The 144,179-nt window shown below is 41.9% G+C and overlaps 1 protein-coding gene across 2 annotated transcripts; it reads right to left on the bottom strand.

Annotated features, from left to right (window-relative positions):
• Positions 1 to 54,815: 54,815 nt before the first annotated feature.
• Positions 54,816 to 127,683, bottom strand: ISOC1 (isochorismatase domain containing 1). Of its 2 annotated transcripts, none has more exons than XM_073625093.1 (6): positions 127,592 to 127,683; positions 126,819 to 127,172; positions 88,548 to 88,667; positions 86,795 to 86,998; positions 82,926 to 83,042; positions 54,816 to 56,857 (listed from the first exon to the last, which is right to left on the bottom strand). In XM_073625093.1, the coding sequence occupies exons 2-6, from the start codon at positions 127,158 to 127,160 to the stop codon at positions 56,711 to 56,713; spliced, it is 930 nt and encodes a 309-aa protein (XP_073481194.1). In that variant the 5' UTR covers positions 127,161 to 127,172; positions 127,592 to 127,683; the 3' UTR covers positions 54,816 to 56,710. The 2 variants fall into 2 exon arrangements, with proteins under 2 accessions (XP_073481194.1, XP_073481202.1); XM_073625101.1 differs by lacking the exon at positions 127,592 to 127,683 and adding an exon at positions 127,324 to 127,372.
• Between the last annotated feature and the right edge of the window lie 16,496 nt (positions 127,684 to 144,179).

Raw genomic sequence — 144,179 nt, 5'->3', positions numbered from 1 at the left:
CAAAACACTCTACCCATGGGAATTATTCGACAAGCAAAATTCAGCTTCCCCAACAGTGATTGTAATTGCCGCAATTGCACCTTGCACCTGCCGGTGGTCCCACGTACCTCTGCCTTGAGACTTTCCAATTTGGCCAACGGCAATCGGCACTCCATTCCAATGGAATCCACTTCGATTCCCAGGAAGACGATGTTAGACTTGGGGCCTTCCGTTTTTTCCAGAGCTAGCGGTACTCCAAAACGCTCCACTATATGCTGTAACGTCCCTAAGAGGACAGCACAAATATTGGAACACGGTGGGCCGACGCATAGGAAATCGTCAAGATAGTGAACGATCGAGTTGATCCCAGATACGTCTCGAACTACCCATTCCAAGAATGAGCTGAACATTTCAAAGAAAGCGCATGAAATAGAGCATCCCATCGGGAGGCAACAATCCACGTAGTACGCCCCATTCCATGCGCAGCCCAGTAGCCGAAAGCTGTCCGGGTGAACCAGTAAAAGCCGAAAAGCAGATTCAATATCCACTTTGGCCATCAGTGACCCCTGTTCGTAGCGACGCACCCATGATATTGCAGCGTCAAAGGAAGTATATGCCACCGCACACTCCTCTGGCGCAATCAAATCATTGACCGACCCACCCTTCGGAAAGGAAAGGTGGTGAATCAATCTGAATTTGTTTGGCTCTTTCTTGGGAACTATCCTCAATGGGGATACCACCAAGCCCTGAAGAGGAACGGAAGTAAAAGGGCCGAACATGCGGCCTAAACTTACTTCTTTCTCTATTTTTTCCGAAACCACCGCCGGATGCAGCAGGGCTGAACGTAAATTCATCGCCATGGGAGGGGCCGCCATCAATGAGCATGGTATTTTAAAACCAAACATGAAACCTGCGTCTAACAACTGGGCCGCTTTTCAGTCGGGGTACCTACTGAAGGAAAGGATGCATCCTTTCCACCCGCACCAGTATCGTCCATCTTACTCGCAGGCTCTCTGCCATGAACCTTCACTCTTCTAAAACACTTGGACAGTGCATGAGAACCCCCGCAGCCAGAGCATGTGTGCTTAAATCGGCAGTTCGCACCATACTTACATGTGCCCTCGTTGAACTGCCAACAGAAGCCCCATTTCTTGTCGGTCAGTTGTCCTGGAGCTGTGTTACCTCCGACCCCTGCCTAAAAAAAAAAGGGGAATGAGCCCTCGCCGCTGTCATAAGCTTCATCCACAGGCTGATATCCTTGTGGTCCCAGTGTAGCGACGGTCGGACAGCCATCCATTGGCGAAACTGTTCTTCGTATCGGAGCCACGCTACCCCGCCATACGTCCGGTGCGCCTCACTAATGGCTTCCAAATATATGAACAAAGCCGAGCAGTGATCAGGGGCCTTTTCCCCAACTACACTCGCCAAGATGGCGAACGCCTACAGCCAATTGGAAAAGGTACGCGGAATCAACCTATATCTGCATTTTTCTTCATCTTCCTTCTTGTCGCTTCTGGCTTCAATCTGTCGAGATTGAACCTTTCTAGTGGCAACAATGTGAATATCTCTACATATTCACCCTTCCAAATTTTTTCCTTTACCTCTGTCTTGAGATGAGCTCCCAGTGGGCCCTTTAAAACAGACATAAACCTCGCTCTTCACGTAATCCGCCAACCTAACCGACTCCGACTTTTTCTCTGCCGATTTTTCCTGATTTTCCGGGGCCGAAACGACCATCGCTGACCATGTTCACCGAAGCAGCCGCATTGTCCCCGGTCGTACCTGTTGCCGGCGGAGTAGCAGCTGTAGCACCTCCGGTCCCCTGTGGTGTAGCCCACGCCTGCGCCGGGGATGAACTGCCCCCTGCGGTCGGCTCAAAGCGCTGTACCAACTCCCGCAAACCCGACAGTAAATCCTGCAATCCAACCCCGCCAGCCCTGCCCCCTACTTCTTTGGGCTGTTCTGTATGGGGCCTAACCCCTCCTGCCCCCGCTGAACTACTCCCCCTGGGGGACCTCTTGTTTCTGCCCTGTTCTAACAACTTTTCTAATAAAGAAGAAACAGATAAAGTAGAAATGCACTCACCGGGCTGCCCAGGACTGGGCCCATCAGCCGCCACTCCTGAATCCACCGCTGCTGTACGCCCCTGGTCCTCGTCCCTCTCCGACTTAGACAGCTCTCCCTCCGATCTGTCACTGACCTCTTCTCGCCGAACGACTGCTGGCTGCACCCCAGAGGGACCTGCTCTGGCTGCCGTGGGTCTGCGTTATCTCTCTCGTCCAGCTCTCTGTGGTGTCATGCCAGACCCGTGAGTTGCTCGCCTCGATGGACTTCTGCGTCTTTGACTGACCTGGGCTGCTGCCGATCTCTCTCCGCCTCTGCTCACCCATGTCACTGTGCTTCTCACATTCCTCCCTCTGGAAGTTGCAGGGCTGCTGGCCGCTTTGGTCACTTGGGCAGCCCCCCGGGGCACGGTCATCCCTCGCTGGGCCGGTTGGGTGCTCGTACCTTCCATCGCATCCCCGGCCGCCTGCTCATGGCATCTGCGATGAGCCGGGGGGGCAGAGCCGTGTGCTGCGCTGGGCTCCCCCATACCTCCCCTCCGGCCTCTGCGCTGTGTCCTCCTCGTGTCTCCATCCCTGGTTCCTTGTGGCTGTCGCTCACTGGGGGGTGGATGGACGGCTCCTCTCCTCTCAGTCAGTGGCCTCCTACTCCCAGGTGTGGTGTCAGGGCTGAAGCGCTCCGGCGTCCGGGAACGGCGTGCACGTGGAGTCTCAGGGCCCCCCCGTTCACCGCCGCTCCACTCCCCTGTAGCACTGCCGCCACCTGAGCCTGCAGCCAGTCAGCCCCTTGCTCTGCAGCCACCGCTCGTAGCCGAGTGATTAACTCCTCCATCGCTGCCGAGTTCTCCATAGTAGCAGGGAACCGAGCGGTGGGAGCGTTTATAATCTTCACTCCCCACCGCTCACCACTGACGTCACTTCCCCCTTTCTACAAATTCTTCCTCCTGAGCGCCTCTGCTAAAACCACTCCCCTTCTCTTAAAGTGACAGCTATCTAACAGCGTGACTGTGCAGTCCGCACATGTCATGCTGTCCCTCCGCTGATCCCTTCGCTCCCTTGCTCCAGGACTCACTGAACTGCAAGCCAAGCGTCACAGCCATATTTTTTACTGGCAACCTTTTCCTGTCACTGGCATTTACTGACAGAAGAAAAGTGCCCATTTTTTACTGGCTGCCAGTAAAAATACTGATGTTTGGCAACACTGGTTTAGTGTCAGTCTAGGGATAGAGTGAGTGTAGTGAGGAGGACCATCATTCAGCTTTGCATAGTGTGCAGCAAGAGTAGGGACAGCTCGGATAGTTTCACTGTAGTGTAGTGAGACCGTGTCATTCATACATACATTAGTGTAGAGTAGGGACAGCTCATATAGTTTCAGTGTAGTGTAGTGAGACCATGTCAGTAATCTTTACATTAGTGTATAGCTATAGTAGGGACAGTTCAAATAGCGTCAGTGTAGTGACGGTTGAACACCGTCTATTTGATTGCATTACTGCCAGTTTAACGCCTTTTACTTCTGTGTGCGTTATTGCCAGTTCAACACCATATAGTTCTGTGTGCGTTACTGACAGTTTAACCCCATATAGTTCTGTGTGCGTTACTGCCAGTTTAATGCCATATCGTTTTATGTGCGTTACTGCCAGTTTAAAGCCATATAGTTTTGTGAATTACTGTCAGTTTAACTTGGTTAATTTGGTTGTGCAGCATTTCCTAAGTACGTACCCAGGGTTGCAAGATGTACTAAAGCAGGCCAGAAGAGTCTGTAGCCATTTCAGGCGGTCATACACAGCCAGTGCTCGGTTGGCTGAAATTCAGCGGGAATTCCACCTGCCCATAAACCACCTTATTTGTAAAATGCCCACCAGGTGGAACTCAACTTTGGGAATGCTGCAGCGGCTATACATGCAGCAGAGGGCCGTCAACAAGTCCTCTCAAGGCTCACTTTATCCAGACACCATCATTCCTATGCCACAGAACACACAGGAGGAGAGAGGGGAGGAGGATGAGGAGGAGGATTAGGGCACTTTCATAGGCTTCGAAGAAGAGGAAGACATGCGTCAATCTGTAAGCGATGGCTTTGCAACCCCAGGACCCTTGGGAATAGTACATGGCTGGGAGGAGGAAGTTCCAGATGCTGTCATCCTGAGTGACCCCAAGCCTCGGCAAATTTGAGGCACGTGGGCAACCTCATGCTTCAAAGCCTGCGATAGGACTCAAGAATACGTGGCATAAAGGAGAAGGATGATTACTGGTTGGCAACCCTCCTTGACCACCGTTATAAGGGGAAGGTCTAAGAACTCATCCCATCCCCACAAAAGAGTGCAGAAGATAAAATCTCTTGAGGACACGTTAAAGTGGATTTTATTGAATGTTTTTCCTGACTTCAGTAGGTTACAGTGTCGTGGAAAACGTAGTTTTGAGTCTTCTGTTGGTCAAGAGAGGAGCGTTGGAGAAGGTGTCTGCCTAAATGAGGCATTTCGGAATTTTTTTAGTCCTCGCCACCCAGGGCTGTCAGCTTTCACATCCCATTAGCAGCATCTGCTTCACATGGTGGACGATTACCTCGGGGCCAAAACAGAGATGGAGAGCTTTCCAACTGACGCTCCACTGACTTACTGGGTCATGAGAATAGACCACTGGCCAGAACTTGCCCAGTATGCTATTGAGTTGTTGGGCTGCCTTGCATCCAGCGTGCTTTCAGAACGGGCATTCAATGCTGCAGGAGGTTTCATTACAAATCATAGAACGTGTATGTCCACAGACTCCATGGACCTTTTGAATTTATAACAATGAATCAGTCCTGGATTACCAGTAGGGATGAGCCGAACACCCCCCTGTTCCGTTCGCACCAGAACATGCGAACAGGAAAAAAGTTCGTTCGAACATGCGAACACCGTTAAAGTCTATGGGACACGAACATGAATAATCAAAAGTGCTAATTTTAAAGGCTTATATGAAAGTTATTGTCATAAAAAGTGTTTGGGGACCTGGGTCCTGCCCCAGGGGACATGGATCAATGCAAAAAAAAGTTTTAAAAACGGCCGTTTTTTCAGGAGCAGTGATTTTAATAATGCTTAAAGTCAAACAATAAAAGTGTAATATCCCTTTAAATTTCGTACCTGGGGGGTGTCTATAGTATGCCTGTAAAGGGGCGCATGTTTCCTGTGTTTAGAACAGTCTGACAGCAAAATGACATTTTGAAGGAAAAAACTCATTTAAAACTACTCGCGGCTATTGCATTGCCGACAATACACATAGAAGTTCATTGATAAAAACGGCATGGGAATTCCCCAAAGGGGAACCCCGAACAAAAATTAAAAAAAAAAAATGACGTGGGAGTCCTCCTAAATTCCATACCAGGCCCTTCAGGTCTGGTATGGATATTAAGGGGAACCCCGGCCAAAATTAAAAAAAAAAAATGACGTGGGGTTCCCCCTAAATTCCATACCAGACCCTTCAGGTCTGGTATGGATTTTAAGGGGAACCCCGCGCCAAAAAAAAAAAAAAAAACGGCGTGGGGTCCCCCCAAAAATCCATACCAGACCCTTATCCGAGCACGCAACCTGGCAGGCCGCAGGAAAAGAGGGGGGGACGAGAGTGCGGCCCCCCCTCCCTCCTGAACCGTACCAGGCCACATGCCCTCAACATTGGGAGGGTGCTTTGGGGTAGCCCCCCAAAACACCTTGTCCCCATGTTGATGAGGACAAGGGCCTCATCCCCACAACCCTGGCCGGTGGTTGTGGGGGTCTGCGGGCGGGGGGCTTATCGGAATCTGGAAGCCCCCTTTAACAAGGTGACCCCCAGATCCCGGCCCCCCCCTGTGTGAAATGGTAAGGGTGTACATAAGTACCCCTACCATTTCACGAAGAAAGTGTCAAAAATGTTAAAAATGACAAGAGACAGTTTTTGACAATTCCTTTATTTAAATGCTTCTTCTTTCTTCTATCTTCCTTCATCTTCTGGTTCTTCTGGTTCTTCTGGCTCTTCTGGTTCTTCCTCCGGCGTTCTCGTCCAGCATCTCCTCCGCGGCGTCTTCTGTCTTCTTCTCCTCGGGCCGCTCCGCACCCATGGCATGGGGGGGAGGCTCCCGCTCTTCTCTTCTTCTTTTCTTCTCTTCTTCTCTTCTTAATTTTCTTCTCCGGGCCGCTCCGCAATCCATGCTGGCATGGAGGGAGGCTCCCGCTGTGTGACGGCGCTCCTCGTCTGACAGTTCTTAAATAACGGGGGGGCGGGGCCACCCGGTGACCCCGCCCCCCTCTGACGCACGGTGACTTGACGGACTTCCCTGTGGCATTCCCCGTGACGTCACAGGGAAGTCCCGTCAAGTCACCGTGCGTCAGAGGGGGGCGGGGTCACCGGGTGGCCCCGCCCCCCCGTTATTTAAGAACTGTCAGACGAGGAGCGCCGTCACACAGCGGGAGCCTCCCTCCATGCCAGCATGGATTGCGGAGCGGCCCGGAGAAGAAAAGAAGAAAAGAAGAAGAGCAGAAGAGAAGAAAAGAAGAAGAGAAGAGCGGGAGCCTCCCCCCCATGCCATGGGTGCGGAGCGGCCCGAGGAGAAGAAGACAGAAGACGCCGCGGAGGAGATGCTGGACGAGAACGCCGGAGGAAGAACCAGAAGAGCCAGAAGAACCAGAAGAACCAGAAGATGAAGGAAGATAGAAGAAAGAAGAAGCATTTAAATAAAGGAATTGTCAAAAACTGTCTCTTGTCATTTTTAACATTTTTGACACTTTTTTCGTGAAATGGTAGGGGTACTTATGTACCCCCTTACCATTTCACACAGGGGGGGGGCCGGGATCTGGGGGTCACCTTGTTAAAGGGGGCTTCCAGATTCCGATAAGCCCTCCGCCCGCAGACCCCCACAACCACCGGCCAGGGTTGTGGGGATGAGGCCCTTGTCCTCATCAACATGGGGACAAGGTGTTTTGGGGGGCTACCCCAAAGCACCCTCCCAATGTTGAGGACATGTGGCCTGGTACGGTTCAGGAGGGAGGGGGGGCCGCACTCTCGTCCCCCCCTCTTTTCCTGCGGCCTGCCAGGTTGCGTGCTCGGATAAGGGTCTGGTATGGATTTTTGGGGGGACCCCACGCCGTTTTTTTTTTTTTTTTTGGCGCGGGGTTCCCCTTAAAATCCATACCAGACCTGAAGGGTCTGGTATGGAATTTAGGGGGAACCCCACGTCATTTTTTTTTTTTTAATTTTGGCCGGGGTTCCCCTTAATATCCATACCAGACCTGAAGGGCCTGGTATGGAATTTAGGGGGACTCCCACGTCATTTTTTTTTTTTAATTTTGGTTCGGGGTTCCCCTTTGGGGAATTCCCATGCCGTTTTTATCAATGAACTTCTATGTGTATTGTTGGCAATGCAATAGCCGCGAGTAGTTTTAAATGAGTTTTTTCCTTCAAAATGTCATTTTGCTGTCAGACTGTTCTAAACACAGGAAACATGCGCCCCTTTACAGGCACACTATAGACACCCCCCAGGTACGAAATTTAAAGGGATATTACACTTTTATTGATTGACTTTAAGCATTATTAAAATCACTGCTCCTGAAAAAACGGCCGTTTTTAAAACTTTTTTTTGCATTGATCCATGTCCCCTGGGGCAGGACCCAGGTCCCCAAACACTTTTTATGACAATAACTTGCATATTAGCCTTTAAAATTAGCACTTTTGATTTCTCCCATAGACTTTTAAAGGGTGTTCCGCAGCATTCGAATTTGCCGCGAACACCCCAAATTGTTCGCTGTTCGGTGAACTTGCGAACAGCCAATGTTCGAGTCGAACATGAGTTCGACTCGAACTCGAAGCTCATCCCTAATTACCAGCTATGAAGCCCCTGATGCTGACGTCACTGATGAAGTCTTTTTGGGATGTGGAATCTCTGCAGGACTTCGTGGCTGCCTAGCTTTGAGGGTGTTCAATCTTTTCATCTGGAAGACTGTTTTTGGTATAGGTTTCATGGGCACAATTAACACCCAAAGACCAATTTTTTCATCACATGTTTGACAGGTGCATATCATTGCAATTTTTTACAGCAAGGCCAATTCTTGCTTTCATCAAGAGTACCTCTATAGGGTTATGGTGGGAAGGCTCCACTGACACCCAAAGACCAAATTTTACGCACCCGTTACTTCTATCCAAAGTCAAAGTGACACCAGAATGTATCCAAAAAATCTCTAATCTTGTTCCCAGTGCACTACATTGTGGTCTCATACACACTGGCTCCCCAGCTGTTGCTGAGCAAAATAAAGGCAGCTTGCAGGGAAAATGTCATTTTTGTGGGCTTTATAAATGCAATTATTGTTGCAGCAGATTCTAGACATGGTACAGATCTGCCTCTTTACAGGTAGACTAAGGGGACCCCCAGGCACTATATTGGATAGCATTTTTCATTTTTATGCTTTCACTTTAAAAATAAAAAAGTCACTGCTCATTTAAAAATGACGTTTTTCACAAACTTTTTTTTATTGATACATGTCTCCCAGGGCAGGACCCAAACCCCTATAACCATTGTATGCCCAATTACGTGCATATAAGCCTTCAAAATGGGCACTTTTGATTTTTGACGTTCGGGTCCCATTTACTTTAATGGGGTTCGTTATTTGGGTCCAAACTTTCGCTGTGTTCGAAAGTACTGGTGCGAACCAAACAGGGGTCAGTTCAGCCCATCCCTATTACTGATGTGGTTTTTGTACACCATGGTATAAAATCTACATTTAAGGACTTACGGTATGTCTGTGTCACTGACTTTTTTGCTTCAGTATGTATATTTGCTGCTAGGAGCCCTCTTGAGAACTGACATGTTCTCATTGCCCTGAAGAGGGATAGAAGATTGAGCGGGTTTTGTGTTTGTGGTATTTCTAATCCTGTACAGGGTTCTGCGGGTGATTGCTGGGCTATCAGTGAAGCTCTATATGTTAGCACTTGGGACCCATGGCTGGTATTAATAAAATCTATATTTCAAATAAGTTGAAAGAAGAAAGTTCATTAGCCAGGAAACACAGGTCCCAAGTATTACCATCTGGAACTTTTTCCTGACAAGGTCATCCATCAGTGGAAGGACCTTTAAGCAAGATAGATCGCAAGATAGTATATGGATGAAGAGAACCCCAGTTGCAGGTACATAAGATAATGTAAAATGAAGAGGCTTAAAGTGATTGTAAAGTCTCATTTAAAAAAATAAAAATAAATAACAAACATGTTATACTTACCTCCTATGTGCAGTTGGTTTTGTACAGAGCAGCCCGGATCCTCCTCTTCTTGGGTCCCTCTTTGCTGCTCCTGGCCCCTCTCTCCTATCGAGTGCCTCCACAGTCAGCAGATTCCTATGGGGGCACTGGAGCCAAGTCACAGCTCAATGTGTCTATTCAGACAAGGAGCCCCCTCTTTGCCCTGATTGGCTAACTGACTCTGATTGACAGCCGCGGGAGCCAATGGCGCCACTGATGTGTCTCAGCCAACCAGGAGGAGTGTCCCGGATGGCTTAGACATTCGTGGACATCGCAGGAGAAAGATGGGGCTCAGGTAAGTAATTAGGGGTTGCTGGGGAGGCTGCTACACACAAAAGGTTTTTTTTATCTTAATGCATTAAATGCATTAAGTTAAAACAACCTTCTGCCTTTACATTTCCTTTAAGTTATAGAGTGAAGAATGCACTGAGCAGTTATTATTGGTGGATTGTTGTTGCCAAACCAATGGAAATGTATCAGCATCCTTAAGTACTATAAACAATAAATACCATTCAAAAGTAAAACAGCAGAACTCAGATAAAACTGTCCATTGCCTTATATTATTGATATTTAAATATCACATTAAAGAGGAACTGCAGTCTGCTCACATAATTTGTAATAAAAACATATTTGCTATTGTGAAGCTTCTCTCCAACCACTTTGCATATTATTTTATATATACTGTGATTCTGTACTTGCCAAATATGATGCAGAAATCTCCCTCCACTGAGTCTGGCTGAAACCATTTTACCTGTGGGCAGCTGAAGCTGCTGTCTGTTCACTTCCTGGATTTACACAGACACACAGAGGTACACCTCCAACTCTGCAGCTCTCATTGGCTCTCTTATGACTACCCCCCCCCCCCCCCCCCACTTCATGTTGGTGTTATATCTTCCACTTGGACGTTATAAGTTACATTAGTAAATACAGCTGGATAAAACAAAAAACGCGTTTGTCTTCATTTCAAGCTGCAAAGCAACATAATGTGATTATTTTAAAGACAAGTGATTCTTTTCTATACCCACTGTATATGAGTCCAGTAGATTTAAGATTGTCCAATAATATACATGACATATAAAAGAGGAAACCACCGCGCTATATGATCTATACAAAAAAGAACAATCAAGCAAATAAATAATTGACAGGCAATTGAAAAAAGAGCAGCCGCTTATATGTGAGATACACACACTATACAGTAAATAAACAAAAAGAAGCAGCGCTGCTTCTTTTTGAATATACATGACATGTTTAGAAACTAAAACACAATAATTAAATTAAATTAAAGACTTAGGATGCATATGTGAATGGTAGCAGGCAGATTTCCATCTACCAATGTTACGAATAACATATATACCTAAACCAAACCTAACTGCTTCATTAGCGGCCCGAAAAGAGAATGATGAGATACAATGAGATTCAATAAAGTTAACACACTTCTTTTGTACTACAGAGGTAAATTTGAATTTATTTCCTATAAGATGTAGAAGGAAATGGCTAAAACCATAACCTGTAAACACTCCTGTACTGTAGAAAGGGTCGAACAGGGGAACACAAAATAGCCTTGAGGTCTTATTTATAAGGGTGGCTGGGGGAAAGGGGGTAAAAATAGGTATGCACACCACAGAAAACAAAATTGCCCATGGGACTTTTAAAGAGCACACCTCAGGTAAAATGTATAAATTATTTAACACACATTTAAAAACAACATATAATACTGAAAAAAGAAAACATATTAAATATCAACATATTAGTAAATTTTGCATTCATATCATAGACCTTTTCATAGGACCGAGATGTGTCATACATACTGTCAGTAGTCTAGGATGGCTGTGCTAGGTCTCGATGCATTTTGCAAGAGGAGTCACAGAGGAGTCACAGATAGATGCCTGGAGATCAACACCCAAGTAAGAAAATGAATAAAAAAGAAAAAAAAGGGGGGGGGGGCAGAGAAAAGAGGGAAAAGGGGGGGTGGGGTGGACAAGGAAGGAAATGTACCAAACATAGGCATATAAATTCAATACGTTCCAATCACAATTGATGGAGGACTCCTGGCCTGCTAGCTGGTATTGATGACTCTTTTTGAAACAGTCAAAAAATGAGTATATATAGATGGGTATACTACCCTGAATTTATAAAAGACTTCAAAATGGAATGTCCATAAAAATAGATGGATAAATGCATGCACTGCCAAACATGCCACCAAGCTTCCCCCTAGGGGGCTGTGTGAGGGTGGGGAGATGGAAAGCAGTGGGAAGCTGCAAGAGCCTGGAGACGGAGCGAAAGATGTAAAACCCACACCGGGAGTACCCACACCTGTCCAATCAAGGAAATAAACCATAATGAAAACCTAACCAGACAGTACAGTGAGCAAGTGAGCAAATTAAATTATTATTGTCAGATGCAATCTGAGAATGTATGATGAGTGCCTGTGTATTCACATATAGTTACTTATGTGATGAGTAAAAATTGAAAAAATGCAGAGTATTTCTTATATAAAAAATACAATACCAAAAAGTGTCTATCTTTACAAATATTTATATTGTTACAATAATGCCCAATACACACGGTCGGAATTTCCGACGGAAAATGTGTGATAGGACCTTGTTGTCGGAAATTCCGACCGTGTGTAGGCTCCATCACACATTTTCCATCGGATTTTCCGACACACAAAGTTTGAGAGCAGGATATAAAATTTTCCGACAACAAAATTCCGATCGTGTGTACACAAATCCGACGGACAAAGTGCCACGCATGCTCAGAATAAATAAAGAGATGAAAGCTATTGGCCACTGCCCCGTTTATAGTACCGACGTACGTGTTTTACGTCACCGCGTTTAGAATGATCGGATTTTCCGACAACTTTGTGTGACCGTGTGTATGCAAGACAAGTTTGAGCCAACATCCGTCGGAAAAAATCCTAGGATTCTGTTGTCGGAATGTCCGAACAAAGTCCGACCGTGTGTACAGGGCATAAGAGTGCTGAGTGCGTATGTGTTACACTGTTAGAGTACAGTGATAGTGTAGTATAGTTAAAAAGCCATTTATATTATTCAGTCAAAAGACAATGAAAATATGAATAACATGTGATCATAAATGTGTTAAATATATGACCAGTTATCATGAGTGATATCCGTATTGTAATACAAGACAGCACTCTCTAGTTGTGTGAGTGTATGTGTAAATTTCAGTAATGAATACCAAAAGAGTAAGCAAAACAAGGGTGGAAACAACCGAACAACCAAACAAGCCAAACAAAAACAAAAACCATAAAGCCTCAAACAAGAGACCAACTGGACCCCCTCAAGGAGGGTCGAGCTGGTATCTAGAACCTTTACACATGAAAGGACTTACCTTGTGAGGGAAGCAAACTTGGCTCATGGTGATTGGTAAACTGGCAGGCTGCATTGTGACCCAGCCATGTTCTGGGCTAAATAGCCCAGACAGCATCCTCATGGTGGAAATCCACCAATCGTCTCGCATAAGGAAAGGGGAGGAGCCACAATGGCTCATTCCCATATGGCAGCCAGCTGATACCTATCTCCCCATAATGCACACCCAGCTGAGACAACAAAGTTGTCAAAGAGGGTGCGATCCATCTGCGCATGCACAAACGCATCAGCGTCCCGTGGCTCGGGCGACGCCACCGTTTAGCGGCAGACACGTAGTGGCACACACGCAGTGATGCCATGGCGCTCACGCCCCGCCCATAAGCCGAGTGACGCAGCTTGATGCGGTGAACACCCATGGCACATGCCCGGTGATGTCAGGGCATCTAAGCCACGCCAAGCTGTGGGTACGCCTACCGATGAATGCATAGTGCCCTAAAGGAGAGGATACATGCCTGTGGCAGCGTCAACAGAATGGCACAGTTCCCACAGTGGGAGGATGCATTACTAAGGGAGAGAGGAAAATAAGAGGACTCCAATCCCAACGGTCGCCAAACGTCAATGGTGGTCGGAGAGCTGAGGTATACAGACCCCTCCATGCACGCCCCCCCAAGCTGCTTTAGAGGAGAGAAGACTCCCCATGGGCATAAGCGTGTGAGGCATAAAGGGAGTGGCCTATAAAAACCAGCAGGGATTTCAGCTCCCGGGAGAAGGGAGGCAAGGCACAAAGGGAAGGGGGGGGAGGGAAAGAAGAGGAAAACGGGGAAATCCACACCACCTTTTCCAAAAAAAATATTACTGAGTATACACAGAAAGAACCTCAAGTGTGAATATAGATGTATATCTATGCACTGATCTCCAAAACCTATAAAAAATCCAGTGTAAAAGACAGCATTATACATAACACATAATACACGTCCCTCTATGTAAATATTATTGAAAAAACATGAGTAATACATAATCATCATGCCCTAGATGGGCAAAAAGGACTTGAATGAGGTGGCTTCATTCAAACCAGGAGCCTTGGTGGCTCTCAGTGAGAATATCCACCTCATTTCTCTCTGGAGAATCACCCTGTCCCAATTTCCCCCATGTGGTTCCTGTGGAATGTGTTCAAGACATAAAAATAGGACTTTGGGAGACCCATATGCATGGTCTTGAGCTGCGTGTCTCCCTATCAGGGAATACAGATCACCTATTTCAATGGCATATGTGTGGTCGTAAATTTGTTTCCAAAATTACCTAAAGGTCTTCCCTACGTAGAACGCACCACATTCACAGGTCTTTAGGTATACAGTTCCTTTAGTTTGACAGTTAGCAAATTCTTTGAGGGAAAATCTGTTCCCATTTGGTAGGATCAAATTTTGGCCCGTATTGATATATTTGCAATATGGGCAACCCCCACATTGAAAAGTCCCCTTAAGCGAATGGGTTTTGGAACTGGTTCCAGCCAAATGACTGTGCACCAACTTGTCCTTAAGAGACGGGGCCTATCGGTATACTACCGACGGTTGTGGAGGGACAAACCTAGAGATGACTGGAACGCCTGTCAGCAAATACCAATGTTTTTGTAGTATGGCTTTAAAGTCCTCATGTTGGGAACTATAGCGGGTGACAAAACAGACATCGCCGTTCGCCTCGACCGCCTTTTTGTGAAACAATATTGAGTCTCTGGTCTTGTCTCTCGCTCGGTTATATGCTTTGACTAGACATTTTTTGCTATATCCTCGGATTCGGAGTCGGCCCCTCAACAAGCCTGCCTCCATCTCAAAAGCTTCATTGGTGCTACAATTACGTTTTAACCGGAGATACTGTCCATAGGGTATTGAACGTACTAGGGGTGCAGGGTGAGCACTAGTAGCATGCAAAATAGTGCTGCCTGATGTAGGCTTACGACATAATCCACTGGACAGATAGCCATTCTCATTTTTGTAAACCATTACATCAAGGAAGGGAATTTTTTGCAATCATAGGTCATAGTAAATTTTACGTTCCAATCATTGGAATTTAATTTTGTAAGAAACTCCAGTAGCAATTCTGGGCTGTCATCCCAGACAATGAAAATGTCGTTGATGTACCTGTGCCATGAAAGAACATGACACAGGTACATCATGAGACCATCGTCTGAGAAGATGTATCTCTCCCACCCCCCCAGGTACAGGTTAGTGTATGCCGGGGCACAACATGTGCCCATAGCGATGCTCTGCACCTTGAGGTAGTGGGAGCCCGCAAAGCAGACAGCATTATTGGACAGGATAAAAAGCAGTAATTCTGTTACAAAATGATGGAATTGGCCCTCTCGCCAAACATTCTGGGTGAGAAAGGAATTGACCACCTCGATCCCTAGTTTATGTGGGATGCTACAGTACAATTCCTCAACATCGATGGTGACCAACAATGCAGAGGCTGGGATCTGGGATTTGAGCATTGGAATGTTCTGTTTTTGTCTTTCATGTGATAGCCCTTCCATGTGCTCCTTGCTATGAATGCCAGTTATAGGTGGGGGCAGGGGCCATTTGTTTGTTACTGGTGTATATTTGGTCCGGGGACACACTGTACACTTTTGCTGCCATTGTGCTCCTGCTGGGTGTCCAGTGTGCTCCTGTTCCTTTAAGGGGGATTGGGCTGCCTCCAGGCCCACCTGCCCCACATCTATCCATTTAATGCATGTGCTTCCATTGTGGAGACGCTTATAAATTCAGTAGCATTAGGACTGCAAGCATACACAGGGTGCCGTGAAGAGGCCTTGCAGCTTATGCATGGGTTTGCAAATGCTTGCTAACTAAACCCCTGTTTTTAACACAGACTGTTGGACAAGTTAATTTGGTCAGTTGGCAGACTGATTGGTGAGTTGAGCTATGGAATGTTCTGTTTTTGTCTTTCACGTGATAGCCCTTCCATGTGCTCCTTGCTGTGAAGGCCAGTTATAGGTGGGGGCAGGGGCCATTTTTTTGTTACTGAGATTTGCATGTCATTAAGTATTTGCAAGAGATGCAAAGTGTCACGTAGATGGAAAGGGATACTCAAGACAAAAGGACGTAGTAAAGAGTCTATATAGCGACTTGCATTTTCGGTTATGCATCCATTCCCGGATACAATAGGACGACCGGGGGGGGTCCTTAACATTCTTATGCATCTTGGGTAGGGCATAGAAACATGCCTCCCGTGGGAAAGGGGTACGAACATATCCCAAATCTGTTGATAAATGATACCTTAATGATATATAGTGTCAATTAGTTGATAAAAATTGTAATTTATTTACGGAATCTTATCCCCACCTATGGGTTTATACCACTTTTTATTTGACAATAATTTCATGCGCATGTTTTTATAGTGTTCTATATCCATCACCACAATGTTTCCCCCTTTATCGGAGGGTTTTATAACCAAATTATTGTTATCAGTTAGATTTCTAAATGCTTTCTGTTGGCCATTTGATGGATTTGATTTTGATTTTCCCTCTGAAGTTTTAGTTTTTTCAATTTCCGATGTCACTTGTTTAAGAAAAATTGTTAGATTTGGGTAATTGAGTAGAAGGGAACATTTGGGATCTTCTTTTTAAGTTATTTTTTGGATTAAAGGTTTCCCTATCGACCGCATACAATATCTCCTCGAGATCAATGGTGTTGATAAGGTCAAGTGGACCACTTTCAGCCAATAGTTAATTGAGTATCTTTAGCATATGAAAATGTTTTTTGCTATATTTATAAATTATTGAAATGGTGTCGGGAGTAGTATTGCATCTGGAATACATAACTTTCAAAAGGACATTATGTACAAATAATTTGGTATCTTTGATAGTTTCAAAATGGTCTATGTCAGTGTGAGGACAGAAACTTAAATTCTTGGATAAAAGTTCCAAAGATGTAAGATTATGAGACAAAACATTAATGATTTCCATCTTCGTGCCATCTTGGATTTCTATGATGGTATCTAATTCGCACTGGACCGGTACACGTACTGGTCCAGTACACCTATTGCTTTTATTGGATTGGGGTCGACATTGTCTTTGCTGATTAAAACATTGTGGGGGTCTGTTACTACTGTTTGGAACTAGGGGAGCTAGAGCTGGAGGTATTCTCTGTTGTTGTTCTATTGGATAGTCTGGATAGTCTGTTTCCTGTAAGGTTAGTGCCGGATGACTGTCCGCCAACTCCTTGATCTGTATTTGGGCCAGATCGTTTTTTTAAATCATCCTTCCTACCGACATTTTCCTCCATATTGGGACATTTATATCCCTGTCTTCTATATGAAGTGTCTGTATTTTTGATTGAGGAGGAGGTAGATCTGACCGACATCGCATCTGAGGCAGCATCACTGCCTGACATATCCCCTCTCGGTTGATCCCTACGAGGGCCAACGATAGGCCATGCCTGGACAAAAGGCTTGTTTATCCAAAAAAAAAAAATTCTGATCCTTTTTGACAATAATGTCCATATTGAACTTATCCAAATGCTGGGTGAGTTCAATGTCTTTTTCTTTAAATAATGATTGATTGCTAATGTTGGGGTGTTGCACAAATAATTCATGTATATCATTATCGATGGTTACCAATGATTTTTTTATATTCGCCAATGAGCAGTCTCGTCATTTCACATGAACATGACAAGAGAGCATCTTCCCATTTAGTCTTAAAGTCACTGTCAATGGTTCTCAGATTAGGAAATATCTGGGCTCGTAGACCCATAGGGCAACATTTTTCCCCAACACATTGCTCCAAGAACTTAATGTGCCAGAAAGTGATGGATTTTCATTCCATCAGTTTTCTAAGCTTAAAGAAAAAGGCTATTGTGTCCCTGGATGCACCATTTGTACCCACAAAATTTGCCCTATAGCCGTGCATCTTTTTTTCCCAGATAGAGTGCCGGTAGGGTTCCATTTTCAACTGAACAACAATTAGAAGGTAGGGAACTGCAACACTAGGTGTGTCCAGAGAGAAAGTCCACACTCAGTACAAATTATGAATATCAAACAAATATATCTATATCCAAAACATGTATATAGGACCCATGTCAGGCCAGCTCAAAAAAGGAGGGCTTGGTGTCTCCCACCATGTAGGTGTTACAGAGAGAGTAGAGCTGGCATGAGATGGGTGAAGGTGATACTCAGTCCCCAATAGTATGCACACAACAAAAAACAAAATTGCCCATGGGACTTTTAAAGAGCACACCTCAAGTAAAATGTATAAACGATTTATTTAACACACATTTAAAAACAACATATAATACCGAAAAAAGAAAACATATTAAATATCAACATATTAGTAAATTTTCCATTCATACCATAGACCTTTCCATAGGACCTAGATGTGTCATACAGATGACTGTCAGTAGTCTGGGATGGCTGTGATAGGGCTCGACGAGTTTCGCTAGAGGAGTCTCACTTCTTTGGGAGAAGCACAGATAGATGCCTGGAGATCAAGAGCACAAGTAAGAAAAAGAAAAAAAAAGAAATAAAGGGGGGGGGCAGAGAAAAGAGGGAAAGGGGGGGGGAGGGAGGAAAACAAGGAAGGAAATGTGTCAGACATAGGCATATAAATGCAATGCGTTCCACTCACGATTGATGGAGGACTCCTGGCCTGCTAGCTGGTATCGATGACTCTTTGAAACAGTCAAAAAATTGTATATATAGATGGGTATACTACCCTGAATTTATAAAAGAGACTTCAAAATGGAATGTCCATAAAAATAGATGGATAAATGCATACACTGCCGGTTGTTTGGCTGTTCGGTTGTTACCACCCTTGTTTTGCTTACTCTTTTTGTATTCATCACTGAAATTTACACATACACTCACACAACCAGAGAGTGCTGTCTTGTATTGCAATACGGACACCGCTCATTATAACTGGTCGTATAGTTTACACATTTATGATCACATGTTATTGATATTTTCATTTCACTGATTAATATAAATCGCTTTTTAACTATACTACACTATCACTGTACTCTAATGCCCCGTACACACGGTCGGACATTGATCGGACATTCCGACAACAAAATCCTAGGATTTTTTCCGTCGGATGTTGGCTCAAACTTGTCTTGCATACACACGGTCACACAAAGTTGTCGGAAAATCCGATCGTTCTGAACACGGTGACGTAAAACACATATGTCGGGACTCTAAACGGGTTAGTAGCCAATAGCTTTCATCTCCTCATTCATTCTGAGCATGCGTGGCACTTTGTGCGTCGGTATTGTGTACACACGATTGGAAATTCCAACAACGGATTTTGTTGTCAGAAAATTTTATAGCCTGCTCTCAAACTTTGTGTGTTGGAAAATCCGATGGAAAATGTGTGATGGAGCCTACACACGGTCGGAATTTCCGACAACAAGGTCCTATCACACATTTTCTGTCGGAAAATCCGACCGTGTGTACGGAGCATAACAGTGTAACACATACACACTCAGCGCTCTTATTGTAACAGTATACATATTTGTATAGATAGATAGACACTTTTTGGTATTATATTTTTTATATAAGAAATACCCTTTTTTTCACTTTTTACTCATCACATAAGTAACTATATGTGAATATAAAGACACTTATCATACAAGAAAAATAAATAAAATTGCGCTTGGAGTATAATAAAAAACAATGAAGAAAAATTTAAATTAAATTAAAAATGTGAATAGAAATAAATATGGCTATTGTGAGGTACATACAGTGAAAAATTATGTAATGAAAAATATTTATATACAGCTGCAGTTATAAGTGGGGCACACCAATACAAATATAAAACAGAAAAACCGCGCTAAAAAATGTTAAACACTAATGAAATAAAAAGTCCAAATAAAGTCCAAATAAATAATTAATAATCGTAGACTCCTCTATGTGATAAGGTTGGAAGAAGATGATTCGCATGAAATACAACTGTGTGGTGAAATGCTTACCAGAACGTAAGCCAAATCAGACAGATGGCTTAAACCCAGCCCAGGCCTTTAGAGAGCGATTCCAATTGACAAGATCAGTCGCACTCGTGCAGCAAACCAGGTCCGCATAAGGTTTATCCAAAAAAATATATGCAAAAAACATAGCGTGATACTGACATAGTAATAGGCAATAAACCAAAAAAGGGAAAAATTGCAATCTCACAAAAAAAACAATCATGAATATCATATAAACATCCTGTATGCACAGCATGTACAGGAATGTGAAATTAGTGACATGCAACATGCAATGAGTGGTGCTCTTGGATATAAATGTAAATCACCAAGTGTATCCGCTTAGCAGAGATCAGAGATAGGTGAGCAAACAAATATCACCAAGGATCAGAAACCGCACCAAGTGCACAGACGTATGAAGCAGCTTACCAGATGGCAAACTAGTGTACACACACTCAGCTGAAGGCTTAATATCTCTCCGTGACCCAGAATAAACTATGTGAACCTGTAGGGGTTCCTGCTCGCCGGAAGGTTAATTGGAAAAAACCCCAAACAGAAATCCTGGCGGAGTCACCGCGATCCCGTCCTGGCAGACTCTTCACGGGCTCGGTGTGCATAAGATTCAAAAAAGGAACAGCCAATAGCGTAATACCGTTGGAACTCCGATTTATTAAAAAGAATAACACTTACAGTAAAAACAACGAATATAGCAATGCCGGCCGGCACTCAAACAGCTCCCGTCCACAGCAGGGCGACGTGGTGACGTCAGCACGTCCCTTCCAGACGCGTTTTGTCACAGGTTGACGTTCTCAATGGGGCTCTTATCGTACTTATCATACATTCTCAGATTGCATCTAACAATAATAATTTAATTTGCTCACTGTACTGTCTGGTTAGGTTTTGATTATGGTTTATTTCCTTGATTGGACAGGTGTGGGTACTCCCGGTGTGGGCTCTTGCGGCTTCCCACTTTTCATCTCCCTGCCCTCACACAGCTCCCAGGGGAAAGCTTGGTGGCATGGTTGGCAGTGTATGCATTTATCCATCTATTTTTATGGATATTCCATTTTGAAGTCTCTTTTATAAAGTCAGGGTAGTATACCCATCTATATACTAATTTTTTGACTGTTTCAAAAAGAGTCATCGATACCAGCTAGCAGGCCAGGAGTCCTCCATCAATCGTGAGTGGAACGTATTGAATTTATATGCTTATGTTTGGCACATTTCCTTCATTGTCCCCCCCCTTTTATTTATTTATGTATTTATTGTTTTTTTTTTACTTGTGCTATTGATCTCCAGACATCTATCTGTGCTTCTCCTGAAGAGGCGAGATTCCTCTCGCGAAACGCGTTGAGAGCTAGCACAGCCACCCTAGACTACTGACAGTCATCTGTATGACACATCCAGGTTCTATGGAAAGGTCTATGATATGAATGCAAAATTTACTAATATCTTGATATTTAATATGTTTTCTTTTTTCGGTATTATACTATATGTTGTTTTTAAATGTGTGTTAAATAAATAATTTTTACATTTTACTTGAGGTGTGCTCTTTAAAATTCCCATAGGCAATTTTGTTTTTTGTTGTGTGCATAGTATTGGGGACTGAGTATCACCTTCACCCATCTCATGCCAGCTCTACTCTCTCAGTAAAAATAGGTAGTTGAGCTATGGTTTTACCCCACTCAGTCGCAAGTGTGCATATAGAGGCTGGTGGGGATCTGCCATTTGTGAGGCAGCTGGTAACAATCATCAAGCACGGTTGGTCATCATGTTGGTGGGTCACCTTGACTGACCTGGATATAATATATTGCCGGATGACGAGATCAATGTTGGATTTACATTGAGGGGGAGGCATTGTTATTTTTATTTTTTTCAAATAATGAAGTGGGTGTTTTTTATTACTATTTACATTTTTAGTGATGAGTAACGAGAAGTACTATATACCCCTTACTCAATCTCCTGGGGCGAGGGCTTCCAGATTCTGACAAATTTTCCCCCACATCACTTTTGGAGGACAGGAGTAAGCATAAGGCCCTTGTTCCCATCAATATATTGACAACGTGTCTTCCGGGGGGGGGGGGGGGCTTTGGAGACAGGTTCTTAAAGTGGTTGTAAACCCCTTTTTAGAACTTGTACCTATAGGTAAGCCTGAATAAGGCTTACCTATAGGTACTGTAAATATCTATTTATATTTATCTCCGCACATTTAGGACATATTTATCTTGTAGTGCACCGAGGATGTCATTGGTGCATGCGCTGTGAAGAAACGGCCCTCCGTGACTTTTTTTCCCGAGAGAGTGCCGTGACCGGCAGCCCCAGTGCGTGTGCGCAGGAGTGATGTCACGCGGTTCTGGCCAGTCACACAGAGTCCGTGGCCCTGGAAGGAGGAGGGGCGAAGATGGATGCAGCCACCAGCGGGGACAGCGCAGGCTTTGTTTGTAGGTAAGTGCCGCATAATGGGCTAGTATGCGATGCATACTATACTTTGCTGGGTTGGCAGGGAACAAAAGAGGAAGTGAAACCCATCAGGGTTTACTTCTTCTTTAAAGTGGCTGTAATAAAAACTACCCGAATCTGTTGCATGCGTTGGACACCTTAACAAAATTGTCGCAATGCTTTCCTGAATTAGGCGCAGATTGTTTTATAGAAAACTCTGCTGCCAGAGAAGTCTGAAAAGTCATAAATGCTTCTTCCAATAATGGCAAATTTTTGAAAAAGCAAAAGAGCATCTTCATCCTGTAAATACTGTAGCTGCTGACTAAAAAAAAAAAGAACACACACACTTACCTGTCCCAGGATCCAGTGATGTCCCCACCTAACCTAGCTCTTTGCCAGCCTTCGTGTCTCGGCACTGGCATCTTTTCTGTGGGCAGCTAGCTGTGACTCCTTGTGGCTCCACAGTCGGCTGCCCACTGCGCATGTGCGAGCTGTGTTGAATTGGGAGTGGGTGCCTGTCAAAATTAGATGTAGTAGTTGAATCCCCCCCCCCCCCAAAAAAAAAGACATTCCAAACATGGGAGAGGACAGGGGACTTTTGGGTGAAGTTCCACTTTAAATTTGATGGCAAATATCTCAAGTTTTCACACTTGAGAGAGTTCATATTTTAAATCTTTTGGGTAAACGTACCCTTTCAGGGTAAAAATAAATTAATACAGGAGCGAAGTTTAATCACTGCAGGTAACCACATTTAGAAAGGACCAGTGAAGCATATCTGAAATGAATGGAAATTAGCATTCACTTTGACATGCACAATTATTGTGGCTAGGCATGAATAATTTTGAATTACTAAAGAAATAGCTACATAATATAAACAAATGTTAGCTATGGGGAGGCACCTATTGAAGCTCCAACATATACTTTCAGCTAGTTATCACTTGAACAAAAATGGAGTTTTGTGCATTATTTGGAATGTTTCTTTGAATACTTTCAGTTCTTGTTTTAAAAAGTTTAGAAGCAAATAACTAAACTGCATAAAAAGTTATACACACTTATTGGCCACTTTTTTAGATATAGTAAACCTGCTTGTTAGCATAAATATCCAAACATGAAATCATATGGCATCAAATCAGTACATAAAGCATGCAGATAATCAACTCATGTTTGACCACCATTAGAGTGAGGAAAATACAGGATCTAAGGTCTGGTTTACACTAGTGTAATTTCAGATGTGACTTGAGTTGCAGAGAATTGCATGACAATGGAAATCACATTGTTTTCAATAGTGTCCATTCACATCAATGTGAATGCATGAAGTGATTTTAAGAAAGGCTCCTGTACTACTTTGGTGTGATTTCAGCGTGGTTTGGCCCCATAGAATATACAAACCATCAACCAAGTAGCATCCAAGTAGTGTCCAAGTAGTATGCAAGTAGCATGCAGGTAGCACTATATAATTACACTGAAAGTCTGATCGCAGCAGTGTGATTTTGGTGCACGGCAGATGAGTCTTGTAGCACCTCAGAAACTGCTGACAACTTTTCTCACTTTGAAGAGATTCTCTCCCACTTAAGGACAAGGAATAAAAAAACTTGACATGGGTTTTAACCCTTCCCTACTCTATTCAAAATGTGTTATTTTTTTTTAAATGTATTACAGGTACTTATAAAGCACTGTCAATTTACACAGAGCTTTATGTATATATTATACTTTCAAATCTTTCCCTCTCCTCAAAGAGCTTACAATCTAAGGTCCCTAACTAACATTCATACATACTGTACACATACTAGGGCCAATTCAGACAGGAGCCAATTAACCTACCAGCATGTCTTTGGAGTGTGGGAGGAAACCAGAAGACAAAAAAACAAAAGTTGACTTTAGATACACTTTAAGGTACTTTTGTGGGCACACCTTACCAAGGCTGGAGATATATAGGTGATGTTACTAAAATCAATAGGGATTTATTGCTATTGCCGTGTACACACGAGCGGACTTTCGACGGACTTAACTCCGAAAACTTTTTGATGGACTTTCAATGGAGTTCCGAAGCAACGGACTTGCCTACACACGATCACACCAAAGTCCGACCGTCTAGAACGCGGTGACGTACACTAGGTCTGACGAGACTATAAAACAGAAGTTCAATTACAAGTGCGCCACCTTTCTGCTAATTTCATGTTTATCTCGTGTTAGTAGAAGTTTGGTGAGAGATGATTCGCGCTTTTAAGACTCGTGTTTTTTCAGATCGTTTAACTGTTGTTCAGTTTGTGCTTGTGGGGTTTGTATATGCTTTTCACTGCATGTAGTCAGTTCGCATTGGTTTATTCAGTGCGTTCTTGACCGCTCATTTCTGATTTTCAGCTCACTCTTCACAGGCCTTGCTGTTCTTCAGTGCATTCTGTTTAAGTTCATTCTGACCAGCTGACCGTTTTGAAGCCATGTTGCGTGTACGTACTCGTTGTAGAGTTTGTGCTTTGCTTGGGCTTGGAGTTGTAGTTAAGACCCAAGCCCAGTCCATGAACAGGGTGGGGAGGAGTTCATGGACCAAGAATTGGTTTCTCCAGCGTGACCAATTCTCTCACATGCCTTTGCTTCGTGAGATCCGTGAGAATAATCCTGACTATTTCAGGAACCTTCTCAGGATGACAGACCCCATTTTTCACCATTTGTTTGCTTTGCTGACCCCTTATATCAGCAGGCAGAATACCTGCATGAGGCAAGCCATCACTCCGGAGCAGAGGCTAGTCGCCACATTGCGGTTCTTGGCGACTGGGAGAAGCCTGCAGGACCTTAAGTTCTCAACAGGCATCTCCCCCAGGCTCTGGGGATCATTATCCCAGAGACCTGTTCTGCTATAATTCAGGTCCTGCAGAAGGACTATATTAAAGTAAGATTTTTCCTTTAACATCACATTTTATTGTATTTAATGTTTGGTAATGTATTATATTTTTTTCCTCAATCCCTAATTACCATGATTACAATATGCTGTGAATGTCCCCTTTGTCCTCATGCATGCTGTAATCTTTTAATGCTCCCTTTTTTCCTTCATGCATATCTGCCTTCACTAACCTCCCCAGCATGCAATGCTGGGCCCATATCCACCTAGTCTAGTCACTTAACAATGTATTTTGTCAGCTCCATTGTAGTGCTTTACCCTAAACACCCCCTTAAAATGTTTCCAAATGGTCTGTGTGTCCTTAAATTAATTTATAAGCCCCCCCCCCTTAAAATGTGTCCAAATGGTATGTGTGTCCTTAAATTAATTTATAAGCCCCCCCCTTTAAAATGTTTCCAAATGGTCTGTGTGTCCTTAAATAAATTTATAAGCCCCCCCCCCCTTAAATTTTATCAATGGGCCATCAGAGGGGGTGAGGAATCTGATAAGTGGGCCTTATATTTTATTCTTTAAATAATATGTAATGGAAATTTGTATGTTCTGTATATAATTGTATTGTATTTTGTATGTATTGCACACTGCCCTCACTGTGCACACAGCACTAATAATGTTTTCAGTACATGTTTACATTCTTTTGAGTCCAGATTAGAATTAGCCTGCCTATGTAACGCCCCTTGTTACCATAAATGTACAATTGTAATATTAATGTGATACCTACGTAATCATGTGCATAAAAACCTTCAATTGCGTCATAATAAAGCAGAACAGTAATTTGGAAAGATGCTGAGCGTATCTTTTGTGTCTGTTCCCTACTGCAGTAGTTATTATTAATTTGGAACCACTAATCAATATGAGGATAGGAGTTGCCTATCATCAATTTAACCAAGTCAGCATGGCGAGCCAGCCAGGAGGGGATTCCAGGTGACCCTGAGTATCCGAAACGAGGAGCTTGAGACGATCCGGGAATTTCTGATAATCAGCCGGCTGAGGTAAGCCTTTTGCTTACATTTGAGTTATCAGACTTCCTTGATCGGTAAGGCATTTTCGGGACAAAGGGTACCTATTTTACTTCCCTTAATCGAACTGTATTGATTGGTGGTTATATGTTATGTTGTCCCTGTCTATTGTCCATTGGAGTGTTATAGATAAGAAAGGGAAGAATAGTGCTGTTCACAAGTATATGTAGTAAATCTGCTAGATAAAATGCGTTTAGAGGCAAGAGGGTATAGGCACACGTAGAGAAGAGAGAAGACTGGCCAGTCATTATGGGCATTGAATTAAGTAAGGGAATGAAGGGTAAGAGACCCTCAAAAATGCCCAGCGCAAGAGGAGCGCTATATATGAACCGAAGGTGTGGTTCCGCCTATACTGAGCCCCTAGATTAATGGTTAGAGTGGACATGGATCCACAATGGGTAACTGGGTTACCAAGGTCCACAGGGACTAAGAATCATGCAGAGTAAACAGCTAGAGAAACAGCTATCTATGTGAGCAGGATGGATCAAGGGTGACATTAACACTAGACAGAAAGGGACATTTTCACGTTAAGTTGTGGGATGAATTTGGAATCAGGCACTACAACTAGTAAAAGTCAGAAACAGAGAAATGAGAGGTAAAACAGAATACTTTATATGTTGTCAGAGAGAGAAGATGGGATGAGCACTCTGGTTGCCCATCTGATCATAGAAGCTAGATATAAAAGATATCTGAACAAAATAAGGAATGCAGAATTTATGCAGGGAAATATTAAAGAGTTAAAAGAAAGTGAGAGAATGATATGCATGTGTTGTGTACAAATGGAAAAATGTAAGCGATTTTAGAGAGATATTGGTGTATGTGTGTGCGAATGCTGGGACCTTTAGTTCTATTGCTTGTGTGTGTCATGTACACAGATGTGACCCCCTCCTTTGTGCTCTCATGAACGAATGTGGCTGGGATGAGAGGTTAGTGATAAGCTGGAAGGACACCATGCCAATTCCAGTTTTTTAGACAAAACATGTGCCGGGTTAACGAATCTAATGGTAAACAATGTGATCACAATTATTTTGAATCTGTTTTCCAAACATGGTAAAATGAAGGTTACGTTTAACCGTGTATTACACAAATTGAATATCCTTTGATTGTGGAAACAGTGCATTTAAAAAAGGGAAATTAAGTAACATTAAGTAATAATGAGTATTCATTTCTAATATGAGTTTAACAATTTTATTAATATAGATATATTGAAACTGGTTTAGACAACCTTTGGTTGGAAATGAAATCCAGGTTATTGGGGAAATTTGTTATGAATGGGATTAGTTTAGATTAAGATAACATGGATGGGATACATAAGAAGTTTTTCTACAAAAATGATATTGTAAGGTTTTTGATGATAACTTGATGTGCGGTCCATGATGTGAGAGTAATAATAAATAAAATTTAAATATAACAGACCTATCACATCAAGTCCACACACCCTGTTAGGATAGATGCCGCCTGCAGCCAGTTGTTTTATAGTTTTTGATGCTTTCTGGTCCATCATACAGATTCTTGGTCCTTTTGTTTTTGTTTATTTTTATTTTTGAAATCCAAAGCAGAATGTGTGGATTGTGAAATGATGTGCCCCTTTTCCTTGTAGGTACAGTGGTATAAGCAGAAGAATATTTTGAATTTATGGGCATCTCTGCATGACCGCAGGGTATTGTTATCAGTTATTATAATATTGCCAGAAAAAAGTTGTCTTTTGAAACATGAAACTGGAGTTCTTACACAAATAGCATGATAGAAAACAAGCCATTGTAATATATTTATGCAAGCTGGACCCAGTAATGAAGGGTTCATCCCGATATATCAGAGCTGTAGCTTTTATGCAAAGGTGCTATTAGACAAAGTTAGATATTGTTTTGGTCAAACATTTAATTTTTAATGGTCCGACATTCTGTGCAGCAAATATACAGCTAACTAAATGTTTGTCTAATGAAAGGTTTAAAATATGAGTTTGTTTATGTACAAATCTAACAATGAAAAACGCGTACATTTATTCAAAAGAAAGGAAAAGACACATGTTAAATTGATGACGTAGGAATCAGCTGCTGTGAGCCTAGTGCAGGACACACTCCCTGAAGACCCAGATATTAAATTTTTTGTAGATTTGAGTATGCAGTTTATCACCCAGAAGGATACTCTGTATTCAAAGTCATTGGATCCTTTTTGCCCAGCTCAAGAAGCAGAGCTCCATGTTTTAGCAAAGCCTGTGAGCTATAAAAAGAGTGTATATTTATATAGATAGTCGAGATATAGAGAGCTTTTGGTTCCATTTAAAGGGCCAGAAGTTTGTTTTTACTTCGGCAGGTAAACCAACCAAGCATGCAAGTTAATTTGATTGGCTGTTTTCAGCCTTCCAGCTTCTTGCTGAGGTAGCCATATTAACTTTAACACATGGAAGCAGACCAGGTGACTAAGGATGCTGCATTTACAGCCCCGGACACTTGATGGGTCTGTGCAACTCACAGATTCCACCCTAGTTCTGGCCCAGTATAGCTGGGATTAATAATTCAACTTTAAGGACCCCAGAATGGGAAGAACAAGTGGTCCACAGGGGGCAACTTCTTATGAAACAGGACTTTGGAAAAGGTGATTATTTATGTCTGCCAGCCACTCTTTTCCCTCCAGCTTGACACATGGACCGTGTCATCAGTCACAAGCAGTTATGGCTGCCTTAGTAAATGAGCGTGGGATAGAGCCAGGTTCTCCACAGTTGTTTTTATAACATACCACTTCTTGTTTTACCTGTTACCAAAGGTGTTACCAAAAGCTGAACATCCCTTCCAGAGATTACAAAAAGATATATCCAGATGCCCAAGTCAGGATCTTACAAGTATGCATTTTGTCTGTATGGACATGTTTTTTGGATGTCCAGTGGCAAATGTTACTGCAAAGGCCACAGTTAAAAGTGTTATCAGAAGTAGTTTGTAAATACAGGGTGCAGAAAGTACAGAGAGTAACAGAGGAAATCATTTTTCATACGAGAGTCCTTACTAGAAGTTTTGAGGTTTTATTTTTACACCCCCTACTGTCTACAATGTAGCGGACAAAGTAGAGTAAGAAACTAGAAAACTTTTGCCTGAATGTTTTCTTATATTTTATCAGGCCCCTAAGGGGGATGTTGGACTCTCTCCCTATGGGATTTTGTTTGGGAGTGTGTTACTCACTTGCTTATATTTTGTCTCAGCAGCTGAAGTCCTCCATTTGGATCTCACAGAGAATGTTGCTGATCTTTTAAGGTTTTTGACAAACTCATTTATGTGTTTTCTCCCCAATTCCAGATCCTAAAAGTTTGGAAGGATCTAAAACTAAAGCCAGGTGACTTTTGGATTGTTAAGAGACATTTATATATAAGGAAATGTTTGGAGACTCAATACAGCATCTATTTCATGTACAGTTTTTGCAAAACTTGAAGGAAAAGTCACCTGGATCCACACCAGACACTGCAAAAATGACTAAATTAAAGAAATCTCTGTGTTTGATTTGTTTCCCTCTTGTCATCACAGTCTAGGGTACTTTTTGATTCAATTACTTTAATTGTAAGGGATATATATATATATATATATATATATTTGAAAAGTAGTTCAGCCATGTTGAAGTCATATTTGTCTTTTGTATGTCTTCCATTTTACGTAGAATTGTCTGTGTTTACATATGCTGATAAGTCAGCATGCTCACAATTAAGCTAGAAGGCCATTCTGGCCACAGGAGTGTACAGCCAGTACTCTGTAAATATGTCTTATCAATCATTTGTTTTTCACAATGAAAAGTCATTTGGTAATGAAAAAAGTTGCTCAGCTATTATTTTCTCCACAATGGAGTTTTTTTTTTTTGCCTCTTTGGCCAGGACTACCTCCACCTAAGCGTGTGGAGGTTCCAGGTTAAAGGTGATAGCAGGTATGGTTAGTGATCAAAATATTGATCAAAAGAGGGGAGACTGTAATGGAAATTTGTATGTTCTGTATATAATTGTATTGTATTTTGCATGTATTGCACACTGCCCTCACTGTGCACACAGCACTAATAATGTTTTCAGTACATGTTTACATTCTTTTGAGTCCTGATTAGAATTAGCCTGCCTATGTAACGCCCCTTGTTACCATAAATGTACAATTGTAATATTAATGTGATACCTACGTAATCATGTGCATAAAAACCTTCAATTGCGTCATAATAAAGCAGAACAGTAATTTGGAAAGATGCTGAGCGTATCTTTTGTGTCTGTTCCCTACTGCAGTAGTTATTATTAATTTCGAACCACTAATCAATATGAGGATAGGAGTTGCCTATCATCAATTTAACCAAGTCAAATAATTAAAATAAATGTTATACTGATGTTGGGCAAGAATTTTTTTGTGTAATCTGCTTGCAATGTTATGTGCAAAAGTACTTATATATTTTTTTCTTGTTTCACTCCCCAGTTTCCTTCAATGCCACAGGAATGGCATACTGTGGCATCTCATTTTGCTACCCGTTGGGACTTTACCAACTGTGGAGGGTCTATAGATGGGAAGCATATCCACATCATGCCACCACCCCATTTGGGATCATACTATTTTAATTATAAGAGGTTTCATAGTATTGTGTTAATGGCGGTGGTGTCACAATATGAATTTCTGTATATGGAGGTGGGGAAGAATGGCCAGATGTCAGATGGAGGAGTCTTCGCCCACATGGAGTTCTACCAGCATCTCCAGAGTGGTGGCCTGGGATTGCCACCTGATGCGGATAACGTAGAAGGACTCCCCTTTGTCTTCATTGCAGATGAAGCCTTCGGTCTGGGCGAGCACCTGATGAGGCCATTCCCCCAAAGGACCCTCACCCCGGAGAGGAGGGTTTTTAACTACTGGCCAGAGCAAGAAGAGTTGTGGAGAATGCCTCCGAGATAATGGACAGCCGGTTCCGTCTGTTTCTGACAGCAATTCATCTGATGGAATACAAACTTAATCATATTGTCCTAGCATGCTGCATCCTGCACAATTTTTTAAGAAAAAATGCCAGAAATTATATTTCATCAGTTGGGCCTGAGGCTGGACTTACAGACAATCCTTTGATGGGCCTGGATACTGGCCGAACTGGCTTGGCCCCCCAAAGTGCCGTGAAGTTAGGGAGAAATATGTTACTTATTTTACGGGTAGGGGGGCCATTGCAATGCCAGACAATGTCTGACTTTTATTAATAAAAAAAAAATGATCAGATAAAATCTCGAAATGTATTTATAGCTTCCTTTTCTTTTTGGCTGTCTCCTAGGTTCTCCTAGTGCACTTCCCATTGTCACTGTAAACACAAAATTACTTACAAAACTGGTATTGAGCATTGAAAGAAGAAGCCACACATTGATTAGCAAACTTTTTAATCTGTGCACATTCACATGTGCGTTTAGAATATTTTTTTTTAAATATATATTTCTTTTTTTAACAATATACTTTTTTAAAATATATATTTCTTTTTTTAACAATATAATTTTTTTTTTTTTTTTTAAACCTTTTTTTTTTTTTTTTTTTTTTTTTTTTTTACAAACAGGCATGTTTTAAAACATAACATACACACAACTCTGGAACTTACAAAGTTCAACATCTAGAAAATTAAGGCAATATCAGACATTATAGTGTCCAAAATGTCTTGATATTGCCCTAAATCAGATGAGGTGATGTCACCCCTGTAAAAGCCAAATTTTGAAGATGCACACAAATTGGGATTCCAAATGGGTAATGTCAACATGTGCTATCTCCCATCATGGGGGATCAAAGGACGTGTTTTGTGGGTGCAATCCCTTCCTCTCACCTACTAGCGTTATGAGGAAGGGGTTGCACCCACAAAACGTGTACATTGAGATCCCCTGATGGCAGATAGCACATGTTGACACACCGTGTGCATCTTCAAAACTTGGCTTTTAAAAATTAAAAAAATTAAAATCCCAGAATTTGGGCATCTAAAAAGTAAATGAAGAACATTATCGATTTAGATTTAGGGAAAAAGGGATTAAATTCTCCACAAAACATCGATCATGTTCTTTATTTCCTGCTGCATGATGTCCAGCCGATTGGGCATGGCATCAATCACCCCATTCCAGGCCATGATCTGACCAATCAGTCTTTGGGCGCTGTCAGTGGAAAAAGGTTCCGCCGCTTCCACTTCCACAACCAGCACATCACCTAAAATTGATGAAAAAACATGTATTTAGAAATATACAGGCATACATAGATTACCTGAAGCTTGAGTGTCAGACACTCACCTGGTGGGGTGCACATCTTGCACACTTCCTCCACCTCTCCTTCCTCCACATCCTCGGGGGGACGCTGTCGGTGGAAAAAGGTTCCGCTGCTTCCCCTTCCACAACCAGCACATCACCTAAAATTGATAAAAAAACATGTATTTAGAAATATGCAGGCATACATAGATTACCTGAAGCTGGGGTGTCAGACACTCACCTGGTGGGGTGCCCATGTCGCCCACTTCCTCCACCTCTCCTTCCTCCACATCCTCGGGGGGCTGGAGCTAACTACCCAATCAGGCTGGTGAGGTCGGGGGTCCCTGGTAGCCTGTTGTCTGAGTCTTTTCTCCCCTATGAGAATGAAACAAAAGGTATACTTAGCACACAGATATTTGAGTCCAGAAATATGAATATGAAACATTGCTTTGAAGTGGTGTACAATTGTCTATTTGGGAAGAGATCCAAGTTGAAGACATGATGAAAAATCCCTTTTAACAAAACTGCAGTACTTACCTTTTTTGGCCAAGTTTCACAGATGGAGACACCCCAAGTATCCACTGGAGCACCTGTGTGGGTTACCCTAAAAAATGTGCTCTGGTGTTCCACACTAGTGCTCTTGAGTCCAGATGTGTAAACAGCTGCTGAGTGTCCTCTCCTTACATTCCACTGAATCAAGTTTGCAATTCATTCAAGTTTCAAAGACATCTAGACAACAATGTCTTAAACTTCTTTTAATAAGACAAATTAGCAAGACCAAAAATGTATTTAAAACCCTGTATCAACTAAATACATTGTATATATTGTCAAACGATGTTTCCTTCGAACGATGTTTCCTACTAATAAGGATGTTTCCTGTGAATGAATACTGTGTCCACAAACATGAAAGTAGCCATTTAAAACTGTACAACAGTAAAGAAAAAGCACATGGAGCAGCATGAAAGTTAATAATCAGAATAGGAACACATAACAAGTAGTTACTTTTTTGAAGCACTTTTTTTATTCTTCTGTACTGATCCGGCTCCCTCAGTTTAAGGTCGGACCAGCGTTTCCTTAATTGGTCTTTGGAGCGGCGTACCCCAAAATTTTGCTGCAGAGTCTTTACAACTTTGGACATGATTTTGGCCTTGCGCAAATTCGGCTGGGTGTACGGTCCATGCTTCCCATCATTTAAGAGGCCTTAAATCTCTTCTTCCTGGATCGGGACGTTTCGGCTCTGGGCTTTCATTTCCGCAGTGTATATGAAACTAACACGCTAACATGTGTCGTACGTACGTTTTGTGCGCGGAGGAAAAAGGAACTGAAGTTGCGAGCGTCCGTAACAAAGGTAAATTTTATTAAATTTGGAACATCAGTGGCCTATACTGCTTAAAGATTGAGGCCTATGTTGGGATAAGATTATGAGAGTTTAGGCCAACATTAGTGTTTTTGTCTTGTGTATTGTCTTACAGAAAAAATGAATAATAAGGACCCTGAATTCATGTCCCAATTTATTGACAAGTACAGGGAGATGAGGAATCTGTGGGATGTCAAACACAGTGCATATTACAATAAACCAGCAAGGAAGGAAACGCTGGAGAGACTTATGGCTTTTGTGCAGACTTTGATCCCAGAAGCAACCATGAAGATTTTGGAACGTAAAATTAGGATCTTGAGGAATATGTATAGGAGGGAGCATAACAAGATCCAGGCTTCCCTGCGATCAGGAGCATTAGCAGATGATGTGTATGTACCCAGGCTGTGGTACTTCGAAAAACTGTGTTTTCGACCCTTTCCTCCACCCTTCCCTGCAGCCTTCCCTCCACCCTTCCCTCCACCCCAGCAGAGGCTGACGAGGAACAACCTGGGCCTTCCATCCTTGAAGAACCGGATGCGCCCAGCTGGAGCCAGGTATATTATTTTTAGACATATTTAGTGTCCTAATATTAATGATGTTAACTAGATGTTATAATTGATTACCTATTAAGGATTTTATCCAAAATATGATGTATACATATCAATTGACAGTAGTGGCCAAAAATGTTTGTCACCAGCTTGAAAAAATGCTGGGGTCAGAATGATACTCTTTTATATGTATTAACATTGAATTTGCAAGTCATGAGCTTAAAATTGTGTGTGATTGATGAACCAAAAACTAAAACTATGTCCCTTTTTTATACAGAGGATGAGCTCAGCCAGGAGGAAGGTGTGGAAAGTGGCAGGCGGGAGGAGGCCGTGCCCAGTGACAGCCAGGAGGTGGCCGTGCCCAGTGACAGCCAGGAGGTGGGCGGGCCCAGTGTCAACCAGGAGGTGGCCGGGCCCAGTGTCAGCCAGGAGGTGGCCGATCCCAGTAGGAGCCTCACCCAATCGCAGGTGCCTCCCCTCCGCCTTCATACAAAAAGGCCCAGGAAGGGGACGGTGACAGAGGAGGCATCACTGCGCCTCATTAGAGAAGCTACGAATGTCCTCATGAACCCCCCCCGACGCTGAAGAGGCCTATGGCTGCTATATAGCGACCAGGTTGGTCGAATTGGAGAAGGGTCAACGCCTCCTCTGTGAAATAATTATTTTTGATGCCCTTTACAAGGGGCTGAGGGGCGAGTTAACTGCCAACAGCCAAATAAATGAGCAAGCCCATCCTCCTTATCCTCCTCCTCCTCCTGCCACAAGTCCACCACCAGAGCCACAGCCTCCAAGGAAGGCTGCAGGGAAGGCTGCAGGGCAGCGTTGAGAGAAGGCTGCAATGAAGAGAAGAAAGTGATGACCTGGGTTCAGTCTGGTCTGAGAGAAGACGCAAGCTGGTGTAGTACCACAGCCTGGGGACATATATGTCATCTGCTGCTGGTCTTGATCTCTGGGATTCCTGGACCTGATTGTACTCCCTATTATATGGACTCCTCAAGATCCCAATTTTCTTTTCCAAAGACTTGATGCGTGCCCTGGGGCCAAAAGGCTTCACAAATCCCCAAGGTTTCTCCAGCGTTGCCTTCATCTTTATTTTGTTAACCAGAATAAATGGATATTTTATTTTCTGAAAATACTTGCCTATGTGTTTTTATTCAAATACATTTCTAAAAGACAATGTCAAATTAACAGGGGACACTAACCTCCTTGAGGTTACAAAAAAAGCAAAAAGATAATGTTATTGTGTTAACTTGACACACAAAAAAATAAAACATTAATAATGTTATTGTGTTAAGTTGACACACAAAAAAATAAAACATTATTAATGTTATTGTGGTAACTTGACGCACAAAAAAAAAAAAAAATATGGAGATCACTAGAAAATAATTTTTAAATAATCATAAAAAAAGATCTTGATGAAATCAAAAATAATAAAAGATGACTCAAAAAATACATTTGTAAACATTATTATGGAGATCGGGCTTTTAAAAAATACAATATCATTCATAAGATCAAGAGAAATAATCCAGAAATCTGTTTGTGAGAACTCTGTGTGAATATGAGCTGCAAAACAACTTCGTTCTTCTAGCATTATAAAGAAGACAATAATGTGCTGCATTAAATGATCACAGAATTTGCAGCGTGAGGAATGTGCTAGCTCCAATACGAACACTAGTTTTACCAGACCGAGCGTTTCCATCTCGTACTTGCTTCAGAGCAAGCATCGTTTTTTTGTCCGTCAGACCAGCATACAGACAAGCGGATTTCTCGATAGGAACTGGGTCCGGCGGAGTTCCGGCGGAAAGATTTGAAACATGTTCCAAATCTAAAGTCAGTCTGATTTTCGACAGAAAATGTCTGCTGAAGGTCCGATGAAGCCCCCACACGGTCGGATTGTCCGACGGATTTGTTCCGTCGGACCAGTCCGGTCGAAAAGTCCGCTCGTGTGTACAAAGCATTAGAATAGTGATTGAATGCTACACAATGCTATTGTGTAAGCTACACAAGTAGGATGTAGCATAGATCAAATGCACACAATTGGAGCTTTGTGAGATGCATTACCTTTACTACATGCTACTTGTAGCTTACACAATAGGGAGTAGTTTCTTCATCTGTTTAACATTTGCTCGCTATTCCTAGTAATTGATCCCTAAGGATTGTAGTATCATGACTGAGCTACTAAAATGTCCACTTATGTATAGCCTAAAGTGGCACCAGATCCATAAAGTAGCCACCTTCAGGTGCCTTCTCAGATCATCTACAGAGAGCTATGGAATCCCCAAACCTGGGACACTCTTATGCAAATATAAATCACAGCTTCCATTGCTAAGCTCTGGCTTGGCGCCTTTGGATCTCCTCTTTTACTAAACCAGAGTCCTACAATCCCATTTGGTGGCCAACAGGAAGATATAGGAGCAAAAGGAGGAAGACGAGAGCGTTGTATTTGCATAGTACTGTTTCATGCACTTGATGGAGCCATCACTTGCCGAGAAGACATAACCGGATGACCCCGCCCCTTCTGACATCAAGTGACAACAGAGGGGGCGAGGTCACCTGATTATGTCACCGGGTGGCCCCGCCTTTGGCTATATAACAACTGTCACCACAAAAAGGCTGCAGTCGGCGGGGCACCTCCCATGGAGGCAGAGTTTTTCAGTTTTTTGTTTTTTTTCTCGGGACCATCGCTGTGATTGACGATGGATTTACATTGTAGGACTTTTTTTTTATAAAGGAATTATCAAAAAACTGTCTGCTGTCATTTTTACTTTTTTGGTAAGTGGGTAGGGGTACAATGTACCTGATACCCATGGGGGGGGCAGGATCTGGGGGCCCCCTTGTTAAAGGGAGCTTCCAGATTCCGATAAGCCGCCCACCCACAGACCCCCACAACCACCAGGCAAGGGTTGTGGGGATGAGGCCCTTCGCCTGATCAACATGGGTCTGGTATGGATTTTTGGGAGGGACCCCTACGCCATTATTTTTTAAATTTGGCACGGGGTTCCCCTTAAAATCCATACCAGACCTGAAGGGCCTGGTATGGATTTTGGGGGGGGGACCCCCACGCCATTTTGTTTTTACATTTTGGCGTGGCGTTCCCCTTAATATCCATACCAGACCGGAAGGGCCTGATAATGGCCTGGGAGGGGGGGACCCACACCATTTTATTCAATGATTTTTTATGTATATTGCCGGGATCCCACAATACATTACAGCCGCAAGCAATTTTAAAAGACATTTTTTCCTTTAGAAATTTCATTTTTCTTGCGGTACTGTTATAAACATGGGAAAGAGGTGCTACTTTACAAGGGGACCCCCCGGCGCGATATTTAAAGGACTATTAAATTTTTATTCTTTCACATTGAAATCACTGCTCCTAAAAAAACGGCCGTTTTAAAGACTTTTTTTTGCATTGATACATGTCCCCTGGGGCAGTACCCAGGTCCCCAAACATTTTTTATGGCAATAACTTTCATATAAGCCTATAAAATTAACGCTTTTGATTTTTCATGTTCATGTCTCATAGACTTTAACAGTGTTCGCATGTTCTGGTGCGAACCGAACAGGGGGGTGTTCGGCTCATCCCTAATGTATGCAGATTTATGTGCGTATGGCGCTGAGCATGAATGCATTCTATGTACCAGAGTATAATTTTTTTCTGTCCGTTGAAATACATTTATGCTCATATGCACACCTTTACATGCGTTTACGCGTATACACACTGTCATATACCAGATAAGACCAGAACTGTGTGGACTGCAACAGAGTGAACCAGACATAAATAGGTGAAAGTAAGTTTAATAAGGTAAATGCATATACATGTGAACACACCACCAATACGGAGTGAACAAACCAAACAACCAAACAGTGATAATACACAACCAGCATATGTAGCAAAGGGAGTACCAGAATCGTAGTCAAGTGAGGCTAGGGTCATAAACAGGAGATCAGTAGCTGGGAAGGGAAACAAACAGGACAAGAGAGGATGGATGGATCACAGGAGGGACGGGTCAGGTACAAGGCTCAGGGTCCAGGGTTCAGGTAACAGACAGGAAACAGGATCAACAGGTTCCAGGAATCAGGCTTCAGGTTCTGGAATCAGGTTTCAGGATCAGCGTAACAGGATGCAGGCTGCAGGTCAGGGCTCAAGGACAATACCAGGGCAACATGACTGTGCACTTGCCGGGTATTTATACTGCAGCTGCTAATTAAGGTCAGGTGACACCTGTCTGCAGAGGGGAATACCTGCTCCATACTGCCAGGATTCCTCTGCTGGTGGAAGCCAGTACTGTGGCCCAAAGGTGACAGAATACCAGCAGGAAAAAGCTCTTCTGACAGCTCCAAACTGCCAGGAGACACCTGCTGGTGGACCTCAGTACTGCACGCCAAATGATCGATATTACCAGCGGAGGAGACCTTTCCTGTCACACACATAAATTATGTTCAAAAGCTCCTCTCTCTCTCTCACAAATATTTGCTGATCATTACGCAGGAGCTTTTGTACTAGAAAAAGAAAAACATGTATAATAAGATCAATAAAATATTTACGTCTATGTGAATGTAGCCTTTTACCTCTAATTGCTTCCTCTTAAAATACTGATTTAAATGCCTGATGTGCATGGCTACATAAGGTAACACAGAACTGTGTTTTAGAGGCATAAAAAAAAAAAAAAACGCTGTACGCCTGTAAAGGCGTTGGTTTTTTTATGCATGAGACCTTAACCTCAAGGTAGCCATGGTTAATAAATTTGATTTTTGGGTGACCCTTTAAATATTTAGCTTCCAACTGAAATAAAAAAAAATGCAAATAAATGTTAAAGTGGCCAACAATAGCTTAGAGGAGTCTGCAGGAGAAAATGTGTTTATGGCTAAAGTCATGGGGTAAAGCAGATATTACTCTGTGAGTGCACACAGCACATCATTAAATGATGACATGCAGAGATCACTTGACACTATCAGATTAGGCTTTGTGATTAATAAGTGTGTCAGGTTTTCATTTGTCTGATTGGAAGGGGTAGTCTGTCCCTTTTATGGATTAAAATATTTGATAGAACAAATAACTAGAGTAATGAAATGTCATGAGTGCCTGAGACCTTATTTACAACCAAATGGCTGCATCTGCATTTATTGGTAGCGTTCTCAGTAAATATTTTCTCAGAGCAACATTATCGCTTTAACATCTTTTACATTATTTCAATACCAAGGTAAGTATACTGTACAAAGAAATAAGTCAGAGGTTTAGTTATAGCTGAAATAGGCAGATAATAAAAATTCAGAACCAAAAACACAACAAGCCGTATTTATAAAGACACAATTAAGCCCCATTCACGCCTACGCGACTCAACTTTTTTTTTGGGGAGCATTTGTAATGGGACAGCATAAGGCAGCCCATTGACAGGCCCCATCCACACTTGCATGACATGACGCCTTTTTTTTAATGCTTTTTTTGCAGTTGTTGCTCCACAGTATAAAGTAGCTCCAGCACCTTTTTTTTTTTTTTTTTTTTTTTTTTTTAGCTTTGAAGTGCGTGTTTTGGTGTGGGTTTTCGGCGTTGTGTTGAGCGACAGAACACGTGACTGCTGCTCACATTTGGAGAGCCATTAAGAATTAATAGCCTTGCAAGTGCAATGTGTGTTTTGGCTCCAGGTATGTGCATTTCTGTGCCGATTCCTGGAATTCCAAGGTGTGAATAGGGCCTGAATGGGCTGCCCTATGTGCGATAAAGAAGGTCCTGCAGCTTTTATTTAGCAGTGAGCCTCGCACACTTTTGAAATGCACACTTTTGGTGCATTTTTCGGCATTTTATTATATGACAAAATGTGTCACTGCTACCTATATTTGGGCTGCCACTACTAGGGCATTTTCCACCAGGGTCAATGAACACATTGCAAAAATCAAAAAGGGTTGCATTAAGCATAGTGTGCCCCGGCACTATCTAGAATATCACAATAAGGACCCTACGGGTACTTCCTTTGTGATCATTGACAGGTTCGTCCCCCATTGGAGGGCAGGGTCCCGTCTGAGGGGTGTGTCGCGGCTCAAAACTTATTGGATATACGAATTGAGGTGTTACTCACCGTACGGCATGAATGTCGAATGGGACATTAATTGTTTCATCAGCCGTGCATGAGATACGCCTCCTTGTTCTAGCCACGACACACCTCTGTCTTTGAATTCATTCTGGTTTGGAGTGGGGCCAATCTTTTATAACTAGGGTCTGGGGGTCGGAGTATGGATTATCTATTATCGTTTACAGTTTTTTCGTATGGGGATTTCAACAGTTTTTGATACCTTCGCGAGGCCAGAAGGTTACATACGAGGATATATGTTTATAATATTCAATGTTTGCCTTTGTGCCTTTCAGGCCAGATTTTTTTAATATGATTTTATTTTTATTTTTCAAGTTTTTTACATTTGTCCCTCCTTTTGCGCCTTTCCTTTTCAGGTCGGCGTTGTGGCGTTGCCCAGCATTCTTTGATGAGGCCTGGGCACGTATGACCTCACTGACCTGCATTGGTTAGGTAAGATTGTTATCCGGAGTTAATGCTAGGTATTCCCTGTCAGTCTGCTACGCTGTACGGGTTGGTGGCAGGTTAGGAGATTTTATGCACTAGGCACCTTTAGCGCCGGTCCAGCGCTATTTATTATTTTTTATTACCCTTCATCTATCCGGGGGTTTACTCTTTGGTTCCCTCATTACCCCTAGCTGGTTTTGTGGCATTGCCCTGTTTTCCTTTGGAAGGTTTGGTCATGTTTTACTCTGCTGGGATACAGGGATTGGATGACATGTATTACCCTAATTCCTCCCCAGGATATTTCAGGTGTCAGCTGTATGACACTTCAGGTGTCAGTTGGAGATATCGTGGATGCCGTAGTATGGTCCTTTAGACTGGGGAGGGTGGTTTGTGATACTTTCATTAAGTGGCTAATCACTGAGCCGGCATTCTATGACAGCCCAGCCCCCTCCGTTGTCAAGGTTTGGAGCGCAAGCTCCCCTGCTGGGAGCTGCCCCACTACCAGCCGTTGATTGGTTTTCTTCTGCTGGTGTCCGTGATGACGTTTGTGTTGGGGCTGGCCGTGATCTTGGGTACGCATGGGGCTTGTAGCGCACGCTCCGGACTCACGTGAGAATGGATGCCGGCTGCTGATAGGTCGGCAGCCGTCACCCCTCTCATAGGGACATATTTACGAGGCGTGGAGCGCAAGCCGCATTGTCAGCCTGGGATGCAGATGAGCGGAGGCGCTGATGGCTGTAGTCCTTTGGACAACACAGTGTTTTATTTGCCCTGCTAGAAGTCTGGGTTTCCCCTTACACTTGGGGCATTCCTGTTCATGATATTTATATTAAATAAAGTTAGTTATGCTCTTCTTGAATATCCACTTCCGGTCTCGCCATGACGGGGCGGAGCTTGGTTAAATTGTAAGTTGGATACAGTTTATATATAAGTGCAATGTGGGGAGGTTGTTTTATGCCCCTGTTGATGACTGTTTGGTCGAAACGTGTGTAGGGCCAGCTATTCCAGCTTCCCACATTGCCATTTTTATACTTTTACCTGCTTGTGATCACCTGTATTTTGTACGGTTTTTGGACATTAAAAACCTTATTTTTTGATCTACACTATGTGGAGTTCCTTTTTCTTTTCCTCCATGGGCCCACCAAGAATCATTCAGTTCTGATCGATTTGTTCCGGTATTGGAGATCGGGTGTACTGGAGATCCACCGCCTGTCCAATACAACCACCCCTCCATTGGTGATTGAGATCTGGAGGTCATCATCTGGTTGGATATCCTGGTTAATTACCTCCTTTGCCTTACAGACGCACTGCTATACGGCAGATGTGTCCCACGGATCCGGTAAGAGTACCCATCTTGTCTTCTTGAAGATTGAAGTATTTTTTGTTACCTGTGGTCGCCTCCCCACTCGAGTGTCCATAATTTCCCTAAGACACCGATACCCCCTTCGTTTTGGAGAAGACTCCCCACTTTCTCACTGCTTATGGACTGTGAGGGTGTCACATCTTTTAGAGACATTAGTTTGTCCATTCATAGCACGTCATTGTATTGTTGAAGTTTGTCACCATATGTCACACATTTAGAGTTACATACCAGTGTATCTTTCTACATGTAGGTTTAGCGCTGCACTATATTGTCTTATTATTTTGGGAACTTGGTTTGTTATGTGCTAGCAGCTGTAGTTGTTCACAGTTTTTAGTTTGTTTCACTGGTAGCGCAGCATTCTCTTTTTATTGTGTACCTACATTTGGGCTGCCATTAAGAATCAATAGCGCTGCAAGTGTCATGCACGTTTTGGTGCATTTTCCGCATGATTATGTGCAAATTACCAGAATGTGAAGGTGTGAATGGGGACTGAATGGAGCATCCTACAAGCAACAAATGCGCCAAAGTAGCTCCTGCACATGTTTTTGCAGTGAGCCTTATGTATTTTTGAAATACGCATTTTGGTGCATAACACATGACTGCTACCTAGGTTGGGGTGTAATTAGGAATTAATGGCACCACAAGTGCAATGCACGTGCTGGTCCATTTTTCACATGTTTCGGAGCGCATTACCTGAATGTCAAGTTGTGAATGGTGACTGAATAACATATTATACATGGGACAAATGTGCCAAAGTATGCCAGTCACACAGCCGAAAGTCTACGGCCCCCCGAAAGGAAGAGTGGCGAAGATGGATGCCGCCACCAGCGGGCTTCATTTGCAGGTAAGTGCCACAAAATGGGCTAGTATGCTTTTACTTTGCTGGGTTTGCAGGGAACAAAAGAGGAAGTAAAACCCATCAGGGTTTACTTCCTCTTTAAAGTAGCTGTAATAAAATCAACCCGAATCTGTTGCATGCGTTGGACACCTTAACAAAATTGTTGTTTTATAGAAAAGTCTGAAAAGTCATAAATGCTTCTTCCAATAATAGCATGTAATGACTGACAAATTTCTGAAAAAGCCAAAACTGTTGGTGACAAAGAAAAGTGGGATAAACTTAAAGAGGCGCCACCTCTCTATTGGCCAGAGGACTTCAACACACAAAAGGGCTAATAGAAAAAGCAAAAACTGACAGTTTGCACTTACCCTGAAATGTGGGCATTTTGGTGCATGGTGAAGTGAATAATAAAGGAAGAGCTGCTATGGGAGAAGCCCTTTTGTGTGGGCAGAGTTCAGCAGTTCCAGATCTTCCTCTACCAGGTCCATAATCAACCAACCCCTCCCTCAAGCAGTTTTAACTTTCGAAAGGTTTTTATTACTTTTAACATATGACAAAAATGTAAAGTGTCAATATATCAGAAACATTAATGTACATACACTGTTTGCATTAATACAATATCAAATACATTCAAGATGCAGTAATATGAGTTCAATAAACACAATATCATTGCATTATAAAGGTCCGCCCTCTTGAGTTCCTGCCTGCTCCTGTTATCGTATTTGTGAGGCCCAGCATAGGAGGCTGGGGGTTCCTCCAGGCACCCCCTTTGGGGATCTTGCTGTGCCCAAAGAGAAACTCCACAACTCTTCCCGTGGCCCCCTGCAAATTGTGCCCTGTAGGACACGATTATCAGGCAAGAAATCACATAGCCCCGGCTCCAATTCCTTGGAGCCCGGGATCCTTTACATTATATTCACATTGGCGGATTGCTCTAGTGTCTCAATGATGGAGAGAAAATGCATGCAGTGTATGGAGAAGAATAGGAGGGGTATAGAATAGTGGAGAAAGGAGAGAGTGGAAGGTAAAGAGAATAGAAGAAAAAGGTGTCAGTCAACAGTCCGGGCATACTGGGACAAGTCCCCTATGCTTTTATACCAGGTATGATGGATATGCCCACGTATTTGGTCCAGGGCTCCCAGGTGGCTTCAAAGTCTTTGGTTTTGTCTAGTAGTATTCCTGAAAGTTTTTCCTGGGACATAATCCATGAAAGTTTACATTTTGTGGACAGCAGGGACACTTTGGGTTGTTTCCAGGCTTTGGCCCCCAGTAACATGAAATGGATCAGTTTGCGAGTGGGTCTAGGCAACTTGGGCAAGTTGGCGTTTAGAAGAGCAATAGCCGGGGTTTTAGGGATCTGATGGGTTGTGACCTTTTAGATCAAGGCAAACATCCTATTTCAGAAAGACCTTATTCTTGGCCATTCCCACCATGTATGGGCCATAGTGCCCGTAAGTTGGAAACATCTAAAACATTGGGGGTTAGCTGTCTGATACATGGTCACCAACCTCGTTGGTGTGAGGTACCATCTGGTCATTACTTTCAGGTTGGATTCTTTTAAAGAGATGTTCCGAATCCCCTTGAAAGCTCTGCAAAAGGATATCCGCCAGGTCTCCAAACTCCAACTCATTTGAAGATCCTCTTCCCAGTAACTCATATATTGGGTTTTGTTGTTCCTGTGGGCTGGTGACTGGTAGACTACAGAGACTCCACCCCTCTGTTCCGTGGCCTGACCGCACTAAGTTTCATATGGGGTGAACGTGGGAGGGGACGATTTGGATTTCCAGATTTTATGGAGAAAGTGCTGAATTTGTTGAAATCTGAAATGTTCCGTGACCGGAATTTCATGTTCTGTTCAGAACAGAATTTCATGGATATTGGGCCTCCCGAGGTAAAAAAATGGCTGATCCGGTACAACCCCTTATCCAACCACCATTTAAAGTCTATGATTTTTAAACCTGGTATGAAGTCGGGATTATTAAAGATATGTGAAAGGGGTTTGCATTCTGAGATTAGTGAGTGATTCTTTTTCAGTGTGTCCCACAGGGCTAAAGATTGGGACAGGATGGGCAAAAGGATCGGGGGTCTGTTTTTAGCGGGGATACCTAAAAGATAGTCAAGGGTATAGGAGGGGGCTGCCTGTCTCTCTATGTGGATCCAGTCGGGTTTCTCTGTTTTTGAGTGCACTATAGAAAGCTGCGAAAGTCTAGCTGCTTGGTAATACCAAAGCAATCTAGGTAGCCCCAGTCCCCCTTCTGCCCTCAGTGTGTACAGTGTGGTTTGTGGTAGTCTGTGGCCTGAAGCCCCCCAAATGAATTTATTGACTTTTTGTTGAAATGATTTCAGGCGGTCCTTTCAAACACAAATCGGTAGGGCTCTAAAAAAGGTACAGTAGTCTGGGCAGTCGTGTCATCTTAATGGCATTTATCCTGCCTAGCCAGGAAAGTTCCCTTTTGCCCAATTTTTTAAATCAGTTTCCAGCTTCCTATATGTGGGGACAAAGTTAGAGGAGTAGAGGTCTTCGATTTTGGCTGTGAGGGTGATCCCTAGATAATCTAGGGAGGAGTTGCTCCACTTGAAAGGAAAGGAGCTATGTAAAGATTAGGCTATGTCTGGTTTCATGGAGATATTTAGGGCCCTCAAGCAATTTTAAACTCAAAAGCAAACATTTATTATATTGCACTTTACCAATTCTTAGATGTGGTGGCCACATTTGTTTTCTTTTTAGGCGTATAGTGGAGTGCAATACTTTTTTCCCGTGGGGGAAAAGCACCCCTCCTCCTGGGGGTGGAATATAATAAGGCTGTGCAGGCACTCCTTGGAGGTATAAAGGTTTTCAGGCACCACTCCTCCCAAGGTGGTATAAGAGGGGTGAATGGACACCTATTCCACCAGGGGGAGGATGATGGAGATATACAAGCACCCGTACCCCTGGGGGTGGGGGGGTATAATGAGTGTGTAGAGACACCCACCTCAGGGTGGTATTATTGGTGTGTACAGGCCCCCACAAGTGTAGTATATGTGTGTACAGGTCCCCCAGGGTAGTATAAAATAATTGTAGAACCAATTCTCCCCCATAGGGTAGTGTAATAGGTGTGTACAGGTGCAGCCCCCCACCCTCTCCAAGTATTATAATTAAGTTTTTCAGGCAGTTTTTCCTACTCTGGTTTCATATGGGGGGGTGGTGTACAGGCACCCCTCCCCCTGGTGGGCTGTTAATGGGGGTGAACAAGCACCCCTCAACCCTATGGGGGGATACAATTGTGGTCTACAGAACCCCCCTCCCCTGGGCATGAGATGTAATAGGTGTGTATACACCCCCCTCCCAAGGTAGTTAAATTAGAATTGTACAGGCACCCCTCCTCTGTTGGATCACAACGTTAATGAGAGTGAAAAAGCATCGCTCCCTGCCGCGGGGGTATACAGGCATCCCTCTCCCCCTGGAGGGTATAATGGGGGTGTACAGGCACTCCTTCTGGTCGTCCCAAACGTCTTCCATTTAAGGATTATGGAGGACACTGTGCTCTTAGGAACCTTAAGTGCAGCAAATTTTTTGTAATCTTGGCCAGATCTGTGCCTTGCCACAATGCTGTCTCTGAGCTCTTCAGGCAGTTCCTTTGACCTCATGATTCTCATTTGCTCTGACATGCACTGTGAGCTGTAAGGTCTTATATAGACAGGTGTGTGGCTTTCCTAATCAAGTCCAATCAGTATAATCAAACACAGCTGGACTCAAATGAAGGTGTAGAACCATCTCAAGGATGATCAGAAGAAATGGACAGCACCTGAGTTAAATATATGAGTGGCACAGCAAGGGGTCTGAATACTTATGACCATGTGATATTTCAGCTTTTCTTTTTTAATAAATCTGCAAAAATGTCAACAATTCTTTGTTTTTCTGTCAATATGGAGTGCTGTGTGTACATTGAGGAAAAAAATGAACTTAAATGATTTTAGCAAATGGCCACAATATAACAGAGTGAAAAATTTAAGGGGGGTCTGAATACTTTCCGTCCCCACTGTATGTGTGATGGGCTCTTAATGATTTTCCCTATGTTGTCCTTCTATGACTGCAATCCTTACTCAGACTTCAGTTGGCTGTAGCAAATTCAGCCGATGCTTTTGTCACCCTAGCATTTGTCAATTCTGCTAATATCGCACACTACACCCTTGATGTGACTTTTTTCAAATGCCTGATCCAGTACCAACTAAAACAGGGTTCTCCTTCACTTGTAATTACGTTTTACCCCTACTTTGGAAAGGGGTTAAAAAAAAACTGCTATGAACTTTCCTAGTCTCTGCAATCAAAGAGCATTGATGAGCATTCAGTAGGCAGAATTCTTACTCCATTATAAAACCTCTTAGCACTTGGAAAACATACATTGCTGACAACAAATCCTGCTACGTGACTTCCTATGTTATAATGTAGGGACACAAAAAAAAAAAAAAAAAAAAAGAAAAGAAAAATAGAACTATACATTGAGGTTTCTACACTTGTCTAAATCACAGGATTACCCCTTTTCTCCATCTGGTTTTAATTTCTTTCCACCTGCCATTCAATTTAAAATTTCTTAGTACTCAACAGAATTTCTGAGTTAATCTAACATTTCATTAACAAAACAGTCCCTTCTCTAGACTGTCGTCTTCCAGATGGGCTGTAATATTTAAGACCGGAAAGAATGAGATTAGATTTACGTGTAACTGGTTTTCCGTGACACAGCAACTCAAACTAATCTAAACTACATAAGGTTTCTTGACTAGAACAATACAAAGAGCAGTTAAAGAACGGTTTGTTCCGTAACATGGTATGCTATCCTAGCTATAGAGAAACAATATTATATCCCAGTGTACCATATCACCTGCTGGCTATCAGAGAATCCTGGAAAGACCCCTTTAATGCTGCCCCAGGTCCTAGGCCTGGGGCAGCACGGAAAGACTCCCAGCCAGCTTGCGCTACAGCGCCAGTCTTATGGGGCGGACTGGGCTGAGAGGCAAATTAGTCTAGCGCTCCCATAAAGTGGCCGCACTGCTTCCGGTATGCGGGCGGCCGGCATTCCGCAACTGTGTGTGTGTCTGGGGCGCTGCTTATTATTTTGACTGTCCTATCATCCTGGACCACAATCCTTCCTCACTGTGCTATATATTTTTGCTGCACTGTTGGCATGGTTATATCTTCTTAGTCCTCCCCATAAAATTATCAGAAATTTGTGCTTAAAGAACGATAGGCAACACTTTTTTTTCCATTTTTGATAGAGTAAGGGAGGGTTATAGCCCCTGTCACTTCCTGCCCCATAGCCAAACAGGAAGTGAAAGGGAAATCTATGCAGATTGAGGCTCGATTCACACCTATGCATGTTGCTTTTGAGCGTTTTTGGAGTTTTTTTTTTCATGACTGCCACGTTTTTGAGCAGCGTTTTTGCGTTTTTTTTTTTTTTTACAGTTTTTTTTACAGTCTAAAAAAAATTAAAAAAAAAAAAAACGGCAAAAACGCATCAAAAACGCTGCACTTGCGTTTTTGATGCTTGTCCATTGAATTCTATTACATGCAAAACGCTGCATTTTGCATGAAAAAAAGTCCCTGACCCTTTCCAAAAATGCAGATATACAAAAAGGCATTAATGTGAACATGTTCCATAGGAACCCATGTTAAAAAATTCCCATGCATTTCTGCAAAATGCATCAAAAAACGCACTAGTGTGAATGGAGCCTAAGGGAATCCATTGCTCCCCCGGCCCTCAGAATTAGTGTCCCCACTCGAAAATTTCAGGCCGGGTCTTAAACAGCAAGGGGTGTGGCCTTGACAGGAAGGGGTGTGTTATATTTAAATTAGGAGGTGCACGAGTTTAGTCAGGCCTAGGGCAGCACAAAACCTAAACACACTACTGGTCATACACTTGCCTTCATCTGCATTCCTCTGGCCTTTGTTAGCAGATAAAACTCAAAAGCCATGCAAGATTAAAACTTGCTTTCCAGGTGGATACTAGTGTGCTGAATTAACCCTTGTTTATTATATGTTTGAAAAGTACAATGACAGCAACTCATTGCAGAAACCATCAATAATCATAGTAGAATTTCACTTCTTCAAGTGAAAATAAATAGAGAATGAGCGAGACCTTTGTAATCACAGAGCACTTGCAGAGATCCTAGAGCCAGTATTCCTACCACCTGAAATTGTGGGTAAATGGATTCTGTTACAAATCATATAAAAGGCCTGGTTCACAACTATGCAATTTTTTTTTTTTTTTTTTTTTTTTTTAGTGCATTTTCAGTTTTGCAGAAACACACTACAGTCCATATAACATGGTTTCCTATGGATGTAGTTCACATCTGTGCATTTTATGGAAAGGGTCAGGGACTTTTTTTTCCCTAGTTTTCGGTTCCATAGAATTCAATGGATCAAAAACGTGTAATGAAAAATGCAAACTGCAACCTGCATAGGTGTGAACCAGGCTGAAAATCCTTAAATAAAGCAGCCAATCTTAAAAGCGGTTGTATACCCCCACACGTAAAAAAAAAAAAAAAAACCCAAAAAACCCTGCAAAGGCATAAAGAGCTAGTATGCATGGCATACTAGCTCATTAAGAAATACCTACCTTAGAACGAGGTCCCCATATTGCAGCCCGGTCCACGCTGAGGGAGCTGACATTTTTCCCTCTGCGTTTCTTCCAGGTTTGCAGCTCCAGCGTTATGAGTGGCTGGAGCCGTGATGACTTCACTCCTGCGTAGGAGTCTTCTTCCTGGCAGGGTCTGGCAGCGTCTGCCAGGCATTCACAACGCATGCACCACTGACGGCAACAACTGCATGCAAAGTGAATATCTCCTAAACCGTACAGGTTTTAATATTCATTTTAGGCTTACCTGTAGGTAAAAATTAAAAATAAGCTTTGCAGAAAAGGCTGCTCAGATTTTTTTGTGATAGAAGTTCCCCATAACAACATTTTTTAATTAAGCCACAGGCTATCCAAAACTTAAAAAAAAAAAAAAAAAAAAAAATTGGAGTGAGGTGTTTTAATGCCATAAGGCAGGGGTGTCTTAAAATTCAGTCTATGGCCCCATACACACTATTAGATTTTTTGCAGATTTTTGTCTTCAGATTTACCAAAACCACGTAGTGCAAAGGCTTGCCTGCTTGCATTCAAATTGAAACTCTTAAGGTTTTACCTCATATTATATGATTTTGGTAAATCTGAAGACAAAAATCTGCAGAAAATCTAATAGTGTTTATGGGGTCTAAGTGTGTTTGTCTGAGCACTAATACACTGCCCAACAAGGATTCTCTTGCCTTTGTGGCTGTGTCTGGCGAAGAGATGAGCTCGGGCATGTTATTTGGAGATTGACAAACAAGGGTCAGTGCCCATCTGCAGCCTCACAAGTGCAATCAATGCAGCCTGATCAATGCCCATCTGCAGGCTTGGAGGGAACAGGGAGGGGGGCAGGACGAGCGCAGACAGATTACATATAGGAGAATCTCCCGTTTACTCTGCAGCCTCTTTAATACAAAGTCCTGCCTCCTATGATAGACAGAACAGTTGTCCAATGGCAGCCCAGGAGAGGGGACTTCCTATTACAGACGCCGCTGAGTAAACAGGAGATTCTCCTGTATCTAATCTGACGGCACTCGTCCCGCCCCCTCCCTGTCCCCTCCGAGGCAGCACCAATAAATACGGTATATATCCCAACTACCAGGGGGGCTGTAATAAACCAGAACGCAGGCGGCGATTGGCCCACGGGCTGGACTTTGGACATGCCTGGCATAAGGGATGGTTAATGAGCACCCTTCTATCTTGAAAGACATGCTAGGTTTATAGGTTAGAATTTGCAAAATGCAGACAACCACTAAACGGTGTCACTGTAACTCCAAGCAACTGAACTACAAGAAATGTATGGAAGCTAAAGAGCACTGCTGCATAAATTCTGTCAATAACATCTAAAAAAATATATTTTTTTAAATAGCATGCTAGTTGTGTTTAATTTTTTTTTACATTTTAAAATGTCTTAACCTATCTAGCATGTGCACTAATAAAAAATGACAGAACACAAAGGGAAAAAAAGAGTCACATTTTATTTAACAAGGATTGGCCAACAATGGAAACATACAAAGTACAGTCTAGAAAGCGCTTCACACTAAAAAAACTGCACTTTTATAGCTGTATTTGAACAGAGGTACTGTACAGAACACGCAGGCACCATAGTTGAAGTCACTGTAGTTACAAAATAAAACATTGGACATACAAAGTTTCTTATATACTAATAGTACTGAGAGTTCAAATGAACAGTATTAAAGCCACTGGAGCCTACTGTATGTGACAACACCACATTCTCGTCAATCAAATGGAGACTCATTTTAATGCTGCCAGGTAACAGAAGGCCTGTTCCTACTCGGAAACAGGTAAAGCACTAATCAGTCTCGTACATTGGTTACGAAAACCTAATTATTAAAACATGAATGCCTGATAGATAAATGTAATACAGGAGAAATAGAACTGCTTTTAAATTGGTCACATTCTACACAGTGCTACTATGGGCTTGGTTATTGAAACCAATAACAATCAGATGGCAATCTCGAACACTGATGATCAAGGTGTATTTTTCCCCTCTGAGCCCCTTCTTGCTGTCTGCTCAATAGAACAAATATAGATTTCTTAGTATAGCCCCTCCTTAATCGCTAGCAAACAAATGGGCATAGGTAATAATCTGGCTTCGGTATAAGGGACGTTTAAATGGAGATTTTCATGCCATGTTTATGAACTGCTAATCATTATGGGTTAGATGTATAAAAATGGTCCTATGACATGTATTTTCCACCACTGAGCATGCAAGCACCACAATGACAAATTGTGGACCCGCACTGCTCCATTAGGACAGCCAAGGCTTACTGGAGGAAGACACAAGACACACCTTTCTATTCATAAATGTGCAGACAGTGTTACAAAGCGCTCTCTACAACCCTAGGAAATCCATTGCTATAATGTACATATGAGGCAGCACATGAATTGGATTCAAATATGGACTGGGCACTTGTTAGTACTTTGTCAGCACATCTCAGCATGGATGTGGAAAGAAAAACCCTTAAACATTAGTTGGACCTACCAATGTTAGCAATTCAAATACATCATCAACATAAAGTAGAAATATGAAAGCAGCGCAAAGTACCAAACATAGAAAGTGTTAAAACCACTCTAGACAAGTACAAAACAAACACGTTTTCCTCAAATAAAGCTTCTTATGATTCAGATCAGTAACCCAGCATCTGCTTTCTGTCATGTCACCAAGTGATCATTTGGTTTTCAGGCAACACCCCAGGTTCAATATCCTGGTGGCTTCATAAGAACCTCTGTGATAAGATCTATTCACATGCATTCCCAGTCAGGCCCCTATTGTGGGCTGTGATTAAGTCGAGAGGTATTCTCACTGCTGTTTTTTCCTGAAAGCCAAAAAAATGGAAAGTTAAGCAGAGAGAGTAAGACGGGTCTTATACAATTCATTATCTTTTATTCAACCAGCGTGTTGAAGAAAAGAAAATGAATCAATTCCCCCATTCAACACAAGACAGAGGAAGCAGGGTGGCTTCCCCACCGTTAGAATACACTAATCAAGTGAAAATTTGATTGGTTGTATAGAAGCCAAACAAGAGATTGACTTCTGTACCACCAGCCTGCCCAAAGATGGATCGAAATTCATCTAGCCCCTGCCGAACTGGCGAAATTTCGAACTATAGCCAGCTTTAGACATGGTCAAAGCTGGGTCCTTAAGTGAGATGATCTAACCATCTGTTTAAAAGAACTGGCTGGTGGATGATGCAACGAGTTAACACCCAGGTAGAACAGAAATAACAGTTTTGGGTTGTACTTTAGAATTTATTGGTGAGATAAGCCTGATCCTCGAGCATTTTTAACACAGTTGTCAGATTTCTCATGTTCTTTCCAACGATCCAACACATAGTGGTTCTGGTTTGAAGTGCAATCATAATACCAATGATTTTATAGTGTTCAATGGAATAGGATCATGGAGGTTAAAGTTATACAAATTACACTTGCCTCACTCTACCAACCAGCTCTTAGGTCAGCCATAGATAGTTCAAATCTCTGATGGATCAGCAGTAACCGGCCAAAATTCAAGCCACGTGTGGGTAGGTTTAATGCACCAAGTTGATCAATCAATCAACTTGGGTACAACCAGCTTGCCAGAGTCACTGGATATTATTGCTAGCAGCTGCTATAGCCACTAGCAATAATCACTGTCCTCTCTCAGCGGGGACGGCTTCCCCCGCCCGCCGGGAGCAGACAATTGCTCAGCAGGAAGGATTGACCTGTCAGCACGGTCTGTGTTGATGGGGGCAACATGCAACTCATGGTTGAAGAAAATAAATTTGCAACATCTATGGCTTGCCTTAGTACTGTTGCCTTTTAGAAAATATACATTGAAATTAGTCAATGAAAAAGCAACCAGTTCCATTTTTTTGATATTTGTTAGCACAATGAAAACAGTGTATGACTACATAGAATATAGAGCAGTTCTAGCTAATATCTGAAAAAGCAAGATTTTTCTCATCCCTGGTTGGTGGCTAGAGGATGATTTGACAGCAAACATTCATGTGCTCTGCACCATCTGAAACCGCTGAAAAAACTGGATGTGCCCCTGTTTGCATGTCCAATAGTCTAATGTCTGCGTAAAGCATTTGCGTTACCTCTGTAAAGGCTGGTCATATTTAGGCAGATGGCCAATGAGCCATGAAACAGCTGCCACCTGGGAACTGTGTGCTATTAGGACCCAGAATTTTCCTAATCTAGCTAGTGCATGCTTAGTAAAAGGTTTGCAATCTTTTTCATCACAAAAAAGGTTATGGCTAGGTATATGTTAGAAACACATTTTTTAATATGTAGGAAAATCTATGTGGTAATTAGGGACGGTCCCGATGTTCGAGATGAACGTAAGTTCGACTCGAACATCGGGTGTTCGCCAAAAAGCGAACAATTTGGGGTGTTTGCGGCAAATTCAAAAGCCACAGAACACCCTTTAAAAGTCTATGCGAGAAATCAAACGTGCTAATTTTAAAGGCTTATATGCATGGTATTGTCATAAAAAGTGTCTGGGGACCTGGGTCCTGCCCCAGGGGACATGTATCAATGCAAAGAAAAAAAGTTTTAAAAACGGCCATTTTTTCAGGAGCAGTGATTTTAATAATGCTTAAAGTGAAACAATAAAAGTGTAATATTCCTTTAAATTTCGTACCTGGGGGGTGTCTATAGTATGCCTGTAAAGTGGCGTATGTTTCCCGTGTTTACAACAGTCCGAGAGCAAAATGACATTTCTAAAGGAAAAAAAGTACTTGCGGCTATAATGAATTGTCGGTCCCGGCAATACACATAAAAGTTCATTGATAAAAACTGAATGGGATTCCCCCACAGGGGAACCCCGAACCAAAATTAAAAAAAAAAAAAAAAAATAATATACGTGGGGGTCCCCCTCAAAGTCCAAAAAAGACCTAAGGTCTGGTATAGATTTTAAGGGGAACCCCTCCCAAAATTAAAAAAAAAAAAAACAAAAAAAACCCCCAAAAAAACCTGGCAGGCCGCAGGAAAAGGGGGGGGGGGGGGCGGGGACACACAAGAGAGCGCCCCCTTCCCAAACCGTACACAGGCCTTTGCCCGGTGGTTGTGGGGGTCTGCGAGCGGGGGGGCTTATCGGAAACCTGGAAGCCCCCTTTAACAACGGGACCCCCAGATCCCGACCTCCCCTGTGTGAAACTACTTGGAAGAAAGGATCACCTTGCAGAACTGGCTAATGTTGTTCACACACACACACACACTATAATATATATATATATATATATATATATATATATATATATATATATATATATATATATATATATATATATATATATATATATATATATATACACACACATACATATATAACACTCTATGATCTGTCTACCGGGCAAGGGTTGTGGGGATGAGGCCCTTCTCCCCATCAACATGGGGACAAGGTGCTTTGGGGGGGGCTACCCCAAAGCACCCTCCCAATGTTGAGGACATGTGGCCTGGTACGGTTCAGGGGAGGGGGGGGGGCGCTCTCTCATCCCCCCCCTCTTTTCCTGCGGCCTGCCAGATTGCATGCTCGGATAAGGGTCTGGGTTTTTTTTTTTAATTTTGGCACAGGGTTCCCCTTAAAATCCATACCAGACCTGAAGGGTCTGGTATGGATTTTGAGGGGGACCCCCTATGCCATTTTTTTTAAATTTTTGGCACAGGGTTCCCCTTAATATCCACACCAGACCTGAAGGGCCTGGTATGGAATTTGGGGGACCCCCACGCATTTTTTTTTTTTTTTTTTAATCTTGGTTCGGGGTTCCCCTGTGGGGGAATCCCATGCCGTTTTTGTCAATGAACTATTGTGTATTGCCGGACCGACAATTCAATATAGCCGCGAGTACTTTTAAATGACTTTTTTTCCTTTAGAAATGTCATTTTGCTCTCGGACTGTTGTAAACACGGGAAACATGCACCATTTTACAGGCATACTATAAGACACCTCCCCAGGTACGAAATTTAAAAGAATATTACACTTTTATTGCTTCACTTTAATCATGATTAAAATCACTGCTTCCGAAAAAACAGCCGTTTTTAAAACTTTTTTTGCATTGATACATGTCCCCTGGGGCAGGACCCGGGTCCCAAACACTTTTTAAGACAATACCATGCAGATAAGCCTTTAAAATTAGCACTTTTGATTTTTCAAATTCGTGTCCCATAGACTTTAACGGTGTTCGCACAAATTTTTTGCCTGTTTGCATGTTCTGGTGCGAACCAAACCGGGGGGTGTTCGGCCCATCCCTAGTGGTAATGATCACTTCTGACAATTACAAATGCTTGTTATTGCAATTCTTTATGCTCCAGTTTTTACTAGAGATGCTCAGATTGGTTGGCTTTGTGTGGACAGCCAACTATCAGTGATACAGAAATCCACCCCATGTGCTACTTCACTGAAAATGTACACAATACTAAGGTGTGACATGTAAAACGTGAACCTGACTTCCAAAGAAGTTCTGAAACCACTGCTCATTAGTGAGTTAACATGCTGTGTACTTGTACCAATGTGAAATGGTATGATCTCAGTTTAATGAGCCTTATTATTTAAAAAGGCACTGCAGCAGCAATGGAAATCCTACACTTAACATGAAACCAACCAACCTTTCACCAATTTAGCATAATCAGAGTGAATATTACTTGCTAAGGGGTTGCTGCACTATGTTCTTTGCCTAATAAAGATGAATCCCAGGCACCAAAATTGCAATTACAATCAAGTGGAAAATCTTAGTACATGTAGTTGCTGCTATAGACACCAGATAGAGATTGGTGGACTAGATACACCAAAAAACAAAACTACAATCCCTAACTAGTTAAACATTCTGCAGGCTTGATGTTTTAAATTATATAATTTTGCCAATAAAATCTACATCTATTTAGACATACTTTATATTTGATTGCAGGTGGCTTTTTGTGTTTGGCATTTGCCTTAAAAAAATAAGCTTTAATCTGTAACAGAATAGTATATATCCACTAGGGGCCAATCTATTTGAGCAGTAGCTAGTCAAAGTGTTACTCTTTCACTAATTAACCAAACTCATTAAAAAAAAAAAAAAAAAAAAAAAAACTTAGCTCAACAAGCCCATTTTGTAAAAAGCAATTTTGACAACAGAGCACAACATAAACCATACTTCATGCCTTGAGGCTTACACATCGCACCACCTTTATCAAACACCCTGAATCTCTTTACAAAGAGAAAAAGACGCCCTAAGGAAGCTACACATACAAAATATTCACTTCATTTTACATACAGGCAAACAATCTTTTCATTAATGGATGAGTCCATGTAGATATTGAAGTCAGCATTAGTTTGCTGCAAAGAAATCTCATGCGGAACTGCAGTTAAATGGAAATGACAAAGCCCACAAGAAAGTGGATTCCAACTGCACTGTCACTTTGTTTCCAGTTACACTTTAGAAAGGAGTCCAGACTCAGGGGCACTTGCTTTGATAAGGTTTTGAATTTCCTTAAATTTAGGATGGTCCTTATCTGCTACCAGCTGCAGAAGTACCGCTTCGCTTGTGGTGATTATAATTCCATTTCTCGCTAGGCGCTGCAAATAAAGCACATTAAAAAAATCAGTGAAGCACATATTACATATATGAAAGGAAAGCCTCAGTCTTAAATTATTTTTAATTCTACATGAGAAAGAACCAGCTAATAGAAATCACATGCAATTCTTTAAAATATCTTCAGTCTGTATTTAGGTACAAGAAGCCATAATAGTCATTCATTGGTGACCCTCTAATCTCCCAGAAAATCAACCATTAGACCTTAAAGCTGGCCATACACTAGTGAAAAATTTTTCGTTACAGGAACATTCTAAGAACAGTCGTTTGTTTTGCTAATCATGTGGGGTCAAATCGATGTTTGTTTTTGACTGCAGCGACGAGAAAATTAGAAGGTGCAGGATGGAAAATTTTTCTCACATGTTTTGCTAACAGTATATAAGGTTTCCGTTTGGCAAATTACATTCTCTCCAAAGTCAAAAGCTAAAATTCTGAATGACATATTGCCAATGAATCAAAGTTCTGAGAATTTTCATTCAAAAAGCTACTACACACCAATAACGCTTTTTGTAGCCAGAGGTCAGGTCATCCTAGCTTATGCTAGGCCTATGAACAGTTACATTATTACTAAAATGAAGCAGAAACCCTGTATATACGCTATTTTTTTTTTTAAAAGGAAAAAAGACCTGGACTCCAACAGGTTAGAAAAAAAATTATATATATATATATTCTCCATACCCTCTATAACAGAATAGTTAACTGAATTGAATAATCTTATGAGAATGGAAGAGTTATCAGCGCAGCTACATGATCGGCATCCTTATTACCAGGAAATATGGCTCACCTGGATATATCTTTTATAAACAATTCCAAATTTGCAACCTTACCATCTTAGGAGTTCTTCTCTATGGCCTTTGAAACATTCCAATTCCCATTTATTTTACATAGTATTGGATATCTCGCCAGCAGGTCCATTTCCCCCTATTTTGTTTTGTATTAAAATTTACCAAAGGTTTTCAGGGACACTGTACAGGGAATTAAAGTATATGGAACCACTACTTAAAACTATTCGGTGTGAGTGTATACCAATTCCAAAATCGTTGGGATGCTGTGTAAAATCTACATAAAAACAGAATGCAATAATTTGCAAATCTCATAAACCCATATTTTATTCACAACAGAAAACCTATCAAATGTATAAACCAAGAAAAAAATGACCATTTTAGGAAAAAAATACGGTCATTTTAAAATTGATGCGGGAACATGTCTCAAAAAAGTTGGGTTAGGGTTATGTTTACCACAGGGTGTAACATCCCCTCTTCTTTTAAACAAAACTCTGTAAGTGTCTGAAAACTGAGGAGACCAATTTCTGGAGTTTTGGGAAAAGAATGCTGTTCCATTCTTGCCCGATATAGGAATCTAACTGCTCAACAATTCTTTGTATTTTTCCTTTGAATATGTGCCAAATATTTTCCAGTTGATGAAGGGTCTGGACTGCTGGCAGTCCAGTTAAGCAACCCGAACTCTTACTACAAGGCTATCCTGTTGTCATAGATGCTGTATGTGGTTTAGTATTGTCCTGCTGCAATAGGCAAGGCCTTTTTTGATAAAGATGTCATCTCGATGGGAGCATATGCTGCTGTAAAACCTGGATATATATCTTTCAGCATTGCAGGTGCCTTTTCTGATATGCAAGCTGCCCATTCCATATGCACCCCCATACCACCAGAGATGCAGGCTTTTGAACAGAGTGCTGATAACAAGCCAGAAGGTCCCTCTCCTCTTTAGTGAAAATGATAATAGTAAAACTTGGCACCAACCCAAATTACAAGTCTATTTTAAATATGTGAAGCTGCCCCTTTAAGTGGGCAGCTTCACACACAACTACAGTCTACATATGAGCAATATGTGAACTACAATCAAACATTCATGAAATATTCAAAAAACCTGCAGTCCATAAAACAAAAATAGTCCTTGCTGTAAAACTTCAACCAGTGTGCTTTCTGGTGTTAAAGTGCCTTAAGTGCTCCTTTGATTAGTACTTCACCACAGTGTGTATGAACTGCACACTTACCAACCACATCTATCAAATAAGCCTTAGTAACTTAGGGTACCACCCTTTTTCCAGTTATATTCATGATGTTCCACATTTAAAATGCTTAAAAGGAATATGTCAGCTGCTGTCCTCTCAGATGGTCATCTCCTCATACCCCAGTAGCCGAGACCCAGAAAAAAATATTATGGTCCAGGATACCATACTATTTATTATAAAAGCCAAAACAGAGATAAAATACAGATTTTACATTTACAGGTGCTATAGTCAGCACCAACACAAACAGCCTGGCATTAGTTCTAGCTGAGGAACATGTAAAGTGATTGTAAAGGCTCGGTTTTTTTTCCCTATAAAAACAACAAAACATGTTATACTTACCTGCTCTGTTGCAGTGGATTTGCACAGGAGCTCAGATCCTCCCCTTCCGAGTCCCTCTTCTGTGATCCTGGCCCCTCCCTCCTGTTCAGTACCCCCACAGCAAGCAGCTTGCTATGGGGGCACCTGAGCCAAGCAGCAGCTTCGTGTGTCCATTCAGTCACTGCTTCACACAGAAGGCTTTGTATCTTAAAACATAGAATGCATCAAGATAAAAAAACAACCCCTTTCAAAGGGAGCTGCAGTCTGCTCACATAATTTGAAACAAAAACATGTTTGCCATTCTGAAGCTTCCCTCCAACCACTTTGCATATTATTTTATATATACTGTAATTCTGTACTTGCCAAATATGCTGCAGAAATCTCCCTCCACTAAGTGTGGCTGCATCCATTTTAACCGTGGGCAGCTGAAACTGCTGCCTGTTCACTTCCTGGATTTGCACAGACATACAGAGGCACACCTCCAGCTCTGCAGCCCTAGTTGGCCCTCTTATGACTCACCCCCCTCCCTTCCTGGCAAACTCACGAGAGAGAGAGAGCTGTGCATGATGTCATAAGCCTAGGCTAATGACCAGACAAGAAAGAGGAAGTGGGCTGTATAAGGTATTTACTGGCAGAAAAAAAAATATATGTTTTACTATCCAAAGTTAAAACAAGGGCAGAAAATTTAACAGATGGAAAGATAAAAAAAATGACTGACAGTCTGCTTTAAGGCACTTTAACACCAGAAAGCACGGTGGTTTGAGTTTTACAGTAAGGAATATTTTTGTTTTATGGTCTGTGCAGTTTTTTGTTACTTGTCTTTTATATGAAGGTTTCATGAATATTAGATTCTCTTATTGCTTATATGTAGACTGTAGTGTGCTAGCACCTTACTTTTTATTTTTTCTCCCTCTCCTCTTTAGTTTGGGGGATGCGGCGCCTATGGCTGCCAAAAAGAATGTCACATTTTTGATTTGTCTGACCACAGAACAGTTTTCCCATTTTGCAACAGACCATTTTATATAAGCTTTGGCCCAGAGAAGATGCAGTGTTTACGGATCATGTTCAGATATGGCATCTTCTCTGCATGATAGAGCTTTAACGCGCATTTTTGGATGACAAACCGAACTGTGTTCACAGACAGTGATTTTTGGAAGCATTTCTCAGCCCATGCAGTGATGTCCATCACAGAATAATGCCCGTTTTTAATGCAGTGCATTCTGCCATCTTGCGCATAGAGATTTTTCTTGGATTCTCTGAATCTATTAATACTATGTACTGTAGATCATGATATTTAAAATCTTTGCAATTTCACGTTGAGGAACATTATTCTGAACTGTTTGACAATTTTGAGATGCAGATTTTCACAGATTGGTGAACCTCTGCCCATCTTTACTTCTGAGGCCTTCTGACTCTAATGCCGCTTACGCACGAGCGGACTTTTCGGCAACAAAAGTCCGACGGCCATTCCGGCAGACTTCAGATGGACTTTAGAACGAACGGACTTGCACACACATGGTCACACAAAAGTCCGACCGTCTAGCACGCGGTGACGTACACCAGGTCCGACGAGACTATAAAACAGAAGTTCAATAGCTTGTGCGCCATCCGTTGGGCCCCTTCTGGTACTCTCGTGTTTGTAGAAGTTTGGTGAGAGACGATTCGCGGTTGTGAGAGACTTGTATTTGTCAGATCGTTTAACTGTTGTTCAGTTTGTGCTTGTGATGTTTGTATCTGCTTTTCAGTGCGTTTAGTCAGTTCGCACTGATTTATTCAGTGTGTTATTGTCCGCTCGTTGCCGATTTTCAGCTCGCTCTTCACAGGCCTTGCTGTTCTTCAGTGCGTTCTGTTAAGTTCGTTCTGACCAGCCGACCATTTTGAAGCCATGTTGCGTGTACGTACTTGTCGTAGAGCACGTGCTTTGTATGTGCTTGGTGCTGTAGTTCATTCTTCAGCCCAAGCCCAGGGCAAAGAGGAGTTCATGGACGAAGAATTGGTTGCTCCAGTGTGACCAATTCTCTCACATGCCTTTGCTCTGTGAGATCCGTGAGAATAACCCTGAGGATTTCAGGAACTTTCTCTGGATGACGGACCCCGTTTTTGACCGTTTGTTGGCTTTGCTGACCCCTTATATCAGCAGTCAGGATACCTGCATGAGGCAAGCCATCACGTTGCGGTACTTGGCGACAGGGAGAAGCCTGCAGGCCCTTAAGTTCTCGACAGGCTTCTCCCCCCAGGCTCTGGGGATCATCATCCAGGTCCTGCAGAAGAACTATATTAAAGGTAAGAATTTTTATCCTTTAACATCACATTTTATTGTATTTAATGTTTACTAATGTAATGTATTTTACTCAAACACTAATTACCATGATTGCAATATAGTGTGAATGTCCCCTTTGTCCTCATGCATGCTGTAATTTTTTAATGCTCTTTTGTACTGCATGCATATTAGCATTCACTAACCTTTGTCAGCTCCATTGTATTGCTTTACCCTAAAATGTCTGCAAATGGTCTGTGTGTCCTTAAATTGATTTAGAATCCCCCCCTTTATGAATGTGCCATCAGAGGGGGGGATGAATCTGATAAGTGGGCCTTATATTTTAGTCTTTAACCACATGCCGACCGGGCCATAGCCGAAAGAAGGCTACATCGCGGTCGGCTTATTCTGGGTGGGCATCCTCCCAGAATCCTGCTCTCACGCACCCACTGGGTCGCGCACCCGAGAACATCCGTGACCTGGCGCATCACGGTAATCGCAGCCGCTTACCAAGTGATCGCTCCGTCAAATGACATGTCATGACGCCGGTTCCTCTCCTCCCCCTCTGTACCGATCGGTACAGAGGGGGAGGAGAGGGGAGGGGATCGGATGGCAGCAGCGCAGTGGGCTGGATGTGTAGTGCCTACATCGCTGCTCAGAAACAAATACAGTCACATTCATGGATCCATCCATCCATGCTCAGCCATCCCTCCATACTCTAATGCTCTGCACTACCCCGCAATACTCTGCACTACCCTGCAACACCCAGCCATACTCGGCGATACCCAGCCTCTGTATGGGGCCAGGCTGTGGAAGTCTCACACATGTGGCAGCAGCCAGGATCATTTTTTTTTTAATTTTATTTCAGGCTTCCAAGCCTAGAGGTGAGATCTTATTGACCCCACATCTCACTGTAAAGAGGACCTGTCATGCCATATTCCTATTACAAGGGATGTTTACATTTCTTGTAATAGGAATAAAAGTGATCAAAATGTTTTTTTTTGGAAAAAAGCATCAAACTAAAATAAAGTAAAATAAACAATAAAAAGAAAAAAAAAATTTTTAAAGCGCCCCTGTCCGTGTGCTCGCATGCAGAAGCGAATGCACACGTAAGTCCCGCCCACATATGAAAACGGTGTTCAAACCACACGTGAGGTATCAGTGCGAACGTTAGAGCGAGAGCAATAATTTTGGCCCTAGACCTCCTCTGTAACTCAAAACATGTAACCAGTAAAAAATTTTAAAGCGTTGCCTATGGGGATTTTTAAGTAGCGAAGTTTGGCGCCATTCCACGAGTGTGCAATTTTGAAGAGTGACATGTTAGGTATCTATTTACTCGGCGTAACTTCATCTTTCACATTATGCAAAAACATTGGGCCAACATTACTGTTTTGTTTTTGTTTTTTTAAAGCACAAAACTTCCCCCCCCCCAAAAAAAATCATTCAAAAAATTGCTGCGTAAATACCGTGCGAGATAAAAAGTTGCAACAACCGCCATTGTATTCTCTAGGGTCTTTGCTAAAAAAAACATACAATGTTTTAGGGGTCTGTGTAATTTTCTAGCAAATAAATGATGATTTTCACATGTAGGAGAGAAATGTCAGAACTGGCCTGGGTGCTCCAGAACGCCTGGAGGTGCTCCCCTGCATGTTAGGCCTCAAAATGTGGCCACGCTGTGTAAAAGTCTCACACATGTGGTATCGCCGTACTCGGGAGTAATAGAAGAATGTGTTTTGGGGTGTAATTTGTGGTATGCATATGCTGTGTGTGAGAAATAATCTGCTAATGACAATTTTGTGAAAAAAAAAAAAAAATCTTGATTTTGCAAAGAATTGTGGGAAAAAATGGCAACTTCAAAAAACTCACCATGCATCTTTCTAAATACATTGGAATGTCTTCTTTACAAAAAGTGGTCATTTGGGGGGTATTTGTACTTTTCTGGCATGTTAGGGTCTCAAGAATATAGATAGGCCGTCAGTAATTCAGGTGTGATCAATTTTCAGATATTGGCACCATAGCTTTTGGACTCTATAACTTTCACAAAGACAAAATATAAACCAATTTGTACTTATTTTTACCAAAGATATGTAGCAGTATAAATTGTGGCCAAAATTTACGAAGAAAAATTACTAATTTGCTAAATTTTATAACAGAAACAAAGAAAATTTAATTTTTTTACCGAATTTGCAGTTTTATAGCTTTATAGCACAAAAAATAAAAAACCCAACGGTTATTAAATACCACCAAAAGAAAGCTCTATTTGTGTGAAAAAAGGCCAAAAATTTAATATGGGTACAGTGTTGCATACTGAGTAATTGTCATTCAAAATGTGAACGCACTGAAAGCTGAAAATTGGTCTGGTTAGGAAGGGGGTTTAATGCCCAGTTGTCAAGTGGTTAAATAATACTTATTACAATTAATTTTATACTGATGCTGGGCAAGAATGTTTTTGTGTAATGTGCTTGCAATGTTATGTGCAAAAGTACTTATATATTTTTTTTTCTTGTTTGACTCCCCAGTTTCCTTCAACGCCACAGGAATGGCAGACTGTGGCATCCCATTTTGCCACCCGTTGGGACTTTCCCAACTGTGGAGGGGCTATAGATGGGAAACACGTCCACATCGTGCCACCACCCCATTCGGGGTCATACTATTTTAGTTATAAGGGGTATCATAGTATTGTCAATGGCGGTGGTGTCAGCACAGTATGAATTTCTGTATGTGGACGCGGGGAAGAATGGCCAGATGTCAGATGGAGGAGCCTTCGCCCAGACGGAGTTCTACCAGCATCTCCAGAGTGGTGGCCTGGGATTGCCACCTGATGCGGATAACGTAGAAGGACTCCCCTTTGTCTTCATTGCGGATGAAGCCTTCGGTCTGGGCGAGCACATTATGAGGCCATTCCCCCAAAGGACCCTTACCCTGGAAAGGAGGGTTTTTAACTACCTGCTGGCCAGAGCGAGAAGAGTTGTGGAGAATGCCTTCGGGATCATGGCCAGCCGATTCTGCCTGTTTCAGAAAGCTATCCACATGGCGGAATACAAACTAAATCACCTTGTCCTAACGTGCTGCATCCTGCACAATTTAGACAAACATTCGAGCAATTATATTGCATCACTTAGGCCTGAGGCCGGACTTACAGAGAATCCTCTGACGGGCCTGGATACTGGCCTTACTGGCTTGGCCCCCCAAAGCGCCCGTCAAGTTCGGGATCAATATGTTGATTTTTTTACGGGTAGGGGGACCATTGCAATGCCAGACAATCTATAATTTTTTTTAATAAAAAATAATGATCAGATAAAATCTCGAATTGTATTTATTGCTTGCCTTTCTTTTTGGCTGTCTCCTAGGCTATCCTAGTGCACTTGTAGTGCCAAGTGTATTTTCCTTTAGTAAATAAGCCCCACTGTCACTGTAAACACCAATTAACTTCCAAAACTGGTATTTAGCATTGAAAGAAGAAGCCACAGATCTTGTTGTTTAATAACAGATGTTTTATTCTGTGCACATTCACATGTGCGTTTGTGAAAATTTAAAAAAATATATATATATATATATATATATATATATATATATATATATATATATATATATATTTTTTTTTTTTTGTTCAAACAATAGAATTTTTTTTATTTAAAAAATATTTTTTTATTTTTAATTTTTTTTAAACAAACAGGCCTCTATATATTTTTTAGTTTTGTTTTTTTATAAATTTTTTTACAAACAGGCATAAAATGTGTAAAAGTCAAAGACCAGAATGGGGGCAGCAAAACAGGAAAAGAACAACATGATCGATTTTTGTTTGTGAAAAAGTGATTTAGTTTGTCCCCAAAACATCGATCATGTTCTTCATTTCCTGCTGCATATTGTCCAGCCGATTATGCATTAGGTCAAGGCTAGTGCGCATGGCATCAATATCCCCATTCCAGGCCATGATCTGCCCAATTAATCATTGTGCACTGTCGGCGGTAAAAGATTCCCCTTCCACATCACCTAAAATGAATGAAAAAAAAAAAAAATATTTAGAAATATGCAGGCACACAGATTACCATAAGCTGGGGTGTCAGATACTCACCTGGTGGGGTGCACATGTCGCCCACTTCCTCCACCTCTCCTTTGTCCACATCCTCGGGGGGTTGGGGGCGCTGGCACTTGGACCTGCTTCCACCGCTTCTTCCCCTTCCACAACCAGATCACCTAAAATTGATGCAGAAAAGATGTATTTAGAAATATGCAGGCATACTTAGATTACCATAAGCTGGGGTGCCAGACACTCACCTGGTGGGGTGCACATGTCGCCCACCTCTCCTTCCTCCACATCTTCCATGGGGCTTGGGCTTATTTGCCAAACAGGCTGGTGAGGTCAGGGGTCCCTGGGTTCAGGTTGTCTGAGTCTTTTCTCCCCTATGAAAATAAAACAAAAGTTATACTTAGCACACAGATATTTGAGTCCAGGAATAGGAATATGAAACATTGCATTGAAGTGGTGTACAATTGTCTGTTTGGGCAGAGATCCAAGTTGAAGACATAATTAAAATTCCCTAGGAAACAAGCTGGAATACTTACCTTTTTTGGCCACGTTTCACAGATAGACAGAGACACCCCAACAAGTATCCACTGGAGCACCTGTGTGGGTTAACCAAAAAAAAAAAAATGTATTCTGGTGTCCCACACTAATGCTCCTAAGTCCAGATTTGTAAACAGCTGCTGAGTGTCCTCTCCTTACATTCCACTGAATGAAGTTTGCTTTTCATTCTAGTTTCAAAAGACATCTAGACAACAATATCCTAAACTTCTTTTAATAAGACAAACTACCAAGACCAAAATGTTGTTTAACCCTTTCATGACTAAGCCTATTTTTGAAATTTGGTATTTACAAGTTAAAATCCATATTTTTTGCTAGAAAATTACTTAGAACCTCCAAACATTATATATATATTTTTTAGCAGAGAATCTAGAGAATAAAATGGAGATTGTTGCAATATTTTATATCACACGGTATTTGTGCAGCGGTGTTTTAAACGCAAATTTTTGGAAAAGGGACACTTCCATGAATTTTAAAAAATCCAAACAGTAAAGTTACCCCAATTTTTTTGTATAATGTGAAAGATGATGTTACGCCGAGTAAATAGATACCAAACATGTCACGCTTTATAATTGCACGCACTCGTGGAATGGCGACAAACTATGGTAGGTATGAATTTCCATAGGCGACGCTTTAAATTTTTTTTACGGTTACCAGGTTAGAGTTACAGAGGAGGTCTAGGGCTAGAATTATTGCTCTCGCTCTGACGATCGCGGCGATACCTCACATGTGTGATGTGAACACCGTTTACATATGCGGGCGCGACTTCCGTATGCGTTTTCTTCGCTGCGTGAGCTCGCGGGGACGCTTTAAAAAAAAAAATTTTTTTAATTTATTTTTATACTAATAAACGGTGTTTAAAAAAAATGTTTTTTTTTTTACTTTTATTGCTGTCACAAGAAATGTAAACATCCCTTGTGACGGTAATAGGTGGTGACAGGTACTCTGAATACTGTGTATTTTTTTAAATTCGGCGCCATTGGCAGCCGAGTAAACGGGAAGTGACGTCATGACATTGCTTCCGCGTTTACATTGAGAAGGCTGGAACGAAGCCGCCCACAGCTTCGTTCCAGCCCGCCCCCAGCCGCCGAAGGTACCCGATTGGACACCGGGCTTCCCGATCGCATGGGAGGCCCGGTAAGAGCGGCGGGAGGCGGGATGTCCCCTCTCGCTCCTCCGGTATAACAGCCGAGCGGCTTTTAGCCGCATCGGTTGTTATATACGGATAGCCGATCGCCCGCTCTAAACAACGGTACCGGGATGATGCCTGCAGCTGCGGGCATCATCCCGGTATAACCCCCGAAAGCAGAGTACTCAGATATGCGTACGGTCGGTGGGAAGGGGTTAAACCCTGTATCAATTAAATACATTGTATATATTTTTTTGAATGAGGTTTACTACGAACGATATTTCCTACGAACGTTTAACGAGTAAAACTTGTACAGTAAAGAAAACCACATGGAGCAGCATGCAAGGTAATAATCAGAATATGAACACACGAAAAGTACTTACTTTTTCCAGCACTTTCTGGATTCGTCTGTACTGATCCGGCTCCCTGAGTTTGAGGTCGGACCATCGTTTCCTCAGCTGATCATTGGAGCGCCGTACCCCAAAATTATGATGCAGGGTCTTCACCACTTTCGCCATTATTTTTGCCTTTCTTAAATTAGGCTGGGCGTACGGTCCATGCTTCCCATCGTAAACTTTTTTTTCAAAATTGCTACCATCTCCACCATCTCTTCAAAGGCCATATTGGAGGACTTAGATCTCCTCTTCCCTGATCGGGACTTTTCGGGCTTCCCTCGTTACTTGAGGAATTAGTACACACCTGCTGTGTCTCCGCCACTGTTGCTCCTACTGCGCACCGTAGAGAGAAGGGACGGAGAATATTCGTTAAAAAGAACGTCAGGGACGGGCGACGCGGGCGGAGTTTCACGCATGCGCAGTGTGTATAAAGCTATCACGCATGTGTCGTAGGTACCTTCTGTGCGCGGAGGATAGAGGAACTGAATTTGTGAGCGTCCAAAACGAAGGTAAATTTTTTTAACTTTGTAGCAGCCTATACTGCTTAAAGATTGAGGCCTATGTTGGGATAAGTAGGATTATGAGAGTTTAGCCTAACATTAGTGTTTTTGTCTTGTGTATTATCTTTGACAGAAAACATGAATACTAAGTTTAAGGACCCTGAATTTCTGACTCAATTTATTGAGAAGTACAGGGAGATGAGGAATCTATGGGAGGTCAAACACCCTGCATATTATATTAAAACAATAAGGAAGTCAACGCTGGAGAAACTTGTCACTTTTGTGCAGACTCATTCCAGAAGCAACCTTAAATTTAAGTTTGTGGAAAATAAAATAGGAGGGAGCATAACAAGATCCAGATTTCCCTGAGATCAGGAGCATCAGCAGATGATTTATATGTACCCAGGCTGTGGTACTACGATAAACTATGTTTTCTTGATGACCAGACTGAAGCCAGGGCATCACTTTCAACCCTTCCCTCCACCCCAGCAGAGGCTGATGAGGACCAAGCTGGGCCTTCCATCCTGGAAGAATCGGATGTGATCATCTGGAGCCAGGTATATTATTTTAAGACATATTTAGTGTCCTAATATTAATGATGTTAACTAGAGGTTATAATTGATTACCTATTAAGGGATTCTTTCAAAAAAAAAAAAAAAAAAAATGATGTATACATATTAATTGACAGTAGTGGCCAAAAATGTTTGTCACCAGTTTTAAAAAATGCTGACGTCAGATTTATACTCTTTTATATGTATTAACATTGAATTTGCAAGTCATGAGCTGAAAATTGTGTGTCATTGATGAACCAAAAACTAAAACTATGTCCCTTTTTTATACACAGGATGAGCTCAGCCAGGAGGAAGGTGTGGAAAGTGTCATCCAGGAGGAGGCCGGGCCCAGTGTCATCCAGGAGGAGGCCGGGCCCAGTGTCATCCAGGAGGAGGCCGGGCCCAGTGTCATCCAGGAGGAGGCCGGGCCCAGTGTCATCCAGGAGGAGGCCGGGCCCAGTGTCATCCAGGAGGAGGCCGGGCCCAGTGTCATCCAGGAGGAGGCCGGGCCCAGTGTCATCCAGGAGGAGGCCGGGCCCAGTGTCATCCAGGAGGAGGCCGGGCCCAGTGTCATCCAGGAGGAGGCCAGGCCCAGTGTCATCCAGGAGGAGGCCAGGCCTAGTAGGAGCCTCACACAATCGCAGGTTCCTCCCCTCCGCCTTCATACAAAAAGGCCCAGAAAGGGGACGGTGACAGAGGAGGCATCACTGCGCCTCATGAGAGTAGCTTCCTCAAGAGCCCCCCCGAAGCTGAAGAGGCCTATGGCTCCTATATAGCCAGCAGGTTGCTCAAAATGGAGAAGGGCCAATGCCTCCTGTGTGAAAAACTTTTTTCTGATGTCCTTCACAAGGGGCTGAAGGCGAGTTAACTGTCAACACCCAAATAAATGAGCAAGCCCCTCCTCCTCCTGCCACAAGTCAACCACCAGAGCCCCAGCCTACAAGGAAGGCTGCAGGGAAGGGTGCAGGGCAGCGTGGTGGGAAGGCTGGAACAAAGAGAAGAAAGTGATGACCTAGCTTCAGTCTGGTCTGACAGAAGACGCAGGCTGGTGTAGTACCACAGCCTGGGGACATATATGCCATCTGCTGCTGCTCTTGATCTCTGGTATTCCTGGATCAGATTGTGGTCCCTATTATATGGACTCCTCAAGATCCCAATTTCCGCAGACTTGATGTGTGCCCTGAGGCCAAAAGTCTTCACAAATTGTAAAGATTTCTCTAGTGTTGACTTCATCTTTATTTTGTTAACCATAATAAATGAATATTTTATTTTATGAAAATACTTGCCTATGTGTTTTTATTATCATCAATTTCTTAGAGACAATGTCAAATTAACAAGGGACAACAACCTCCTTGAGGTTTCAAAAACAAAAAATTATATAATGTTCTTGTGGTAACTTCACACCAAAAAATAAAAAAAGCAAAAAAAAAAATATACAAAAATAAGGTTCTTTGTGGTAACTTTACACCAAAAATAAAAAGATATATGAAGATAAATAAAAAATAATTTTGTAACAATACTAAAAAAAGATCTTGATGAAATAAAAAATAATAAAAGATGACTCCAAAAAACAATTGTGTAAACATTAGTATGAAGATATTCATGAGATCAAGAGAAATAATCCAGAAATGAGTTTGTGAGAACTCTGTGTGAATACGAACAGAAAAACAACTTCGTTCTTCTAGCATTATAAAGAAGACAATTAATGCGCTGCATTCAACGATCACAGAATTTGCAGTGTGAGGAATGTGCTACCTACAATACGAACACTAGTTTTACCAGATCGAGCGCTTCCGTTTCGTACTTGCTTCTGAGCATGCGCCGTTTTTTGTCCGGACTAGCATACAGACGAGCGGATTTCTCCATAGGAACTGGGTCCAGCGGAGTTACAATGTAAAGATTTGAAGCATGTTTCAAAATCTAAAGTCCATCAGATTTTCAACTAGAAAAGTCCGCTGAAGGTCTGATGAAGCCCACACACGATCGGATAGTCCGCCGGACCAGTCTGGTCGAAAAGTCTGCTCATGCGCACGCGGCATAAGATGCACTTTTTTACCCACTCATGTTAATGACCTGTTGCCAATTAACCAAATTAGTTGCAAAATATTCTTCCAGCCCTTCCTTGTTAGTACCACTTTGCCAGCTTTCTGTTGCCCAGTCCAAACTTTTGAGGTGTGTTGCTGCCATCAATTTAAAAATTACCTTATTTTCCTAAAATGGTACATTTTCTCAGGTTAAACAATTAAAATGTTTTCTATAGTGTATAAAATATGGGTTTATGATATTTACAAATAATTGCATTCTGTTTTCACATAGATTTTACACAGCGTCCCAACTTTTTTGGAATTGGGGTTGTAAATATAAACATTAGAAATCTTTTTTCCCCTTTATTTATAGGTGATCACATGACCTTTGTTCTCAACTGTATAGGGGTTTAGAGAGGTGATGGTGGAGACTGAAGGGGGTAGTGTCAGCAACAGTGTCTGACCATTGGAGGACAGGCAGGCTGTGCCCACAAGTAGAACACAAAAAATTAAACTGACCATGATGGGATGGATGTGCTTCCATGCGGTGGCATGACCAGTGTGAAATAGGAAAGCACTGGCAGGATCACCAGGTATTTCACACAAAGGAAGCAATGCAGAAAGAACAAGATACTTTTTCATACAAGCACATGGTACAACAAACAAATATCAGGAATATGAAATGTTGAGGTAACATAACTTTAAAAATAGGAATCTCAAAGTGACTGCACAAACCTTCAGAGTAGGCATGTACCAATTTTATATTTACCCCACAAGTATATTATAACAATAAGTGCACTTTTAGGAGAAAACCTGTGTGGTGAATATTAATGATTAATTGCACTTATGAACTTTTTGCGTTTTGTTCACACATAAGTGGGTTGCATTGGTTTACACACTAACATTAGCACAGTTTGTTTGCTTAACACTTCCACCTTATAAATGAAAAATGAGGTACTGTGCAACTGTGTGGTTTGTGTTTAGCATTATCACATTACAAGGGTAAAATTGTCACTATGTATGGATTAACGCATAGCTTAGGAAACAATAGGACACTTTAAGTGTCACACTAATCCTAAATATTAAAGAGTAACTCCATTGTTGTTGAGAAAAAAAAAATATTCCCCTCTGTGTCATCTATGTACATTGTAGGGATTTTTCCAACGTTTGTTGAAGATTCCTACCTTTTGTTATTTCTAAGAAATACCGTAGCAGTTTATGTCTGTACAGAAAGTTAATCTAATGAGTGATTTTATAATTATCAAATCAGCTGTTGCATATGCATTCTAATGAGGAAAGTGGCAGCGTCTGCGTCCCTTTAGATGTGATTTTCTTTTGGGGGAATATCACCAAAAATGTAATTTTTGTTGTAGGGGATGCCCAAAATCTGACTTGTATTTTAGTGCAGACTTCTGGGAAAAATCAGTAAGCCAATCACACAAGCAGGAAATTACATTTCTAGGGGGCGGTCTTTACACCATTTGTGTACAGAATGCCTAAGCTGCCAGATTGAATTGCATTTTACAGAGAATTACAATGTTGCAGATAGAAAAAGAAAAGTAATTTCTAATAATATTCAATTACAATATGACTTGTGTAGCAATTGCATACACTATAATACTTTTTTTAGGTTGCGGCACGGATCTGTGTATTCTGACAGCATGGGAAGTCTACCCACTGTCAGAATGCAATAGCAAAGCGAGGATGATTCCCCCATCCACCTCAAATGTGTGGACGTGGGAATTGGGTCAGTTTTATTCATTCAACCCGCTTGTTGAATGAAAAAAAAAAAAAAAAAAAACTGACCCATGTATGGCCAGCTTAAAGCAGAGTTCCACCCATAAGTGGAACTTCCGCTTTAAGTACTCCTCGCCCCCTGACATGCCACGATTGGCATGTCATTTTTTGGAGGGGGCTGGGTACCTGGTTTGGAGTGGGACTTGCTGTCCCACTTCCAACTTCCAACTTCCGGCCGCCTAGGTGGCCCCTTCTGGCAATGTTCTGGGACACGTCACAGGTCCCAGAACATTGCCTGGCCATTGACTGAGCGCAGCGCAGCTCGTTGCAAACTGTCACAGCTGGGCGCCCACTCACAATGTTGGCGCCACGAAGAGGAGGGGGAGAGAATGGAGGCTTCGGGCAGCCACATCGCTGGACCGTGGGACAGGTGAGAGTCTGTTTATTAAAAGTCAGCTATACTTTTTGTAGCTGCTGACTTTTAATAAACTCAAAAACCACTGGAACTCAGGGCTGGCCTACAGTGTTTTTTTTCCTCTTGCCGGTGTTAAATTCTCCTGTAAGCAGCAGTATAACCAGAAGGATTAAAACTTCCTGTGTCCCTTAATTGATGAGTAAAAGGTTTTTAGCTGGACTTACAAAATGAAAAAAATTATTATTATGATTAGCTGCCTGTTCCTTTAGCAGTTTGACAAGACATCCATCAATACACTGCCATAGCAAATCAGAACACAGCAACAAAGTAAAACCCTTGGCTCAGCACTGCATAGAACAACATTCAGTTGAAGTCCACTGATGTTTAGCTTGTATAAGGAGTAAGTTGTGTGTGATGCTCTGAGTGCACATTAAATGATGCATGGATTGTGCCTGCGGTGACTGCCTTTCAAAACTGTAAATGTCAGCAGTGCGTTTAGTATGAAAATTCAATTTGCCCTTATGCTACAATTTAGTGGCTCAGCACACACTAGCTGGGGGCACAGAAAGCAAAGCCTTACTACCATTTAGCTGGGTCATTGCTCAAATCTGCCTTCCTACTTCACCCATTCTTAATTTCATGGCTGCCATACATCAGATAACAATTAAAGCCAGTCAAATGCATATAGTGCAAAAGACAATGGGGGGGGGGGGGGGGGGATTTACTAAAACTGATGCCCTCGGAATCTGGTGCAGCTGTGCATGGTAGCCAATCAGCTTCTAACTTCAGCTTATTCAATTAAGCTTTGCCAATAAAACCTGGAAAGCTGGGGTTGATTTACTAAAATTGGAGCACACAGAATCTGGTGCACCTCTACATAGAAACCAATCAATGTGTTCCAAACATCAGCTCTGCATAGACTAGATCAACAGCTTAATGAAGAACTCTTGAATAAACAAGCTCTTCAAAATTTTGTTTTAGGCCGCTGTTTTGTTTTAGGATCGCTCCGTTGATCCCCGCTGAGTCGGCAGATGACAGGGCGGTCCCTGCACACTGTGCAGGGACCGCCCTGTCAGATCTCTGCTTTGCCCTATGGGGATAGGATGAACACGGACCGTCTGTCCGTGTTCATCCGATCCGCTCTGCAGATGGATAGAAAAATAGGATTTTCCTCCGTCTGCAGAATCGGACGATAGCGGGGATGGATGATATCGGGTGTCAGCGGATGTTCATCCTCTGACACCCGCTATCCCATAGGGATGCATGTATGTCTGTATTTCATCCGAAAACAGATGAGAAATACGGACATACTGTCCGCACGTGTGAAAGGGGCCTAAGCCTTGAAATATAAGCTAAAACATCTGTTTCTGAAACTAGAAGGGTTCCAAAACATAAGGATTTTTTTACTTATCTGTAAAATCCTTTTCTTGGAGTACAGTAAAAGACACAGGCTCATAGAATCCCTTTGCTGCCACCAATGTATGCCATACGTCAGCAACAGGGGGCCTTGAACACAATGTAGCAGCCGGTTATGTGTATGAGTATGACTGTCATTATTCACCCCAACGCTTCCACACACTCCTGGAAAATTCCCCCTGACAACACCCCCCCCCCCCCCCCATGTTTCCTGGCTTTTATGCATCCAGCTACGGGCCAGGGGCCATTGTGACAGGTGCCGGCAGGTAGAGGGGAGGAAGACAAGAGAATGCTCATCTGCTGATCCCCCCCCTACCTAGTATGAACCCAGACTAGTGTACAACCTTACTTCTGGCTTCTTAAAAGGGGAAGTAAGAGTCACAAGCTTAATTTGACCTCAAAATTGTTATAAGGGTCAAATCATTGAGGTGAGCAGTAAATATTTATCACGTGATGGAGAGAGCACAAGTGAGCAGTAGAGATTGGAAGCAATAAATGTGCACCTTTCCTGTGGAAGTGAGGGACACAATTGGGATGTTGGACAGTGAATGAATTGTATAGCGCTGCAATTGCGAACTGAATTGCCTCAAGGCGCTTGGTCCATCCTGTGGGTCCAGCTTGTGGAAGAGGAAGGTCTTGAGTTTTTTCCTGAAGGCCTGATAGTTTTCTTCCATGCTGATGTTGGTCAGTAGAGTGTTCCATAGCCGTGGTCCTTGGACTGCGAATCTTCGTTCTCCCTTCATTTTGTAGCGGGATTTGGGAACGTGGAGGAGGTTTTGGTTGGTTGATCGTAGACTGCGATTAGGTATGTATCGTTTTATTTTCTCGCATAAGTATTGAGGCGAGTTTCCATGTAGGCATTTGTGGGTGAGGCAGAGGGTCTTGAATGTGATCTGATCCTTTATGGTTAGCCAATGTAGGCTCCTCAGGGACAGGGAAATGGATTCCCAGGGTTTTTTTCATGTTATCAGTCTTGCTGTGGTGTTTTGGATGAGTTGTAGGCATGCAATCTGGTATTTAGGTCAGGGATCCTCAAATTATGACCTTCCAGCTGTTGCGGAACTACACATCCCATGAGGCATTGTAAAACTCTGACATTCACAGACATGGCTAGGCATGATGTGAATTGTAGTTCTTCAACTGAAGGGCCATAGTTTGAAGACCCTTGATTTAGGTAGTCCGGTGTAGAGGGAGTTTGCGTAGAATTTTGGCTTTGGTGCTTGGGGCGATGGTCTGTCCAAAGACGGTGGGCGGTGTCCAAGGGTTCTTGTTTTTTGTATTTTGGTTTGCGTGTAGTAGAATAAGCGGTTTTGGATCCGTTGAGTTTGAGGTAGCCAGTGGTCATCCAGTCATCTATCAACGTGAGGCATTTTTCTAGTTGGTGATAATGGTCTTTTTGTCTGGTGATGCGAAAGTAGAGTTGCGTGTCGTCAGCGTAAAAGTGGTAGCAGAGGTCCGATTTTCTGATGATTTTGAGGAGAGGAATGGATGTAGGTGTTGAAGAGCACTGGTGATAAAGGTGACCCTTGAGGGACTCCATACGATATTGCGTGGGTTTCAGAGGTGAAGGCTCCTAGCTTCACTGGACAGTCTTTATTCATAATTATTAATCATCTCATTATTTTTCCTTTTTGCTGATGTTTTGCATAATGTTTGAGATTATGTAAACGTATGACACATCTTGAAGGTTACATGGCTGTGCTACACTTTGTGGTGTTAGATCTAAGATTAGGGAGTGTTGTGAATCCAATTTTACAGTATTACAGCAGCAACCTAAAAGGAACGGGAGTGGTATTTTAGCTGCCCAGATTGAACTTTTTGATTAGACAGTAAATATATAATGTTTTGGGGGTATTAAGAAATCTTCAGGCCTAAAATGATTTTCTAAACATGCGTGGAAAAAAAAAAAAAAAAAAAAAAAAAAAAAAAAAAAAGAAGGTTGAAAGGCATAAAATCAAGGTGATATGGAGCAAAATATGAGCTTGGCTTTCGGACCTGGGAGGGACAAAAAGGAATTCTAACGAAATGGGCAGACTTCACCATGGATACTCTAGCTTTCTTCTTACTGGGTAAGATTGTTTTTTATAACTGTTACTTTAAGCACTTGACCTACGGAAGATTTATCCCCCTTCATGACCAGGCCATTTTTTCGATACGGCCCTGCGTTACTTTAGCTGACAATTGCGTGATCGTGTGACACTGTACCCAAATTAAATGTATGTGCTTTTTTTCCCCCCACAAAATGGAGCTTTCTTTTGGTGGGATTTGATCACCACTGTTTATTTTTTGCTGTATAATCAAAAACAAGACTGACAAGTTCGGAATAAAATAAAAAATCAAATTTCTTCATAAATTTAGGTCAATATGTATTCGGCTACATGTTTTTGATAAAAATAAGAATTCCAATAATAATAATAAAATATATTGATTGATTTATGCAAACGTTATAGCGTCTACAAACTATGGGATATATTTATGGAATTGTTATTTATTTTTATACTAGTAATGGCGGCAAATCAGTGACTTATAGCGGGACCGCAATATTGCAGCGGACAATCAGACACTGACACTTTTGACACTTTGCGGGAACCAGTGACACTAATACAGTGATCAGTGCTAAAAGTATGCACGGTCACTGTACCAATGACACTAGCAGGGAAACATCTAGGGTGCCTAGCCAGTGTTTGTGTGTACTGCTTTGCAGGAACCCAGAATCCATCCCTTCCCCTGTCAGAACGACGATCTGCCTTGTTTACATCAACAGATCCCGTTCTGTGTAGTTTGCCAATACCGGCGGGTGGCGGAGGACAGAGTGCCTAGCGCCCGCAGATTGGCTTCTGCTGTGAATTCTCTAAGAAGCGGCCCTGCCGGCGGCACACATGTGCACTCCCTGCAGGCAGTGCAGGATTATGTATATACAGTAGTACCTTGTATTACAAGCATAATCTGTTCCAGAAGAATGCTTGTAATCCAAAGCACTTGTATATCAAAGAGAGTTTCCCCATAGGAATCAATAGAAACCGATACTCGCTCCACAGCCACTGCTTGTCTATGCAGTACCGCATGTGGCCAGAGGTGGGGGGGTAGGCACAGGAACCGAGTGTCTCCGAGCGTCACTGGCGCCCCTGCACCTCTGACCAAATGCGGTACTGCCCACCCCAGAGGCTTTAATCCTGCTCATCTTGCAAGACAGACGCTCGCAGACCGAGTCAGGATTAAAAAAAAATGAAAAAACAATAAAAAAAAAAAAAAAAAAAAAAAACACGTTACTCGTAAACCAAGTTACTCGCAATCTGAGGTTTTACTGTATAAGTGATCCTGCGCAGTGCTGCCATAATGTAGCAGTAAAAGTGCTATAGGGTGGTCAGCAGGTGGTTAATAAAAGGTGCCTAGTGACTCACTAAAGCATTATTCTCCATCAAACAAAATCCTTTTTACGCGTTTATCCTTTAAACTGTCTCTGCAGACCCAATTCCACAGCCAGTGGCTGTTGGATATTATAGTCAGTAATACTTGGAATAAACTCATTTTCAGGATCAAAATTCTGGGTGTGGGGCTTTAATCTCCTGTTGAGAATTTTGTCAACATAACCCAGGAAGATCATTTTGACCCCTTAGGGCCCTTTCAGTGGAATGCAGTTGGACGCATGAAAAAAAAAAAAAAAAAAAAAAAAAAAGGGAGGAGTAGAGCAGGCTGCATTTTTTGCACGGCAAACGTGTACCCATCTACTGAGGAAGCCCAATGAGAGGGTGAATCGCGAAAAGAGGGGAGGAGCCGAGTCTGTGAGAACAAACCAATGTTTTATATACTTATCTGATGTTTTTACTTTACTGATTAAAAGCGGAGCTGAACCTGAATGAGAGAGTGAAGGAGGATCCTCCCTGGAAACAGCTGTAGTGAAGCCACCAGTGTGAATGGGCAGTTTAAGGAGCATAAGATTCTTACCACCAATAAGCCGAGAAGTAGAAAGGAATGAGGAGGATTTGAATGCAAGATCTTTTCTATGAGTTTTAACTCATCCTTGAGTTACTGAGGCCCATGGGAGATTCACAGCATCAAGGGATTGGAGCATACAGATAATCTATTTGGTTGCACCTGTCTGGACGTTCCTCTCGCTCAAGCAAAGGCCTTGGCTGGGCTATAGCCATCCACTTGCCATCTGGTAAGCGAGTTTTTCATTAGGTGGTGGCACTTAATAAGGATCTAGCTCACTTGGGTGTTCTTTGTGGATTTGTTTGAACTGCAATTCACTACCTTGGAAAATACAAGCCATTGTTGGCCTGCACCTCTATATAGCGCAGCTTCTCTTTCCCACACACAAACACATGCAAATGCATTGCAAAGCATCACAGTACACATAGAAGCCCAGGGAAAGAAGGAAGGAAGGAAGTGACCTCACAGGGCAAATGCAAATAGAAAAACACAAATCAACTGCATGTAAATGCGCATCAACTGCATGTAAACTGCACATCAAATGCATGCATCTGTGCAAGGAAAAAATGTGCAGTTTCTAGATGTGGTGTTACTGGAAGGAAAAATGTCCCTGTGTTGGGAAGTTACCGGAAGGAAAAACATCCCTGTATCAGTGATGTCACTGGAAGGAAACATGTCCCCAAGTCAGTGTTGTCCCTAAATGAAAATGTCCTTGCATCCATGTCATTGGAATAAAATGTCCGTGCTGGTGTTTGACAGGTTAGTGGGTGATATTTCAAATTCTCACCATCTACTTTAGCCCTAAAGATGCCAACCTACTATGTCACTACTGTGTTTATTGCACAGGACGGTACTGCATGGCTCACATTAAATGCAAAAATGCCCCGAGTGGCTGCATCACCTTGTTTAGGTGGGTGGTTGGGGCAGTAAAACTATGGCTCAACCACCTGCTTTTACCATGCATCACCTACCCACTCATGTGAATGAGCCCTAGGGCTTTGTTTACATTTGCATTTAGGGGGTGATAAACAGGTGGGTGAGCCACAATTTTTACTATAGCTCACCCCCCCCGCCCCCCTTAGGCTACAAAGGCAGAACATGATCCACTTAAGAGGAGTCAATCTTAATGGAACCATGACAGAATGCACTACAAGACCTGTGTTAAGACTTGATAGAGACTGTGGGTGACAATTTGAATTACAAAAAAAATAAATAAAAATTGTGAATTCAGTTAGGCTATGAGCACACCTACAGGTGCCACCGAATGCACACAAGCCCACGCATCGGGCAGCCCATGCATTTCAATAGGCTGCTCTATGCCCAAGAAACGCTGAAAATTCCCTAAAAGTTTTCCAAATACTCTGCACCGAACTGGCACCATGTGGTTTGAGGTGTATGAAAATGCATATATAAGCAGATGAGTGAGGGTGTCATTATCAATGAATTGCTCTTTGGGGGTGGAGATCGCACTGGACTGACTCGATCGGTCACTGCTTGTACATGGGTGAAAGTATGGGTGGGTAGGGAGAATTATTTTCCAGAGATTAGTGCCTGGCTTGAAAGAAGGTGGGCCCTATCGGGGGCCTGTGCTGCTGTCTCAGGGTATGGCCCACTGGTCAATTCCACATGTATTCTAGCAAAGTAAATGTTATGGAGTGCCCAATGTGCAGCCCCAGGCAGACCCTATTAGGATTCTTCTCCAATAGCCCACAACAGCAGCCTTGAGGAAGGGGGAGTCCTTGTTCCCCCCGAAACGCATTTGACTTGATTTTTATTGTTGCTACCCTAAATAAAATGTCTTTTTAAAAACGCACATGAACTTGACATTGGCCGTTCCTTTACATCCACTTTCCATTATCAATTAATAGAACGGCTGCACGTCTGCTAAAGGGTAGCACGTTTCTGCACTTGTCTGGAAAGCGCATGATTTTGTGTGCATTCCCAACACACAAAAGGTGAATAGGCAGGGGGAGGTTCAGGTTAGTAAGAGTATGAGTTAATGAAGAGCAGAGTGAAGGACTGCAGAGAGTGTGCTAGGATGAATTATGGTGACAGGACAATTAGAAGAGATAAAAAGTAAGATGGGATGGAAAGGGTATTATGAGTGCGTGGACTCCTAGTGTGGAATTTCAAGAGCTGAGACTGACCAGAGGTGCAGAGATGGGTGCAGTGCACATTTATGTGAGGGGAAAGCAGACAGAAGGAGAAGGAACAGGGAAGATGGGCAGGAGGATCAGTTGCAACTCTCAAATATTAGAGTTTGCATGCAGGAGTTTTTGGTAAACTTTCTGAAAGCGCACCAAACCTGCGGGACACAGTCTATGGGAAAGCACAGCTAACCTGCATGAAAACTGTGGGTTAGCTGCGCATTTGCCAAAGCACAGCAGGAGTGCAGAGGAGAAGAGTGAAGCACCTCTGAGGAAGAGTGGGCCCCCTCCAGACATACCTTCCCTTAACGACTTGCCCCCCAGGCCAATTCTGAAATTCTCTCTCATACATGTAAAAATCTGCATTTTTTTGCTAGAAAATTACTTAGAATCCCCAAACATGATATATTTAAGCAGAGGCCTCTAGAGAATAAAATGGCGGCTGTTGCAATTTTTTGGAAAAAATACACTTTAAACATTTTTTAGCGAACAAACACATTATAATGCCCAAATTTTGGATAAAAGATGATGTTATGACAGGTAAATAGATACCAAACATGTCAGGCTTTAAAATTGTGCACACCAGGGGAATGCCTAAAAACTATGGTACATTAAATTATCCGTAGGCAAGGCTTTAAAAGCCTTAACAGGTTACCAGTTTAGAGTTACACAGGAGGTCTGGTGCTAGAACTATTGCTCTGTCATTCACAGAGATATCTCATGTGTGGTACATATGCGTGCATGAAAATGGGGGAAATAGGGTGTTAAAAAAATAAAAATAAAAAAAAAATACCACTGTACATTTAGATTTTTTTTATTCAACTTTATTACTATCACAAGGGATGAACAACATCCCTTTTGATATCATAGGCCATGACAGGTCCTCTTTATAAAGAGATCTAGGGTATATTAGACCTCAGATCTCTCCTCTGACCCCCAAGCAGCAGATCAAACCAATATTGGTTTAAACAGATGCTTCACAAGCCAGTAATGCTTGTAAATAAACAAACCGAAACTGGAAGTGATGAAATCCCCGTCACTACCAGTTTCTGATGTCACAGAAGAGGGGCGGGAACTTCTACCTGTTCCTTCCACTCTTCCTAGGGAATGCGACCAGCGGCATCAAAGGTGGCGTGGATGGGGTAACCCCCTTCCACAGCCTTTTACACAAGAGAGAATCGCCAGATCCAAAGAATGGTGCTGGGATCATGACTGTAGCGGAAGCTACAGTTCCCAGTATAACTGCTTCAAACCAAGGTCGTATACTTACAGCCTACAGACTGGAAGTGGTTAATTTATCCACTGCTATATATGCTCCAACTTGGAGACTCTCGAAAACAAGAGTTAGGACTGCATTTTACAGAAGAGCCTTGACAAGGCACTGCAGCTTTCACGTTGGCACATGTGTGCAACTAAAACCTCTATTTTTAATGTAAGTTGTTAGACCATGTCATTTTGGGGTTTTTTTTGCAGGCTAGCTGGCAAGTGTGTGGGGAAATCTTCCGTTTGTGCGGGATTATGCACATGTAACAGACCATTGCGTGCCCAAACGTGTCTCAGGACTTGTGTCCAGAAACAACCCTGATGCTGGGGGCGGGGAACTGTGTGAGAGAGGTAGGTGGGACCCCACAGGGGACTAACCTTACTAAAGTACAGGCACCTCACCCGGGGAAAGATAACTAGGTGGAAGGGCGTACCCTCTCCTCAATGAAGAGGGTCTACAGGGATGGAAACTAGCGGGATTCAGATCCCCACTGCCCTGGGCTCTGCCCTCCCAATTTAGGGCAGCTCCTGTGACAGGAAGGAATTCTGATTATTGGGGTAAACTGCACTTTTTAAATGAAGATTATACATATAATATGACCAGTACAGCATATTTGCAGCTGCATCTAAAAAAAAAAAGTAAGCAGTACACCATTCTCTATGTACATGTCCACACCAGAGGAAACAAGGAAGAAACATTGTAGAGGAATTCATAACAACAACTTAGGTTTTTATATTGCTTTGCTTGGTTATTAAATAAAACAAAATATAAAATTGGCCATTACATGTTGTTCCATATTATAGGAAAGTATTGGATGCTCCTCTCCTCTCACAGGAATCAAAATAGTGACACAAGTTCCCAATATTTGGAAAGTGAGCCTAAAGAGGACTTACCAGTAAATGGAACAGATTCTATACACTTTAACTACCAGGCCTATATCTACACTCTCATTACCAGCCAGTGTTACCAAGAATAACTTTTTTCTCAAAGGAGATCCTGAAGCATCCCAGGAGACATATTCATATGGGTGTATTGCATTTGCTAACAAGAACAGTAAAACGTGGATCTTCTATGGCAGCTAGTACAGGTAAATGCACAATGTTTTCGGCTGTCTTGTATAAAAGGCCTATTTTATTTCATTCAGGTCATAAAAAAAAAAAATAGGTGCAAGTTAGTTTTCAAGTCTTGCTACATTCTGCACCTGTAATTACATGGATTAGCTGGTTGGGGAGTGAGGTGTGAAAAACACCTAACTGCAACATTTTCATGTATAAACGGAGTGCATATTTAGCCATATGATAACAAGATGTCTGACTTTACAATTTTAAATCAATCACATTTATTCATACCTCCAAAGCAAACATCCTATCCATCATGCTTCGTGAGGAGGAGGCATCTGCTACAATGTGAACCTCTACTCCTCGTCCAATTAGGTCCAATGCTGTTTGTTGAATACAAACATGAGTCTAAAAGAAAACAAAAAAAAAAAAAAAAAAAAGGTACAAGTTGAACTTTTGAATTTTCTAACACTATACAGCAGGGGTATTAAATTAAAATTCATAGAGGTCCAATTAGTAAAATTGTCTTCCAGGCGAGGTCCGAATCGACTGTCCGAACGACAGGTCATTCATTTGAATGGGCTGCTGTGCCTGCGTTTTCTGCTGGGAAATGGTCCTGGCACCTTTTTAAAAATGCAGCCGCATGGAAACTGCCTGGTGCCTTTGTACCGTGCAATTTCCATGTGCAGGAAATTGCACCTTGTATTTCACTGCATGAAAGAATCAAAATGGTACCCCTGCACGTTTTCTGTGCAGCACCTCATTTTGTGTGCAGCTGCTTGTCCCCCTTCACATCTTGCTCAGCACTGCCCCCCTTCCATAACCCTCCCCACAGAGCACTGCCCCCTTCACATACACCCCTCCCACAGCATTGCCCCCTTCACAAATCTCCCCCCCCCCAGCACTGCCCCCTTCACATACACCACCCCAGTATTGCCCCCTTCACAAATCCCCACACAGCATTGCTCTCTTCACATATCTTCCCCCCCCCCACAGCATTGCCCCCTTCACAAATCCCCACACAGCATTGCCCTCTTCACATATCCCCCCCCCCACAGCATTGCCCCCCTTCACATACACCACCCCAGTATTGCCCCCTTCACAAATCCCCCCCCCCCCCACAGCACTGCCCCCCTTCATTCACAAATCCCCACACAGCATTGCCCTCTTCACATATCCCCCCCCCCCCACAGCATTGCTCCCTTCACATATCCCCCCCCCCCCACAGTACTGCTCCCCTTTACATATCCCCCCCCCCCCACAGTACTGCTCCCCTTTACACAACCCCCCCCCACACACACAGCACGGCCACCCTACCCCCAGTCCTTACCCTTCATGCTACCTTTCACAGAGTGGAGAGCAGGAGGTGGGACAATCCTAAACTGAAGGCACAGCAGCACTGGGTGGGGCGCAGGAGCTGCCGGGTTACCTTTTCATATTAGCAAACTGATGATTGCTAGGACCAGCTCCTGGCAGCCAATCACCTCTCTCCATGCAGTGCTGGTCCCGCCCCAGTCCAAAATTCTCCCGCCTTCTGCCACCCGCTCCGCTCTGCTAATGACAGCAGAGGAGGCTGGGGTCAAAAGCGGCGACTAAATGGTGTGATCGCAGCAGGCCAGAAAGAGCAGCAGCTCGGGCCGGACGCGGACCGCGGGCCGCCATTTAGTGATGCCCGCTATACAGTGTGTCCTCTTGCAGATGTGTCAAATAATATTTATACTGTAGACTGAGGGTTTAAAACTGTCACATTCAAAGCTTTCAACTGACACTGCTATATGTTGGCAACACAAACTACAATATGATAATGTACCAACAGTATGAAGTGTGAGGACCTATGTAAGCAATCCATTCAATTCACATCCAGTCATTAGGCCCTCACATGGCACAGCGATTGGTACAACCAGACTGTACTCTGTGGCCAGCTTAAACCCCAGCTATGGGCACTTTTTAAAAAGAGACCCCCCATCAGGTTTTTAAATAAAAAAAAGTTGCATTAGCTGCAGTACTCAACTCTTCAGCACGGTCCCCTGAAGCAATTCCTTTATGCCACTAGATGTCCTCAGTCTTTTAGGTTAAGCGACACCCAATGTCATTTAATCTGGAAGACGGAGGACATCCTGTGACTGCAGGGCATCATAAACATACAATAAAATACAATGATACAGATAGCAGCCAGCGCCTCTTTCTGCCAAAGGACCTCTCACAGACAAGATGTGAATAGGCAGAAGAACCTGCAGTTCATGTGATCAGGTTGAAAAACAACTATAAAATGGTAAATATATAAAAAAGAAATACTAGCAGTGGTGGACATTAGAGTTGTGCTTTAAAGGTTTAGCTTTTACTATCTGGACATAAAAGATAGAAAGTCACGGGGACTATAAACATCTCTTGCTGAAGATTGTAAAGGGTAAGCCAATATATGCATGGTTTGTAGAAAGGTGAAAAGTTCAGAAATGTTCTTTGGCTATGGTGCTTTATATTTATATTCTGGATTTAGCTGAACTAACTCCCACTGCCCTGATGTGAAACTCACAATCTATGGTAGTGCAGAAAAAAGATAGGAGGTTCAAAGACTATTCTTTACAATGTGTTCAACTTAGTGAAGAGTTAATATTTTCCATCTGAAAACTTCTTGCCCCTTTGTATTATTAGAGCTTTGCAATTTTATACAGACCTAGCTCAAATATGACAGGATTACTCAACGTGAAAGCAACAGGAAAAGCTATACACAAAGAAGTTTACAACTTTTCCGGTAAAGATATGATAAATAACTGAGACTTGAACTGCAAAATGTTACATTAATTTAGAGATGCTATTACGTAGGCTGACACAACAAAGAGCAGTCTACAGAACCTATAAGATGGATTTCTGGATTTATCTACTTTTAAATCAACTGATAAAAGTGAATCTGTCCCAGGGGAGGTGCCATTGCCAAATTCTTCATTAAATGGAGATGCTCTGGAGCAGTCATATGCTTTACTACTAAAGAAAACAATATAAAGAGAGTAGTAGGTGGGATGCAACTGCTGACGTTTATATAAAAATACTAGTTGCCTGGCTGTCAGACTATGCCTCTGGCTTCAACATTTTGAATCACTAACCAGAAACAAGTATTCAAATTAAGAATTCTGACTTAAAGGGTTTGTAAAGGAAAAAACATTTCATACTTACCTGCTCTGTGCAATAGTTTTGCACAGAGAAACACAACGATCATCCTCTTCCTGGGTCCCCCGCCGCCGCTCTGTGCCCCTCCCAACATGCACAAGGGCCCCCACAGCAAGTGGCTTGTCTATAGCACTCTGAAGGTTTTTGTTTTTTTTACTTTCAGTGTAAAAAAAAAAAAAAAAAAAAAAAAAACCTTCAGCCTTTAGAACCATTTTAAATTCATTACTATTAGAAACACTAACTTGCTACATGCCGATTTTCTGGATGAGCCACAGCCCTGTGATAAATAGGAAATCAAAATTCCTGATCTGCATACCTAGTCCAAGTCAGCAACTTCAGTAGTAAATGGACAACCAATCCAAACTTGTACCTTTATAATAAAAAAAAGGTTAGCAATGGCAGCAGCCAAACTTTTATCCAGACAGGTCCCCTTTGAATTGCACAGCAGGAAAATCAGCCTCTTCACAGGTCTCAAAAGAAAAAAAAAAAACCGTTGCCATTATGATGCCTAACCCTTTATGAGAAACACGCAGACTGCCATTTGCTGAGCTCTCCTTTCGAGAATACTTGTCTGTCTCTTTTGTTCTTCCAGAGGCTTCAGTAGGCAATCAGGTAGAATTTTTAAGAAATTGTCAGCAAAGGCATAATTGCATATTTTTTTTTAAAAAGAAGCGTAAGACACTGCTGTAAAAAAGCCTGTATGAGTTGAATATCCCCACCATAGGCTAGTACACCCTGTAGTGACGTAGGAGCTAGCAGAAGAACTACTATTGGAGCATGTTACACCTTAAATATGGGTGCAACATGCTCCCAAAGGTGAACTTATTCTTTAAGTTGAAGTAGCATACGGTGTGCTGTCTGCAATTAAATTAAAGCTAGAGGCACAAAGTAGAAAGAAAAGGGGCAGTGGCCTTTCCAAAGCATATAAATATACTGTATGCTCATTCCCATGCATTATAGAATCCCAAATAAATACATCAAATTTAAACACTTACCTCAACTCCAAATAATACAACACTACGAACTCCAGGAATCTCAGCCAACGCTGCCTCAACTTCAGGCAATACCATAGAGAACTTTGTTTTTGGGACTACAAGTTTCACACCAGTTAGATCAAGTTCTTGTACTGTGCTTCCAAGACCTTTAGGGTACTGTTCTGTGACAATAACAGGAATCCCTAAAATGCGTGCACCTTGAAACTGAAACATGATAGGATAAGACCATTACAATACAAATATGAAAGCCTAAATGAAAAAAAACTAAGTTTTGACCCCAAGAAAAAAAAATTTTATTTAGAGAACACTAACACTGCAGGCTAGACTGGTATTACATCCATTATATACTGTATATCCATACTTCACTTTAAGTCTCTAAACTTAATTTTTTTAATTTTTTTAAGAAAGGAAGGAGAGAAGGAGGAAGAAAATGGTCACATAGCTCAACCCGTTTGCTGGATTGAACCACTTAAGGATGAGCTTTGTTTTGGAATTTAGGTGTTTACATGTTTAAAACAGTTTTTTTTGCTAGAAAATTACTTAGAACCCCCAAACATTATATATGGGTTTTTTTCTAACACCCTAGAGAATAAAATGGCGGTCACCGCAATACTTTTTTTTCACACCGTATTTGCGCAGCGGTCTTACAAGCGGGCTTTTGGAAAAAATGCACTTTTTTGAATAAAAAAAATAAAACAGTAGTAAAGCTATCCCATTTTTTTTTATATTGTGAAATATAATGTTACGCCGAGTAAACTGATACCCAACATGTCACACTTCAAACTTTTACCCTCAAAAATCTCCATAGGCGACGTTTAAAAAATTCTACAGGATGTTTTGCGTTACAGAGGAGATCTAGGGCTAGAATTAGTGCTCTCGCTCGATTACGATAACGGCGATACCTCACATGTGCGGTTTGACCACCGTTTTCATATGTCGGCGCTACTCACGTATGCGTTCGCTTCTGCGCGCAAGCTCGTCGGGACGGGGGTTTAAAAATAATTTTTTTTTTTCTTATTTATTTTACTTTTTTTTTTTTTTTTTTTTAATTGTGTCACTTTTATTCCTATTACAAGGAATGTAAACATCCCTTGTAATAGAAAAAAGCATGACAGGACCTCTTAAATATGAGATCTGGGGTCAAAAATACCTCAGATCTTATATGTACACTGAAATGCAATAAAAAAAAAAAAGTCATTAAAAAAATGACATTGAAAAAATGTGCCTTTAAGAAGTATGGGCGGAAGTGACGTTTTGGAAGTGACGTTGCTTACGCCCTGCGGTGTCATGGAGACGAGTGGGCGCCATCTTCCCCTCAGTCGTCTCCAGGCACAACAAGAGGACAGACGCGATCGCCTCCGCCGCTACTGACGGCTCTGGTAAGCGGAGGAGGGGCCCCTCTTCCGCCACCGATAAAAGTGATCTCACGGCGAATCCGCCGCAGAGACCACTTTTATCTGAAAGCCGACTGAAAACTGGGATATCGGGTTATGGCAGCTATCTGCTGTCATAACAACGATATCCGCCGCCAAACTTAGGACGTACATCGGCAGCGGCGGTCGGCAAGTGGTTAAGAATAGTGATCTGTATTTAAAATTTTCTTGAAAAGAAAAAAGAAAAGCATTTTTTAGTCTGGACTATGGCAAAACACACATAAGATAGATATATATTGATCTATCTATATCTATCGATCTGTCGACAGACACACATACATATACACACATACATATTACATGTCCTTTGAGTAACTTACTAATCGCTGGCCCACACTTATAATATCTCCAAAATACTTGATGGCAGGACGGAATCTCTCTTGCATGTCACAGCAGAAAAACACGGTACTAGCAGGAGTAAGGTTCCCAAGTGTTGTCAGCTGAAAGATAGACAATACACAAATAACCAAAATGAAACTTGTCAGGGCCAAAAAAAGAAAATACAAACATTATACACATAGTTCCCGATATGCACAAGGCAGCTGCCTATGGAGGAATTTACAGTAGAAGCTGCCATTGCCAATTTGGTTTTGTGCAAACTCCATGTCATTTTTAAGCAGGCCATAGATGTACCAGACTAACGTTGATCCACATGTAGCTGTTCATCCACCTCTTTTGTGTGAATTGAGAAATCTGTTCACTTTTTCGCTCAGCCTTCTCGCTCAACAAAAATAAAAACAAACCACCAATGGTCAGTTTAAAGCAGTTTCTTCATTTAGCAGGTTGGACAAAGAAGAAAACCTCAAAGTTCCCGCATCAACACAAACTATGTAAATGCAGGGATCCCCCCCGATGTGCTATTGTATTCTGACAGCTGGGACCTTCCCCTCACCCTGTCTGAATACACAGATCAGCACTGCAGCCATTGGCTGCATGTGCTGATCAAATGCTGGTTTTATGTCAGGACTGTTCAACAGAAGGCGGTCGTTAGGACAGCTTCTGTTGAACAGACAGGAGTATACATGTACTAAAATTTGTCTGCCTCCTGCTGAACCGGCCAAATTATCCAGCTTTAGTTTGCCTTCAGTACTCCACGAGTAAGTGATCTGGAATAATCAAGTATCAGACATCTGTCAATTAAAAAGGACCACCATCTTTTTTAATTAATTACTAAATTCTGATACACAAGGAATGACACCAATTGCTATTTTGTTGAATCATGTTTTATTACTAGCACATTATGAAATACGTACCTTAGAATGAAGCCCTCAAGCGGCACGCTGTCACCATCCCCTGGTCTAATTCCAGGTTTGCACGCTCCGGTTGTGTGATTGGCCGGAGCCGCGATTAAGTCACTCGGTTCCACCAAGGTATGCCGGACCTTCAGAGCGCATGCGCAGGGTGAATAGCTCCTAAACGGTGCATGTTTAGGAGATATTCATTTTACCTACATTTTACTTGTAGGTAAAAATCACAAAGTGGGCTTTACTGCCGCTTTAAGGGCATCAAAAGAGAGCAGCTTAGAATGACCAAACTGTAACCTAGCAAAACAAAAAACACATGATTAAAAATGCTGTTTTTTCCCTTGCATTTTAAAATAAACCTGCACATATTGGCACCTGGAGCAAACACTCTGACCCATGTGACAAACCTTTGTACTTGTGTGACCAAATTGCCAGACAGTGCTGCTGTCACGTGGGGGTAGAGCTGCGCGATTCTGGCCAAAATGAGAATCACAATTTTTTTGCTTAGAATAAAAAGATCACGATTCTCACAACGTAAAATTGGGCTTCAAAAGAGCAGAGAGAATTCTTTGCATAGCAAAAATCGTGAAACACTTTTGTCAAAATCGCAACGGAAAAAAAAAAAAAAAAAAAAACGTGATAACGATTCTTGACGACTAATCTTGCAGCTCTACCTGGGAGTTTACTGCTCCCCCATACCCAGAAGTACCAAGTATGTCACTTCGTTTCCACGAATGAGTGAACAAAGCCTCTGGGGAAGTCAGCAGGTCTACATGAGCAAAGCACAGGTTAACTTGAGACATATGTTCGGTCAATAAACACTTTTAGTAAAAGGTACGTTATACTTTGTATTCCAGTATTGTTCACTTTTTTTTTTTTTTTTTTTTTTTTAGATAAAACTTGCCGACATTTTCTGGTCCAGGAAATGATGAATTTCCTCTACATTATAAAGAACTTTACCTGTATACCAGCAATGATGTGGAAGTAATTAAAGTTTCGTTGCTGCAAATCTAAAAATCAATGTGTTAGTAAACCATTCCACAGCTGATGTAATGTTTAACAAGCATATGATTGGGTTTACCACTTGAGCTGCAGAGGAAATCATTTGTAGTTTATATAAAAAAAAAAAAAAAAAAAAAGTAGCTCCCATGTCTGCTCTGTTATTTCTCATCATTCATATTAGTTAGTGCTGCAAAGGTGACCAAATAAGTCCCAAATAAGATTAAATGCATTATAGTCATTTCTATATAAAAATTACTGATGCCCAAGGCCCCTTTCACACGGGGCGGACTTCATAACGTGCATCCGCCTGCTCAGCAGGGGATCTCTCAGCTGGATTCCTGCTGAGCAGGTGGATGACAGGTTTGTGTCCGCTCACTGTGCAGAGACAAACCCGTTGTTCTCTATGGGGTGGTCGGATGGAAACGTTTCCATCAGACGATCATCCAATCCGCCAGACTAAGACCCCTTTCACACGGAGGCAGTTTTCAGGCATTTTAGCTCTAAAAATAGCGCCTGAAAACTGCCTCCCATGCCTCCCCAGTGTGAAAGCCCGAGCGCCTTTACACTGGGACAATGTGCTTGTGGGACAGAAAAAAGGTCCTGCAAGCAGCATCTTTGGGGCGGGGTAGGAGCGCTGTATACATCACTCCTACTTCACCCCTGTCAATTGCAATGAATGGCAGCACTTCCGAAGTTCCTGAACGAAAAATCCCAAGGCCAACCCCTGATAGAATAGACCAGAGTCACCGTTTGTCTGAGCCATCTAGAAAGGTCACAGAAGAAGCAGACAGCCCCCTTTCTGGCCGGTCCGTGATCACAAACAGTGAGTCTGATCTCTGAAAAGGCCCTGTGATCATCCAGGGCATGTAAGGTAAATCCCTTAGGACATTTTGACCTGGGGACACAGGAAAGGCAATACAATGTCCTTAATCAAAAGGAATCAGAGGAGAGAACCATGGACAAGGGCGAAGAACCACTTCATCTTTGTGGATCACCAGGTAAGAAATATGACATGGTAACGCCTACAGTTCCAACACTCTGCAAGCAGAGGTGATAGGAACCAAAAAAGCCACCTACTGGGACAGAGCAAGTAGAAGAACCTTTAGCAGCGTTGTAGCTTCAGCACCTGGCTCATAACAGCCAGGCCTTCAAAAACCATCGACTGAAGCAGAATGGAAGATCGGCCCTTGGGACAGTAGAACCTCCCTGAGAGGCAGTCGCCAAGGGATGTCAGCGACCAAGCACACTAGGTCGGTGTACCAAGACCAACAAGTCCATCCGGGCCCACTAGAATGACCGGAATCCCTTCAGCCTCGATCCTGCGCAAAAGCCACGGCAGAAACTTGAGAGGAGGAGAGGCGTAGATCCGAATATACTGGCCCCACTGAGCCACTAGATGAGCCCGTGCCCTTGCCAGAAACCTCAGTAACGTTCCGCTAAGACATATCCGTCGAAACATGTCCTCATGAAGGGACCGCCCGTGGACCAACACTAGCCAACTGAGGCAACCGCCTGCCATTTTTCCACTCCTAGAATTCATACGGCGGAGAGGGCCGGAACAAGGCTTTCTGCCCACTGGAGGATGCTAGCTACTGTCAGAGCTGCCAACACACTCTTTGTTCTGCCCTAGTGATTGACATAGACCACCGCCGTGGCATCATCCGACTGGATCCGGGGCCCTCAAAGTCGACCACCATGATCCATACATAGCCTGATCGGTTGAAGTCCCAGGATATCGATCTGCAGCCCAGATTCCTCCAGCGTCCAACAATCCTGAGCAGAACCCAGTCCCAGGACACCGCCCCACCCTGGACAGACTGGCATTGGTGGTGACCACTTTCCAATACAAGGAGAGAAAAGATGTGCCCTGCCGAAATCCCGGAGAGCGAAGCCACCAGACCAGGGACTCCCAGTTTTCTGGCTCAGCCGGACCTGATAACCCAGAGACCTCTGGCAATGTACGCCAGGTTCTCACTTGAAAGAAGCTTGTATGGAATTGCGCAAATGGAACCGCCTTGAAGGTAGATACCATTAGGCCCAACACCCACCTGCAGGACCACAGGGAGGCCCACCTGCGAGACAACAGTAGTTGAAACGCAGGATGCAACTTCTGGAGTTTGTCCAGAGGAAGAAACACTCTGGCCAGAGATGAAACCAGAGTCAGAACACTAGGACATAGGACAGGGCGCGCCTTCATGCTGAAGGGGCCTTGTCTGTGGGTCTAGGGAGGCCCTCTCTCGGCTCGCCAGACCAGGTCCATTGCATACTGAGAAGGACCACATCCGCTACGAGGCCCTTTTCCCCCCCATTTCAGACTGTGGAAGACATTTACACTTCCCTCCTGTGACTTCCCAACAGGAGAAACACTACTAGTGAGCCTGAAAATATCCCAAGAATCAGATATGGAAACTTCCTCCTCCACGTCAAGATTCACCAAGAGACCACCACCCGCAAGTCCACTGAGCCCCCTCTGGAACAAGACGAAGGGACGAAGATCTACAAAACAATGGCCCCCCCCTGAACACTTTTCTCCCGTAAAGCTCTGGATCTTCTCACCTAACCTAATGTTAGATCACTCACCATTTGGGCTTGGTTGACGTCCCGTCAGAGGTCATCGCCCCTTTATTCCTATGGCAGTTTAAAATATGCTGGTCAGTTCGTCTCGTGCTTCCTGCAACAACTGGAATCTTCACTACTTGGAAAAAAGGATCACCTTGCAGGACTGGCTAATGCAATTCACACACAAAATTATTATTATATATATATATATATTTATAATTTTAACGGTCTAGATAGATCTATATCTCTATCTCACACTCTATGATCTCGCTATCAAGGGGGCGGCGCCAGGGTCAATTTATATACTATTAATGTTACTCTTCTGAATAGTCGCTGTTCTTGATACAGTTTTTGCCTTTGTTATTTTTTCTTTTCTAACACAACTATAATGTTGTTTTTTCTAAAAGGGCACGCTGGTCTGCTCCCCTCACTTTTGGCTCCATGGCTAACTCCACACAGAACACTCTAAGGGTCGCTTCCCACAGCATGCAGGGCATAAGCTCCTCTCAAATGCAGGAACGTTTTTGCTTCCTATAAATCTATGAACCTGGATGTACTTATGCTTCAGGAAACTCATTTTCTGGTTCGGTACAGTCCTACATTCCCACTTCTCTAGCTAATGCAGAAAATAAAACCAAAGGGATAGCCATCATCTTCTCAAAATTTTGCAAGTTCAACTGGATCTCAGACACTAAAAGGTACATTTTAGTTAAGGGAATGATTGAGGATCAAATGTACTTCCTGGTGTCCTATAGGGCTGGGAGATTTTCTTAAAAAAAACTCGATTCACGATTTGAATCGAGTTTTTTTTTTTCTTTGGAAACCGCGCCGGTCCTGAGGAGCTGCGGGCATGAGTTTTTAGGCGAAGCCGCGGCTTCGGCCTAGACCGCGGCGTCCGGCCTCGCGGACTAGGCCGAAGCCGCGGCCTCATCTAAAAACTCATGCCCGCAGCGCCTCAGGACTGGTGCAGTGAAAAGAAAAAAATAAATAAAGTTTTGAATCGATTTGACTTCTCAACTCGATTCAAGGTTTTAATCGATTTTTTCCCCAGCCCTAGTGTCCTATTATACTTCTAACAAGGGACAAGCGGCATTCTTTACACGTCTGACACTCGTAACCCCATGTTGAAGGGCACAGTCATCCTGGGGGGGGTGACTCCAATGTCGCTTTTAATCAAGGTATAGATAAATCTAAGCCACTCGGAGCCCAACTGACCCACCCACCCAAAAGTAAGCCACAAAATAGCTAAATACATGAGCAGAGCCTACCTGATGTTTGCAGAGAACTAAACCCCTCAACAAGAGACTTCACGCACTACTCTAGTCCACACAACACATATGCCAGAATTGACCATATTCCGATTCACACACACACACACACACACACACACACACACACAATACCACTTGTCTTAAACTCCCACATTAGAGACACGGTCCTGTCTGACCACTCCTTAGTAATAATGACTATCCACCTTCTCTCCGCAAAGTCTGGACAGAGGCACTGGAGACTGAATGAGTCCCTCCTCTCTGATCCAAATCAGAGTCACCATGATCGAGAAATCATTACAGGAATACTTTAAATTCAACAATATTGATGGAACCTCGGCAGAAACCTTGTGGGCGGCTCAGAAGGCCTTCATCAGGGGAGAAATAAATTTGATTGAACACACAAATTACATAGGAAAGGACAGCCGAAATCGAGCGAGCAGAAAAAGAATACGCATTGCTTTGAGCCCCAACACAAAAACAAAACCCTCAGTTACTGCAATAGTCCAACTGGATAAAGCCCAGCTAGAACTTAACTTGGCTCTCACGGCACAAGCAGAAAAATACTTTCGCTGGAATAAATACAAATTTTACACACAGAAAGACAAGATAGGTACCATGCTAGCATCCAAATTGTCACCCTGAATACAGATTTGAATAGTGCCAAAAGATCAGAATTCCCGGACAAGGTCCTAAAGCCAACCCATCAAAAATTTTAGAGGCTATTCAGGATTTCTATGCCAAACTGTATAGGGCCCATGCCCCATAAAGACATTCTCAAAGCACCCTTTACCAAGGTGGTACTAGGACTCATCAGGGACCTTAACGGAGGATCTGCCTCCGAGTCGGACGGTTTCTCCACCTCATATTACAAGGCATTCACTAACATCTTGGCTCCCCATCTAGCAAAACATTTTTAATACCCAGACCCGAGGCGACCCAATGGACACACAACTCAATAAAGCATACATTGCTGTAATACCCAAGCTGGACAAAAATGCGGAAGAAGTCAGCAACTATCGCCCGATATCCCTTAATAATCTGAAAATACTGACCAAAATGCTAGCCAACCGATTCACATCCTTCATTAACACTTACATTCACAAAGATCAAGTTGGACTCATCCCAGGCAGACAGGGCCCTGACCAAATTAGGAGAGCAATTGATATATTATCCATACTCCAGACTAAATGGGAAGGGGGCCCTAAACAATAGGGCATGCTACTCTCTCTAGACCTACAAAAAGCCTTTGATTCGGTTTCCTGCCCCTATAGCTTTACCCTTCTTGAGCGATGGGGTTTCTGCGAACGATTCATAGGCTTGATACAAGTTCTCCATTCTCAACCAAAGGCACATGTACGCCTCCAGGGATACTACTCTAAACCAATACATATTGCAAAAGGCACCAGACAAGGATGACGTCCACTCTCACTGCTAATTATTGCCTTGGCAATTGAATCCCTTGCCATCGCAATCCGTCAAAACCCAAACATAAAAGGGCTATCATGTGGACCCCAAACTCAAAAATGTGGTCTCTATGCGGATGACATGCTACTATTCCTCACCCCCCCATCACTTCGCTACCAAACTTATGCCAGACATTAGAAAAATTCTCCGAGATATCAGGCCTCCAGGTTAACTATTCCAAGTCCCAAGCGCTGAACGTATCTCTACAGCCAGACAGTTACCCTATTGCAGAAATCCTTCAAATTTTAATGGAGTGAGTCTTTCAATAAATACCTTGGAATTAACTTGACAGCCAAGACAGAGTCCCTCTATGTTAGTAATTATCCCCCTATGTTCCATAAACTCGAATCCGACCTTAAGACTTGGTCCAAACATAACCTCTCCTGGCTAAGACGGATACACTTTATAAAAAGATGACTGCTCCCCAGACTGCTCTACCTGCTCCGTTCTCTCACCATCCTAATTAAAAAGTGACCACATTTGATCCTTTCATAGCAAGTTACTGAAATTCACCTGGGGAAAGGGTGGATATAAAATTACTCAACGTACCTTGTATTGTCATAAGAAAAGGGGGGGCCTAGGCCTACCCCAACTATACTAATACTGTTTGGCAGCCAGACTAGCCCAGCTTTCCATAGTGTATTCCAGATTCGAAAAACCGGACTGGGTTCAAATAGAAAGACAAGCAGTGCCCTGCCACACCTTGGACTTCTTGCTGTGGTGTCCCCCAAAAATCCTCCCTTCAATAATGGCTCCTACCTCATCTCACTCCTTAGCCCTATGGGACACTATACGCACGTCGATGGCCCTGACCTCAGCAAGCAAGCCGCTGTCACATTTAATAACCCTGACTTCCCTCCAGGCATGAACATAATAGCATTTAAATGGTGGTTAGACAATGGACTGTACCGAATCGGCATTTCTATACCTCCACAGGTCCTCTTTCCTTCAATCACTGCATCAGTAAGTTGGACCTACCCGCTTCTGAACACTTCAGATTCAGACAAATTTCACACTCTGGAAAGATAAACCACTTCCACCTAGGTTCACAGTTTATGGACTTAGGTGTGGACAGGCCACGGAACAGAAGGGAGGGATCTCTATCATCTACTCGTCACTTACTCTTCCTACCTCAAAATCCCGTTTCATGACTTCCTGGGAGTCAGATTTCCAATTCCACTGGGACCTGGAGAGCTGGCAGACGGCTTGTTTTAATTCCTTCAAGGGCATTCTAAATACATCCCTCACAGAAGCCATTTTGAAAGTAGTTTGTAGATGGTATTATACACCCTCCAGATTGGCCTCTACGTATCCCTCAGCAGACCCTCTATGCTTTAGAGGTTGCCAACTTTCAGGCACAATGGCCCACATTTGGTGGGAACGTCCTAGAATATGCCCTTTCTGGAGAAAAATATTCAATATTAAAAATCGACAGGCTTGATGGATGCCAGATACCCAGGACCCCAATTGTTGCCCTCCTCAATGCCTGGATACCAAAGATCTCTGCTACCACTCGAAGGCTAATCCACTTTATTCTACTAGTGGCCAAACTTACTGTTGCCAAGGCCTGGAAACTGAAACTCTTGGCAATGGCTGCACACAGGAAAATCTTCTGGATAATGTCTCAGGAAAAGTTATCCAGCATATTATCAGACTCAGTCCACAAATTTGAGGCCACCTGGGAGCCCTGGGCAAACCACATAGACATCTCCTTCGTCCTTAGTGTTAAGCCAAACTGAATTGAGCTAAAAGCCTGCTGCTCCTATTCTATCCCATTTCCCCCATTTTATAATACCCAAACGTTTTGGGTTATAGAGGTTATTACGAAAATCTGAGTCACAGTAATCTTATGCTTACGTGAATAGCCATTATCCTCAATATATACTGCTTTTCCGTGGTAGGATGGGGGTTGGAGTCAGGGTTTAGATTCCCCTCCTGGCACAGCTTGATCCCCTTGGGGGTACTGGGTGAAGAGGGAGTCTGCACCGGCCTGGCCTGATTTTACTATGGCAATATCCGTTTTGACGTAATCCAGAGGTCCAAAATAGCCCACAGGTTGTTAGTAGTCGGTTTATAGGGCTCCATTGTTTCGTTGTTATGCTTATTTTCGGTCATCTTTCCGAAACGATCTTGGTATGGCTCTTCGATTTCACATTTGCTCACACTGAGTTACGTAATTATTATGTCCCACTGTATCTCTCTTGCTCCTCTTATATTCAGCTTGTATATGACTTTTATTCCTCAAAATAAAAAATGTTTCAAGTAAAATCTTGACACCTTGCTCCTAAAATGTATTGGCGATTGAAGATTTGTGGGCAACCATATGGCTGGAGTTTCAATTTAATAATCTGTTTAAACATAACTGTTTAATTGTGTGCGTTTTTTTTTTTTGTAATATCTGCCCATAACTAAAAGTCAGACTTTGCCCTGATTCCAGTCCTCAAATTTTCCAGGACGTAGGCGTCACATTCTTTCTGCTGAATTCCCTCAAGATTTGTTTATTCAGCATAATGGTGAATTAGCTTTGTAATAGCAGCTGCAATTCGACAGAACTGTCAATTCTGAGTGTATTGCCACTGCAAGTCCCCATATGAGAAGATAGTACATAATACAACTGGCCAAGCAAAGCTCAAATGTTAGCCTTCAAGGACTAACAAATCATCTACCTACAGATTTGTGGTCCTAAGATCTAAAAAAAAAAAAAAAAAAAAAAACACCATGAAAGTATGGTAAAAATTAGCAGGATGTAGAATACAGTGCATAGAGTATAGCCAAATATAGCCAGAGTTTCAAGGCGAGGATGCTGGGAGGCTTAAAATGTTACTAAACCCACAACAGTAAAATCTGTCTGCATATGCAGCATAGCAGGCTGGTTATACTCACTGTGGAACTTAAGGGGTTAATTCCCTGCATTGTGTAAAAAGGCTGTTTTATCCTGTATGCATAGATCCTCCCCCTCCTGCACTGTCTATCTGGGGAAAGCCAGCTAACATAGGCAGTGTAGCCAACCTGCACATGCTCAGTTGTGTCTTATGCTGGAGAGAACATTTCCTTTTTCTCAGGGCTAGCCAGGTCACATGATATTGGCATCACACATGTGGGCTTGTATACAGGCTGCAGTGGAAATTTCCTCCTACCTGAACTCTCAGCACTAGAGAAACTACAGTTTATCACTAACTGTGGTATACAGATCAGCCAAAAAGGTATATAGTGGCAATTTTGTTAATGTAAAAACAAGATGTGGATGGGAAAATGTGGGACGAACAGCAGCTACATCCAATCAGATGCAGCCAATACTTGGGTATTCTGACAGCTGTGGATGCGGTCTGTTAGAATACAGTAGCCCGTAGTGGAGATTAGATTTGTTTTGTTTTCTTGATTTCTCTTGTTCAGCCTGCGGGGATGAACAAGACAAATCTTACAGTGTATGGGCAGCTTTACAGATTTTTTTTTTTTTTTTTGCACTAGTAAGTACTGCAGAAAAGGTTAAAAACTCTGTGCTGGCAGCACATAGAAGCATTGGCTCTTTTTGACAAAAAGCAGCGGTCCGACATGTTCTCTCTCCCTCCCGACACTGCTACAATCAACAGCAGTGCTCGGGGAGCTAGAGCGCTGTTGACTGGAACAGTGCCTGGAAATGGCATGTCAGACCACCGCAGAGCCGGACACCACTTTGTGTGAGAGAGAAAAGAACCCCATATTTATTACTGCATATGTAGCCTGGATACAACACAGTATTAGCAAGGTTTCCATAGGCCTTTAAGAATTATTTTTTCAATTAATAACCTTAAAAAAAGTGTGGTGTATAATTTGGTTAATATGTAAAGTTTAAAAATAAAAATTATTCTTAAATATCTCTATGCAGTGGGAATTATAAAATAACCAACTATATGGTTAGGGAGCAAAATGGCTAATCCACTCTGAGAACAAGAGACAGAAGAGATATACCATTAGAGAGATATACAGTCAGGTCCATAAATATTGGGACATCAACACAATTCTAATCTTTTTGGCTCTATACACCACCACAATAGATTTGAAATGAAACGAACAAGATGTGCTTTAACTGCAGACTTTCAGCTTTAATTTGAGGGCATTTACATCCAAATCAGGTGAACGGTATAGGAATTACAACAGTTTGTATATGTGCCTCCCACTTTTTAAAAAGGGACCAAAAGTAAGGGGACAGATTAACAATCATCCATCAAACTTTCACTTTTTAATACTTGGCTGCAAATCCTTTGCAGTCAATTACAGCCTGAAGTCTGGAACGCATAGACATCACCAGATGCTGGGTATCATCCCTGGTGATGCTCTGCCAGGCCTCTACTGCAACTGTCTTCAGTTCCTGCTTGTTCTTGGGGCATTTTCCCTTCAGTTTTGTCTTCAGCAAGTGAAATGCATGCTGAATCGGATTCAGGTCAGGTGATTGACTTGGCCATTGCATAACATTCCACTTCTTTCCCTTAAAAAACTCTTTGGTTGCTTTCGCAGTATGCTTCGGGTCATTGTCCATCTGCACTGTGAAGCGCCGTCCAATGAGTTCTGAAGCATTTTGCTGAATATGAGCAGATAATATTGCCCGAAACACTTCAGAATTCATCCTGCTGCTTTTGTCAGCAGTCACATCATCAATAAATACAAGAGAACCAGTTCCATTGGTAGCCATACATGCCCACGCCATGACACTACCACCACCATGCTTCACTGATGAGGTGGTATGCTTTGGATCATGAGCAGTTCCTTTCCTTCTCCATACTCTTCTCTTCCCATCACTCTGGTACCAGTTGATCTTGGTCTCATCTGTCCATAGGATGTTGTTCCAGAACTGCGAAGGCTTTTTTAGATGTTATTTGGCAAACTCTAATCAGGCCTTCCTGTTTTTGAGGCTCACCAATGGTTTACATCTTGTGGTGAACCCCCTGTATTCACTCTGGTGAAGTCTTCTCTTGATTGTTGACTACACCTACCTCCTGGAGAGTGTTCTTTACCTGACCAACTGTTGTGAAGGGTGTTTTCTTCACCAGGGAAATAATTCTTCAGTCATCCACCAAAGTTGTTTTCCATGGTCTTCCGGGTCTTTTGGTGTTGCTGAGCTCATCGGTGCGTTCTTTCTTTTTAAGGATGTTCCAAACAGTTGATTCGACCACACCTAATGTTTTTGCTATCTCTCTGATGGGTTTGTTTTGTTTTTTCAGCCTAATGGGGGCTTGCTTTACTGATAGTGACAGCTCTTTGGATCTCATATTGAGAGTTGACAGCAACAGATTCTAAATGCAAACAGCACACTTGAAATGAACTCTTTTATCTGCTCCTTGTAAATGGGATAATGAGGGAATAAAACACCTGGCCATGGAACAGCTGAGCAGCCAATTGTCCCATTACTTTTGGTCCCTTAAAAAGTGGGAGGCACATATACAAACTGTTGTAATTCCTACACCGTTCACCCGATTTGGATGTAAATACCCTCAAATTAAAGCTGAAAGTCTGCAGTTAAAGCACATCTTGTTAGTTTCATTTCAAATCCATTGTGGTGGTGTAAAGAGCCAAAAAGATTAGAATTGTGTCGATGTCCCAATATTTATGGACCTGACTGTACCTATATACTATTAGAGGAGAGATAACACGTATATACACACCATTAGAGGAGAGACATACTGTATATACACTATTAAAAAAGGTGAATCTGGTAAATATCATCAGACTCAGAGATCAAATTTTTTTATTTAAACAAAAAAAACAAAAAAAACAAAACAATGTCTTCCTTCAAAAAAAAAACAAAAAAAAAACAAAAAAAAAACGTCATTAAGAATGTTCGTTCGATTTTATTAATCGTTAGTGGGGTCAAATCGACATTCATTTTCAACCACAGTGACGGGAAAATTTGGAAATAGAAAACTTAGTCAAAGGAATGTTCAGACAGACAGTGTATGTGGTTTTCGTTCAGAAAAAAACATTCCTTTTAAAAACAAGAATGTAAAAAACAAGTGAAAATTTCAAACAACATTCAGCGAATGTACAAAGATTTTTCGTATGAATATTCTCGTCTGAAAATTGATCTGTGTGGCCAGCATAAGGCTCGGTACACACCTATGCAGTTTGTTTTTAATCTGTTTTTGCAGTGCTTTTTGCTGTGAGCTTTGATTTTTGCGCACATGATTTTGCGGCGATTTGCGTTTTTGCATTTTTTTTTGGCCAATTTGTTGTTGGGCAGATTAACCCTTTCATGACTAAGCCTATTTTTGAAATTTGGTGTTTACAAGTTAAAATCCGTATTTTTTGCTAGAAAATGACTTAGCACCCCCAAACATTATATATATATTTTTTAGCAGAGAATCTAGAGAATAAAATGGCGATTGTTGCAATATTTTTTATCACACAGTATTTGTGCAGCGGTGTTTTAAACGCAAATTTTTGGAAAAGTGACGCTTTCATGTATTTTAAAAAATCCAAACAGTAAAGTTACCCCAATTTTTTTTGTATAATGTGAAAGATGATGTTACGCCGAGTAAATAGATACCAAACATGTCACCCTTTATAATTGCACGCACTCGTGGAATGGCGACGAACTACGGTACCTTTGAATTTCCATAGGTGACGATTTAAAAATTTTTTACGGTTACCAGGTTTGAGCTACAGAGGAGGTCTAGGGCTAGAATTATTGCTCTCGCTCTGACGATCGCGGCGATACCTCACATGTGTGGTTTGAACAATGTTTACATATGCGGGCGCGACTTCCCTATGCGTTTTCTTCGCTGCGCGAGCTCGCGGGTACAGGGGCACTTTAAAAATTTTTTTTTTTTTTTTTTTATTTAATTTATTTTTGTACTTTATAAATTGTGTTTAAAATTTTTTTTTTTTTTTTTTTTTTTACTTTTATTGCTGTCACAAGCAATGTAAACATCCCTTGTGACAGTAATATGTGGTGACAGGTACTCTTTATGGAGGGATCGGGGGTCTAAAAGACCCCCCATCCCTCCTTTACACTTCAAAGTATTCAGATCGCCGAAAACGTCGATTCTGAATACTGTGTACTTTTTTAAATTCGGCGCCATTGGCAGCCGAGTAAACGGGAAGTGATGTCATGACGTCGCTTCCGCATTTACAAGAAGAAGGCTGGAACGAAGCCGCTCGCAGCTTTGTTCCAGCCCGCCCCCAGCCGCCGAAGGCAGCCGAACGGACACCGGGCCTCCCGATCGCACGGGAGGCCCGGTAACAGCGGCGGGAGGCGGCGGGAGGGGGGGGGGGGGGATGTCCCCTCCCGCTCCTCCGGTATAACAGCCGAGCGGCTTTTAGCCGCATCGGTTGTTATACTCGGGTAGCCGATCGCCTGCTGAAAACAACGGTACCGGGATGATGCCTGCAGCTGCGGGCATCATCCCGGTATAACCCCGGAAAGCCGAGTACGCATATATGCGTTCGGTCGGCGGGAAGGGGTTAAAAAACACAAATTGCTGCAAAAACGCATTACATGCTTTTCTGCAACTTCTCCATTAAAGTATATTAAACCAAAAAAGCATTGTTTTGCGTTAAAAAAAAAAAAAAAAAAAAGTCCTTGACCTTTTCCAAATACGCAGTGGCTGAAAAAAAAAGCATAGATGTGAACGTGTCCTATAGGAAACCATGTAAATTAACGGTAGTGCGTTTCTGCAAAAACACCAAAAAAACACATGTGTGTGAACCAGGCCTAAGACGTTTAGTAACATAATGGGGTTTAAAAAAAAAAAAAAAAAAAAAAAAAAAAGCAAATAATCGCTACTGTAAGGGTTTCATTTTTTTTGCTCTTTGTACTATAAAGGGCTCATTTTATTTTTTTTTTAACCCCATTATGTTACTGGCCAATTAATCGATTATGAAAATAGTAACCGATTAATTGCATAAGCGATTAGTTGTTTCAGCCCTAATCAGAACAATCAAAAAACAGCTCTGACAACTAGGCTGAACAGAACTTTAGATAAATGCAGGTTGTATAAAATCCCCCAAAATTAAACAATGATATAAAATATTAAGTATATAAAAAATAAAAAGATATACTATATTGTATATATAGTATATCTATTTTATACCAAGGGGTAAAATGTATCATATTGCATTTTCATCTCAAATATGAACAGAGCAAGCTTTGTTAGGAGAACACATTCCAAACTCATCTATGATCTTAAACAGCATGAAAAATATTGCAATGTTTTTTGAACAGCTATAAACAATGATGATTCATGGAACCTGGCCATGGGAATTTTTAGAAATAAACTCCAAAGACCTGAGGAATAAAAAAAAAAAAAAACACAATGGGAAACTGGGCTCTAACGCAAAGCATTAAAAATAAAGATCAGCTATGCCCCATGGCTAATGCCCACACGCAACAAATTTACAGCTCAATAATACTGCCTATTGCAGAACATAACTGGGACAGAGCACATATTCACTTATGTGTGACAAAGATTAAACTGACACAGTCACCTTGCTCATGCAGGGCAAGCTATCAAAGTGACCGTCTAGCTGCAAGCTCCACTAATGCCCCATTTGCCAAGCATGCCTCTGTTGCAGCCAGCCATTAATCATTTAAAGAAAATAAATAAAATATATGTGATCTCGACTCAACCCCCTCACGAGCTTAATACAGCATTTCCATGATTCATTCATGTAACAAGTGCAGTGCGTTCTCTGCTCACTCAGCTGTCAAAAAAAAAAAAAAAGCCGGCAAATGTTTATCAACATTGTCAGCGCTATAAAACAATGTATCAGTTAGCTCTTTTAGATCAAAGGGATGAACTTCGGTCTGTAAATGAGGTCAGTTTAACCACTTAAAGACTAAAACTTTTTCTGACACTTGTTGCTTACAAGTTAAAAATCTGTATAAAATGGCGGTTGTTGCAATATTTTGTGTCACACTGTATTTGCACAGCGGTCTTTCAAAATGCAATTTTTGGGGAAAAAAATACGCTTCAATGAATTAAAAAAAATAAAACTAAACAGGGGGAACTGTCAGTGTAGCTGGAAGTGCTCTGGGATCTCAGCTCACAGTCTACAATGAACACTACTATACCTTAACGCCACATAACTTGACCTTATAATGTTAGTGTAACGCATGACAAGCGGAAAACTCATGATCCAACATTGAAGTGTGTAACACAAAGGCTGCAGTATAATGCACTGGATTCCTCCTTGTGTGTGCGAGTCATGTGTTGGTATATACACTGCAGTGGAGCATTACAGCCTTACAATGACTGCTCTCCCTCAGCTGTAAGCCAAAATGAGGCTTGGAAGAGCGAAGCTGCTGTACAGTCGCCAGAAGGCTGGGAAGGATGAGGGCGATGCTGGGCAGGCTTACTGAAAGCTAGGCTTGATTTCTCACACAGAAACTGAAAACGATTTTAGGAAGTGCCTGAGAGCTGCCAAATTCAGCTCAGCATGCAAACTGTTGTTGGTGAAGAACAGGAAGCAGCTGATTGTCAAGCTTAGAAAGTATAATCTGAGCCAATCAGCAAGCCTGAAATTGAATAATATCAAAGTTAAACATATTTAGCATACTAATCATAGGCAACTTTTCAATTATGACTGGAATTCCAGGCAGCAAGCCCAAAGGCCTTGCACCTGTGTACAATGCATGTAGTTGCAGCGTGTTTGTTGGCAAAAATGGGGTAAAACAGGTGGTGAAGAGGCCTTGTATTGCTTCCTCACCACCTGTCAGTAGCTCCTGGGGCACAACCCGAACACGGATTGGGCTTCAGGCAAGACAGATTTAGACGCCTGTCTAAATCTACCCTAACAGGAAACTCCTACTTCTATAAATCTTCTCTGAGCCCACTTTAAAAAATAAATGCATTTTTGCTGATTAAGTCAAGTGCTCTAGTATGAGCTACATGTATTTTCCAAAACTGCTTCTGTTATCCAACCACTCTGGACACACTTAGCTATCAGCAACCATTCCCTCAATAACAGCTCAATGCTCCAATATTATTATTATTAATAATCAAAACATACTGCAAAAACGAATAACCCAACATATTTCGCCTATAACAAAGGCTTCGTCAGGGTAGAATACTGTGAGTGAAAAAAAAAAGTCATAAATGCCACACAGCTAATGGCGTTTCCCTTTTAAACTGCCCCTTATTTATAAATAGGAGAAGATCAGCCTGAATCAAATCAGGGAAATAGCTTCTAGGTATTTTTGTCAAAGCTTAATTGAACAAACTGAAGTTAGAAGTAGATTGGCTACCATGCACAGCTGGCACAAGATTTTGCACTCTCCAGTTTCAGTAAATCCATCCCAGTGAGACTTAAAGTACCTTGGAGAGAGATATCCTTCCCAATAGAAAATCTATGCTTCTCCTTTTAGTACGATGCCATGTTAATTGGTGAATATATGTAATGAAAATAACATTTAAAATTGAGAAAAAAAAAAAAGTTATGTTTAAGTCCTAGTGGGTTAGATGCATGGGTAACTTGTTCTGTCTTCTCTTTTCTACACAATTCCAAAAAGTTGATGTAAAATGTACTTAAAAACAGAATGTAATAATTTACAAATCTCATAAACCCATATATTATTCACAAAAGAGAAGAGAAAACATATCAACTGTTTAACCGCTTCCCGGCCAGCTGCCGCAGTTATACTGCGGCAGGATGGCACTGCTGTGCGAGCAGTCGTAGCTGTACGTCAGCTCTTTAAAGACACTATAAGCAAGCGCGCGCCCGCAGCGTGTCCCCGGATGTCGTCGCGCGTGCCCGGCGGGCTCGTTGACCACCGGGCACCCGCGATCGCTCGTGATAGAGCGAGAACCGGGATCTGTGTGTGTGAACACACAAACCCCGGTTCTGTCAGGGGAAAGGAGACTACTTAGTAGGAACAATGATCTTTCCTCCTAGTCAGCCACATTCCCAAACAGTTAGAACACACAAAGGGAACACATTTAACCCCTTCCCTGCCAGTGACATTAATACAGTAATCAGTGGCTAGTTTTAGCTCTGATCGCTATATAAATGTCACTGTTCCCAAAAAGATTGTCAAAAGTGTCTGACGCAACGTTGCAGTCCTGATAAAATTAAAAAAAATATATATATAATAAAAATGCCATAAATCTGTCCCCTATTTTGTAGACGCTATAACTTTTGCTCAAACCAATCAATATATGCTTATTGCGATTATTTTACCAAAAACATGTAGAAGAATACATATCGACCTAAACTGATGAAGAAATTTGTTTTAATTGTTTTTTGGATATTTATTATAGCAAAAAGTACAAAATAGTGTTTTTTTCTAAATTGACGCTTTTTTGTTAATAGCGCAATAGTGATCAAATACCACTAAAAGAAAGCTCTATTTGTGGGGAAAAAAGGACATAAATTTTGTTTGGCTACAACGTCGCACTACCGTGCAATTGTCAGTTAAAGCAACGCAGTGCTGTATTGCAAAAAAGGCCTGGTCAGGAAGGGGTAAATTCTTCCGGGACTGAAGTGGTTAAACTGAGAAAATGCATCATTTTAGGAAAAAATTGTAATTTTGAAATTGATGGCAGCAATATGCTGCAAAAAATTTGGGACAGGGCAACAAAAAGCTGTCAAAGCAAGTCGCACTAACAAGGAAGAGCTGGAAAAACATTTTGCAACTAATTAGGTTAATTGGCAACAGGTCAGTAAATTGACTGGGTAAAAAAAAAAAAAAAGGTAAAAAAAAGGCATCTTAGAGAGTCTTTGGGGTTGCTTTACTAAAGGCATATAAACTGTGCAATTTGCAAAGTGCAGTTGCACTCTGCACGAGCAGTTGCTCCACAGCTTGGTAAATGAGCAGAAGCTCTGCCGACTTCCATTATCCAATTATCTGCAAGCAAAAATGCTGTTTTTTTTTTTTTTTTTATTTTCCATGCAAGTGATTGGGTATTCTTTGCAAAGTGAAGAGTTACCTCATTTTCTAAGTCTTGGAGCAACTGCACTTGCAGGGTGCAATTGCACTTTGAAGAGTGCACAGTGTATTTGCCTTTAGTATATCAACCCCAGAGTGTCTTAGAAGTAATGATGGGCAGAGATTCACCAATCCGTGAAAAGCTGCCTCTAAAAATTTTCCAACAATTTCAGAATAATGTTCCTCAATGTAAAAGTGCAAAGACTTTAAAAATATATCATCATCTACGGCAGTGGTCATCAACCCTGTCCTCAGGGCCTACTAACAGGCCAGATTTTATGCATTACCTTGGGGAGATGCAGACTAGAATACTGCAATCATTGAGCAGCAAATGAGATCGCCTGTGATGTATTTCAGTTATCTTGCAAACCTGGACTGTTAGTGGGCCCTGAGCACAGGGTTGATGACCAATGATCTACAGTACATAATATCAAGAGATTTGGATCCTCTGTGCACAAGGGACAAGGCCAAAATGCAATATTGGATACCTGTGATTTTCTGTCTCAGACGGCACTGCATTAAGAACAGAAATGATTCTGCATGGGCTCAGGAATACTCAAAAATCATTGTCTTTATGGTGCCATCCAAAAATGCAAAGCAAAGTTCTATTGTGCAAAGAAAAAGCCATATCTGAACATGATCCAGAAACACTGTCTTCTCTGGGCCAAAGCTCATTTAAAATGGTCTGTTGCAAAGTGGAAAATTGTTCTGTTGTCAGACGAATCAAAATTGTACATTCTTTTTGGCAACCATGGGTGGGTTTCTTCTGGACCAAAGAGGAGAGGGACCTACTGGCTTATCAGCATTCAGTTAAAAAATCTGCATCTCTAATGGCATGGGGGTGCATTAGTGCATGTGGAATGGGCAGACCCGTTGACCTGGAGCGGTGCAATCTCCCGTTCTGAGCCCCAGTATAGCCGCCTCAGGGGTCCGGCGCTTAGAAATCCCCTTGGCATTCACGTGTCTTCATCCCCGCTGACAGGACGGGCTACATGGGTTCTGATTGGTCGGCGTACCTCCCGACGGGGTATGTTTTGGAGATTCAGTTGCAGGGTTTTCTAAGTCCCAGACCCCTGAGGCAGCTATACCGGGCTTAGAACTGGAGATTGATTGCCACGCTTCAGGTTAGTGGGAATGGGGGGGGGGGGGGTATCGGGGTGAGGAGGGCACCCTGTGTAAGTTCACCTTACAGATTTTTCTGTAAATGTGAACTTACCCCTTAATTAGGGTATCCTATCAAAAATACAGCTGAAAACATGTAGACTAAATGCACAATAGTGGAAAGGATGTTGCTAGAGTAGAGAGACTTTTAGAAATGCATAGAAAGCATTTTTTGAGGTTGGAGAAAAATATTTTGGTGTAGCTCTAAAAGACTAGAGAGTCTAAACTAGGATTTCAGGAGCAGACTGGAGCCAGAGCGGAGGGTTTGTTTAGTCTCTAGAACGAGCCTGGGGCTTCAGATCAACTGTAACCTGGCACGCTACATGTTAATATAAACTTTCAACCTAGATAAAAGCTGTAAACAGTTGCCATATTATACAATTCAATACGTGTACCCATGCAACTATCAACAAGGTGTAATGCTTTTAACTGTGGATTGAATGGAGAGTGCCACTGCTCTCAATTTGCTAGAAGTTTTAAAAGGAGAAGTTCATCTTTACAAAAAAAATAAATAAAATAAATGCACTTTTTTGCAGGTAAAAAAAATATGCATTATTTAGTTTATAAGTTACCTGTAAAGCACTGCACACACAATCAGCAGATCGGAGGGTGTATGCCACAGTCCTGCAAACTGTATCTGTCTGCCCATACCTCCGATACAAGCAGGCAGTAGGCTATCGGTACTTGCAGTTTTCTCATTCACAGAACACTGAATGAATGACACGGCTGGACAGTTCCCTCATTCACTATCAAAACGAGTACTCCGGGGGGGGGGGGGGGGGGGGGGGGGTGCATTTGTAACATGTTACACACTGAATATGAGTGTGACATGTTACAAAAAGTGAACTTTAACAATAGCAAACACATGGGTTTGGTTGTACAGAGCACAAAGAAGCAGTATTGGAAAACAGGAAAACAATAGTTGCTCCTATCAGTGAAATTCACAGCTCCTAAAAATCAACAGGGCACATTTCAACACGATCCAATCACATTATTATATGGTGTACAAAAGTTCCACTTGTTTGTCATAAAGATCAGAACTGCACTCCCAGTGTGCATAGGGCTCAAAGCGGTCTGTCTACCATGCATATTAAGGGTGTTTCAGGTCATTAACAAGAAGGGCCATTTCACATGGGTATGCAGTCTGGATCCATTTGTCAGTTTTTAAACGGATCCACACTGAATCACAATGTACATGGACCATACATAACTTCATGACAGCTGATGGGTAAAGTTAATAATGTTGATTATCCCATTATAATGGCATCTGAAAGCGGGTGGGATATATTAGGCAGCAGATAAACATGTTGTCCCTTAAGGTCTATGCGTTGAAAGAAAAAAAAAAAAAAAAAATGGCCATCTCAGTTTGTGTATGGGGCTGTGTAGCAGCAGACCAGTCAAGGTGCCCACGCTGACTCGTGTCCACTGCCAAAAGCACCTACAATGGGCACGCGAGTATCAGAACTGGACTACGGAGCAATGGAAAAAGGTGGCCTGGTCTGATGAATCACGTTTTTACATCATGTGAATGAGAAAGTACGTGTGCGTTGCTTAACTGGGGAAAAGATGGCACCAGGAAGTATGATGTTTTGGGCAATGTTCTGCTGGAAAACCTTACAGGATTTAAAGGATCTGCTTCAGCAAACTGTGCTTCAGCAAACTGTTTGCGGGCTTTCTCGTGCATCATCTTTAGAAGAGGCTTCCTTCTGGGATAATAGCCATGCAGACCAATTTGATGCAGTGTGCAGCTTATGGTCTGAGTACTGACAGGCTGACCCCCCCACCCCTTCAACCCAACCTCTGCAGCAATGCTGACAGCAGTCATACATCTATTTCCCAAAGACAACCTCTGTATATGACGCTGAGCATGTGCACTCAACTTCTTTGGTTGACCATGGCGAGGCCTGTTCTGAGGGGAACCGGTCCTGTTAAACCACTGTATGGTCTTGGCCACCCTGCTGCAGCCCAGTTTTAGGATCTTGGCAATCTTCTTATAGCCTTTATGTAGAGCAACAATTTTTTTTCATATCCTCAGATAGTTCTTTGTCATGAGGTGCCATGTTGAACTTCCAGTGACCTTTATGAGAGAGAGAGATAACACCAAATGTAACACACCTGCTCCCCATTCACACCTGAGATCTTGTAACACTAATGAGTCACATGACACCACATGACAACTAGGGAGGGAAAATGGCTAATTGGGCCCAATTTGGACATTTTCACTTAGGGGTGTACTCACTTGTTGCCAGCGGTTTAGACATTAATGGCTGTGTGTTGAGTTATTTTGAGGGGACAGCAAATTTACACTGTTATACAAGCTGTACACTAACTACTTTACATTGTAGCAAAGTGTCATTTCTTCAGTGTTGTCACATGAAAAGATATAATAAAATATTTGCAAAAATGTGAGGGGTGTACTCACTTTTGTGAAATACTATCTATATATCTATATCAATCAGCTGTACAAAAAAACAAATAAAATCTCATACCACACAGTACCGAGTGGAATAACCGCTCTGTAGTGCTTTTTTTGTTGTTACACACGTTATGAATTGTCCTTTTGACATTTCAATAAAAGTTCAACTGGCCGCCACACCAGGTTTTATGAAAAACTGACACCACCTTCAGATGATAGGCTGCAAAAGACCTCAGAATAATCAGATGCTCAAGAACAGTCAAAGGCCGCAGCTTGTAATTCGGTAACCCTTGATGATTAAAAGTACAACAGTTAATGTATAACAGTCTAAAGTTCTAAATCTAGCCACAATGTAATGCACAAGCCTTAAAGTAATACAAAAAAACTAAATTTACCTTCTTGAATGATCCAAATCATCTACTTTTGACTCACATGCTCCACCTCCAAGCTCATGGTGGGAGGGTTTCAGTAACAGGGGCAGTGCTGTCAATCCAGAAAGCAGTGGGCAGTGCTAGGTGTAGCCAGGTGCCACAACAACTGTCACATTTTTTTTTTTTTCATCCTTCTTTGTGCAAGCAAGTACAGACTACATGACAGTGGCAACTACGTTCTGAATTCAGAAGCAGTGCAGCATTGTTACACCATCCAAGGAATCTGCTATAGGTGGACTTTACTGGCAGGATCAACAGTTATTTTGAGACTTTGCAGAGGGAATAAAAGAAAACTAGGTGAAGATACACTTATAATTAAATGCTGAAGCACATATTTGTAAAAGGAAGGGCATAACTCTAATTTAAAATGTATTATTAAACCCTCAGCAGTAAACATAAATATAGCCTTACATTAAAGGGTTACTAAACCCTCGTTTTTTGTTTTTTTAAACAACATATCATACCATTATTATATATCAGTTCGTTTTGCACAGAGTGGCCCTGAACCTAGTCTTCTGGGGTCCCCCGGCGGCACTCGCGGCTCCTCCTAGCATAAGCGCTCTCCCAGGGGATTACCGTGCAGGCGCGCTCCCGAATCCAGCATTTGCGTCCACAGACACACGATTGCCGGACTCAGGGCCCCCCCCACCCGCGTCATTGGATTTGATTGACAACAGCGGGAGCCGATGGCTGCACTGCTATCAATCTATAAAATCAAGAGACGAAAACTCCGACCAGAGAGGTAGAGCCAAGAGAGCGAACGGGCTCAGGTGAGTAAAATGGGGGGGGGGGGGCTGCTGAGTGACTGAAGTCAGCTGGTTTGTGATTCTCTTTTGCCTTCAGCCTGTCTACTGGGTGGCCCTTCTTTCTTACAGAAAATCTATTCTCTTGTCTAGAGATCTCTTCAGATGAAACGTTGAATGATAAGAGAAGATGAATCACTGCCCACCTGGAGATACACACTGATAAACTAAATGGCATAGGCCCTTAACAATTCCGTTCCACTTTGATTGATGCCAGATAAAGAGTTTCAAATCTTATCCTTGCAGGTGGTCATTTGCTGCTTGATAAAGTGCATTCAGATTAGGACCATTGGATGTGCACTTTACCTATTTGAGCCCCACAACTACACTTGTGTCCATAGTAACCACATTATTAAAAAGGGTAAAAAAAAAAAAAAAAAAAGGCGCTAAAATAGAAATAAATAAATAAATCTTAATTAGTTATATATAAAAAGTGTAAACAAGCAGCAGCATGAAGTGGGATACACACAAAAAGTAACATAGAAAAGAGAAGCTGCGCTATAAAAGTCTCAATTAAGTCAAGGCCTAAAAAAAGTCCATAACAAAAATAACTTTTTCTTCTTAATGGCACCACAGTGATTACACACAAAACAGGAGAGTGCCCAACCACCGTAAAAAGGACCTGCTTACCAGACGGCAAGCATAAAGGGCGGATGGGCTATAACCCAGCCACAGCCTTTAGCTTTGCAGGTGACAATCTATTTGGTTCCAGCAGACTGGATGGTTACAAATCTCTCCCTCTCACCGTCTATGGAGTCCGTTTTCAACGGGTCAAAACCCAAAAAAGAAGACTGACCATAGCGTAATACAGTCTACAATGTTTTATTATATATATATTTTTACACCTACATCTGTAAGAAGAATATTCGCATGGATTTACAAGTAATGCCGGGAGAAAAACGGAGCCCTTCCTCCTAGTAACTCGTGTGGCGACGTCAGTACGTACCCTCTCAGAAGCGTTTCATCATAAGTGACCACTATATTATCCTTAACGAATCAGAAAGCTTCCTGTGTTAAATTGTGATCTGACATCCATCAATCTAGGGATGCTCTGATCTGACTCCAGGGAAGTAAACATTTATCCAGGTTGCCACATTTCACAGGAACTGAAGAGTCCAAAACTTCCATACCACGGCCTTTTTTTTTTTTTTTTTTTTTTTGCAACAGAGATCTAAATCCCGTGTTGGTACCCCGAAGGCTTCTGCAGACATGTCGATTGGGCTACTGTGCATAAGGTGGAAAAGGTTTCTGAACTCTGAAGACGACTTGAGTAGTCTCTACTGGGTGTTACGTAAAGCTGCAGATTCCTACTGTACATCATGTATGTCACAGACCACTCAATATTTTTGTACACCAAGATGTTTAATATTTCTGTACCTCTAAAAAAGGAAGATCAATAACTTTGGGTAATTCTGACAGCCCATCCATCCACCATTTACCCAACTTTTATACCATTACCACTCCAAAGACATGCTGGTAGGTTAATTAGATCCTGTCGAAAAATGTGCCAAATATGTGTATTTGTAAGTGTGTCGGGACCCCATGGGGCAAAGGACCGCACTATACCGCAGATGGACACCGGCGGCAAAAAGTGCCCTGAGGCGATTCAGTTCGCATAGGTAGTGCTATACAAGTCACTCATTCATTCCCACCACAAAAGGAATTCTCTTTCTATTCAAATTTAACCATGAATTTGTGTGTGGGGGAACACTCTTGAGTCTTGTTTCTTGTTTTGCAAATGCTTAATCTTGTGTAGAGTTTTTTGGTAAAAAGGTCTCCAACCTGCTGCAAAAGTTTTTCCATGTCCTTGAGACTTCTGAGAACTGTAAGTCACTGACCAAGCACAACAACACTTTCCTCAGTTTAGAATAGGCACCAGACAGATCCCAGATAGCTAAAAAGATCACCAGTATCAAAAAACAAAAAACAAAACAAAAACAAAAACAAAAACAAAAACAAAAAAAAAAAACAACACACAGTAGCTACAGTACTGCATGCCCCGAGTACTTTCTACTAGGGACAGGAAAAACACAAACAATATGTTGGAGGGAGGATACTTTTTTCACCTGCTACTTCCTGTCTGTGACAGTAAAAAGAATAGCACTAGCTGCCTGAGCACAAGACATAGGCAAAGCACAGGTACAATTTAAAACAACCCTGAATGAAAAACATCCCAATGAAAATTCATAGAAAACGAGTTGTTCTTCTCCCCTCTGGTGGTCCATGTCTCCGGTCATCTGTTCAAGCTCTGCAGTCTCCGAGTCTCTTTGGCATTCAACACTTCAATGAATGCCAGATGCCTGTATCCCCCACTGCACACTGTGGTTCCATCCTCCATTCCCTATGTCAGTCCTGTATTTATGAAGATGTTGGCGAAAGGAACCACAGCACAGTGGGGGGCACAGGCATCCTATATTCCTGAATGTGTGGGATGCCAAATAGTCCTTTGGAGGTTGTAGTGCTGGAATGGACAGAAAACAGGAGACCTAGGCTGCCAGAGAGGTAAAGTACAAGATCTCTTCTCTTGCAAGGAATCTGGATCTGACCCAACAAGGTTGCTTTAAAGGAAACATGTACTGAAAACACAAGTAGACTACCATTGCGCATGTCTCCTTGTGAAAACACTAGTTCTGTGAATGTTATACTAAACTAGTGGATTCAATATTTTCTAAATCATTGACCTCAACATTTATATACCTACTGTAGCAAATATATAAATAATTGGACAGTTTCCAGAAACAGAGACAAGACTCCCAATCTCTATGGTGAATAGGAGAATATAAGGAGGGAGACAGAGCTCACTCCAAAGAGTAATGGGATTTTAAAGGGAGATGATGTGTCTGTTTAAAGGTGAACAATATCACAACGGTTGATATAAAAATATAAATTTTATTGAACAAACAAGTATAAAAAATACAGTAAAAGATCAATCAAGTTACATGATACGACCGTAGAGAGACTTTCTCTATGAAATCAGCTGTAAGCAGCCAACATGTTTCGCATTTTGCTTCATCAGGGCATTACAAGCATTACAGATTTCATCTAGATTGTATAAAAAGTATAAAAATAAAAATCATTAATATGATCATACATATCAGATAAATTTAAGAGACAACACTTCATTATGTAGATGAAGAATGACTAGGTACAAAGTGTCACACACAAGCTCACCTGGTCTATTACAGACAAGAGGACCACTGAGAGCACATGATTAACAGCCAAATACCCCTGTATGAACCACCTGGTGCTAATTAACCCATGGATGCCAGGTCCATATGGGTCATGCCGGTAGGAGAACTGGACCGTGTTAGAGGAAAACGATGATCTGACAATGTTAAGAGAAAATAATAATAATAATAATAATAATAATAATAATAATAATAATAATAACCCCTTCCCGCCGACCGTACGCATGTGCGTACTCAGCTTTCCGGGGTTATACCGGGATGATGCCCGCAGCTGCAGGCATCATCCCGGTACCGTTGTTTTGAGTGGGCGATCGGCTACCCGTATGTAACAACCGATGCGGCTAAAAGCCTCTCCGCTGTTATACAGGAGGAGCGGGAGGGGACGTCCCCCCCTCCTGCCGCTCTTACCGGGCCTCCCGTGCGATCGGGAGGCCCGGTGTCCAATCGGCTGCCTCCGGCGGCTGTGGGGGCGGGCTGGAACGAAGCTGTGGGCGGCTTCGTTCCAGCCTTCTCAATGTAAACGCGGAAGCGACGTCATGACGTCACTTCCCGTTTACTCGGCTGCCAATGGCGCCGAATTTAAAAAGATACACAGTATTCAGAATCGCCGTTTTCGGCGATCTGAATACTTTGAAGTGCAGAGGAGGGATCGGGGGTCTTTTAGACCCCCGATCCCTCCATAAAGAGTACCTGTCACCACCTATTACTGTCACAAGGGATGTTTACATTCCTTGTGGACAGCAAGTAAAAAAAAAACATTTTTTTTTTTTTAAAACACAATTTATAAGTCTAAAAATAAATAAAATAAATAAATGTAAAAAAAAAAAAATTTTTTTTAAAGCACCCCGACCCCGCAAAGCGAAGAAAATGCATATGGAAGTAGCGCCCGCATATGTAAACAGTGTTCAAATCACACATGTGAGCTATCGCCGCGATCGTCAGAGCGAGAGAAATAATTCTAGCCCCAGACCTCCTCTAACTCTAAACTGGTAACCATAAAAAAATTTAAAGCGTCGCCTATGGAAATTCATAGCTACCATAGTTTGTCGCCATTCCACGAGTGCGTGCAATTATAAAGCGTGACATGTTTGGTATCTATTTACTCGGCGTAACATCATCTTTCACATTATACAAAAAAAAATTGGGGTAACTTTACTGTTTGGATTTTTTAAAATTCATGGACGTGTCCCTTTTCCAAAAATTTGCGTTTAAAACACCGCTGCACAAATACCGTGTGATATAAAATATTGCAACAATCTCCATTTTATTCTCTGCTAAAAAAATATATATAATGTTTGGGGGTTCTAAGTAATTTTCTAGCAAAAAATATGGATTTTAACTTGTAAACACCAAATTTCAAAAATAGGCTTAGTCATGAAAGGGATAATAGATGAAAAAAATGAAAAAAAATGTTTTACCATAATAATATAGCTGATATCAATCTATATGTAGGTCAACATCGGGTAACCATAAAAACAGCAACGATAACATGTTGTGTCTAGTGCCAGATATCATAACCATATTTTAGGTAGAATTGAAGATTTTTAGATCTATAGATAATATTACTTCCAGTTCTATATATGTTCATTTATTTTTGTCATTCAACATTATGTATTTTATTATATAAATAATAGATTAACTAATATTTTTTGTTCACCTCAAAAAAAAAAAAAAAAAAAGATTTTATTATTTCCAACATGAGACATAAATATAAAGAGTCATTATATCAGAGAAATTAATGAACATATACTGTTTGCATTGAAAAAAGAGAAGACGAATAAATTCAATATGCAACTAGAAAAGGTACAATTTCTGGGGAAATTGTGAAAAGTGTTCTTGCCTCTACAACTGGAGTGGGCGGAGTAACTGGGTGGAGTGGCTTGAGTAACTGTGAAAAGTGTTAAAAAGCTTAATATTTTAAAAAGTATAAATAGTAGTAAAAAAGTTCCATCATTCGCTGAAAGAGCTGAACATTTTTTTCAAAAGTAATTTTTTTTTTCAAAAATGAATTTTTTTTAATCAAAAATGTTTTTTTTTTTCTTCAAAAATGATTTTTTTTTTCAAAAGTAATTTTTTTTTTCCAAAGGTAATTTTTTTTTTCAAAAATGAATTTTTTTATTTGAAAAATAATTTTTTTTTCGAAATTATTATTTTTTTTAAAGTAATTTTTTTTTCAAAAATAATTTTTTTTTTTCAAAAATATTTTTTTTTTTCAAATATATTTTTTTTTTTCAAATATATTTTTTTTTCAAAAATAATTTTTTTTTCAAAAATAATTTTTTTTTCAAAAATAATTTTTTTTTTTTTTCAAAAATGATTTTTTTTTTTTCAAAAATTATTTTTTTTTTTTTACATGGGGCGGTCATAATGTTTTGGCTGATCATGGGGTGGTCATAATGTTTTGGCTGATCATGGGGTTGTCAGCTTTTGTCACTTCCCACTCTAGTTTTGAACATTTCGCCATTCATTCCTATGGGACCAATTTCGCCGCAAAAACGTCATTTCGTGGACGATTCGGCAAAACATTCCACAAAGTAATAACACACCAATCGGGAACAATCCGCTCGTTTCGGTATATTATTTGTCTCTGTAGTGTGAAAACTGTGGGAGGAGTCTACAAGCATTATCAAGTCTAGCAGATGAAGTCACATGCATTTGGAGTGTCTCAGCATCTTGTGTTTACAACCACTGTTTCCTAGCAACGCTCATGCCCTGTTTATGCTTCCCAAATACTGCTTCATCAAAACTGCCCCATCAGAATTACCCCATCAAAACTGCCCCATCATATTCCTCTATTATAAATCAGTACATGGTGTGTCTGTCCCCTCCCCCGGGCTCTGTAATCAGCTGAGATGCTCCAGCCACCTTCCCCCCCTGTGTATAACAGAAGCTTTGGTAACCATGGCAACAAAACAAACACTAACAGTACACTCTGATTAATGGCTAAAATTTCCTGAAATGACCTCTAAACAAATGGCCGTATTTTAAAAACTATACATCCTACAGCGAAGATCTTTATATTGTGAGAATCACAAGACCCAGACCTAGATTTTGATGTATAGTATGTCTCTGAAATATTAAAAATGAAGGCACGGTCACAGTTTAGAAATTGCCCTTCAAATTTGGAGGGGGCTAGAGTGTAGTTTCAATGAATGTCAATGGACGGCGTGAGTTGCAAACAAATGGTCATATTGTGAAAACTATCAGGACTATGGCTTAGCCGTGGACATGTTTAGTGGCAGCAGGGATAGCTGAACGTTTTGATATAAGATTTGTGTAGGTGGGCTTGAAAATGAGGGAGTGGCGGCAGTTTAGAAATCATGTTCTGATTTTCCAGCTTTTGCCATCTCCCACTCTAGTTTCCCCATTCATTCCTATGGGACCAATTTCGCCGCAAAAACGACGATATTTCGTGAACCATTTGGCGAAACGTTCCACAAAGTAATAGCACACCATTCGGGAACAATCCGCACGTTTCGGTATATTACTTGTCTATGTAGTGTAAAAACTGTGGGAGGAGTTAGGGTGGTAAATTTGGCTATAATAATAAGAATAATATATATGTGAGATAACAGTAAGTGGTCTTGCTATGCAAGAACACTTAAATATGAGTATCAGGAGCATGTTATCATTGCGTTATAAAGTACCGCTTACTTGGGTTCTCGCCTGTTCCCGTTATCATATTCGGGAGGACCCACAAAAGGAGATCGAGAGGTCCCCTGGGAACTTCCACTTTTTGAATTCCTCCCCCCCTCCGGTGTCACATTTCAGGGGGGAGGAAGGAGCAGATACCTGTCTAATACAGGTATTTGCTCCCACTTCCTGGCATAGATCACCGCAGCGCTTTTTTCCCCAAAATTGGCGCTTTGTTTATAGCACAAAAAATAAAAAACTGCAGAGATGATCAAATACCACCAAAAGAAAGCTCTATTTCTGGGAAAAAAGAACGTCAATGCTGTTTGGGTGCACTTCGCTTTTAAGGGTATAAAAGCCAGAGAAAGCTAGGCAGTCATCAATTGGAATAAGTACACAAAGGGCCACCTCCTATATTTCTCACTATAGGCATCAGGACTGGATGCAGTCTCATTAACTTTGCTGTGTTTTCCAATGCAAGGGCATCAGAAAATACATTGTTTCCAACATTACCTGCTTTTACTAATGAGCTACATTGCAATGTTTGTGGAAAACTGCTGCATGCTGTATTTTGCTGACCTCACGTTTGGTATTCAAAGGATACCTATATTTAGAAAAAATACACACAGTGCCTTGCAAAAGTATTCACCCCCCCCCCACCCCCTTGGCTTTTTACCCATTTTGTTACATTACAGCTTTTAGTTCAATGTTTTTTTTAATCTGAATTATATGTGATAGATCAGAACACAATAGTCTAAGTTGGTGAAGTAAAATTACCACAAATTAGAAAAATATAAAAATAAAACTATTTTTCAGAAATTAAAAAAAAATGATAATTGGCATGTGCGTATGTATTCAGCCCCTTTGTTATGAAGCCCATAAAAAGCTCCGGTGCAACCAATTACCTTCAGAAGTCACATAATTAGTGAAATGATGTCCATCTGTGTGCAATATAAATGTCACATGATCTGTCATTACATATACACATCTTTTTGAAAGGCCCCAGAGGCTGCAACACCTAAGCAAGAGGCACCGCTAACCAAACACTGCCATGAAGACCAAGGAACTCCCCAAACAAGCAGGGACAATGTTGTTGAGAAGGACAAGTCTGGGTTAGGTTATAAAAAAAAAATCCAAATCTTTGATGATCCCTAGGAGCACCATCAAATATATCATAACCAAATGGAAAGAACATGGCACAACAGCAAACCTGCCAAGAGACTGCCACACACCAAAACTAATGGACCGGGCAAGGAGGGGATTAATCACAGAGGCCTAAGGTAACCCTGGAGGAGCTGCAGAGATCCACAGCAGAGACTGCAGTATCTGTACATGAGATGACAATAAGCCGTACGCTCCATAGAGTTGGGCTTTATGGCAGAGTGGCCAGAAGAAAGCCATTACTTTCAGCAAAAATACAAAATGGCACGTTTTGAGTTTGTGAAAAGGCATGTGGGAGACTCCCAAAATGTATGGAGGAAGGTGCTCTGGTCTGATGAGACTATAATTGAACTTTTTGGCCATTAAAGAAAAGGTTATGTCTGGCGCAAACCCAACACATGACCCAAAAAACACCATCCCCACAGTGAGACATGGTGGTGGCAGCATCATGCTGTACTTGAAATACTTTTGTCCACACATGCTAGGTCAATGACCTCCTGAGTAGTAAGGAAGAATAAGGCAGACAACTGTGAAGCATGTACCTTTAAGAACAAGTCAGTCATAGCAGCTGTCCTAATAGTTTTGTTTTACTAACAAGACATGTTAAGCATGCTTTGGAGGCAAGACTGCCCTATTATAACAATTGGTGATTCAAATTACCAATTGTTTCTTTTTAAAGTAAATAGAAATTTGCATTGTGAAATACCATACACTTCACTAAGGATATCTGATGCCCACAACATCTCCTATTTTTGCCTTTACTTGCCTTTTCTGCTCTGTCCTATAATAAAAAATGACCATAAGGGCATATCGGGTGCTGCCCGAGGGCCCAGGGACAGTAGGGGGCCCACCCCTGACTGTTGCCAAACATACAGAGCAGACATAAGGGGAGAGAGCTCTGCTGTTTTTCATTATATACCGCCCAATCTGCAGGTTTCCCAGGCAGCTGCATACTGCTCTCCCTCCAGCACTACTTTGGGCAGAACAAGTAGAAGAACCATGAGTACACCTGCTCTCACACTGATCCAGCCTGTCACTTCTAGCCCTGCAGCCGCAGCACAGATGCCTCTGTGATCCCTCCTGTGCTCCCCCTTCTCTCCCTGTGCTTGATGATGGAGGTGAAGTCCGCTCCGGCCAGGTACTGTCTCTTCTGGTCCCCCAGCCACTGCATAGTGCCTCCCTGATCCTTCCCGTGCCCTCCTCTTCTCTGGCTTGATAACAGAGGTCACTGCACTGGGGCTCCTTCTCAGCATTCCAGCCAGCCCACCTGCCGCTCCTGCGTTCTATGCTTGCTTTGTGCTGTGAATTTTCCTAAGCCCCCTCAAACACTACAATAGGAGAGGAGACACATTAACCACTTCAGGCACGGAAGGTTTTACCCCCTTAATGACCAGACAATTTTTTGCGATACGGATACGGCACAGCATTGCTTTAACTGACAATTGCGCAGTTATGCAACGCTGTACCTGAATACATTTTTTTCCCCCAAATAGCTTTCTTTTGGTGATATTTTATCACCTCTGCGGTTTTTATTATTTGCGCCAGCAACAAAAAAAAAAAAAAAACAACAATTTTGAAAAAAAATAAATAAAATTTCTTCATAAATTTAGACCAATACGTATTCTGCTACTTTTTTTTTTTTTTTTACCAAAAACAAGTGTATATTGATTGGTTTGCACAAAAGTTATCGTGTCTACAAACTGTGGGATAGTTTTATGGCATTATTTATTTTTTTACTAGTAATGGCGGCCATCAGTGATTTTTAGCAGGACTGAGAAACTGCGGCGGACAAATTGGACACTGACACTTTTTGGGGACCAGTGACACCAATACAGTGATCAGTGCTAAAAGAATGCAATGTCACTATATAAATGACACTGGCAGGGAAGGGGTTAACACCAGGGGTGATCAAAGGGCTAAGTGTGATCCTAGGAAGTGATTTCTAACTGTGGAGGTGGACTGACTGGAGGAAGAGAGAAATCTGTGTTCCTGATTAGCAGACACAGAAGATCTCCCTCTTACTCTGACAGAACAATGGTCTGCCTTGTTTACTCTCCGAACGATCGGCAGGTCCCGGTGGCCATCGCGGCCGCTAATTGGACACAGCAGGAGCCAATCTGGGAGCGGGTCAACAATTTATGGCCCTGCTACCTGCACCCTACTGCACCTGTGATTTCTGCGGGCAAAACAAAGGGGAAGCAAGCGGATAGTACATCTGGCTCCCTTGGCGGCTGGCCCCCCACAACTCACAGGTGGTCGGAAGTAATATAGTAGAAAAAAAAAAAAAAAAAATCTGTTGGTGACTCTGAACTGTGCATGCGCAGTCTGGAGCCAGTCCATTAGAGAACTACTGGGCTCAGCCTCAGATCAGGCAGTGGGATGTGGCTTAAACACACATTCATGCCGCACAAGTACAGACCAAGGTTGCCAGTTCACTAATCAGCTGGCTCCAGACCGCACATGCATTGTTCAGACCCACAGACAAGGATTTGTTTTTCTAAAGTGTTTCATCAGCAGCCGCTCATGAGCAGGGATGAGCTCAGGCGTGTTCGCAACCCGCACGTGCAGAGCCAGCCAGGAAGTCGGCACTGCACATCGCTAATCGCAGGCAGTGAGACATTTTCCCGATCCGCGGTTGTAGAGATCGAGAAATGTCTCACCGCTTCTGATCAGTGCTGTGCAGTGCTGACTTTCTGGAAGGCTCTGCACATGCGGCTTGCAAACACGCCTGAGCTCATCCTTACTCATGAGTTGTGACCAGGCCGGGAGGTAAGAAACCACTTGCCAACCGCACTATAGCCAAATGACAGCTACAGTGCGAACAGCCAGTTCTGGGAGGCCATTATATGACGTCCTACCATGATCACACCCACCAGGCTCTGATCATAGTATCCTCCGGATACTACTGATCACAGATTGAGGTAAAGAGTCAATCGGCAGCCTTAACCACATGATCAGCTGTGTCCAATCACAGCTGATCATAATGTAAACAGAAGCCGGTTTTCAGCTTTTCTTTCCTCATGTTGACAGCGTGAGGAGAGAAGAGGGCCGATAACCAGTTTCTGTAAAAGGGACATCTACACTGATAATTAGTACCACCAGTGCTGCCAATCTGTGCCACCTACCAGTGCTGCCTCATCAGTGAAGTAGAAAAATTACCCGTTTGCTAAATTTTATAACAAACTGAAAAAACATCCCTTCCCCCCATTTATTTAGCAAAAAATAAAAAACCCAGTGGTGATTAAATACCAATAGAAAGCTCCATTTGTGTGGAAAAAAAACTGCTAAAAAGGTCTCATGGGTACAGTGTTGCATAACCGCGCAATTGTCAAAGTGTGACAGGGCTGGGTAAGAAGAGGGTGAATGTGCCCTGTAGGCTAGTTAAATAGGGCACCCTGGAGGAGCAGAACATAAGGGGGCACTCTACAGGAGGATGTAAGGGGGCACTCTGAAGGTACTAACTTCTAACTCTGTCCAGAGCACCTGCTGCCATTTTTCTGCATCTCAGGTATTACATCATGCATAGGATGTAGCAATAAGGCTAAGCTGCACAAAAACATAGGAATTGGGGTGCAGAAAATAGCAGCAGGTGCTCTGGACTGATGAGTCAAAATTTGAAATATTTGGCTATGGCAAGAGGCAGATTGAGCGGTACAATAAGGAGTGCCTGCAGGTAATAGTGAAGCATGGTGGAGGTTCCTTGCAAGTCTGGGGCTGCATTTCTGCAAATGGAGTATGAGATTTGGTCAGAATGAATGGTGTCCTCAATGCTGATCAGTACAGGTAGATACTTATCCATCATGCCATACCATCAAGGAGGCATATCATTTGCCCTAAAATTTATCCTGCAGAAGAACAATGACCCCCAAACATACAGCCAATGTCAATAAGAACTATCTTTAGTGTAAAGAAGAACAAGGAGTCCTGGAATTGATGTTTTGGTCCCCACAGAGCCCTGATCTTATCGAGTCTGTCTGTGATTACAATGAAGAAACAGAAGGATTTGAGGCAGCCTACATCCACATGAGATCTTTGCTTAGTTCTCCACGATGTTTGAAACACCCTACTTGCAGAGTTCCTTCAAAAACTGTGTGCAAATGTACCTACAAGAATTGATGCCGTTTTAAAAGGGAAAGGGTGGCCACACCGAATACTGATTTCATTTGGATTTCTCTTCTGTTCATTTACTTTCCATTTTGTTAATTGATTAAAATAAACTATTAACACTTCTATTTCTGAAAGCATTCTTAATTTACAGCATTTTTTTCAAACCTGCCTAAAACTTTTGCACAGTAGTGTTAAGAAAAAAAAAAATAAAAGAAGAAGGATTAACATAGATTTATATTTTTTTGGAGTATAGATCTAGGTTTGTCCCGCGCATGTTTGAATCCACTACCTCTGCTGGAAGTATATTCCAAGCATCAACTACTCTTTCAGTAAAATAATACTTTCTAAGATCATTTTTGAACTTTCTTCCTGCTAGTTTGAAGTCTTGTCCCGGTGTTCTTGGTTTCATATTGAAAATACTGCCCCCCGAACCTTATTCACCACCTTGATGTATATAAAAGGTTTCCATTGCGTCTCCCTTCTCCCTACTTTCCTCCAGACTGTACATATTAAGTTCCTGAATTCTCTCCTGATAGGATAGAACAAGTCCAGAGATGGGCAGCAAACATGGTAAAAGGTCTGAGGGATAAAACCTATAACATTTATTTTTTTTTTTTTAATGCAATATGTCAAAGCAGATTTTTAACTTTCATTCTAGAAGTATGTTCTTTCCCCAAGTAATCAGCAGAAGAAATTTGACAGATTGGGGGAAATGTGCTGTTTTACATGTTTTGAGTCCCTTTTTTGCTCTGACACAGTGATGAAAAGCTAAAGTATGTTCCAAAACCCATAACCAGATTTCTTTGAATGATTGCTGCTCATTTTTCACTATCTGAAAAGCTCTTATCCTAATAAACTCATCCAAAAGGAAAATAACAGCTTAATGCATGCAATGTTAAAGAGGGTTTAATAGCTCTTTTGTGGTTTTAAATACACCGCAGGTTGCAGAACTTCTCTGCACAATCCATTTATTAAAATTACAGTAAATCATGTACAGGTCCACTTTATCATTTGAGCTGGTCATTTCCTGATGATCCCTTCTACCTATTCCATTATCGAAGCAGCTCTTCTGTCTTATTACCTTCTGGAGACATCCGCTGAGAATTATTCAGGGCAGCAGCATCCACATATTTTTTTTTTTTTAAGCAGGCAGCGCTGAAAGAGCATTAATCATTGGTGCCTTAGCTACCAAGGAAACAAGCTGGGCTACTTTTACACAATATTGATGCATCCTGTATTTTAGTCCTAAAGATGAAAGACCTCAATGACAACACTAATTGCTAATGAAAGTGAATATTGGCACATTAACTGCCTAAACATTGAATGACTTAGGCTGCTCGTTGTAGTCATTCAACCAAAAACAGATGAGTTAGTAATGGTTGGACCAGAGGGAATAAATAACCTTGTAGTCATTCATTCCATCCAAAACTGATGAGTTAGTTATGGATGGACCAGGGGAATGAATAACCTTGTAGTCATGCATTCCATCCAAAACTGATGAGTTAGTTATGGATGGACCAGGGGGAATAAATAACCTTGTAGTCATTCATTCCACCCAAAACGGATGAGCTAGTAATGAATGGACTCTGGGGATCTGAGCTACCTTGTAGTCATTCCTTCCACCAAACACAGATGAGTTAGCTATGGATGGACCCTAAGGGAGTGGATAACCTTGTTGCTTCAGTACTATCCCTTGAGATCTTCAGAGAGAAAAAGATCTCCATATGGGAGTTGATGATTGTGTTCCTGCTGACATCAGAATCCCATGTATCCTGCTGCTGTGGCTGGCCTCTCACCATCCCTACTATAGTAACCATATTATATTAACAGGACGCATAATTAAAAAACAGGGGGCATGAAACCCCCTCCTTATGGCAAGTAGGTGGACTCAGGGACAGTGAGGGGGATCTTGCTGCTGAAGTCTCCCAACAGACAATTGAATCTACCAGCACCCACCCATAACTGAAATATCAGTTTCAGATGGACGGTGAGTTTCATCCTAAAGCAATATCTATGATGGATAAGACATGGGAGTGCACCGCTCCAAAGTAATCACCTCTCCTAAGAACAGCTGTCTCCGCAATCAGGCAGGGTGCTGGCTCTGTTTGCAACAGAGGTAATGGAAGAACTAGAACGCTGGATAGCCGCACTCCAAAAAAGTGTGGCTATTCAGCGTTCTATTTCTTCCACTATGATGGATGAGAACTATTTGCACATGCTTGCAATGTTGAACCGATGATATTGGCACTGACCTGAATTTGTAGGGGCACCAGGCGGACTTTACACCGGTCACTGACCACAAAGCCCTTAGGTAGGTCAATGTACTGTCCCCATTCTTCAGCGAAGAGCTGCACCACAAACTTCCGATGCATGTCGATCTGATCCCCGTACAGACTGAGGAACTTCTGGATTAGGACTTCATAGCCCACGCCGTGGGGCACAGAAGAAGGCCGGGCAAACACTGAGAAGCAGAAAAGGACGGGTACACTGCTGCTGCTGTTGCCACCACAGCCTCCCAGGGCAGCGCTGCAGCTGTTGTTCTGGATGCCAGGGCAGCTGTTCACCTGTGCTGCACACACTGGCTGCTCTGCCATGGTCACCCGCTGCTGTGGACAAAGACACAAAAAAGGGGGTTATACCGAAGTGCTGTGGCCAGCCCCTCACACCAAGTGTCAGTGCCAACCCAGAGGAGGGAGGAGGAGAGGGGAGGATGCAGGCAGTGGGTGGAGGAGGACAGCCTAGGTGATGGACACTCACACTCCTTCCTCCTCCTGTGATTGCCTCCTCTCCTTCCTCACACTCCCCCCTCCTCCCCCCCCCCCGTGCCTGCACTACATTGGACGAGGAAGTGAGGAATGCTCTGTGATTGGAGGCTGCCTCACACTGACACCCGGCTCTGTGCACTGCACTGTGTGCGCTCACATCCCACCAACCTGTGGCTGCCCAGCTGGAGCGGACTTCTACGTCCCAGAAATGACACCCCCTCCCCCCCCCAGAGACTAGACATTACCACAGAGCAACTTACTTCACCTGATCCTCTGACCTCCCGCCAATCCCCGCCGCACACTTCTGGGAGAAACACACACCGAACACGTGCTGACGTCAGCTGGCCCGGCGTCTCCCGAGGGGGCGTGGCCGCAGCAGCTAGTATGTTGTTGTTGCGAGGAGAGAAGGATAAGTTGGGGACGCAAACATATGTAGAGGAAGCTTTGGGGACATAGCTGGAGGAAGTGCTCATATACAGTGGCGAGAAAAAGTATCTCCTTGTCATTAACCACTTCAGCTCCGGAACGTTTTACACCCTAAACCACCTAAATACCGGGCACGTTACCCCCTTCCTGCCCAGGCCAGCTTTGAGCGCTGTCACCGTTTAACCAGTTCAGCCCCGGAAGATTTTTACCCCCTTCCTGACTAGAGCACTTTTTGCGATTCGGTACTGTGTCGCTTTAACTGACAATTGCGCAGTCGTGCGACTTTGCACCAAAACAAAATTGATGCCCTTTTTTCCCCACAAATAGAGCTTTCTTTTGGTGGTATTGGATCACCTCTGTGGTTTTTATTTTTTGTGCTATAAACAAAAAAAGAGCGACAAGTTTGAAAAAACGCATTATTTTTTACCTTTTGCTATAATAAAATGTCCCCCAAAAATATATAAAAAAACAATTTTTTTCCTCAGTTTATGTATTCTTCTACATATTTTTGGTAAAAAAAATCGCAATAAGTGTATATTGATTGGTTTGCGCAAAAGTTATAGCGTCTACAAAATAGGGGATAGATTTATGACATTTTTATTTCTATTTTTTTTTTTTTTTTTTAGTAGTAATGTCGGCGATCTGTGATTTTTATCGGGACTGCGACATTATGGCGGACACTTTTGACACTATTTTGGGACCATTGTCATTTATACAGCGATCAGTGCTATAAAAATGCATTAATTACTATGTAAATGACACTGGCAGGGAAGGGGTTAACCACTAGGAGGCGATGAAGGGGTTAAGTGTGTCCTAGGGAGTGATTCTAAGTATGAGGGGGAGGGGCTACAACACACATGACAGCGATCACTGCTCCCGATGACAAGGAGCGGTGATCTCTGTCATGTCACAAGGCAGAACAGGGGAAATGCCTTGCTTACATAGGCACTTCCCCGTTGTGCAGCTCGGTGACACGTCAAGTCCACCAGTCCCGCGGGCACGGTCACGCTATACGTGGCAGGCGCAATCCCGCCAATTAAAGGGGACGGGAACGTACAGATACGCCCATTTGTCCACCGTTTCCATTGTGCCGACGTATATCGGCGTGCAGCGGTCGGCAAGTGGTTAAATGACAATTGCACGGTCATGCTACACTGTACCCAAAAAAAAATTATCATTTTGTTCCCACAAATAGAGCTTTCCTTGGGAGGTATTTGATCACCTCTGCGATACCAAATACAAAAAAAGACAGAAAATTTCGAAAAATAAAAAGTTTTTCTTTGTTTTTGTTATAAAATTTTGTAAATAAGTATGTTTTCTCCTTCACTGATGGGCATTGATAAGGCTGCACTGACGGGCACTGATAAGGTGGCACTGATGAGCACGGATGAGGTGGCACTGATATGTGACACTGATGGGCACTGATAGGTGGCACATATATGCAGCACTGGTGGGCACTCATAGGCAGCACAGTTGGGTACTCATAGGTGGCACTGATGGACACTGAAAGGCTGCACTGATGGGTACTTATGGGTGGCACAGATGGGCACTGATTGATGGGCATGAATGGACACTGATGAGTGGCACTGATTGACACTGATTGATGGCACTGATGGGCATCACTGATTAGGAGGCACTGGATAGGATAGGATTGTTAGTATAAACAATCAGCACAGATCCCCCCTGTCAGGAGAGCAGCCGATCGGCTCTCCTCTACTCGCGTCTGTCAGACACGAGTGAGGAAAAGCCGATCGGACACGGCTGATCACATGGTAAAGAATCTCAGTCAGAGACTCTTTACCTAGATCTGAGTTGCGGTGTGTCAGACTGACAGGCTGCAACAATGCAGCGGCTTGTTATCCTGATCACATCATATGACGTCCAGGCGGCAAGTGGTTAATGACCAGTCCATTTTTTCCGATACGGCACTAGGTTGTTTTAACTGACAGTTGTGCGGTCGTGCTACACTGTACCCAAACAAAATTGACGTTCTTTTTTCCCCTACAAATAGAGCTTTCTTTTGATGGTATTTGATCGCCTCTGCAGTTTTTATTTCTTGCGCTATAAACAAAAAAAGAGCGACAATTTTGAAAAAAATATATATATTTTACTTTTTGCTATAGTAAATATCCACAAAAATAAATAAAAAAAAAAACCAAATGTCTTCATCAGTTTAGGCCTATAAGTATTCTACATATCTTTGGTAAAAAAAAATCGCAATAAGTGTATATTGATTGGTTTGCACAAAAGTTATAGCGTCTACAAAATAGGTAATATATTTATGGCATTTTTATTATACATTTTTTTCTTTTTACTAGTAATGCTGGTGATCAGCTATTTTTAGCGGGACTGCGACATTGCAGCGGACAGATCGGACACTTTTGACACTTTTTTGGGACCATTGACATCTATAGAGCGATCAGAGCTAAAAATAGTCACTGATTACTGTATAAATGACACTGACAAGAAAGGGGTTAACACTAGGGGGCGATTAAGGGGTTAAATTTGTTGCCTGGGATGAGGTGTTTCTAACTGTGGGGGCAGTGTACTGACTGGGAGTACAGAGAGATCACTGTTCCTGATCACTAGGAACAGCAGATCTCTCTCTACTTCCCTGACAGAGCGGGGATCTGTTTGTTTACATTGACAGATCCCCGTTCTAACTCTCTGTGGAGCGATCGCAGGCGGCTGCCAGCCACATGTATCGGCTTCAGCAACATGTCGCGCGTGCGCGCTTGCTATAGTCTTTAAAAGGACCGCTGTATCGGTATGGCGATTTACGCAGCCGAGCCATTCTGCTGTCATTCTGCTGCAGTATAACTGTGGCGGCTGGTCGGCAAGCAACTATTGTGATATTAAAGCCTTGTTTTTTGTTTGTTTAACCACTTTAGCCCCAAGCCTCTTTTTTACACTTGTTTACAAAAATCTTTTTTTTTTTTTTTTTTAGAAAATTACTTAGAACCCCCAAACATTATATATTTTTTTTCTAACACCCTAGAGAATAAAATGGCGGTCGTTGCAATACTTTCTGTCACACAGTATTTGCGCAGTGGTCTTACAAGCGCACTTTTTTGGGAAAAAAAAATATATTTTTTTAATTAAAAAATAAGACATCAAGGGGCAGGAGGCGGAGCCTAGCGGAGCAGACATGCATTGTTAGAGCTCCACACCGCTGAGGAGAGAAGAGAAGGACAAAGCGGAGCTTGCAGGCTCAAAAGGTATCCATTTGAACCTTTTTGCCCCAGGGAACAAACTGTGAAAGTTTGGGCAGGAAATATGGTACTGGGAGGAAACCGTGGCAGAAATAAAAATCACCTCACAAAGAGCTCACAGGCACTCACTGCAGCTGAAGCAGCTCCAGTCACCTCACAAGATACAGCATCAGGGCGCTCTCACAGACAGAAAATGTCACAGCAAGACTCTCCATTTGAGTCAGATACAGAACAAATCCTCTCACAAACTTCTCCACAAGCCTCCTCAGTATCCCCAGTAATATTATTACAATTTGAAAAGATGCTTCATAAGGCTTTAAAACAAACCTCAGACCAAATAACAAAAAGCCTAACCAAAGAAATAAGAGAGCTGGGAAACCGCACCGCAGCCTTAGAAATAAAAATGGATGAAATTGAAATTACAACCCAAGAAAATATAACAGAATTGGAACAATTAAAAGAAGAGAATTTAATACTTCAAACTAATCTTGAAGATTACGAAAATAGAGCCAGACGTTCAAACTTGCGCATAAGGGGAATACCTGAAACTGTGACAGACCTGCAATCTACTATTACTGCTCTATTACAAGAACTAAAGCCAGATATCCCTATTGAACGTTTAGAACTGGACAGAGTACACAGAGCCCTCACAGCCAAAAAGAAAGATGGACCCCCACGTGATATAATCACAAAATTTCATTATTACAGAACGAAAGAACAAATACTAATTGCTGCAAGAGAAAAAAAGGAACTTAATTTTCAAGGACACAATTATCAAATTTTTGCTGACCTATCCCAACTTACTATTACTAAAAGACGATCCATGAAACCCCAACTAATGGAACTGCAACGCCACAACATTATGTATCAATGGGGCTTCCCCTTTTCAGTCAGATTTAACTACCAAGGTACAATTTACAGAAGCAAATCAGCAGATGAACTACAACAAACCCTTTTAAAATTAAATCTGACAGAACCCACAAACAGCAACACTCCCACACGCAGAAGAATGGCATCATCTTCACCTTCAGGCAGCACCCAGAAAATTTCAGAACAAAGTGGGAATCATCATTCTCACAAAAGAGGCCGTTATGCCACATCATCTATGGACCAAGAAGATTCAATGGACTGACATCCTAATTCCTGATATCTCTTCATTTATTATACTAAGAGATGGTTCTCTATAAAAAACCTGTATTTATAACTGAATGTAACTGCATTCTGATAGTCACACACTGTGTGGGATCATGTTACATTCCAGTTATATTTCTTATTACTTCTGATTCATATAGCCTTAGAATATATAAGTGAAATAAGGAAATTCTTGTTCAGTTATATATTATCAGGTAATAACAATAGATTTATTACTTTTTAGGACAAATATGTTCAATAATCCAGAAGTAATGGAAGCTTTTTCTTTCTTTTCTTAGAACAAATATATTATTACCTAACTAGTTCCTAGAATTATGTTTTTGTTTATTCTAATCTGAAGCAATACAACCTCAATTTTATGAGTTAACATATCTAAACAGTTACATATGAATAAAATATGTAATTGTTTACTCTAAAAGGGTTAAAATCCCAAAATAATTCAAACTATCTTCATCAATACCAAAGTTATTAACAGTACCTTTCTAACGGAATTATTTAGCCTAGGGCAAGACTAACCATATACAACCACCCTGGAATAAATAATTTCAACAAAAACTATATTCTGCACTCCAATTAATGAAACATCATTTTGATGTCTTTTGACATAGCACTTCTCTCCTGTAAGCAGAAGATCCGTGTACCCCCATTAGCCCTCCTCATTCTCCCAACCATATTATGTGGGAGTGTGACGAAGGCACTTATTCCCCTGAGAGAGATATTTATTCTCTTTCACGGGTAAATTGTGATTACTTGCAAAAAATAATTTATACAATGTATCATCTAATCTCATATGTTTTTTGTTTACTCTTTACTCCAGAATTCACTGGTTTCTTTTCTATCTATTCATCTCTTCAGTCCACACAGGTTGATCTGCGCAGTCAGCTCTGCATAACAAAAAGTAAGTCAAAACTATTTGATCTATTGCCATGGCACCACTGAATATACTTTCCCTGAATGTTCAGGGAATAAATGTCCCTCAAAAAAGGACCAAAGCCTTCCGTACTTTCCATAACAAAAAGGCTCACATAGTATGCCTCCAAGAAACACACTTCACCAAAGATTCTACTCCAAAATATATTTCTCCTTTTTATCAACAAATTTACACGGCTTCTGCCTGTACCAAGCAAAGGGGAACTCTAATTGCATTTCACCGATCCACACCATTCACCTTATCATCAGAAATTAAAGACCCAGAAGGTAGATACCTGATACTCATGGGTTATATAATGGATACAGCAATCACGGTGATTTCCTACTACGCTCCTAACAAACAACCTACACCATTCCTCTCACATATATTACAAGTGATTAATACACACAAAATAGGAACAGTGATAATGTGTGGGGATTCGAACCAGGTCCTCCTCCCATTTCTAGATAAATCACCTTTTACACCATCCAAAATAACCTCTAGATTACCTTTTTCTCAACTTCTTTCCAAATACAATCTGGTAGATTCATGGAGAGAAAGTAACCCAATGAAAAAGAAATTCACTTATTTCTCGCACCCTCATCAAACCTTCACCAGAATAGATCATATTTTTCTAACAATAGGAATGATACCAGAAATTATTGCATCAGATATAATTCCGATTCCGTGGTCTGACCATAATGCAGTATACACTACTATAGCCTCAGCCATACCAAAAGCGTATGACCCAACGTGGTACTTACCGGACATAGTGCTTAAACACCCACTACATCAGATGGCCATTGAACAAGCTTTAAAGGAATACATATCAATTAATAATACAACAGACATCTCCCCAATAACACTGTGGGAAGCTCATAAGCCTGTCTTGCGTGGTACAATACAAAGACAAATGGCACTATTTAAACGGGAACGCAAAAATCTAGCAAAAAAACTAGAACTCAATTTTAATGCAGCCTACATATCATTTCAAGATAATCCATCTCAGAGTACAAAATCTCATCTGGAAAAATCTAGATTGGAATACGATCTATTTCTCACTGAGTCAGTTGATAAATCCCTCAAACGCTCCAAACACAATTTCTACATGAATACAAACAAACCAGGTACATATTTGGCTCGGGCATTAAATTCAACTAACAAATCTTTCAAACCAATACGTTTGAAATTATCAAAAAATGTTTACACTTGTAATCCAGTTAAAATAGTCCATAAATTTCACTCACATCTCGCAACTTTATACAAGACAAACAATGAATTTAATCCTACAGAGGCTGAATCCTTCTTCTCAAAAATAACCTTACCTGAGTTATCTCAGAATCAAAAAAGCAGTTTGGATGAGCCTATAACTATAGATGAAGTTGCTAACGCCATAAAAGACCTAAAACTTAACAAAAGACCAGGCCCAGACGGCTACTCGGCTTTATACTATAAAACATTCTCAGAAATACTCTCTCCCATTCTCACTGAAACTTTTAACAAACTTCTAGATGGACATTCTTTTCGGCAAGAAACACTAATGGCAATTGTTTGTATGATCCCAAAACCCCTTTCTGATGATACTTCCTGTGTGAATTATCGGCCTATCTCTCTGTTAAACCTCGATATTAAATTATTAGCAAAAATAATAGCAAAACGCCTCAATAGCATTATAGGAAAATTAATACATAGAGATCAAGTAGGCTTCATGCCAAATAGACAGGCAGGCGATAATATACGCAGGGCAGTGTTATTGGCACATATTGCTAAAAAACGGAAAATCCCTTTATGTTTTCTATCTCTCGATATTAAGAGGGCATTTGACACAGTATCCTGGCAATATATGCAATATTCATTACAAAAATGGGGTTTTGGACCCCACTTTTTAACATGGATCAAAGCATTATATAATAAACCCAAAGCCTATATAAAATATGCTGGATACAAATCTGAAGCCTTTAATATCGAAAGAGGTACCCGACAGGGTTGCCCATTATCTCCCTTATTATTTGCCCTTATACTCGAACCCATGGCCCAATACATCAGAACAAACCAAACTATAACTGGCATTGAAGTAGGAGGTATTACACACAAATTATGTATATTTGCAGACGATATATTACTTTTCCTATCATCACCACAGGTCTCTGGTCCTAACTTAATACCAGCTCTTGATGGGTTTGCAGCCCTATCCGGCCTTATGATTAATCGTAAGAAATGCCTAGTGCTTAATATTTCACTCACAAACATGGAATTGATCCCGGCTAGGGCTGCACTCCCATTCACATGGGCAGAAAAATCAATCCCATATCTTGGAATTCATTTAACAGCATCTCATTCTGACTTATTCTCAACCAATTATCCTCCTGTATTAAGACAGATCACAAATCTAATAAAACAATGGTCGCAACTTCCTTTATCCTGGATAGGGAAGATTAATGCAATCAAAATGACTATTCTACCCAAATTGCTTTATCTATTCAGAGTCCTCCCTATTCCAATTCCTTCCTATTTTTTGAGAATAGTACAAAAAAGAGCAACTTCCTTTATATGGGGCTCTTCTAAACCACGTATACCTATACACACACTACATCTTCCCATAAATAAAGGAGGCCTGGGATACCCTAATTTTACTAACTACTACAGAGCAGCACATTTGGCCAGTCTGTCCAAATACCATGCAAAACAGGAAATCCCATTATGGGTATTTATAGAGGCTTCAGAAAATGACCCTCTATTAATATCAAATTTATTATGGCTTGATCCTAAAGACCGCTTTAAAATTCATAATCCCATAACTAAACACTTCTTATCTCTCTGGGATAAACTAAAAACCAAATATCAGTTACAATCTCCACACAATCCTCTCCTTTCTTTTATCAGAAATCTGGCCTTTTATCCGGCATGGATCTACCCAAATTCTTTTAAAGCTTGGACAACATCAGGCATTCAGACACTAAATGACTTCATAGCATCTAAATCATTCCTTTCATTCCCATCGCTTAGAGAAAAATATGATCTACCAAACTCTGAGATATTTAGATATCTCCAAATCAAAAATTTCTATACACCATTCCTAAAGGGGGATACACCATTATCCCAATTATCCATTTTTGAATCAATCTGTACAAAAGATCCATTTGCTAAAGGTACAATTTCATCACTTTATAATCAATTATATGGAGTAGCAAATCTTAATAGACCCTCTTACGTTCAGAGGTGGGAGGAGGACCTGGGACGAACTTTAGAAGACATGGACTGGTCTAACATATGGCTCACATCTAAGTCATCTTCACCCAACATCTTAGCACTGGAGACAAATTATAAAGTCCTAACTCGCTGGTATCTTGTACCCGCTAGAGTGGCAAAATATTCACCTAATACCTCAGCTCTTTGTTTTCGAGGATGCCCAAAAATAGGCACATATTTACACATATGGTGGGCGTGCCCAGTAATCCAAACCTTCTGGAAGGAAGTCTTCGTGATTGCATCTAAAATATTTAAAAAAATAATACAACCAGATCCATATTTAACTTTACTTAATCTAAAACCGGAATGGTTAACACTCTCTCAATTCAAACTTATGATCCAACTAATAACGGCTGCAAAACAAACAGTGGCCAAGGCATGGAAATCTCCTACATTGGTACTAGCAGAAACAATTCACAGAATGAATAATACAATGTCCCATGCTAAGATGGTAGCCATCGATCAAAATCAAATTCCAAAATTTGAAAAACTTTGGCATCCTTGGATAAAACAACAGTTCCTGTCAAACTTCAATGACTCTGTCCTGTTGCCATGGTAACAGATTAAACGACTTACAGAGACACCCATTCTAAGGCTTCAAAGAGAACTAAAAAGAATAATAAGCTGACGAGCGGGACAACCTTGTGGACCATACCTCTACCTTTCAACCCTTTTTCTTCTTTCTCTTTCCTTTTCTCCACCTTACGATTAAAGCTCATTATCAGAATTTATTTGACCTATATACACTCTACTTGTAAACAATATGTATAGTAGGTATAAATCATTTAAATACCTACAAAAGTAACTAAGGAAATTATATATATCTTTAATTTAGGTTTACGTGAACCCAATGTTTAATATTTGAAATTTCATGATATTTACCTATATAAACCCTACTGTAAAACAATGAGCTTACTTTATAGATCCTTCTAAACTTACTTTATGTATCTTTATAACATTCTATACTCAATAAACTTCTTTTGACAAAGAAAAAATAAGACATCAGTAAAGTTAGCCCATTTTTTTTTATATTGTGAAAGATAATGTTACCCCGAGTAAATTGATACCCAACATGTCACGCTTCAAAATTGTGCCCGCTCGTGGAATGGCGACAAACTTTTCCCCTTAAAAATCTCCATAAGCAATGTTTAAAAATTTGTACAGGTTACCAGTTTTGAGTTACAGAGGGGGTCCAGGGCTAGAATTATTGCTCTTGCTCTACAGATCACGGCGATACCTCACATGTGTGGTTTAAACACTGTTTTCATAGGCAGGCGCTACTCACGTATGTGTTCACTTCTGCATGCAAGCTCGTCGGGACGGGGCACTTTAAAAAAATTATAATTTTTTTTCTTATTTATTTTACTTTTAGTTTTTTATTTTGACACAGTTTAAAAAAAAAAAAAAACATTTGGGTCACTTTTATTCCTCTTACAAGGAATGTTAACATCCCTTGTATTAGAAAAAAAAAGCATGACAGGACCTCTTAAATATGAGATCTGGGGTCAAAAAGTCTCTTCCCCCCTCCCATGCTATGGAGCTGAGCAGGGGCCATCTTCCCCTCAGTCAGCAGTCTACCAAGCATGGGAGAGGACATGATCATCTCCGCCGCTACCGGCGGGTCCAGTAAGCGGCCGGAGCACAATGGGGGGGGGCACCTCTTCCGCCCCCAATAAAAGTGATCTTGCGGAGACCACTTTTATCTCAAAGAGAAACGCACGCCGTTCCCAAAAATACCAGGGTTATGCATAGGTGTGAACCAGGTCTGGGGGGGGGGGGGGCTGCTGCACACAGAAGGTTTTTTTATCTGAATGCATTATGATAAATAAAAAACCCGCCCTTTACAACCACTTTAAAGTGATATTAAAAGCAGTTTTTTTTTAAATAACAAACATGCGGTTGTTTTGCACAGAGTAGCCCTAACCTTCCTCCTCTGGGGTCCCTCATTGGCGCTTCTGGCTCCTCCCTCCTGCCCAGTGCCCCCCCCCAATAGCAAGCAGGATCGCCCCTGAACCACTGCTCTGTGTGTCCATTCACACCCCTCAGCCCCACCCCTGCTCTCTCCTCATTGGCTCACAGGCTGTGATTGACAGTAGCGGGAGCCAATGGCTGCTGTCTCAGCCAGTGAGGAGGAAGAGACCTGGGAGAGTCGCTGTGCTTGTGCACATAGCTTGATCGGGAACCGGCTCAGGAAATTATTAGGGGGGGATAAAGGTATAGAATGCATGAAGATAAAAAACATTGACCTGTACAACCACAACTGGTTTTCTGCAGTAATTTGCCATAAAGTGCAGAGCCTGTGCGACCACTAGGCAAATTAGGCAGGCGCACTGCTGCCTAGGGCGCCTGGCCACTGGTGTTCCTACTCTCTTCTCTCTGCAGCAAGCAACTAAGTCTCAGTATCAGCAGGCAGCTGCCGCTCCATTCGCCCATAGTGGCAGAGGCAAAGCGGCGACGGAGGACTGTGCCTGTGTCCCGACTCCCGAATAAATGGAAGCACGTAAACATTCATTGATGGCACTGGTGGGCTGCATTTAATGGGCGCTTCATTAAAAAGGCGGGGCATACATGGGCAGGGCAAAGGGGGTGGAGCCAAAAGGGGGGCGAAAAATTAGGTTTCGCCTATGGCGTCAAAAATCCTTGCACCAGCTCTGCTACATTTGGCACCTTTCGGGGGGGGGTACCTGATTTTGACCACAGCAAACTCAGGAGGAAGTTGGCCCCCCTGCTCCTTCCCCCGCCACCGGGCCATCCACAAAGCCGAGCTTTGTGCGGAGTAGGGAACTGGCTGGCAGTTTCCCTTTACCCAAGATGGCGGCGCCAGCACCCGAGAGCTGACTGAAAAATCAGCTCAGGTAAAGACACCATGGGCTCCCTGGACAGGTAAGTGTCCTAATATTAAAAGTCAGCAGCTACAGTATTTGTAGCTGCTGAATTATTAAAAAATTTCCTTTGCGCTGGTGGATAAATAAATATAATTGTGACTAGGACATATATAGTTAAGTGATTCTTGTTGCGTAGTGAGAAAATATTGCAGCAAAATGAAGGTGTTCACATAAACACTAAATTAATAAATATTAGAATAAATTTTGCGCAATATTAGCAATTGACATATGTGAAATAATGTGTAAACAAAAAATAGTGACTATATGAGGTGATAATTGCTGCGATAATGGTCGCTAGATTCTGCGATCTGACTCGACAATTTCCAGGGTCAGTAATCTCTATGTAGCAGCCTATAATAAATATTACTGACTGTGATAAAGTGCTAGTGTTATATTGAAGGAGTGAAAAAACATATATATGACTAATATATTATTGTGAGAAAACATCCGTGAATAAAAAACATGCTGAAATTGAACACATTCACGTGAATAAAGCTAAAAGTAAAAAATCCTCCTGTGAAATGAATAATATACATAAATAGCCGTGAGGGAAAAAAACCAAAAAAATTATAAGAATAAAAATATATATCTGTGAAATAAATATGTAGCTTTATGAATAAAAATCCTGTGAAATCAATATGCAACCAATCTAAAATGGTACCTAACCAATAGAGGGTGACAGCAAAACTTTTTTTTTTTTTTAAAATGTAGTCACAGTTCACTAGAAAATATCTTTTTAAAAAACAAGTGGTAAGTATAAAAAGTCCTTGGGAATAAAGGATGGGTGGCAATATATATGAAAGTGCATCAATAATTCCTCTGTTCAAACTGGTTCTTGGTTATATACTAAAAGTATATTATTTCTGTGGTAATGCCTCCTACAGTGGTCTCACAGAACTCTCACCTTAAATCAGTAATAATCAGGCTTTGAGTGATTGTGTCTTTCAGCAGTAGAAGCAGTATCATGAAGTCTCACTTTCTTTGCTGTTAACTCTCCATGGTTTCTTCTATATCACTCCGCTCTAATAAACTCAGTAAATAAAATGAGGGAGGAGGGGAGAGAGAGAAAGGAGGCTCCACTAGTGTATTAAAGTTTTAAAACCAACAGGGGGATATTTATTTAAGTATTGCTCTTACATTTGTTACATTAAAAATAGGCAGAGTAAATAGATAAATGGTGTGGCATTCTCAGCGCCCTCTCACTTGTGCTTCAGTCTATGTGTACCGCTCCAGCCAATCCCTACGCGTTACGACACCGTCACGTGTCTTCATCTAGGTTGCATATTGATTTCACAGAAGGATTTTTATTCATAAAGCTACATATTTATTTCACAGATATATATTTGTATTCTTATAATTTTTTTGGTTTTTTTTTCCCTCACGGCTATTTATGTATATTATTCATTTCACAGGAGGATTTTTACTTTTAGCTTTATTCACGTGAATGTGTTCAATTTTAGCATGTTTTTTATTCACGGATGTTTTCTCACAATAATATATTAATCATATATATGTTTTTTCACTCCTTCAATATAACACTAGCACTTTATCACAGTCAGTAATATTTATTATAGGCTGCTACATAGAGATTACTGACCCTGGAAATTGTCGAGTCAGATTGCAGAATCTAGCGACCATTATCGCAGCAATTATCACCTCATATAGTCACTATTTTTTGTTTACACATTATTTCACATATGTCAATTGCTAATATTGCGCGAAATTTATTCTAATATTTGTAGCTGCTGAATTTTATTTTTTTCTGAAGGAGCTTGGAGCTCTGCTTTAAGCTAATAACACAAAAACAATTCACATTTTTCGTGTCTTTTTTCAAGATGACTTCCAAGGCACAACGCAGAATCCTTAGTGAGGTAAAAAAAGAGTCCACAAGTAATGCCGCATACATATATACGTACACACGAGACAAAAATTTAAAAACGAATACAGCAATTAATAACAAGAACACCATACCAACAGTCAGACAGACTTTGCAGCTTCAGGACCTGGGCGACTTACCATAATTGATGGAACCATGAATTCTGAGCTCTACCACAAAACACTAAAGGAGAATGTCCGACCAGCAGTCCGTGACCTCAAACTCAAGTGCACTTGGGTTATGCAGCAGGACAATAATCCAAAACACAACAGCAAGTCCACCTCCAAATGGTTTAAAGCAAAATTTAGGTTTTGGAGTGGCCTAGTCAAAGCCCCCCGGACTTAAATCCAATTGAGATGCTGTATCATGACCTTACACAGGCCGTTCATGCTGGAAAACCCTCCAATGTGGCTGAATTAAAAGAATTCTGCAAAGAAAAGTGGGCCAAAATTGCTCCACAGCAATGTGAAAGACTCATTGCCAGTTATCGCAAAAGCATGATTGGAGTTGTTGCCGTCAAGTATGGCATAACCAATTATAAGGTTTAGGGGGCAATAACTTTTTCACATAAAGCCAGGCAGGTTCGGACAGCTTTTTTGCCATAATAAATGAAACCATAATTTAAAAACTACATTTTGTATTTACTCGGGTTATCTTTGTGTAATAATAAAATTTGTTTGTGATCTGAGTCATTTAAGTGTGTCAAATATGCAAAAAAATAAAAAATCAGAAAGGGGGCAAATACTTTTTCACAGCATTATATATCTGAAGGAAGTGCTGGGGACACAGATATATCTAGTGTTGGGGATAAATATATATACAGTGCCTACTGTACCTTGGAAAAGTGTTCATACCCCTTGAAATTGTCCACATTTTGTCATGTGGCACGTAATTGTGGAGTGGAAGAAAAATTATAAATGGTTTTCAAATTTTTTTACAAATATGTGAAAAGTGTGGCGTGCATTTGTATTCCCCCCTTTACTCTGATACGCCTAACTAAAATCTAGTGGAACCAATTGCCTATAGAAGTCACCTAATTAGTAAATACAGTCCACCTGTGTGTAATTTATTCTCAGTATAAATACAGCTGTTCTGTGAAGCACTCAGAGATTTGTTATAGAACCTTAGTGAACAAACAGCATCATGAAGACCAAGGAACACACCAGACAGGTCAGGGATAACGTTGTGGAGAAGTTTAAAGCAGGGTTAGGTTCTAAAAACATTTCCCAAGCTTTGATCATCTCACGGAGCACTGTTCAATCCATCATCTGAAAATGGAAAGAATATGGCATAACTGCAAACCTACCAAGACATGGCCGTCCACCTAAACTGACAGGCTGGGCAAGAAGAACCTTAATCAGAGAAGCAGCCAGGAGGCCCGTGGTAACTCTGGAGGAGCTGCAGAGATCTACAACTCAGGTGGGACAATCTGTCCACAGGACAACTATTATGTTGCGTACACACGATCGGATTTTCCAACAACAAATGTTCGATGGGAGCTTGTTGTCGGAAAGTCCGACCGTGTGTAGGCTCCATCGGACATTTTTTGTCGGAATTTCCGACAAAAATTTGAGAGCTGGATCTCAAATTTTCCGACAACAAAATCCGTTGTCGGAAATTCCAAGCATGTGTACACAATTCCGATGCACAAAATTCCACGCATGCTCTGAATCAAGTACGAAACGGAAGCGCTCGGTCTGGTAAAACTAGCGTTCGTAATGGAGATAGAACATTTGTCACGCTGCAAATTTTGTAATCTTTCAATGCAGCGCATTCTCTTCTTCTTTATAATGCTAGAATTATTAAGTTGTTTTGCAGCTGATATTCACACAGAGTTCTGACAAACTGATTTCTTTTATTATTTCTTGTGATCTCATGAATAATTTTTTTTTTTTTCGCCGGATCTCCAGAATAATGTTTTTAATTTTTGTCTATAGTAATCTGCTTTTTTTTGTTTAAATCAAGATCTCATGTTTTTTTTTTTTTTTGGATATCTCCTTAATATTTTTTTTCGTTTTGTGTGTCAAGTTACCAGAACACGATTATTATCTTGTATTTTTTAACCTCAAGGAGATTGGTTGGTGTTGGTGTCCCTTGTTAATTTGTCTTTTTGAAATGTACCTGCCTACTCACAAACTGTCCTTTTTAAATTTTAACACATAGCCAATGATTTTAGACAAAAAATAGACATTTATTATGAGTCATAACAAAATAAAGAGGAAGGCAACGCTGGATAAACTGGTGAAATTTGCAAAGTCTTTGTATCCCAGGGCACACATCAACTATTTTTCAGGCAAAATTGGGAGCCTAAGGAGTCCATTTAATAGGGAGCACAATCCGGTCCAGGACTCCGAGAGATCAGGAACAGCAGCAGATGACATATATGTCCCCAGGCTGTGGGCTTACAACAGCCTGCATCTTTTGCCAGACCAGACTGAGCCCAGGCCATCACTCTCTTGTCTTCCTTACACACTTGGTTCCATGCTTGCTTCCAGGCTGTGGCTCTGGTGTTGGAGTTGTGGCAGGAGGTGGAGGAGGAGGAGGAGGATGGTCCAACTCACACAGGTTGGTTTTGCTTTTGAGTTTGCCCCTCAATCCCTTATTTAGGGCCATATATATCACTTCCTCACAAAAGAGGCGTTGGCCCACCTCCATTTCCTTCATTTTGTTGGCAGCCATGCAGTCATAGGCCTCAAGAAGACTAGGGGGGTTGTGAGGGCCGCAAAAGACTGCCAAATTAACCCGACTGCTGACTCCTCCATGCTCCTCTCCTTCCTGGGCCTTTTTTGTTGAAGGCGGAGGGGAGGGACCTGGGATTCGGTGAGGCTACTGAGCCCGGCCACCTCCTGGCTGCCACTTACCCCGGCCACCTCCTGGCTGCCACTTACCCCCGCCACCTCCTGGCTGCCACTTTCCCCTGCCACCTCCTGGCTGCCACTTTCTACAGCCTCTTCCTGGCTGAGGACTTTCTGTGTATGAAAAAGGGACATAGTTTTAGTTTATTGATCATTAATCACACACAATTTTGAGAAATATGTTGAACAATGCTATACCTGACTCAAGCTGGGCTCCTCCACATCTTCTTCTTGGGTGGAAGGCCCAGGTTGGACGTCGGAAGCCTCAGCTGGGGTGGAAGGA

This window comes from Aquarana catesbeiana, linkage group LG01 (genome assembly GCF_042186555.1).
Source record: "Aquarana catesbeiana isolate 2022-GZ linkage group LG01, ASM4218655v1, whole genome shotgun sequence".
Classification (NCBI taxonomy): Eukaryota; Metazoa; Chordata; class Amphibia; order Anura; family Ranidae; genus Aquarana; species Aquarana catesbeiana.
This window is presented reverse-complemented; position numbering and strand designations above follow the sequence as displayed.

Excerpts from the sequence above, each read along its gene's own strand:
- ISOC1 (XM_073625093.1), bottom strand. The coding sequence starts at position 127,160 with ATGGCAGAGCAGCCAGTGTGTGCAGCACAGGTGAACAGCTGCCCTGGC. Across the intron at positions 83,043-86,794 it reads TTGTATTATTTGGAGTTGAG|ACTCATGTTTGTATTCAACA; the intron begins GTAAGTGTTTAA and ends GTTTTCTTTTAG. Across the intron at positions 56,858-82,925 it reads ATAGGATGTTTGCTTTGGAG|CGCCTAGCGAGAAATGGAAT; the intron begins GTATGAATAAAT and ends CTTTATTTGCAG.